Genomic DNA, 121,896 nt, shown 5'->3' with positions numbered 1-121,896 from the left:
TTTACAAAATCGTCTTGCATTAGACGTCCTTCTAGCAAAAGAAGGAGGAGTCTGTAAACTTTTGAAGGTTCAAGAATGTTGTACTTATATACCAGATAATAGTAAGGATCTGGAGAAATATATAAGCAACATTACTGCGATTCATTATGAAATTGAGGACTTGTCTGAAGAAACTGTTTGGGAAAAGATTGGAAAGGGATTTGGAAAGATTGGTAGTTGGTTTGCCAATCTTGGGAAGGGGATTCTTGGTTACATCGTGAAACCCATAATAATAGTGGTGTGTTGTGTGATTGGATTGTGGGGCTTGATTAGAGCGTACAAGTGGTACAGGTCAAGTCGATTGGAGAGATCAATGCGAGTGCAAGAGAGATGTATGGAGAGACTGCAGGATAGTCAGTATCAAAGTTTGAAGAATATGGAAATGCTCAGGAGAGTGGAGAATGGCGACGAGCTCTGTCTAAGTCGGTTCTTCCCAAAGGATGGTGTAGAGGGTGATGACTTGGGTCATCAAAGGAGGGAACTGAGAGAGCACCTTGTTATTTTGAAATTTGTTGGGATTGCATTATAGTCCCAAGTAGTCAGCACCCGCATATTTAGAGGACCTACTAATGTAGTATAGATATGTAACATTAGGCTGAGAAACAGCATGAAATATGTGTTTATTAATCAGAGACTAATGGGCTTAATCGAGATGCAGTGTTGCCTAATGTAGAAATGTAACCGCATGAGAAATGTAGTATTGCTAATGAAATGCTTTGAAATATGTGTTTAATACTGAATGAATTAATACAGGCTTTTTAAAATGGAAGCTAGTGCTCACATTGAAAGTAAAATAAACGTGTTATAATAGTGGAATGCAATGTTGTGCTGTGTTAGGAATGCATTTAAAAGTGCAGAGGCCTGAGAAATGCTGAAGCCGTAGAGGCCTAACTATATTTTCTTTTGTTAGCCTTAGTCGAGAAGAGTTGATTTTCTCCTTGGGGAAAGCTGTCCTCAGTAAGAGAGGATATTGTAGCTTCGAATGATTGCAGAAATGTTCCCATGTATTTCAGCTTGCAGGTGCAAGGCCACAAGGCTCGTTAGGTAGAAGAGTCCATTGTTTAGGAGTTAGGATAGTAGGCGCGGATGGAGAAAAAGCTGCCAAGGAATTTGGGAATGCAACATTTAGCGAGAAGGTCCCTGAGACCCAAGGACACTCCAACGGACGCTGGATGGAAAGGCGCCATGTTGGAAAACTCAGAAGATCTTCACCTGCCAGAGGGGCATACCTCTGGGAGTGTCGACTGATTTGGGGATTTTTTATTAGGGACAGCACCCGAGGGTGGAGAGCAGATTCAGAGAGGGGGTTGACAGAGCAGGATGTAGTAAGCTGTAGAGTGAGTGTCTTGGGAACTTAGGTAGAGAGAGATGTAGAAGGAGCATCTTAGAACGAGCTCAATGGTAGATTACCTGCTTAGCCAAAAGTGACTGTACTTCTTTGGAAGTCTTCACTGCGGACACCTTACTCTTGTCTGAGGGTAATGTTATGTAGGGATGCCACTTTAGGGTAGAGTAGGGACAGACTAACCATTTCCTTTCCTTTTTGTAAATGCAGTCCCGACTTCAAGCTGGGACTGTTCTCGGTTGCTTGATGTTACTCGAGTTAACTTTGCTGTTTATCCTGAGTCGTTTAAGGATCTTGCGTAGAATTGTTTGTATTAGTGCCTGTTTATTTTCCAAACCTTTTATTGAGATGTTTGAATGTTCAACTATTTTTGGACTTGTAATAAATCTTTAACATTTTCAGTGGTAGTCAGTGGTCCTTTGAGTTCATCTGGATTTATTTGGAAGTGGTCTAACGTTATCAATGCAAGATCTTTCTTTATACTTCTAGAACAGGGAGAAAGTTCAGTCGACTGGGTATGGGATTCTAGAGATGGGTAACAAAATCTAGATTAAAATCCCAGCTTCCTCAGAGTATTCACACTTCCTTCCACAACTAAGTGGGAAAAGGTGTTCAACAGTGCTGAATGCCATTGACATATTTAAAAGACCAATGCAACAACAGAATCGGAATCAACCTCTCCTCCAAGTCATCAAATTGATGCAGGAGGACTGTTTCGGTGCTGTGTTTGGGACAAAACAACAGTCTGCTGAAGGTCATAAAGATTTGTGATCTCAAAAATGGTTGTTAAGTTGTTTAGCCATGTAGCCTGTCAGGAGTTGAGCACATGACTGTAGCAGGGAAATAGGCCAGTCATTAGACAATCAGCAAAACTGGCACTAGGCTTTTTCAGAATGAGAAGGATTTACAATTTTAAAATTAATCAGATATATACCTGAAACTAAAGAAGAAATTAGAAGCTTTTTTAAGTGACCATTGTTTACTGGTCCAAATTCTATAAGAACTGAACAGGGAAAGAGCCCGGAGTGCCAGATCTGGGAAAGGTTAGTCCTGTTTCAAATTGAGATCAGTCAAAGTGACAAAAGAAAACATGGTAACACGGTCTGGAGAAGCTACTAACAAAGGTACAGCAGATGTAGCAGCAAAATCCCTATATAACCCTAATTATATTTTGTTATTGAAGGATTTGTTCATTGAATCTCGGGATTCCTGGAAGGCAGATAACTGAGAGGTTTAGAAATGCAGTACGGTTGAGTTCAATATTCAAGTGAAAGGTAGCTTTTTACGATTTGAGAATTGAGGATATTTGTCTATGTAACTTGTTTTGCCTATTGCAATGAAGATGTAGCATATTTCTGTTATTTGTCCTAGATTCAGGATAGTAATATATGTTTAGCTTGGAAAAACAAGAAACAAAGGGCCAGATTTATCAAAGGTTTTGCTTCGCCTTTGCGCCAATCAAGGTGACGTAGGGTGATGCAAAACCTAGAATGGGACTTACCAAGCCACGGAAGACCACTTTGCATGGTCCTGCATGGCCTAGTAAATCAGGAGTAAAACAAGGCAGCGCAACTCGCTGCTGTGTGTTACTATGCCAAAGGAAGGCATTCCATGGGATCTCCCACACATCCACCCATGGATTTTGGTGCATTCTCAGATTTATCATGAGTGGGAAACCTAGTAATGCGTCAAAAAGCTATGCCTTTTCAGGGGAGGAATAACGAGGACAAATATCTTTCTCTCTCCTCATTTTTTTTCTGTTTCTAGTGGAGAACACCTCAAATGATTGTTTTTGTGCAGATCACTTTCTGCACATTAACGATCCTGTCCTGCAACGCAGGTACCCGTGCATCACGACAAAAGGGAGCCTAGCACATTTCTGCCCTTTCACGCAGTGCAGCAAGCTGTCTTGCTGAGTTGCAGTAAATGCTGATAAATCTCCCTCCAACTTTTGTTACGCAGCAGGGATCTGTTAATCCAAGGCCTTTCAGCTTGCTGGGGGGTGTAGATTTGTGTTGATGGTAGTAGTGTGCTTTGTCTGTATGTACTGCAGATTGGTTCTTAAGGTGATGTGTTCTCAGACTGATATAATCTTCAGGACAAGTATTTTAGAAATCCTTCCTCCTTTATCATTATCTTAATTTCTTTAATCAGCCCCTATACAGCTTCAAGTTTCGTGGCGGCAATCTGAAATACAGACGCTACACACTGTCCGTATGAGGAGAGACAGGAGCTATAAAGCCCTGTCATCAGGAGGAAAATCTGGCACATTTAGACCAACACAGAGGCTATTCCTAATAAAGGGTGGTTATTTTCGGGAAAACCCACTTAAATTGATATATCTGAGCCACAAAGTGTGAGGCAGACTGTCCATTGAAAGAAAAAAATCTTTTTAATTGTGTGAAACTAAGATCATAGAAGAGGTCATCTGTATATGAAGCCAGACTTTGAGTCTGAAAAAGGCTGTGTACCGAGTAGGCGGAAGGCTGGACACTGCTTGCATGAAGCTGTATAAGGGCTGATTAAAGAAATTAAGATATGATAAAGGAGGAAGGATTTCTAAAATACTTGTCCTGAAGATGGTGGAAGGAACAATATAGCTCCCCCGAAACGCGTCAACGCTAACTCTATTGTTAAATCTGGAGCAGGACAAAGAGCATAGCGACTGATTTTCTGTCCCATGTAGTGTCTTTTAGCTCTCTACAGATTAACACCACAAGGGCTAACTTCTATTGCCCTATTTAGGTCTTCCTTCTGTAGGATGCTTTCTCAACTGTTATGATATTGCTGCTATTTTATTTCCCTTGTCTTGAGGTTTATGAATTTATAACAGTTTTTATTCATTGCTTGTTGTGATGATTCTTGATGATTATTTTTAATATCAAAATGTTTGGATTTGAGATTGAAAAAATCTCTTTTTAAATTATTTGTCTTGTACTTAATACATTTTTGTAATACGAATAGCACATCGCCTTTGGAGTTGTTCCAATTGTATGAGTGGGGTATGTATGGATTAGATTGATAATTTTGTAGTCCAAAGGGTAAAATCTTTTTAACAATATTGTTACTGGTGCTCTGTCCCTTTTGGACTTCATGAGCCCCTCTCCTTGGTTTCAATGACAAAGATAATTGTCAATGTACCACAGAAAACAATTGTTTTAAAAGATATACCTCAACTTTTAAAAAAAATACGTGGGATATAGCTGCTCGTAAAGTTAATATCTGACCAGAAAGGTATCATCTAGTGCCAAGCATGCAAACTCCACCATTTAACATAGGTTTTCCCAGTAATTTAATACCTTTGATGGAGCGTGATTTTTTTAAGAATGTATTGCTCGATCAATTCCTGCTCATTGGGTGTAATACTAATACCTACCTAAGTAACATGGCTAACAGTGTGCCTCATGAAACAAGTTAAAGTTTAAAACTGCATCGTAAAACTATTGCACATTCTTAGAAAACAGTGAAAACAGAACCAAGTACGTCTGGATTCTGGGCGTTTTGGGTTAGAGAATGATCACACCATGGTTGCACCGTGGATTTTGACCAATAAAAATCATGCAAACTGCGAAAAAGTAATTTTGTGGGCAGGAACTGTGGACTTTTGGAGGTATAATTGCCCTGTGGAAAAAGGACGGACGTGCGAATTGTTTTGCAAATCCTGGGCCATACATGCTGTTGGTCTAAACTGAACTGAACTCCCCTGATTATCTCTGCGCTTTACCGGCTGGTGAAGTAGAGCAGGCCAAATCTTTCAGCTGAAGAATTAATGACTTCTTCTATTGTACGTTGTACTCTAATAGGTCCAACTTGTGTCCCGGTCCTGATAAATGTACAACCGATTCTTGGTTTCTATGATTCCAAATTGTATATTGTATTTTGCAATGTGTTTTCTCTCTTTTTTCTCCTTCCCTTCCTCACACTGGGTGTTATTTGCCGATGTAGTTGCTCTGAGCGGTGTTGTGATTTTACCTGCATACAAAAGATAACCCGTTACTAAATGATTCTAATGCCTTTTTGTGCTTTGACCATTCATCTAGAAGTTTAGATAAAGGTAATCTTGAACAACTATTCCATGTGTTTGTCCTTACTTATTGATGAATTATTGATATTGTGTGAATATTGTTATTAGCCAGGCCCTTCATGAAGGAGTAGCCTTCCGTCTCTAGTTATCTCTGTCTCTATTAGCTCCTACAAAGATCTATCTGAGGACCTTATGGTTGTGATGAATTGTAGAGTTTCTATGAGCCAAACTCAAGTTATTGTAAATTGTGTTGCTGAGGATTGAATTTACAGTGCGGTGGGTAACTCATGTCTGAGACCATACAATGTACACTGCTTCCACTGGATCACCTTCCAATTACTCTAGTTTTCCTGGGTAAATTGTATTGACTGCTTGACCTTTGCATGATAAAATTAAGTGGAAAATCATACCAATACCACATTGGGTGTCATTTATTTTATTGTATTCAGTTCAACAACAATTCACGGAGGAATGAAATGTGGTCAGATCTGAACTAAAATGCCTCTATGCCACCTGTTACAAACATTGAGTGCAACATGAATCTAATTAGGAATTACAAACAGCAAGGTGTGGATAGCATGTCCAACAAAAAGATGACAACCCATAGTAATGATAGCGAGTTAAGTCTGCTGTGTGTGGTGGGAATGAAAAAAAACTGGGCTTGTGGCTCAGGTCAGACCTGAATAGTAACTACAGTACTTGCTCTGTTGATTAATGGAGCCTGCTCTGTAAATACAGACTGGGAATAGTGCAGAAGTCACAAGCATGCTAGTTAACACAGAACATGATCACAGTGCTAAAGAATCATAAGTGCAGGGATGCAAAGTTTGTCTTAGGATCCTGCTGCTGAATACTGAGGTTGCTGAATAAATACCAAGACTTTCTAGTTTTGATTTTACCTCATTCCTTTTCCTTTCACTGCCACTGTTTTTTGTCATTCTTGCAAATTCTTTATCAGCTCAGATTTTTTCCTTGCGTCGCTTGCTTTCTATCTCTCTGTTCATCCTTGTTCCTCCATTTTGTGCCTTTCTCTCTTATGATGAAAAATGAGTCCTGGTACCCACCACCTGCACCCACCATAACAAATTAATCACTGGATAATTTTAACATAAGTTGACCCAAGAATGAGTTTAATACTTGTGGAATGTATACAAAAATATAAAACAACTAGGAGACATAACAAGGGACAGTGAGCAATAAATTCTAAAATGAATCCCTTTTTTAATAAAAGCATCATTTGTTTCTACTAGAGGCACAATAGCATTTAAACAGTGCAGTTTCCTATCCTTATAATTGCTCCCATGTGCAGTGTGGTGGTCTCCACACTACTTGGAATTAGTTTCTTGGTTGACTTCTGCCTTGACAGCATGTACAATGCTGTCTTTGTCAATGCCAAACATCTTGAGCAGCTCTGCTGGCTTCCCGCTGCGTGGCACATGGGATACTGCGAGGCGTCTTAATGTGATGCCGGGCACTCCCACAACAGCAGACGCCACTGCTTCTCCCATACCACCTAGAAACACAGAAGAAAATCTCATTCAGAAATCCAGCATGGCTAAATTGTTGCTTCACTACAAACACTTTGATTGTCGAAGTCGTGTTTTTGCATGTAGTTGGGGATACCCATCATTATACATTCAGCCTAAAAAATGTTTGTGATTCTGTGGGGAACATCTAACATTTTCATTTCTACTTGCCTGGATGGTACCTACATCTTTTTGTATACAAGTTATGGACCAGAATTGTTCGCCTCGTCAATTCTTCAAATATAGAGTTATAAACAAAACAATATATGATATAAAGTAACCCTAACATTGCTTTTCCAGGATAGTGCAAGTCCCTGAGGAGTGTACTGCCCTTATAGCAGCACAAGGCTGCAGGGCTAGTCTCTTTACAGGGTCATAGAACTCCAAGGTGACAAGCACTATCTTTGTAATGGACGGTTGGCAATGTTTTATTCTGTAAAACATACTCTTCTATATCCCACCAATTCCTTTCATAGCGATCAGTTGGCCAATAATAAAAGTGTTGAGTGGACTTTTCCCATAGGAATATTTTGCCAAAAATGCGTTCTGTAAAAATGTCTTAGGCTGGAAAACCAGGACTGGCTGAAAGTGCCACATGTGATATGGGGATGCTACAAAGTTTGCAACCCCCCCAAAAAAGTATTGTCAAAAACACAACATTGGTGCTTACAAGAAAAAGAAAACACTGAAGAAAATAAATTATTGTCTAATCTACCCCATACAATATGTCTTCTTCATCGAAGAGTTCTCCTAAATCAAAGTGTTGCCATAATGATCATCTTATTTTCCTTTTAAATTCTGCCTCTTATCAGAACAGGAGCCTGGTGTTTACTGAAACTGGATGATGATGTTTTCACTTGCTGATCAGCTGGAAAAGCTGCTACTACAGTTTTTTTCAGGCCTGGGTATGACTTTTGCACTCCAGCAGATGTCCTAGAGATTCCCTGAGAGATTGGGAGGGGGAATAATCAGTTGCGGCCGGTGCAGGTAAGCGTGGTGGGGCAATGGAGCAGGGTGGGGGAGGGGAGTCGAGAGATGACAGAATTAGTTTTATTTATTTATTTGAACATATTCTGTCTATCGACGTCCCCCTCCACACCCCACTCCGCCACTCACCTGCACCGGCCGCAGCTGAGGATGATAGCAGACACCTGACAGACCTTTTTTAGACGAGCACAGTGGTGGAGAGCCGCGCATTCTCTCAGTTTCTGAGGTAATGTGGTTGCCCCATCACGGATTGATGAAGGATGAGAGCATTGAGACTTCACAACCCGCGTATGATAAACATGCAAGTAGTGATATTTCTATTTTATTAAAGGCAGATTCTGACATCAAAACACCTTGAGTAAGATAATAAAATACAGGAATTTATAATGCACTTCCATATATTATCGCCTACTGCTGAGAGCTACAAGGGTTGGTAAATGCCCTTTTCCTGAGTTATAGGCCTGAGCCGAGGCGAGGGCCTGTAACGAGGGAGGAGGCCTTTAACAACCATTACAAACCAATGCAGAAGGTCTATAAAGGTATCTGAACATTCCAACCACTGAATGTGAAATGCTTTAAAATAAACAGGTAGAAACAGACAAGCATTGGAATGTCGGTGCATAACGTCTTTGCAGTCATTATTGGCACTGGGTCACTTCAATATCTTCAGTGGAGCTCTCAATATTCCAATGTTTTAATCTATTGATAATGACTTCCTAGTGGAGCAAAGTCAGGACTGATTTGCACATGGCTGGTTCCAAACAGGTTTTATGGTGTGCAAAACAGCAATGGGCTGTGATGCGTCCTGAATAACTATCAATGCTTGAGATTAATTCAAGCATTCCATCCATCATTTTTTTGTATACTTCAGTGCAACACCCTAGATGGGACAGTTATACCCTGACACTGGTCCCATGCACACTACTGTTCCACTACAACCATGCTATACCCAACTGATGTGCCCTAATAAGGGTGAAACTGGTCTTGGGTTGCTTGTGTTCCCATACAGGGAGGATCTGGCATGGCAGTTTGGGTGAGACTGTTCCTATTGGAGTAGGGTCGAGAATGATTTGCATATTGCTGGTCTCAAACTGAGGTGGCACAGCGTTCAAAATAATGATGGACTGGGATGCAGCCCAGAGCGATTACCAGTGGGTGAAATTAATTCAAGCGTTCCATCCATTATTTTTTTGTATACTTCTTTTTACTAAAGGTTAGCACCAAAATATTGCTTTGTCTAAGTTCTGTAAACAAAATGTGGTAAAAATACATAATTTAATGATATTCGATGTATCAGTCTCAGAAGGATTAATTGGCCATGCCTGATTCAAGGCAGTAACCTGCTTGTCACACAGAGATTACATCAACGAGCACGTAAATCAATGTGCTAACTTGCCTACATCGTGTACTCTCTGTTCACAGAACAACACTCATGGTTTCTGAGAAAAAGGATCCAGAATTGAGATGCTAGAAACAAAGGAATATAATGCTACATCTCACACTTTGGACATAAAAAGTGACACAAACATGAGATGCTGCACTGCCTTTCCTGTTATGATGTACCATACCTTCATAGTAATGGTCTTCCACAGTGATGATGCGGCCTCCGGTAGCTTTTGCATTTTCAATAATAGTTTTGCAGTCCAGTGGTTTGATCGTGAATGGATCAATCACCCTGACATAGATTCGTTCTGCAAAAGGAAAGAGAACAGTGCTGTGTGTTACTTCATAAATAACAAAAACAAAAGGATGGCATTTGATTGATGTTACGTAAAACAAAATTACTTTAGCTAGCTTTTATATCTTTATCGAATGTGATTTTTTTAAAATTACATGTCGAAAACCATGGAGTAAGCGAGGTGTACGGGGAGCATCTCAATCCTCAATTCATAACGAAAAATGTCTTCAGTGATGAACTTTTTACCTAAAAAAATATTTTTTTCAGGGTTTACTCTAATCAGTTCAACGGGAGCAAAGCAAGACTACAACACCCAGAATGCATTTGGTCATCACAGAAAAGTCCAGGACTGGAAACTGTCTGTAATGACAGGGAAGATGGTGGTTATCCACGTTTGGTGACGATTATGTGCTAAGTAATGGAGACAGACATTTCTGCATAGTAATGATAAGGAAGTTTGACAAACACTACTGAGGCATTTGAGCAGGTGACTAACTTTTATCGTGCACAGGCATCAAGTCATTACTTATCCCTGTTGAGGTGCCGTAAATATAAATAATTTCAGAAAGGTGTCAATAAAAAAGGAACATTATCGGAAACTAAAACAATTCTAAGGGGCACATGCATCATTGTAAATACCGGTTGCAAAGGGGCAGTTTGCGACCAGTATTTTTGCATTTGGGTGCATCAACCCAAATGCAATCTCGCAATTTAGGTAATCTCAAATTTTGCGATTACCTAAATTGCGAATGCATTTAGGGAATCACAAATTGCCATTAATTTTAAGTTGATGGTAATTTGCGAAACTTTGAAAAATGCACAAAAGTGCATATTTCAAAGTGCCATGTTGCACACACACATGCGCTTGGGGTCAATTTCTCACAAGCCCTCCCAACATCCCACCTTGCAGACACATCTTCAGCAGAGACCATCTTCACCTGCTCTAGGAAAAGCTCCAAGTGCTGCTCCAGAAAGGAGCAAAAGAGAGAGCGTCTAAACATCAGAAAGATAAGAGAGTCTACTCTCTGTTCTTTGTCACCCCCAAAAATGACACCTTCTGCAGACCTATCTTGGACTGTAGGCTTCTCCACAATGCAACCTGTCAAAGCTTTTCCATATGACTCCCCTACACGGCATCATCCCTCTGCTTCAATAAGGCAATTCAAGTGCTCGATCTCAAGGATGCCTTTAACATACCCATCCACCCTGCCCATCTCTGGTACACGTGTTTTTTGGTAAGTGGATATCACTACCAATTCAAAGTATTACCTTTCCGGGTCACTAAGAATCCAAGGATGTTCACAAAGTGCCTAGCAGTGGTGGCTGCCCACCGATGAAGGAGGTCGAGGGGGGGCACTCATGTCTTCCCTACCTCGATAACTGACTGATCAAGAGCAGGGTCTGAAGGACATCTCCAGGAGCATGGAATATGAGAGTTGCCTGGACCAGATTAGAGCCAGCAGGATGAGTATTTGAGTTGATTGTCTTGTCTTCCGCACAAGGTATGAGAGGAGTGGGAGTGGGAGAAACTGTAGGAAATGTTCCTTGACAATATTTATTCATAGTGCATTGCAAACTTAGGAAAAATGCTTGATTTACAAATGGTTTGTATTAGTTTGAGGCAGCCTTGAGACAGCCTTAAGACTAGTGGGCCAAATTTAAAAAAGGTTTTAAGTGGCCATAGGATCTTCGATCTTCTCAAAATGGGTACAGAGACTGTTCTTATTGTGGCTGCGGACAGCATCCATGGCCAGGTCAATCAGGGTGGGCGGCTATCTTGGTAAAGCTTGGCCCTTCTGCAGCATTCATTAATGTCTTGCTTGCATGGATGGTTCAGCGTCTACAGCAAGCTGGGGTTAGTGAGACCTCCCTGCAGCTTTTCCACTTTTTTCTGTCTAACAGGGTGCAAATTGTAATCTACAGCGGTTTCAAGGCAAAGGCTTTCAGCCTCCCCTGTGGGGTGACTCAGGGCTCATCCTTGAGCCCAACTCTTTTTAACCTATATGTGGCGCCTTTGGCTGATCTGGTGCATTCATTTGGGTTTCAAGTGCTATCATATGCAGATGATACTCAAATTATTGTATCCATCTCCAAAGACATGTCTTTTGTGGCAGGGAGGTTCAACCAGTGTATGTCTAGCATTATCTGTTGGATGAAAGACAATTCTCTGAAGATTAATGGCTCTCAAAACTCCATCTGGATGAACATTTGGTGGCCGGAAGCCTGTGGACATCTCCCCACTTCTGTCAAGTCAGCTAAAAACCTTGGGGTCATCTTTGACAACACTCTGAGTTTCGATGCACATGTCAGTCGAATTACTAGCACCTGTTTTTACATCATTAGTGCCCTAAAAAGATTTGTCCTTATATTCCACTAGAACTGCACCAGACTGTCACTATCGCCTTTGTCACCTCACGGCTGGACTACTGTAATGCACTTTACCTTAATATTAACAGCTCCTCCCATAACAAACTTCATGTTGTACAGAATGCAGCAAACCGCATTATTCTGAACATTCCCAAATGGCACTTGGTTAGAGATGGGATTAGGTCCCTTCATTGGCTTCCAGTCAGGAGGCAAATTTCCTTCAAGCCCTTGTGCTTATTTTTTGAGGCTATTCACCAGAGGGGCCCCAGCCAAATAAATTATCTTTTTCATTGGTACACTCCTGGCAGACTACTTTGATCTTCAAGTTGTAAAAAACATAAGATCGCCAGATTTTGATAGACAAGTTGGGGTGGGTGTTCTTTTTCGGTTGCTGCCTATGGAACACTCTGCCTACCTATATCTCTGAAACAGATTATTTAATGTCCTACAAAAAACATTTGAAAACCTGGCTTTTTTCATCTCAGAATCCGTGATCCGTGGCTGCTCTGCTCTTGTTGCTCTATCTGTCCTGTTATAGCACTTTGGCACCTGTGGGTTTTAGAGCGCTCTATACATTTTTTCCTACCCTATCCTAAGTGAAGTACAATACATTTAAGACTTTCTTTCGAGAGTTAAGAGAGTCCTAACATTTTCTTAATGCAGGGCAAAATCTTCCATAGATCTGATCCAACCTGAAATAATATGTAAATGTAAATGTAAATGTACAGGAATTTATATAGCGCAAATCACCGAGCGGTTTCTAAGCGCTTGCTTAGGGAACCCGTCCTGGTATTCCCCTGTGAGATAACCCCGGCAGGGTATCCACAAGGTGAAAGCCAGGCATCCCACCGCGAGGGGCCGTTGTGGAGATTAAGCAAGCTATTGCCCAGAGTCGCAGAGTGTGAACCCGTGAATCGAGTAGGCACCGGAGCGAGAATTGTCAAGTCCATGGACATTTTAGGACTCAAGACCCCGCGAGCCGGGAATTGAACCCTGGTCCCGGGCTGACCTCTGCTTCCAGGTCTGCCTCCTCTAACCAGTGAGCCACACTTCTCCATATATGGTCCAGAGATTACTTCTGCAAAACGTCTACATATTATTTTGGAAGGGTGATACCACACTTTAATACATGACTTCAGAAAGGATTTGGAATAACGTCCACTTCTCGGTACTACAGACAATTCTGGGACAAGTGGCTGTCATTTACGAACTTCACACTCCTTTTGTTGCTGTGGCAAAAGGCAATCCTGGAGCTTTGTGGAGGATTTCATTCTAAATTAAACTACTCATTGTGATCTCCACATCTCTATGAAAAGTACATCTGAAATTGAATCGCACTCCACTATATACCATAATTATGTTTTACATCAGTCTGGTTTCTCAGGTGACATTTAGCCAAAGTTAGCATGCAAGGAAGACTACTAAAAGTCTTGTGGTTAGTAATCTGTTTACCTTTCTTTAGCTGCTCTGCAGCAGCCAGGGCTTCGTGCAGTGTTACACCTGCTCCAATGACCGTCACCTGGTCATCTTTATTGTGATGCACCACCTGACAGGAAAAAAAAGGACACATAGGGTCAACTTAAAGTTTATTTAATCACAAATACAGAAACATTTCACAGAACAAGGCACATTGGGCCAGATTTAGATCTTGGCCGACGGGTTACTCTGTTACAACAGTAACGGATATCCCGTCCGCTGCAATATAAATCCTTTAGGATATAATGGGATTTATATCCATCACCGTTGTGACAAAGCAACCCATCTAAATCAGGCCCTCCTTCTCTTGTGTTTATTCATATAGCAATATGATCCTAATGGCATCAAATTTACAAAGCTGGTAGGAGCGGTCATTCAAGGGGGGGAATACCCAAGGAATTTTGTAAGAGTATGCATCTGTGGGTATTCACAAACATTTTCACGACCCATTCCCGCTCTACGCACTGTCAGGACTTTATTCCTGTCAAGCTTAAGAGGGAATCTATATTCAAGGAAACAATGGGAACCGATTCCGAAAAATTGATCTGGCGGTCAGTGAGAAGTAGGGGAGGGTGACAGTCCTCTGCAGGGAAAAAATATTTTACCCCATTGAAAAAATATTTAGCAAGTGCAATTTGTCGGAATGAGTGCAACAGAAAATATACACATTTGTTTTTTCATCCAGCAATAATAGAATTCCCTAAAGCATTCCCCGCATACTCTTGGTAAAACAGCAACAGCTAATGCTTCACATAAACACTTATTTTGTGAATGCTGATAAAGTGGGAATTTTACCCCAGTCATAGATGTAATCCTACAGGTGTATATTTCTTACTGAATTTTGTAATCGGGCCATTTGCATCTACACTCTAACTCATTTGAAAGAGCTTTGACAAAGAACAATATGTACCTTGCTCTTCTTGATCCAAACCAGTTCACAGTGTCAAGTTTAATACGGTGGGTGATTTTTTTTTTTTTTTTTAAAACAAGGGCTATTTTATTTTAGAACTTTGTAAACACCCTACCGAAAATCTCCATCTTTCGGTGCATGACCACCCTGTCCATTTTTTTGTAAGACCCAGCATGATGGCTACAAACATGGACGTGATGTGTGTGCCTTCAACAGAAATATTCATCACGCAGAAACAACAAATAATGTAAAATTATGCACACCCGACGGGAAACCCTTTTTGGGATTTACAAACCAACGCTAATTTATGTTAGTGTGGGTTTGTATGTAAACATAATGCAAACCCACACAAAATGCTGCTTTCCATTACTTTGCGTCAAGCGTGTGTTATATGGGTGGTAAATGGGCGATCCCATGCAACCAACCATGCTTTTTGAAGCTAACCTCTATTCTGTAACATTGGTAGAAAGGGATTACCACCAATATTAACACCGCTGAAAAGCAGGCTTTAAATGCAGCCATGTTTTCCCTATGGCGCAGATTCTGAAATGTGTCAGACAACGCAGCTCAGCACCCAAAGAGGCTGCGCTGCATTGCGTGACAGAGAGAGAGCAGAACACCATATTCACAGAGATATGGCACTTCTCCTCTCTCCCTAGAGCCGGCGCCGATTTCAGCTGCCATATGCCAGGCACACACCTTAGTGCCATAATGCTAGGGTGTGCGCCTTCCTGTACAAAATACTATGCCTAGACAATTTTAAAAGCTGTTCCTACTTTGTGTGTGTGCTGTATAGTGCAGCAGGCATGCAAAATCGGAAAGCACAGAGAAATTAAAACATTTTAACATTTAATGACTGCATTTCAGCTGCATGAATTTTTGGTGCTAAACCCTTTCTACCAATATTAGTGAATAGGGTTTAGTGTCTAAAAGCATGGGTCGTTGTATGTGAACACCCATGTAACACCCGCTTGATGCAACGTAATGCAAAGCAGTGTTTTGCTCTTCTTTGCTTTACTTTCATATAAAAAACAATGCGAATACCAATTAGCATTGGTTTGTGAATCCCAAAACAGGTTTAGCGCCGGGTTTGTGTTGAAAAAGTAATGGGCTTATATATGGCGTTTATTCTATGCCTTCTGGGGGTTGCACCATTGTCCCTTCTAACACGATGGCACCATTAATCAGCCCAATTAGTCATTAATGCACTGAAATTCCAACACATTATATGCATATTTTGTAACATGCATGAATTTCCACATAACCTTTGAATACAATTCAAGCTGTGCTTCCTAGCGATATGAGGTTTGTCCTGCATTAACTAGCTTGTTGTTGGTGATGGTTGTGGTTTCTTTTGAGGTCAAAATCATGTCTATCTTGAGGTCATTTAATTCTGCAGTGCTAAATATTCACAGTAGGTGCACAATTACAATAACATGTTTCAGATTGTGCTAATGTTTCTTCTTGCATAGAATCTTGATGAGTCCTGGCTGATGTGTCTTGCACACCCTCTTACCTTACATAATGAGGATGCAAGCATGAATCCTCAGCCTATAGTTACAAGGAACAGGACGGTTCAGCAACAACAAATGCCTACTGCAGATAGCTGTAAAATCCTTATATAGAACTACTATTAGAACATTGGAATGTTGGGAGCTCCATTGAAGACAATGGAGAGCTCTTTGCTTCTACAGGTCGGTAAAGGCCAGCAGAGCAACATTCCAATGTTTTACAAAGGTCTCTCAGAGCTCGAGGGGATTTAAATCCCCTTGTGCTTCGAGAAGTCTTTGTTTTATTTGTTAGAACATTCTGCCCTCTAGTGGCAGAATGTTCTAATAGCCTTGTAGCCCTTTGTAGCAGGGCTATACCGGCTATTAAAGTTCCTCACCCTTGTTAAAGTCCTTCGCCTTCAGCTCAGGCCTTTAACGCAAGAGCAGGCCTTTAATAGCCGGTATAGCCTGCTACGGCGGGCTATAAGGCTATAGTGTACTGGAAGAACCCTTTGTCTAATTGTGTAGATACACAGAGCAATCCCTGCTTCAGCATAAATCATGGAAAAACCTGCAAATATCACCATAGAGAAATAGGGTGCAATGACCGCGGTTGCTAACTTCATTCAGCCCCTCATCACCATCTCCTGTGAGTATCGCTTTATTGTGCTGCTGCCCTCCGGTGGATAATTTTGATAAGAGTCATTTTTGAAGCAGAACATTTTCATCAGTCTCACTGGCTACTAAATAAATGGTTATGGTATTTTGGCCCCCAAAAAGATTCTTGTTTTATATTTTGGATTTTTTTTACATTTCACCCATTATATCTAAACAGGTTAAGGGCTAATTTTCTCCAAGTTCTGATTTCCTATATTTTTGTTAAATTTAGTATATGTGTATTCTTTAGAAAAAAATTACTTAATTGACGTGGTAAACACCATACATCAATTTTCCTTCTTTTTAGATTTGTCTTGAAAAAATATATTTGAGTGTCCATTTCAACAAAACGAGAAATCTAAAATGCTAATTATTATCAGTTTATCAAGGAAAGTTACCTTGGCTTGTCCCACTTGGAAGTTCTCAGAGCTGCTATAGATGACAGCATTTTCAGGCCGACTGGTCCGAATGAAACATATACCCTAATTATGAAGAGATAACATGAAAAACACAATTTACAACTACTAATGATACAACTTCACGATTCACAATTTTTATCACTTATGCCAAACATTTATCGAATATGAAAAAGAAGATTTAGATAGCATTTTGTGACGAAGTAGGTCAATGACGTAAAATGGCTATTATCCACTTTTAATCCCTGAATAGCTTCTGAGCTGGGCTGTAGGTCCCCAGGCAACTGATACGCTTTTTGCACACCTGCCTGTGACATTCACTGGCTGAGGCTTCTGCCTGCGAGAGCTCCATCCAGGTATGTCTGTACTCGCTATTTTTAGCAGTATCTTTTGCTTGACTGTTGCCTCCCCTCCTGTGAAGTGGAAGATACATCTCTTTACCTTGCAGAGTGCCAATATGATTGTGCTACTTAAATAATGAGGAGTGTCCACAGTTTATGGCTGGTGGGGGTCAAAAGCAGACGTTGGACAAAAAGACCAAGAGAGATTTGCTGAAGGACTATAATTATTTAGTCTAATATGTAGTGGGTTGAAGATGTACCTAATTCCGATCATGGCTGGAAAAACAATAAGGCCCTATCCTCATCACACCGTGTTCCTGAAATGCGTGTGTGCCAAGGCATGTGAATGTACTTAATTTGTATTAGAAAAAGCACCTCCAAAACCAAGGGCATCATTACGATGTCCGCCCGCCACCGCAATGGCAAAATGGCAAAAGGGACAGCCCACCATAGGTGCGGCAGTCCCCCCATGGCGGTTGCATACCGTATTTTTCACATTGCGGCGGGAGGTGCTGTAAGCAGCACCCGCCACAATGTAAAAAATAGGCACCGCGCGGTGCCTGCCACCTTGTACATGCAAATGTAGGGGGGTACCATGGTTACCCCCAAGTGCATCAAACACCCCTGGGGCCGACAACAGGCCCCCAATACAAAAGACTGCATGCCTTTCCATGGCGGCATCGCCACCATAGAAAGGCCCTCCCCGCCAGGCATCCTGATATGGATGGCGGTAACTTTCAGACACCGCCACCATATTAAGCCTGAGATCTGCACGGCAGGCAATCAGAGGGATTGCCTGCCGGCAGAGATGCGGCAGACGGTATTTCCGTCCGCCGCTACGACCCCCGCCATTGTAATGTAATTGGAGGGCGTGCGGGGATAGATGTCGGGCAGATCGCCACCGCGATCCACCCAACATCATAATGGACCCCTAAGTCCTTCAGTCTCTCTGGAAATTTAAAAGTAAGATACGTCAGGTTTCAGCCTACTGAAAATATGAGTTTATAGAAGGATCAAATGCAATGTGGTTATTTATTAACTTGGGCAGTGCCTCAAGATTGTTCAGTCTGCTATTAAAGGACTATTAATTATAGTAGGTTGTTGTGAAGAAAATAAGCAACAACTTTGTTCATGTTTTAGAAAGGTACATTAAAGGGTCTGGATAAAATGTATTACAGCTAAGCTTTTTCCTGCAGAACAACCAATTTCCAAGGTGTGAGATGTGAGACGGCACTGATGGTCAGACAGACATACTGGCCAAGGACTTATTTCTGAATTATGTCCTTCAAACAGACGGTTCAAACGATTTGATGCCCTTGAACTACTCTCAGGTTTATCAAATCAAACACATTTATGACTGATCATCATTGTAGGTTTTAGAAAGATGAAAAAGAAATGGCAACTGGTAGAATTCAATTTGACACCTCTAGCATTTCAAGGCCCACTATTCTCTCTCAAGAGATTTTCGATATCGTTCATACATTTACCAATCCTAAGTGTGCACTGAAAGTCATCATGCATTCTTTAGAGATGTTCAAGACCCTCTATGTGTTTTTAATACAATTCTGCCCATTTCTGACTGTTTAATTAATTCTGCAGTTGACGTGACACCCTTTTCAAAGTTTCCTTTGAAGGCATTTACATCATTTTGACCATTCCCAGTGATTTACTTAATCAAGTCAGTCCTGATCCCTGCCAGACCTTTTCATCCGTTTCCCCCCCCCCCCCCGGTCCCCTTAGGTCCAAGAGTTGGCAAATTCAACTTTTTCTGCTGCTTTAGTGCCTAGGGAGTGGAAAAGATCCCTCTGTTAAAAAAGCCACCTTTGGATGCAGAACAATTATCATCCCATTTCACTTCTTTCATGTATTACCAAGATATCATAGGAGGGAGGAGGAACACGCTCAGCTCTCTAGGTTTATCGCTTCAAATTCTCTTCTAGAAATAACATAGGCAGGGTTTCATCCTACTCAGAGTAGAGATGCATTGCACTGCAAAATGAGCTAAACATGACCCTAGATCAGGGTTGTGTAGCTGCCCTCCTCTTACTTGATTTGTCCACCGCATTTGATATGGTATCTTATAAGATAGTGATTTCCAGGCTTCATGTGATGGGCATTAGAGGTCATGCTTTGGAATGTTTTTCTTCCTTTCTCTCTGATCGGTGTCAGGACGTTCTCCTACATCACTGTTGCTTGTCATCAGTGCACCTGTCCTGTGGAGTACATCAGGGATGGTCCCTTAGCTTTTAAATATGTAAGTTACCCTTCGGGGAAAAAGTGATTTTCCCTTTTGGACCATCCTACTTGTGTTACACAGACGATACCGAGCAGATTCTCAAATTCGGTTTCAACTCGGAGGTTCCTCATTTCAATTTTTGTTCCTTGCTTACTAAAGTGGTGAGGTGGGCAAATAACAACTGTCTAAAGCGCAATGTCCATAGTATTTGGGACGCAGTCCCATACTTTTCATATCTGCAAAAAATAATGGGGCTTACTTTGATTATAAATTTTCTTTCATACACTAGGTTTCTAAGGTAAGGTGCCATCTAAATGCTTCTCCCTTCTGATAAGAGAAAAGGCTGTAAGCTGAAGGACAAAGATATCTATCTAAAAGCACTAAATAATTATCGCAAACAGATTAAAAAAAGATGTACTAAATTCTATACACTCAAAATTGAAGCTTCGAAATGGTCATTCAGAGATTGGTAAAAACCTCTCCTTTCTTGAACGAGTCACTGCCTCCATTCCGTCCTCTACAGACAGATGCAATTTAGTGGCCCGCTATTTTTCTAGAAAGATTGATACAATCTATGCCTCCTTTCCTGAAATGAGTAGGAACTTTAAGTTTAGACCCCCAGAGAATACACTTCCACCTGAAAAATCTGTTTAGTCTTAAAAAGCCAACTCTGTTGGAGACTCTTGAGTCTTCTTTATGCTGAGAAATCTGGCTCCCTCTCTGACCCTATGCTCCAAAATATGTTGTCACGCGAAGGAAAGGTTATAACCTGTGCTGTTTGCAATCTTTTAGATCTGTCATTCACCACAGGTATAGTCCCACAGAACTGGAAGTACGCTATGGTGATCCCTCTACTTAAGAAACCATCACTGGATCCCACCAACACAGAAAATCCCAGACCTGTCTCCCTAGTCCCTCTCTTCGCTTAAATGGCAGATACATTTCCTAATCTTCAGTTAACAGAGTACCTTGAAGAAAATAATCTGCTACATGAAACTCAGTCTGGATTGAGTTCCATGTACAGTACCGAATCGGTTCTACTTTTAGCGTCCGAATCTCTGAGAATGACTGCAGATGAGGGCAAGACAGCGGCCTTGATTCTGTTGGATTTATGTGCTGCATTTGATACACTTGCCCACGGACTTCTTTTGGAATGCCTATGGGAACTTGGAGAGAGGGGAGCTGCTTTTGACTGGATTACACATTTTTACAAGATCCATCCTTCCAGGTCATCCAGCAGTCTTACAAATCTGATATTCAACCCTTGCGGCAAGAAGTGCCCCAGGGGTCGGCTCTGATCCATGCTCTGTTTAATGTGTATATGCGCCCACTGGCGGATATTGTGGAGCATCACAGGGTATAGATGGTGTCATACGCGGATGACACTCAGCTAATCATCAGTCTGAGCCAGGACGAATCTGAGGCAGCCCCTAAATTTAGAGCATGCCTAGTGGACCTTGCAAAATGGATGGCATCCAGCTGTTTGCAACTAAAAATGGAAAAAATGGATATTCCTGTGGTTGGGAAACAACCGTCCATTTGGCCCTCGGTGTATTGGCCCCTGGAACGACAAGTTCCTGTCCCCAAACCTAAAATCAAAAATCTAGGGTTTTGGTTTGACACTGCTCTGACCTTTGACCACCAGATTTCTATGCTGACTGGAACTTGCTTAGGCATCCTGAGGATGCTTTGCAAGATCCTAGAATTGCTGCCAGTCAGCCAGAAAAACAGTTATCCAAGTGCTGATAGTGTCTCACATGGATTACTGCAATTATTTGTATATTGGGGTTTCCAAGGGCAGGTTAAGAATGTTGCAGAGGCTGCAGAATACTGCCTCCAGTACGCTGCTGAAAATTCTGAGGCGTTCATCTTTGGGCTCTGCCCTAGTAAAGCTACACTGGCTCCCCATACAGGACAGAGAAGATTAGGATGCACCCGCCAAAGTAGTGGGCGCATACCGCATTTTTTTACATTGCAGCGGACGGTGCTTTCAGCAGCACCCAAAGCAATGGAAAAAGGCATGTTGTACATTTGCATGCACAAATTGGCAGGCATTGCACGGTGCCTGCCACATTGTGCATGCAAATGCAGGTGGGTCCCATAGGTACGCCCCATGTGCACTCCCCCCCCCAACACCCTGGGGGCCCGCAACGGGCCCCCACATGCAGCCACAGCATGCCTTTCCATGGGGCATCACCGCCTGCATCTTAATATCACCACCTGCATCACCATATCAAGCCCCTTTTCCACCCGGTCGACTTGTCGATGGTCGGAAAACCTGCGGGCGGTCTTTCCGTCCACCGGGGTTCCCCCTGCCATCATAATAAGGTGGGGAGAAATGGGATGTAGGCTGTGGAAAATGGCGGGCGGATCGCCACCGCCATGCAGGCGGTGGCGATCCGCCCGACATACTAATAGACCCCTCTATGTTCAAGAATCTTGGTTTATGTATTAAATCACTGGATCCATAGTCAGTAGTGCAATGGTTCCAGTGTAAAAATGTGTACATGCGTTTGCAAAGTTTAACAATATGAGGCTACATACAATGCTCCTAGAATGCTCCCTAATTAGATGCAAATCTCTGCATAAGCTTGAAAGCAAGATTGATGTTCCGTTGCTTTCAAAATAAAATGTTTACAAACCAAATGCATCTAGGAAAAAAAATGTTTTGATAAACTACTGTGAAATTGTAGTTAACATTTCATTGAAACATCATTTAGTAAAATGTGTTGATGCATGCTACTATTGCCAAACAAAATCAGAATGAAAAATCAATGCAACCAGTTTCAACAAGATAATGGGAAACATTAAAATAACCAAGGATTGGCAAAGCCAATAGTTCTGATATTGGTGGTTAAACTTTTGGTTTTTCAAATGCGTGCCTTGTTTTGATATGGTTTTTTAAAACTTTATGGGAGCTGCCAATCCCTCACCATTATAACAAACATTGGCAAAAAGTAATAATATTTTTGGGTCTCAAAAAGCACACATTGCCACAGTAGTTCCTGGCACTCAACAAAACTACTTTGCGTGCTGATATGTTCCTTATGGAATAGCAGAAGCCAGTCGATGGATAGAGAGATAGAATTTTAATGAAAATAAAAGGTCTTGGTTAAGTCCAGACCTAATTAGGGGTCCAATTTTTAAAGAAAATCAAATAGCTGTACCCATGGTATATGTCCTTGCATTAGTGAAGATTTATGGCTTTCATGAATTCACAAGCATTTACAGACGTAGGCCAGAAAACGTAGTTCTAGAAAATATTTGTGAACTGCTTTTTAGCATGGACAAATATACAGGTGTAGATTTACTTATGTCAAAATCTGTTCAGTGTTTACAAGTTTACTTTCCCAATAACCACTTTTTCCCCAACTCTGAAAGAAGTTTTACTTCTGCCATTGTCAGTAGTAAATTTCCAACCTTTCTCAGTATGGGAAAAGATTAGAGAAGAGATGGCAAAAAACCCTAAAACATGACATTTTGTAGGTTTGCACAGACTCAAAAGTGTATTCTAACCCTGGAACTACTTTAATGCTACCTCTTGCCACAGTATGTAGATCTGCGGAAAGGTGACAAATTAAGGAGATTGGTAGAATTCGAACTTTACTATAGTATGAGCCCTGGCACAATCAGAAAGGCTAATATCAGAGTTTTTTTATAATGAGATTGCTGCCATAATTTGTCGTTGCACTACGTGGCACCAAAGAGACAAGGAAAGATTTTTTTTTTTTGCAGTTAAAGGACAAGTAGATTTATGAAGCAACCTGTCCCATGGACATGTAGATATTTTATTAAATTCCAGCCAACATGCAAAGGACTAATCTTTCTGTTAGACCCGTGAATTGATTGTACTTTGATGGGTATGCATAATGCACAGGATATGGAGAGGTACCTTGGTGTTTGCAGCTAACTCCACAGCCTTCTCAGTTGAAACTGCATCACTTGGGTAAAAGACAGTAGCAGTAGGAACTGTCCTGAACATTGCCAGATCTTCCAAGCCCATCTGAGAAGGTCCATCCTCACCTAAACAAATGCAGAAAAAATAAATAAATATTTTGAGATTTCTGACGAGTGAATGCTGCCACTGTTATGATTAACAGGTTGGTGTATTATGCATAACTAAAGCAACAACCGAGACTATTTTACGGAAGAAAAAAGATGGAAGACTAAATGTTAATAAAGTAAACGATATTCAATGAAACATGACATTGTGTAAGCAAGCATTCATTTTGATGGTGGCATAAATATTATTCCACATAGGAAGGCCACAACAACATCCTTCCAGTCCCCCAGGGTGTTCCAAAAGCTGTGGGTAAATATATCAGGCTATGGGAAAACTATTCAGTATAGAGCTTGGCTGAACTCCTACACTGCCCATCAGGAGATTTCTCACATGCAAAATCTTTTTCGGTCCTGTGTATAAACAGAAACAAACAACCTCACCCAGAAGCAAATAACTATCTAGGCCAACACCGCATTTAAGTAGACGAGGAAATGTTATTAGAAAGATGTCACAATAAAACATAAACGGAAAAAGAAACAACCATGGGCAGACAATTTGCCTCTATTTTTGTTAGGAAAAGTGTTTGCTAATAGCTGTGCAACTTTGTGTGTGTTGTCCTCATCTATCCCAAGAAGATAATATCATTATGAAGAAATATCTTGGGCTACAACAATAAGAAAGATGTGTGCAGGTTGTTCCTTTGCTGACAGACTGCATTGGCAGAGATAATCTGCACCCTCAAGTGTTCTGAAATGGGGAAGAGTATAACGTTTGCTTTGCAAATGGTGACTTAAAAAAGGCATACACAACAAAATATTGCGTAGACAGTACCTTTGTCAAAGGGCTAGAATTTTACTTGGTTAGCCAATGTGTGGGCATGTCTTCACATTTTGACAGAAAAGCTGTTAATCCAACAACATTTTATCGTGATAGCAAGGCACAACAAATCAAAGCAAGCATGTTCATTGAAATGCACTGTGCCTTTAGATAGTCTAAGGCAACAAAATACAAGCAATTAAACAACAGCGATAAACCAGCAATTCAAATGTCTTCATGTAAACAAAGTTAATATATAGAAGAAGACAAACTGTCTGTCAAAGACAAGCTACATGTCAGGTTTCATCTGGAAATGAACAAGTTAATCAACCATCACAAATGCATCAATGCAGCCATCTTGAAAATGCCATGACCTTGATGGACAGACCATATAAGAAATGGCAAAGCCAGAAAACACAAAAAGCTGCCAACAGCTGAATAGGGTTTATCTTTTTTAAGAGTTGTCAAACATAAGGTCTACAAACATCTAAAACTGTCAGTAGTGAGAAACAAAAATGCTTCCTTAAAAGACTGCTGCATTAAAGTCTATGATAAATGTTTAATAATGTAAATGGTAGAAAGAGTTGATCAGAAGTTTGGCATCAATTACAGCTCATCAGTTAGTGCACAGCCAGGTGCAAGCTCATGGTTTGTATCAGAGAAGAATTTACTGACACACACATGAAAAATGTCTTGTTGTTGCAATTAGAAGGTAGCATCTGTTCTTTACTGTATTTATTCAACGTATGTTCTGCGAAGTATAGGTTTATATGATTTCGGCCTGAATTTCCACCCGTAAGTACTCCAGGAGTAGGAATATGCTTTTGTGTAGCCTAGTGTCGCATACTTTGGAGAAGTCGAGTCTTCAGGCCGAAAACATATACATCAAGGAACATATGTTGAATAAATATGGGGAAGAACACCCTCCTTGTTTTAAAGTGGAAGTAAAGGAATAATGAATGAATATCTTGAATATGTGTCTCTTGATATTTGGATTCAATAATTGACACTTCATGTCCCTGTGTGTTTTGACTCTCTTGTGGATATAAGGCCCTATGTAGAGGTTTCTTCCAGTCTTACACTATTATAAGAGTGCTTCTACCTCCTGTTGTGATAATTTAAACTATTGGGGCATTCTGGACCGTTGTCCTTGGGAGTGAGCACCTAACTTGCAGGAACTGTGTAGAGTGCGGTGATAACAAACCATAACCATTATGGTAGTGTTCTTATAAAGGTTCAAAATAAAGTTTGTATCCTCAGATTGATGCGTCGGAGCCGTAAAAGTGTTTCAACAGAATATGGTATGTACGATGGGTGACCGCAATTGAATTTAGAAAGCTCCAACCTTCGCAATAAAATTAAATGTATGATTATTTTTCCATGTGTTAGTGAATTAAATCAAATATTTCATCATTTATGTATCCAATTGACGAATACTTGTTTCCGTATATATGTATATTGTTTTGCGGTTCAAATGATAGAAGTTGCTTAGGGCAGGATGTCAGATTCCAGTAATGATTCTGTTGTGGTCCCAGGATTCTATTAATGATTCACTGGTAGTCCCCAGATTCCAGTAATGATGAAGGTGGGTGGTCTACATAAGTCAAAAGGTTAAGAACAACTGTTCTAGAACAATGGGCTAAAGACAAGGAGATGACATTACTAAGGAGTGAACTGAGAGTCCTGCTGATATGACTAATAATGTGGTAACTTGAGTTGAGCACATATCTGGGTGCATATTTTTAGTTGAGCTGCAGCAAGGAAGGCAGTAGTTTAATGAGTTCTGACCTGGAGATATCAATTATTGGCAGGCCAGGGGGAATGCCCAAAGAGTTTCAGTATACATTACAATACTTGCCCTACCATGTTGATGTTTGCAACCCCATCACCATTCTTCCACCATAGCCCAGTCACCCTTTTAATTGAGTGTAAATACTGACACCACTGTGGCAGGTTTAAAGTGGGATAGAGAAATACGCGAGAAATGGCAGTGCTTGAGGCACTTGTATGATGTTCTTTAGCATAGAGATTTGAGGTTAAAGTGAAGACCAATTGTAAATTTGGTTTGATACTGATTAGTCTTTATGATAACTATCTTTCAGAAAGTTAAATATTAATCCATAGCCTAAAACAAACCTAAGGAAAGAGCCAGTCCAGAGGGTAAAACCAGAGGCACTGGAATAATGTGATTATGCAGCCGTGGATATTTTAGTATAGTTGTAGATTTTCAGCATTTACCAGACAATGCATCATCTGCCACATTATCTGTAGATCTGAACGAAGAAAATTGTGTTTCTAGTACAAACAGTTCAAAAGTTATTAATAACGCAGCAACATGTGCACAGGAAAGCACAACTGTTACAAGGTACAACTAAAAATCAGACAATACTAACACGCTTAAAAATGACAAAATAATGAAGTAATACTATCACAAAACGTGCCACATAATTTGCCTTTTTTGCCACATAATTTACTCAACCCTGCTGTATAATTTGACCATTCCCTGCCGCATAATTCCAGTGGCCCTGGGTAAAAGTTATCAGACAATGGTGTTTATTCTACATGAGATTAACATGGACTTTGAGCGTAGTTCTTTGAAGCATAATCTTAACTTTCAGTCTTCAGTCATCAGTGTCCTTAACAAATACTCGGCACTGTGCACACAAACATGCTTCCGGTAAAATCATGCAGTAAGGTTATCCCTGCCATTGATGTCTCTCTCTTAAAAGAATTACAATATTAATTTCAAGATTGCCATTCTTTATGAATCAGATCAGGCACATGCAAAATAAATCCTTCTACCTGAAGTGCAAAAGAATCATCTTCGCTAAAATGTGCAATCAACTAACTGAGCTGGAAAAGAGCACAAGAGTAGCTAAAACAAAGAGGGAAAAAAGTAGAGAAAACAATGAAAAAGGAAATAAAAACAAAGATAATATGGATAAGCAAGAACAAGGAAAGAAGATTGAAAGTGAAAACAGTATACTCATGGACCTCAATCTGAAGTGAAGTTGAAATTCAATGTAAAACAAACGCAATATATTCATTATTACATCGACTGAATAATAATTTGGGTGCCATTCAATAACCAAATATCAAAGCAAAGTGAGTTATTGTGTCCTGATTTCCATTTCATACAAACAACTATTGATCTTGACTGCTCTGGGTGTACAAGGATATGTGTTCATAAGAACAACCTCTTTTGTTTGTATATTAATGCATTAAATTAATTTAAACTGTCCGGGGAATCCTAGCCCAGGCAGTTACATTCAGATGCAGAGAAAGTCTGGAGATGGACAAGTGTCATTAATGTCACCGTAAATTGATTGGTTTGTGGATAGGGCCTGTACCAGGTGAGGAATTTATTTCCAATTGGATATTTCACTCAGTGCTAAATGTGTAAAAAAAGAAGTGCAGGTGATGAAAATGTTGCCAAGGAGGCCACCGCTCAAGTCTTCCTCCGGTGAGCCCCACTTTCAACACTCTCACTGCCTCAGTCTCTATCTTCTAACCTTGATGTGTTGTCTGTCCCCCAAGTCTTTGCTCTATGCTCTTTGCTCTCACCTCTCTAATTGTTTTTTATCACCTTTGTCACACCGTGTATTTCTGATTTGCCCTTTATTCATTTTAGCCCTGCCCTTTTTTCACTTTTATCCATGCTCTGCTCTCTCTCCCCTCGATCTTGGCTCTTTACTATCACTCTCTAGCAATGATTAGCTGTGTCTCCATTTTATCATTTGTCTGCTTTTTTTCCTCTGTCCTGTCCTCCACATTCTTTCATTCTATCTTCTCTCTTCTTAATGCTCTCTTCTTCACACCATGGTTGCTTTCTCTTTGTATCTGATTTGCTCTCCTCCTTTTTTTCTACTTTGCTCCGTATTATCTCTCTCCTCTATTGAGGTTTCCTCTCCTCTTTACTCTTGCTGGCTCTCATCTCTAACACTGCTGCTGCCTGTGACCCCTATCGCCAGCCTGTACATGTCCCTGCTATTTTGAACTCTGCGTTTTCCTGTTGTCATCCTAAAGAAGCAGAAGATGACGTGTTTTACGTTCTTATCTACACCATATGCAAAAACAAAATGTACACCAAATGAAAATGCTTTTTTGCATATATTAATCAGTGTGGTATGACTGCACTCTTGATGACCTGATGCTGGTCCATTAAGCATTGTAGTGGGTAGAAGTAATTTTGGCTGCCTAGACCAAACTCTACTGATGAACAAATATGATGGAAAGAAGGTTAGGGCAGAGATAAGATAACATTCTAATGTATTTCTTTTCAGTATGTGTTCTTTGTGGGAAAATATTTGGGAGTTCATATGTAGAATGTTGTTGCCGTAGACCCCAATTTTCTAGAAAACTAGTTTTAAAACGTGGTTTTCTTTGTCAAAACATGTTGCATGCTCTCATATATTGGAGCTGGAGCTGATATATTTCCTAAGAATATTAACGGAACTTTCCCTGGTGCTATTTCAGAATGATGTTTACACTGCTTGGTAAGTACAAAACTGGCATTCGTCCAATTCTATGCAATTTATATAGTCAGGAAAAGCATGTGCAAAATTACACTGGCACCGGTGCACTGTATGCAATCTGTTAGTCAGTTAGCAATCGGATTATTATATTCATTTAGGTGTCCACAAATCTACTTTCAAAATTAGCTAAATTTCAATGTTTGCTACTGCGTGAAAAAATATTATAGTAGTGCATTTCTAAGCATTCCACTGTTTGCCTTTAGCAAACTGGGATGCACAGAAAAAATACATGAACTAGCAAAGCCAATAGGTCTGGCTTTAATGTATTAACACATTCAAACACTGGGAAGCACTTTGCATCTAGAACTGCTGACTTTACAAATGCTAGTTTAACAGGAGTTGTCTGTTCATAATAATTAAGTGTATAAAGGAAGCCAGGGTTTTAATATTCTCCAGAACTATTGGTGGTTGTCGTTTGAGTTCCATATTTTGGATGACTAGGGTGAGAAGGAGCTTCCATCTGAGAAGGTTTTTTGAACGAAAAAAATGGTCAGGAGAAGAGCCAACCTAGGGTGAAGTGATCTAGATTGGCCGTAGGTAAAAAGGATGTTGGGAAGGTACATGTTTACAATGCCATCAATGGCTGGATATGTTAGGATTTTTTTTTATGTCACGGTGTCTTGCTACAGGCATCCAAAGGAAAGATTGAATGACTGGTGAAATTTGGGTCCATTATCAGGAATTAGGATTTGTCTAGTGAAAGTCCTCTACAGTCTCTGTAGTTTGGAGAGGGCCTCCAAGATATGCAGGCAAGTTATGTTATCTTATAAGGAAAGGAAAGGTTCCAATCTCTAAATCATGTTTCAGATAATATGTGTGAACCATCAATGCACAGCTTCTTAAAAACCCACTGGACTCCTTCGAGCATCGGTGCTGGAAGGAGTCCCATGGGTTTTGACAGTTGACAATCGTGACTATTATATTGCGATCCTCATTCCCCCGCCTTATAGGGCCTTGTGTGTTTTTTAAGAAGCTATGCATTGATGGTTCACACGTATTATCTGAAACATGATTTAGAGATTGGAACCTTTCCTTATGCAGCATTTGGATGTATTCGCGCCCTGATTTCCCTTTTTTTGAAGGTTGAGTGTAATTCCCTCCGTGACTACTTTGTGACTCCATTCTAGAGAGCACTCTAATCATCGCTGACATATCGGGATGGATGATTCCACCTCCTTCTGTGCTGCGCACTTGTTATAGCCTCCGTTATTCATGGAGATATACTGATTTTTCTATATTTCACCCTGAAGAAGTCCCACACTGGGACGAAACGCGTCGGCTGTACTGTTCTCCCTAATACGTTATGGAATAAAGAGTACAAACTGAGGAAGCTTCCTTTTGTTATTTTTTGGATTTGGACTTATAATCGCTCCATTTGAATTGTGTACTGTGGTGTGGGGCACCCGTGCTGTTGTGTTTGAATTGCCAGAATAAATATACACACAACAGGTACATTTACCTTCTGCAAGGCAAATCGAAGCCCTTACAAAGGGTTTACTGTTGCTCCCATTCCATATCAGCCTCCTATCAGTGTTTATGTTGAAGGAACGTTAAATACAAATCACAGCTACACAAACACACTGAAGAGAGGATAAAGGGAAAAGATGTACTCTTTATTTGCGGACAAGGCACTGTGTCCTAAATTGAACTTGTACTTTACCGCTCTGGATGGAAACAACTTCGGGCAACAACAACGCCCCACTAGTCTGATGCCAGCCCTGCCAAGTGCCATGCATCTCGCGCTAGAATAACGCATTTGCTGTAATTTTTCTGCATTACTGCAATCCCTGAGATTGTCACGGAAAAGAAAGGTGACCTGAAGTGCGATAAAACTAAGTATTTCTAGTTTCTTACTTTTGCTGGGACAGATGCATTAAAGCTGAACTTGTTTTTCAAAGGCTACAAGATGGCACTTGTGTACAACGGGAGTAATAGAAATCTCAATATATCACAGAAACTCATAGGCAAGCCAAACAAACTTCAGAGGTTTGAAGACCGAAACACAAAACCACACACCTGCCTAATGTAAAAAAGCACCCCCTGCTCAAATGATAGAATCAAACAGCCACAAAGCGAAACTTCTAAATACATGCCAAAGACTGGGTAAGTCTAAACTGCAGTAAAAGAGGGTCCTAATTGGAGAACTGTTTGGGGAGAAGATCCTGCATGGGGCTTCTCTCACATCCTGTAGTCGGCCTCAGGTCCCACATGCCAGAGAGTCTGGAAAGACTTTGTCAATTGATCATGATCTGATTACGTCATTAATTTGATTGGTTGCCCGCCAGGGTGGCACAGGATTGGCTAAGGCAGGGAATCTTTGTTAAATGTATTGCTTCTCTGCCGCCCCGCCCGGCAACAAGTGTCAAAACTAGGCTGTGGGCTGTGCTATGCTACTACCAAGCGTGGGTGACAGGACACTGTTAGCGAGAAAGTGTCACTCATAGTCGTTGAATGTCACTCATAATTACACTGAAATTAAAAAAATGTCACACATATGCAATCTGAAACCTTGGCAGCTAAGTGATGCATCCAATATAACAGGTGTTAATTCAGAATGCGGCACATACCGTTGAGGGTTTTGCCAATCCAAAGCACTACCACAACAATACCATATTAAATATCATATTTTCTTACCTTTTAATTTAAATGAGAAATGCAAGCATCACTTTACTTTGTTTACGTTCAGTCAAACTTGCAAAGCAAAATTATTTCACTGAGAGTTTCTGCATGCGTCGAGTTTGCATTACAATAGTAACGCAAACCCACCGCAAAGTGTTAGTAAACCTGAGTCTTAATGTCTTCTCCACAGATGCAATTTCTGCACCAACTTACTTTCCTGGAAAGTTAAATATATCGAATGAAACCAACTATACAGAACAATTTTAGGGACACAGAACACACACTGTAGCACTGAAAGGTGGTGTTGCAGTGCACCAAATTCAAATATCAGCAAAGATAGGGTCCATAAAAGTCAACAAATCTGAGGTGACTTTCACAAAAAGGCACATTTACTAAACAAATCTTTCCTAGCTGACAGGGAGGGGGCACTATTAAAACCCTTAATATACTCCCCTGCGTACATGACAGAAGAGTGGCAATACATTTACTCTGCAATGGTGCTGGTGAGTTCCATGGCCTTCTGAACCTATTGACAACTCTTTCAGAAAAAGTGAATTTCCTATAAAATGGATCTGCGATTGGTCTTATAATCAGGACTTTGTAAGTCATAGACTGAATCGGTGACTTTTTAAAGGTACTCCACAAGCAGCCTCACCATGATCACATAATTCCAGAGTGTGCAGCAATATCTTATTCATTTATGCTAGTGTTATATTATACATTACTAATAAGAGTACAGCCACAATATCCTTAAAATATCGGATTTACGTGGAGGCAACAAAAATACAAATGAGATTGCTTAACAAATCACAAAATTCAAATAAATTACACAAAACTGCCCATCATAAATAAGGTTCTCAGTTTTTTGTTTTGACTAATTTTTACATATAAATACAAAGGGAAATACCTATGTATTTATCTTTATATAAGTACAAAAGCAGCAAAAATATATCTTTGGAGGAATTCTGAAATTCTTTCCTCAAGAATGCCAGGCTGTGCAGATTGAAATCTAGGGAAGTTAAAAAAGGATGAAGGTTCCTAAAGAATCTTGCACATAATTGAACAGCGAAAAGCACTAATACCCATCAGGTACCCAATTGAGAGTGTACATTTTTTCTTTAAATAAATGTAGAAATATTCTAGGGTCTTGCTACTTACCAATTGAAACACCGCAATGTGAGCCACATAGATTGATGTTGCTCTCTGAAATAGCGGCCATGCGAATTTGATCAAAAGCTCTGGTAAAAAAGGTTGCAAAAGCACTGGCAAAAGCAACAGTTCGGTCACGAGTGGTAGCACCAACAGCGACACTGACCTAAAAGAAAAGAAAATCATTGTCATACGGACTGCTCCAAGGTATTAGCCAATGTTTTCTCTTGCAACATCAAAATATCAGTACACACAGCTGTATGGTTGTATATTAACAACTAGATAATACCTTCCTTCACCACAAACTATGCCTCAGTACTCATGTAATGCCCTGTTCATAGACATACTGTACTCAGTGAACGGGATCACTATAACAGCGCCAGGTTCTGCAAAATGCCCCCTGAGAAACCGAAGTGAAGTAGTGGTGCTGGGCAAAATGGGCAGCCATATTGAAAAGCTACTGTACATTATACATTATTATATTATAGTACTCTCCACTGGACTTTCAAACATTCTGCTCTATTGACTTCAGATTATTTGAATCTAAATAAATTCACCACAATCTTGTTGCCAAGCATGCATTTCACTCTTTTCCCATCCAAGACTTGTTTATTTTTTATATGGCTTATGGAACCTTGACATGTCTTCCGCCCTTGCACTACAATACTACAACTTCAAAATCACACCTTATGCCCTGCCTGGTAGCCCCAAGCTTTCACCTTGTTTCCACAAATGGGAGATGCTTGACCATCCAATCTGGAAAACTTGGAATGCTGTCCCTTTGGACCTATGCTAGGGTCTCCTTACCCTATATAGAAATTAATAGCATAGTATAAGGGCATCTCCTCATTTAGGCCTTCCTTTGTCCGTCCATACGAATCACCTGGGGCCACATTATACAAGTGTCCCGGGGGACTTTAGTATTACCTAAGAGGCTGCAGATGCTTGTGCGGCCCTTTGTGTAATACTGATAGCGGTATCTTCAGAGGGCATTCCCTCATTTGCATGGGGGCGTGGCACCATGCAAATTTTGGAATCCCTTTGCCTCTGTGCCTGCGCCGTATTACAGACGTGTGCTGCTGCAACAAATGATGGACGGAATGCTGATTGATTCAAACATTCACCCCAGTCAAGAGATCAGGGTCAAATCCATCATTCTTTTGCTCACTATGCCACCCTAGTTTGGATGCAGCCATATTCATATCAGTCTTAACCCTGTTCCTCATGGGAACAGTCCAGCCCGAACTGCCAAGGCGGGTTCTCCCTGGACCGGAAACAAGCATCCTGGGACTGGTTTCGGGGTAACACCCTCATCAGCCAGGCTAGCTTGAATCCAGTGGCAAAGTGAGCAAGGGTCCCACGTCTGGGAGTACCCATTTCACTAAGGGCAAAAAGTGTTGCAGCAACAAATGATGGACGGGATGCTGTTGATCTTTTGCTCACATGGCCACCCCAGTTTGAACCAAGCCGTATGGAAATCAGTCTTGACCCTGTTCTTCATGGGAACAGTCCAGCCCGACCTGCCAAGCCGGGACCTCCCTGGGCTGGAAACAATCATCCTGGGACCTGTTTCGGAGTAACACCCCTCAATAGCCAGGCTAGCTTGCATCCAGTGGCAAAGTGAGCAAGGGACCCATGTCTGGGCATACCCATCCCTCTTAGGGCGTATTACAGACGCGGGTGCAGAAGCTCTCAAAGGCACACTGACAATGTGCCCCTAAAAGGTGGGCCCCCTGATGGCAGCCCTCAGGAGAGGGAAAAGGGAGTCTTATGGACCCTCCAGACATCCCCTTGCAAACAGGTACAGTCACGCACTGAACCCACCAACAATGGGATCTCTATTCCCCCTTCATAGTGCAGGTGGGTTGCCTCCTGAACTGTGAAAACACAGAGGGGCTTCAAAGCAGTGTTTCACATGAATGCGCTGCCCCCAAGGTAGCACGAGATTGCGGCTGTCCTGGGTGCAGCGCCTTCACCATAATGTGGCACATTTTCATTGTTTGCGCTGGCGCACCATTTGAAAGGTGCACCCGGCGCAATCAATGAAAATGCGCAATTTGCATAATTTGGGCCCAGAGTATTAAGTCATCCAAGAAATGTAGCATCACACAAATATATTATGAGGCATTTTTATGTTGGTGAATAACAAAATCATACTTCCAGTACACAACTGTACATTTTGCAAGCCAAGATTAAATAGTTAATAATAGCTACTTTTTTGTGTTACAGAATTTTATATAGCACAAACTTGACCCGAATCAGGTATCAGAGAGCTTTACGTAGCACCAGTTGCATTACATGAGGACACAGTCATTTTTGTTAGGCACAGGGAGATTAAGTGATTTGCCCAGAATCACAGGATGTTCACACTCGAACGCAGTTCCCCAGATTCGAGGTCGACCACCCTAACCGTTAGGCCAACTCCTATCCCCAATAGTTAATAGTTTTGTAGACTACAAAAGATTCCTAACAATTGCATAATTAGTTACATAATAGCTACTCAATAGTTTTGTAGACTAGAAAAAGATCCCCAACAATTGCATGATGAAAAAATGCATAGTATTGAGAAATGCTTATTTAGCTGATGATCTTGTAAGAAGGATCAGATGACCAGAGTTTCCTTTTAAATTCATGAATTCATGAATCAAGTCTTCTAATGAAGAAAACATTAATCCCTGGTGTTTCATGGCGATGTACACGTTTAAATTACTTGCAAGGTTCAGTATTTTTAGTCTTTGTAACTAAATGTATTCCATACTGAATCGGTCTCTGTACATACGGTCTGCATATGATCATGTTGTTCTGTGCACCATTTCTCCCCGAAAAGTTATGCTGCTAAGAATGAATGAACGAATGAATAAGCAAATAAATCCATACGTAAATAAATACGGTCAGTATCTGGACTTAGAAAAAATGAAAAGTACCATGTTTTGCTCGGCAATATAGCACTCAATGAAACGGCTCGGATGCTCCTTTTTGAACATGTCTGAAAATGTGGAATTCTTTGTGTCTCCATCCAATGCAATTACTCGATCACTAGCATGGCCCAACTTTGCCAGGGCTATTCCATAAGCTTTGCGGGTGGCTACCTGGAAAACAGATTAAACAGAAACATGATATTGACGCCCAGTTGCATTATAAATGTTGGAAAGGAAATGATTTTTTAAAAATGCAATAATGGCTATGTTATTAATTATCACCTTAGCAATTATCAGTGACTCGGAACCAATGGCATGCCTCCAAGACTTTTTCTTACTGACCCACGAGAGAGTGGAATATCCCAAAATAAACAAGCATTGGCAAACCCAATAGCTCTTGCCTTGGCTTTGCAAATGTGTTTTAGCCATGTTGTACACCAGCATAGCTGCTGTTCAGCATCGATAAATGTTAGTGATGTAGAAGAGAGTGGCGTGGCGTGGAGTGGAGGGGAGTAAAGTGGAGTATTGTAGCGTGGAGCAGAGTATCATATAGCTGAGTGTCATAGAGTGTCGTGGAGTGGCGTATAGTGGAGTGGAGAGGTGTGGAGTGGCATAAAGTGAAGAGGAATGTCGTGGAGTGACCTTGAGTGGAGTGTCGTAGACTGAAATGTTGTGGAGTAGAGTGGAGTGGAGGGATGTGGAGTCGAGTGGAGTGTCTTGGAGTAGAGCGTTGTGGAGTGTTAAGGAGTAGAGTGGAGTGTCATCAAATGAAGTGGTGTAGAGTGGAGTGGGGGAAACTGGAGTGGAGCAGAGTGGAGTGGTGTAAAGTGAAATGGTGTAGAGTGGAATAGAGTGGAGGACATTGAGTGGAAAAGAGTGATGTAGACAAGAGTGTCAGAGTGGAGGGGTGTGGAGTGTCAGAGTGGCATGGAGTGGTGTCGAGTGTTGTAGAGCTGAGGGTCGTAGAGCAGAGGGTCGTAGAGCAGATAGGCATACAGTTGAGTGTCAGAGTGGAGTAGCGTAAAGTAGAGTAAAATGTGGTAGAGTGGAATGGAGTGGTGTAGATTGGAAAAAAGTGGCGTAGAGTTGAAAGGCATAGAGTGGCATAGAGTGAAGCATCATAGAGGGGAGTGTCAGAGTGGAGTAGATGAAGTGGAAAAGAGTTGCAGAGTAAACTGGTGTAGAGTGGAGCACAGTGGTTGAAAATAAAGTGTTGTAGAGTGTTGTAGAGTTGAGTGGCATTGAGAGGAGTATAGTGCTGTAGTTTGGCATAGCATAGAGTGGAGTAAAGTTTCATAGAGTGGAGTGGCATAGAGTTGGGTGTCGAAAAGTAGCATAATGTGTCAGAGTGGAGTGTCATAGAGTAGATTAGAGTTGTGAGACGGAGTAGAGTCAGAGTGGAGAGGCATATAGTAGTATAAAGTGTCAGAGTGGAGTGGCGTAGCTTGGAATGGAATAGCAGGGAGTAAAGTTGAGCAGAGTGGTTTAGAGTGTTTTAGAGTGGAGTGCTGTAGAGTGGCGTAGAGTGGAGTGGCACAGAGGGTCATAGAGTGGAGTATTGTATAGTGGAGTGTTATAAGTGGAGTGTTGTAGAGTGGAGTAAAATAATACAAAGTATATTCTAGTGGACTGGCATAGAATGGCATACAGTGTCATAGAGTGGAGTGGAGGAGAGTGGAGTACCATACAGTGTCATAGAGTCATAGAGTGGAGTGGTGTAGAGTGGACTGGTGTACGGTGTTGTGTCCTAAAGTGGAATGGCATAGAGTTTAGTGGTGTAGAGAGGAGTAGGGTGGCCTAGAGTGAAGCGGCATAGAGTGGCGTAGAGTGGAGTGGCGAGTTGTTGAGTGCATGAAATGTTTTAGAGTGGAGGGGTATAGTGTGTACTGGAGTGTCATAGAGTAGCGTAGAGTGTCATAGATTGGCATAGACTGGAGGGGCGCAGAGATGAGGAGCTTAGAGTTGAGTAAAGTAGCATAGAGTGGAGTTGTGTAGCACAGAGTGGAGTAAACAATCATAGAGTGGAGTACAGTGGTGTAGGGTGGAGTGGCATAGAGTGCTGTAGAGTGGAGTGGCGTAGAGTGGAGTACAATGACCTATGGTTGAGTGTAGTAGAGTTGAGTGGTACAGTGTGGAGTGAAGTGTCACAGTGTGGTGTAGAGTGGAGTAACGTTATGTAGACTGGAGTGGCATAGAGTGGCATAAAGTGGAGTGTTGTAGAGTGGAGTGGAGTAGAGTCGTAGAGTAAAGTCATAGAGTGGAGTGGCATAGAGTTGACTAGAGTGGCCTTTAGTTAAGCAGCATAGACCGGTGTACAGCATCATACAGTGTAGTGGCATACAGTGGAATAGGATGTCATAGAGTGAAGTGACACAGAGGAGTTGTATAGTGGAGTAAAGTTCATAGAGTGGAGTGGTGTAAAGTAAAGGGCCATGTAGAGGTGATGTGTAGAGTGGAGTAAAGTGTTGTGGAGTGGCACTGAGTAGAGAAAGGTGGTGTGGAGTGTAGTGGAGTGGAGTGGAATAGTGTCGTAGAGCGACATAAAGTGGAGTGGAGTAGAACGCCATAGAGTGAAGTGTTGTAGAGTGGTATAGAGTGTTGCAGAGTGGAGTAAAGTAGCATTGAGTTTAGTAGAGTGGGATGGAGTAGAGTAGGGTGTTGTAGAGTGGCGTGGTGTAGAGGAGAGTGGCATAGAGTTGAGCGGCATTGAATGGAGTCGCATAGAGTGGAGTCCCATAGACTGGAGGGAAGTAGTGTGGTGTAGCATGTCGTAAAGTGGAGTGGCATAGAGTGTTGTGGAGTACAGTGGCGTACAGTGGAGTATGCATGATGTGATAGCGCACTGTACTTACAGACAATACAATGGCAATTGAAAGGATCTTTACATTAGCATAGGCAAATTTTACTGATAAAACTATACAGCGCACAAACCATAATGTGTGGAAATGGCACCACCATATTTGTTTCCAGCACACATCAGAATTACAAAAAATTGCTTTATTTGAGCCTCCTTTCTGATTCTGGTATATTCTAAAATATTTGCAGAGTTCATTTACAGACATTTAAATTGTGTTGTGTGCTAGGAAAAAAAGCTTTTATTTCACATCCCCAGATTGTCAGATAAATCCTCTCAATTTAAAGTCAGAAAAATGAAAGTAAACAAGCTTCCTCGGAATACAGAGCCTGACATTTGACCTCTGCCTTTGGATGTACTGCAAATGTGAGTAGAAAAGAACACTATTTAAAGGCCTGTTTACAGGAAGCAAGCACTTGTGGAAAAAAACAGTAAACAGGCTGTGATTCTTAGGTCAGCTTTCAGAATGTCCTCAAGACATTTTTAGCAAACCAGACAGAAGCGCTGTCTTGTAGGCCTCAAACTAAAAAGAATCTGCAAAGCTAGTATGTCTTACCTAAGACACCTATTGACGATACAAATGCTTTTACCCCTAGATGGCAGTGTGTCTGCCCATGCATATGCAGCGGCCATCTTGGAATGCTTTTCCATAAAAAATATAAACAAAATTCAGATATGACTAAAATGAGTGTGCACACATACACACGTGGCCAATCTTTGACTGTACCTTTAAATTTTAATCCATTCCAAGATGGCAATGATTACCCACGTCCAACAGCAATTTTGATATGGTTTTCCTTTCATTCTAATAAAAAGCATTCCACGTTTGGCACCACATAACACTAAATCAGAGGGTAGTCATCTCTAAATAGATTTGAATCGATTCTACATTCTTGAGCAGGGATAATTTAGGAAAAGGTTTGGGGATGCTAACAGATTTTAAAAAGAGTAGAGGTTCAAAGAGGCGTGGAGGTGCAAGGAAAGACACATAGAAGGAAACTAAATAGCCCCGGTCACGTGGGTTGTATTGTTTGTACTGGTGCCTACTATATTGTGCACATACCTGTCACTTGTTTACTGCTTAAAGGCTTTAGAGGTTTATACCTGTTACTCATATTTCTACCCTTTAGTATTGCATGACAATATGTTTTATATGCAGGATAATGGTTGATAGCGTGCTTTAAACTTTAAATTCATATGCTTGTATTTTGTCGACTGCTTTAATATGAGTGTAAGGAGATTGTGGGGACTAGTCAAAAACTGCATTTTGTAGTACATCTACTAGTACTACATTAGTACTACAACATGCTGTGTACTACTCTACTATTAGAGGTCTCTGTCTCTCCCATCTATTTTGTGCAGAGATCTCCACCCCACTGCGAAGATCTGCGCACACGTATTTCTACATTTGAAGGGCAAATGTGGCGTAGATCTCTGCTTAAGTATCAGAGGTTACTAGTAGTAACTTTACTCTCATAAATTAGACTCCACACCATGAATTCAGGCACTCGAGACATGCATGTCTGCATTTTTTAGTAACTATACTCTCAGAAATGGTGAACATTCAACAGTAGAAAAGATCAAATAAAGTGTAAGAGTAAATGTACAAATGTCGCTAAACTTTTGTAACTTTACTATTGTGACTAGGCCTCTGTATGTGAAGAATGGGGAACTAGTTCTCCGGGTTTTTTTTCTCAATTTACAGCACGAGGGATAATGATATTGTTCTTACAAACGTTTTGGAAATCAAAAAAATTGCAATGTTCTTACAGCCGGATTCATCATTCTCCCGTTTTGCGAGCCCCTAATAGCGATTCATAACGAATCGCTATTAAGGACTTGCCAAACGGGATTCATGTAGGAATTGCAATAAATATTGCGATTCCTACATGTTCCTTATTTGTGATTAGCTAATTGCTAATTGCTAATAAGGAATAACTCTCCATGCATTCCTATGGGCCTACAGGCCTATAGGAATGAATGGGGAGTTATTCCTTATTTGCGATTAGCAATTAGCTAATCTCAAATAAGGATGCGATTTCAAGGGTGCAGGGGTGTCCAAAGGACACCCTGTAGCACCCCTGAAATGTAATCTACATTGGTGTTGCGCACACACATGTTCAAAGGACATGTGTGTGTGTAACATGCAACTTAGAAAAATGCATTTAAATGCATTTTTCTAAGTTTTTGCTATTTACCGAGAGGTCTGACCTCTCGGTAAATAGCGGCCCAAAATTGCATTTTCGCAATTTTAAAATGCTTCATCAAATGCATTTAAGGAATCTCAAATAGAGATTCCTTAAATTCAATTCTTCGCAAATGTGCGAATTCTTAAATAGAGAATTTTGCATTTGGGATGATGAATCCCAAATGCAAAAATTGCACTCGCAAAAGGCAAGAGTCTGAGAATCTTGCCCTTTGCGAGTGCAATTTAGCTTGATGAATCAGGCGGTTAGTTCTTTTGAGGAAGGAGGCAAATTTAGAATCCAAGAGAACCTGTTAACTTTTTATCAAGGTTGAAATCTGAGAACATCTACGCTTCTCAGAAATATAACCTTTCCTTGCAGGCAGCTCCAAGCTGTTGCACTCAGCATACAGGTCCACCATTAATCCTGTCACTGCTCACGACAAGTCATTTAATGTAAAATGTTGTCACTGTTCATAATATATGTGTTCGGCTTATTTATGATTGATACAGATACTTTAGTATCTGTTATAACGGTTTTACTTATGACATGCATTGGATTGGCTGAAAATAAATCCGTATACAAATAATGCTTTACATTCCTTGTGTGTGAACCCACGTAAAACCCTGTTTTTCTACAGGCATTATTGTATTTTTATTACATTCCAAAAGTAAACTCTCTTTGGGCAAGTTCAGCAGTCTTGTGGGACACAACCTGTCCATTATCCCTGCTCATGCTGGTAAATTGGTATACCTGTGCTTTCCTGAGGGCCAAGGGAAATCTACTGGTGTGATCAAGAGTGACCCTGGACAAGCAACACTTTTATCACTGCAATTCAAGGTTAAGGCAACAGCAATGTAAGGATACATTGCATCCAATAAAACACAATGGGACCAAAATTCTCACTATGTGGGACAAATACAAAAACAAAAAAAAGAGTCTCAAACAAAGTCCACTTTAAGGCCCGGATTTACTGTCTTTGGTGCAAGGGTGCACTGTATTAAAAACTGCAGTGTTGCATTGCATGACGGGCTGCAAATCGTGTAGCACTAAGTGTTACCAGCTGATAATTTCTTCTGTGACACACAGCTTCACACTGTGGCACAAAGTCAACTCTGCACTGTTGAGGTTAAGCTTTGAACTTGCGATATACACTACAATGAGAAGTCCAACATGCAGTCACCAACATAGGGGTCTGACATAAAAGATATGTGTTAAAGCATACATGTTACATGAGGGTATATTTAATGATATAGGGCTTGACTCTTGATTACACCTGCTTTTCTTTGATTTTAGGATTTTGGAGCAAATTCAGATCACACAATTTTAAGAATTCTGGTTTTCATTAAAACCTTTGTTTTTTGCACTGATCAGCCCCAGACACACAGCTCTTGCATATGGTAGCAGGAGGATGGTGCAAAGGGGCAGTGCCAAGGTTAACTTTCAGTGCAAAATTGCTGTTGTCTATGAAATTTTGTTTGCAGTGTCTTGCATCGCATGAATGCCATTAGTGAATATGGGTCTAATTCTGTATTGTATACAATAGGTCTGTTTGTTAACACACAGCTAAAGCGGTCTGTATGCGAGCTCTAGAAAGACAGCACAGGCCCCATGTATTGGCATGAGAAGTGTCAAGGAAATAAATGCTTATAGATATTGGACCATTTAATAGAAAATACTATTTTGGACACCGGAGAATTAAAAAACCTATTTGAAATGAGGGAATTTTCATATACTCAATCTCAAGTACTGATTAATGAGATCGATTAGGGCCTGATAAATAGATTTTCTGACATCGCTCACACCAGTGCTTTTAAATGGGCCAGTACTCACCGGTACTGAGTACAGGCACTTCTTAAATTTACCGAGCCGAGTACCGGCACTTCTCCACTATCAAGGAGAGTCCCGGTACTCCGGGTCGGATTAATAAGGTGGGCACTGGACTGGTGCCCTAAGGCCGGCTGCATGTTGTTTATTTGGCAGCATGTTGGACGTTGCTGTATTTATTATTCGGCTGTGGCAAGCAACCCGATGGGGCCTGAATGGCCTTTTGGAGGCCTGCTGCAGGGGCAAGAGAGCCTCTGCTCCCGTCCTATCCATATGGAGACTCTCCTTGTCTTCATCACCCGGCTGCCAGGCATCGATGCTGGGTCCTTGGAGGAACGCAGGCACAAAGGGCCATTTTCACCAGCGTCGGATTGGTAACGCGGGCACTCGGGCAATGCCTGAGGGGCCAGTGTCCACGTTCCAGCTGTGGGATGCTTTTTTGAGCCGCCTGGGGGTCGATTTGGGTGGTGTCTCTGTTGTTCCAATACAGCCAGCGGCCCAGAGGGTGTCTGAGTGGCCTTTCTAGAGGCAGATGGGCGCTCATTACTTCCCGTTTAGCAACAGGCAGAGAGGTATCACTCACTTTTTCTAGCTGGCCGGCCCATTAATGTGTGCATACTGAGCGGGGCAGGGGGCCTGAGCACTTGTTTTCAGGTGTGTTTCACCAGTGAAAACTAATGCGTGCATTTTTTTTAACACATTTTGTTTGGATTAATACATTTCTCACATGTTTTGTTCTGTTGCGCAACCGGTGTAAGTGCCAGAGTCTCTCTCGTCCTAGAGCATATTGATTATTAGCCTGCAAGTGCCAAAAGTACTGCTGATGGCTTGGCTCATTCAGGGTTTTAGTTGTTAATCTGCACAATGGAAAGTTTGAGACCATTATCCAGGACATTGCAAGGTCAACATGAATACTCAATAGAAGTGTTTTTGTATCATGTCTAACTCCACCTCTAACCCCACCCACTAGCCACGCCCCTAGCTCACTTTAATGAGTACCTGCACTTATTTTTTCCCATTTAAAGCACTGGCTCACACTGCTAAATGCTTCACATTTAAGCTCTTTTAGTCTTAGACATGTAAGGGACTGATGCTCGCAGAGATAAGTAGGGTCCTATATCACATAATTTTGTCAAGTAGGGAAACTGAGGGTCAAGCACAGGTCTCCAAGTTCTGTACTTAGCGTTTACCTATTAACTTCTCATCTTGATTGCGTTTCATAATATGAGCTTAACTCTTGATTTTGAAATTACCCAATGTGATTTTTAATTTCCACACCCTAAAATAGTATTAACCTATTAAACATTGTTCCTGTAACAAGGAAATACAAGTTCTATAAAATGTTTCAAAAATATTTGACGAACTATTCACCACTTCCCTCTAATCATTTGTCCATAACGTTTTTGCACGCTTTTATGGTCTAAAGAAGTGAAATAAATATGTAAACAAACAAACACTTCCCTCTACCTACGGATAGTCAGTGCTTTATTTGTGCAGGTCCCTACAATCTATTTCGGGACCAGGACTTACTTTCATCAGCAGACTTCAACCCAGACCGAGAGTAAACAAGGCAGAAAATGGAGAAAGAATGTGGAAAGGAAAGATAGGAAAACATTGACAAAGGGAAAAAGCAGAGAGGAAATTAACTGCAAGTGTGATACCAAAAGACAGTCACTCTAGGGTGCTAGATGAGCTGGAATCAAGACTAGGCAGCCTTGGTATTCAGAAATCCCATTGCCCAGCAGGAAACCTTTAGCCTTCAGCATTTATTGTTCTGTGACTTTAGCATGTTGTGGCATTACTTATTTCAGATCGCTAGTAAAATAACACCATACACTGCCGAAAAAAATCAGAATATACTTAAGACGTTATACTTCGCCAATCACGAAATAATTCAAACGTATGCATCGTGCTACAGAGAAAGACGGATGAAATGGAGCTAGAAGCAAGCTGCAGTAGAATGGAGAAAAGTGACAAGCTGATTATGCATTTCTTGACAAACCTTGTCTCCCAGTTTGAAGTTTGGTGGTGATGGCATCTTAATGTCTTTGATATTAACGATGGGGGCGTCTTCTTTAGGAAGCACTGGAGACAGTCTTTTCTTGTTCTGTATCTTGCTCTCAAGTTCCTTGATGGTTTCTTCTGCCATCTCTTTGGGGAGGGGCTTACCATGCCAGTTCTCTTTGTCCTCCACACCTAATACAAACATAAAGAATATGTCAAAATATGAGAATGAAAGGAAAAATTAACAGAGAATAACAATTACCAGTTATGAGACTCGGGTATGCCTTCAGAGTGTATCTACCAAGGGCAAGTATTGCCACATACCTATCCCTACCATATAGTTATTAACAAGGAAGGATCGAATTAGAAGGGATCTGTATCCTGAGGAATGCCATTGACCCAGCTGGATGTTTTGTACCGGACTAAAACAAGTTGCTACATGCAGACAGGGTAATGGATGAGATGTTTCTCTAGTATACCCTATCAAAGTATTTTTTTTTATCCTGCCAAGGGGGGCCCATAATAAAGTGGGTACCCACTTAAACAATTTAATTATATTTTTTTCTGAAATAGGGATCCCTCAAGTGAATTTTTTAAAAAGAATCTCTAAAAACATGCTCCACCCTGAGCGTTGGTTTGCGCCAGTGTGTGTCAGCGGCTCTGTGATGAAGTATGCCACTATTCAGTGGGTGTCGGATATTTTAACAACCCTTTGGGTTTCCCAGTAAGGATTTTTCCCCCTTCTGCTGCCCGAGTTGTAGGGGATCTTTTTTGTCCTTCTGGTCGAGTGAGTTCAAGTGTCTTTTTTGGAGACTGACGGAAGGCTCAATCTCTAGTCCCTTCTAGCTGTGTGTAGTACAACATATTTGTATCTTTCTCATTCCTGCTGTGGTAAAAACCACGCCTGTTATGGATTTTCTGCTTTCAGAAGATTTCTATTTATTTTCCAAATCCTAAGTAAATGGCCTTCAGATCTGGGCATGTGTTTTCAGATCAGATCTCATTCATGGTTTCTGCACTACAAAATTATGGCCTCCTAATTTTTTTCTGCAACACAATAGTGCTGCACTCTAATGAGATGATACAAGTGCAAGCACTATTGCTATTAAGGATTTTGCATTTAATTTTAACCCCCGATAACTCGCTGGAACACTTACCGTTCCGATATGTTTCGTGAGACTGCCCACATATGCAGTGGGCATTACTTATGCTCATTTTCAGGGCGAATTACATACATCATCCAATATTACCTTTTATTCCTTTGCCTTTAAAAGTCTTGGCAATGATAGCAGTGGGTTGGTTTTTCGCCTGGCAGAAGGCCTTGCAAAGTTCCTCCACACTGTGTCCATCAACCACAACAGCATTCCACCTGGAAAGCAAACAAATCACACACTATTTATGCACTTTATGGGAACAGCACAGGAATTCTATATTCACATTTCCATCCAAAATTTAAACAGCTGAGGAAACAGACCGCCAACCATCAGCCCCTAAAAAAGATTAAACTGACGCTGCTCCTCCTGTCTAAATGATGATTTTACAAACAGTGTACAACAGATTAGGATCTGTGGTATGCTACAAACTAAGGATCAGCTATCCATGTTTACAACAAAGCTTTGTATTTTCCAAACCGATTCCAGTTCATATTTTCAAAAGATCACAATATGCCTACAAAAAACAAAGGTGCTGTATTATTCTTATCACATACCCAAACGCTTCACAGCGTTTCTGATAGATCTCCACTTTGTGTTGCAGTGGGGCAGGGTCGCTTTGCCCAAGGCGGTTTATGTCAAAGATGGCGACCAAATTGTCCAACTTGTAGAACCCTGCAAAGGCCATCGCCTCCCAAACGGAACCTTCTGAGGTCTCACCATCTCCCAGCAGACAGAAGACTCGATAGCTGAAGAGAAGGAAAGATTGTAGGTGAGTTATATAGTTAGCAAATTCAACAAGGGTACAAGGGTAGACCGTGCTGTGGGAATGGGGCTGTCATTTAACTGGTCAGTTTTGGTGCCTCCAAAGTGCCTGCCCAACTCTGTCACCTCATCTGTTCCTCGCTCTCAGAATTTCAACTTCTCAATTCAAAAGGAAATTATTTAAAGAGCTTCCGTTCCTTTCTTTTCAAAATATTCTAGAACTGGCATAAAAAATGATTTGCAAGAAAAATTGTATGGAAAATGCATCTTTGGAATCTGGCACTGGTGAACTACTCTGAAGGAGAGGCGTGAATTGAAAGGAAAGGATTTTTATCAGAAAATAAAAAGCGAAGAAATAGGCAAGCATCTTAATCAAATAGGAATCCTTCATTGTTTCAGTACAAAGGATCGCCATCTTTAAGCAGTACATACGGACATCTACCTGGCCTATCACTGACATGTATATGTGGCTTGATCTCAGTACGAAATGATTACCATACCTGTGTGCAAATATCATTCACTATCACTTATCTTAATGCAACCTCACAACGACATCTAATCTATACCTTTAGAGCATCCAGTCTCCTCCCTCATCAGCACATATCTTCATGTTTATCCCTCAGTCACTCATTAGCACATAACACAAATTGTGTCGATTCATAATGCACTTCCTCACTCACCCAAATGCTTCCATCACCCAGTCCATTCAGTCATTAGTGTACACCATCATGTGATCTGCTTCTGACATTGCATACTTCCATCAGCAGCTCGCTCATGCACGCTCAGCGTCACTTAGCTTATGCTCACTTATATACATTCACCATTCTTCGTCTACCTTGATTCTGAAACTACAACTACACAACTGCTTCTCTCTCATGCATCATTCAGCTCTGAATCACCCATGCCGAGTAATCAACACTTCACTCATACACTCACATCACTGACCTCTGCTTCACCATGGCACGGTGACCGTCCCTCAGCTGTGCCCCATTCCTTCTCACTCGCAATCACCATGGTGCCAAATCCTTCATGTACACCCAAGATCACCAAGTCGGCCTTCATGCATGCACACTTATCATAGTACAACTTTCATTCGGAGGTGTGCCGCGTCACTCAGCTGGAGCTCATTTCACACTCACTAGCGCTAAGCTGCTCCTCACACATGCATGCTCACTATCACTCAACTGAACCCCACACTACACACTCACCATCACTCAACTACCCTCCACACATACACTCACCATGACTCAGTATGCTCTTGCTGCAGACTCACCATCACTCTCCCTCGTTCATGCACATTCTTCACCTCTGATAATAAAGAACATCACCTATATGCACCCTCAATCATGTTAATATGATTTAACATGTACATGTACATGTGACCTTTGGCAACATCGGCTGCACTTTTACTCACGCACATTCACAATACCCCACTGTCCTTCATTCACGCTAACTTGTAAGCACTCGCTTGCCGAGACCTCATATTCAACCACATCACTCAGCTGCCTTTTCTTGAGCTATACACACCAACTCATGCACGTGGCCCACGACTCAGTAACTGACCACACTGCACACTCTGCTACCCTTTGCTTATGGACAGTTGTCATCACTCAGATGCATCTTTCATAAACTCATGTCAATGTCCAGTTCCCTCTCACACTCTCCCCATCATGCAACTACCACTAATTCTGGACAATCACTGTCACACAACTGTTTCAACCCCTTTCTCACAGGTGACCCACACTCATACACTCAAGTTCAATTACCTGCCAGGAACTTATTCACATACGTATTTATGACTCCGCTATCCCCCACATTGAACACTCATCATCACCTGACCCTCACCCATGTCCAAGAGCCATCACTCAGCGGAATCTCACTATGAAGACCGACTCCATGTCCCTTCACCATTTCTCCCCTCTCACTCGTCGCTCATATGCACTTTTAATCATGCAGCTGCACATCAAGCATATTGTTTTACCATGGGTCAGGTTCAAGCCAGTCTGTGCGCTTGCTAACCATCAGTCTACTGTCATTCACTTAGCACATGAGCCAACATTCATCATACCTTTACTCATGCACACTCACTCTCAATTACCTGCTCATCAGTCATCAAACTCAGCACAACTCAGTTCTATGCCACTTGTGTGTATGCACCGCCAGTCAACTGCCCTTGGCAGCAAACCCTCAAACTTTCTGAACATCACTCAGATCCCAATCTTTCACACAGGGCAAAAGTCAACTTGGTGCACTTTGTTACTGGAACTTCATTTTTTCACTTGATAGTACAAGATGCTAAAAAAAGATTATTAGTAAGGTTTTCAATTTTCCGTTTTTACTGATTTTTACAGGTAAATACAGACAGAACTGCATTTATTTTTAAAGCAGAAAAATACAGAAATGTGGGCGTCTTTTAAGGGGCTCTCTGTTTTGTCTTTCATGAATTCCAGGCCAACAGCTGAGCAGATAGACAGTAAGAGGAGTTAAAAAACAGAATGAAATTTCATTAAATATAACCATATGTCAATATATCAATATATAATTATAAAATAATGCTAATATTTACCTGAGGGTGTACTGTTATATTATATTTGGCTGCCTAATTTGCTATAACATGCTTCAGTGCTTGTTTACCAGTTAAATAAATGTGCAAATATATAATTTTACAACTAAATGTATTCACAAAACACAAAATAAATACAGATGAATACTGATAAGATGGCTAAAAAATAAATATAGATAAAAACAGACCGAAGTGTCAAAAAAATAAATACTATAAAACCGGGAGCCTTAATTATTAGTCGAAATTTAAAAATCGAAACTGCATTTGTAAGAAAAAAATGTGGCAAATAAAGACAGCCCCAAAATAAATCATTTCAGTCCTGACATTTTCCGCAATTTAGCACTTTCAGAGTGACATGCAAACTACTTGGCTACTTATCATGGCGACTCAGCAATTTCTTCAGAAGGGCCAGAAAGGAATTTTTACTGTGGCAGGGTCTCCCTTATTTCCACATTATGACCGAAGTCCTTTCAAGCCACTCATTCGTGATATTTGCACAGTTGTGCTCACTCACGCCTACGGTCTGCAAACGGTCGGTGGATAACATACTCAGCATGTGTACAGCGTTTCCGTCAATATAATGTCATACTAGCAAAATCCCCGTACAGTTTTATTCCACACTGCTTGGTTTTACTGACTTTGTCACGTAACAAAAAATTGATCTGATAAAAGTTAAAAAATATTGATAAAATAAAAATACATAGGAACATTACAGGTGAACCTTTAGCCCTGTATTAATCTAGAGAGGTATTATCTGCGGGTTCATCCCAGGCTGAGACAAGTTAATACGCCTGGATACCTTGACTTTGCTCCAAAATGCTAGTCTGAGCTCGACAGTTTGCTGCAGCCAGTAAAGCAAACATTAGCTAAACTCCAGAGCTGTGTGCCAGACAGCAGTGTTTGCTTTAAAAGAACAGTGGATACCTTTTACTGTACAAAAAATGCCAAGTCATTCACTCTATTCAGTGTTAGATAAGAAGAGCTTCCCCATAGGGTACACCCACACTACATCTCGTGCATTACTCTGCATCAACTACTACATCAAGCTAATCACTACATCACAAGGTAACTCAGGGAAGTAGATGTGGATTTATGAATAGTAAATATATTAACGCTCGGTTGATGTAGTGGTAGTACCTGTAGCAGATTCAAGACCTTGAGTTCAATATTATTAAGCACAATATAGCGTCATATGACCTTGCCACAGAGACACAAATCCATCATATCCCTATGTCAACAATCAAACCAAAATAGAAAACAAATTGGTAAATTAATTACAAGAAGTACTACATTGTAAAATTTAATACAGACGCAGTGGGTGCCTTTGACATATGTGCTTGATTCACTCTTGTACGTCATACGCACGTGTGTCAAAAGTGATCAGTTGCGTATCATTTTTCAAAGACTAGCATTGCCCGTTAAGAAAACGTTCATGCTAATCAGGGTCTGTGGAATGGTCGATGACGTTTCAATGCCATTAGAGATGTGGGATCATCATCGGGACTCCACGGAATACATAGCACAGAATGTACCAGCCATTGAATAAAGGCATTTGGCGAACCTACGGTTATTGTGGCGGCTGTCCTAACTGGACAACACAGCAATTGGCCATACACTCCAAGAAACGTGCGCAATTGTAGTTTAGTTTGTATGAATGTGGCACATGCCTAGTGTTTGAGGCATGGTATTGGAATTTGCTGTGGAGGTCATTCGCAATCAACCAATCCACTAAGGGAGAATGCCCGCGGTGAAATACCACCATGCATACATACTGAGGTTACAACTGCCATACACTTGCAAACACATTGGGCAGACAAAATGGCTGACCTCAGGTCGTAAGCCTAGTTTCCCAAAAGATATTACATCAAACTAAGTAGGGCCAATTTCTTTCAATGCGGCTCCTGCTGGGTGGAGTTTTCTTATGTGCAGGTCTCTTACTTAATTGGCATTCACCTGTAAACCTAACTTTACCCCCCTTTCGATTGTGAATATATATTCAACTAGTCTAGTGGTCTGTGAATTTAACTATCACAGTTTGCTGTTATTCCCGTAAAAAATTGTGTAATCACATTCAATTTAAAACATTAAATGGATTAAAAGAATGAAAGAGATTCAGAGTTCCAGTGTGAATAATTGGTTGCCACCAAAACTCACATTCTTGGGACAGATCTACTGATTTGGCTCTTAATGTTTCCCTTTATTTGATCCAGCACGTGAAACAACTGCCTCTTAATCTGAAAATGTTTCAACAGTGATTTTGGCACAAGATTCATACAGAATAGCCATGGCACTTTTGAAGCCATGTTGTTTTTACATTGGTCTAAATTACAGCAGAAAAACATGCACTTGGGAGAAGGGACTGCTCGTCCAAATGAGGTAACAAGTCAAAACAAAAGTAGCAACTACTCATTGCGGTGGCACACTGCTGATACTGGGAGAAGACTAAGCCACAGAAGACTCCCACGCACTGTGATGCAGAGCATTACATCATGTCTCTTTACTCTTGCGGTCAGTTCTATGCAAAGACTATGCTTATGAAAGTCCATGAGCTAAATGTGCACTGAGATAGAGATGAGTTAAATGGGGGACCTGGTCAACTTATGTATACAGTCCTGTAAAATGATAAAGTTATGTTGCACCACTGTAGAGAACTGCTGCTGTGCCCACATGCTCCGTTTATGCGCTGCTTATGACATGCATTTATTTCTGCTTTAAAATAAGCATTTAAATAAACGGCAATGATGCAAATATATATATGTGTGTGTGTATATATATATATATATATATATATATATATATATATATATACACATATATGTATATATATATATACACACACACACATATATATTACCAACTGGCAGTCGCCAGTAGGTAGTTATAGTTAGGATCGTTTTCTATAGGAAATCCGCAACATTCTATTGGGAATAACTTTGGCGCCGAATGAGGGATCTGCCTGTAATTTTCCTTAACTTTGCCTCACTGCGCTCCGCTCCTTCCCTGAAAGTTTCGGGGGGATCCGTCAAGCGGGGGCAGAGATAAAAGGGGGGTCCCAAAACGTGTTTTCCCCATGTTAATTTCCATAGGGCGGTTGGACTCACTTTTAGCCCGAACGGCTGAATGGATTTCCACCAAACTTGGCAAAATTGTAGGGACTGGTACCCCGATGTGCCTTTGCTATGTCTCAAGATATATGCTCCAGTGGGTTTTACGAAAATGAACTTTGAAAAAATATATTGGGCTACATTGGGCTATATATATGTTAGAGCCCAAATGTAGCCCAATGTAGCCCAATGTAGCCCAAAGATGGCCACCAGAGACAAAAAAAACCCAAATGTAGCCCAAATATCAGCCAGATGTAGCCCAACTATAGCCCAATGACAGAATGTCACAGAGTGTTCTAAAGAACAACTAGAACGCTAACAGTCTTACTTATGACAAAAGTATGGCACACCTGAAGTCATCTTGATTGGAATAAAGTGGTAACACTTAATACATTTAATTTGAAAAGGAACAAAATGAGGGGTTTCATTTTGCCATAGAATTTTTTTATATATATATATATATATATTCACTGAAAAAACCATAGGTTAGAGACCATATATAGTTAGCTGGACATTGTATTGACATAAAACCAATGAAATTCCATATATAGTTAGTTGCACTAACTATATATCGTGCACCCGCAATCCACTGCTGATGATGTCACATATTACATCATTCATGACATGGTCAGTGACATCACTGATGACATCACTGATGACATCTCAAATGACATCACTGATGACATCACTGATGACATCTCAAATGACATCACTGATGACATCATCTAGTGTCTGTGTGTTTTTGTAAAGTTTAAATATGTTTTACATATTGAAGAATGAGTGGATGTATGGAAGACTGAGTGTGTGTGTGGCTGGCTGGGAGGTGTGTGACTCTGTGCATATCAATGTGTACTTGTATCAGTGATTGTATAAGAGAGTAAGTATGTGTTAGTATATGTGTGAAAAGTATGGTGTTCTGTGTTTAACTGTATAGATGAGGAAATCGAAGTGTGATTGATTCTTCACAGGACTGACTAGGTGTATGAGTGCATATGATAGTGTTGTAATAATGAGTGACTGTATGTATGAGTGATTGTATGGGTGAATGAGTGAATGTGTGTGTAGACGTAGGAATCAGTGAGTGCGTATGTAGTAACTGGTATTGGTGTGTCATGATGTCATCAGTGATGTCATTTGAGATGTCATCAGTGATGTCATTTGAGATGTCATCAGTGATGTCATCAGTGATGTCACTGAAGTATGGTGTTCTGTGTTTAACTGTATAGATGAGGAAATGGAAGTGTGATTGATTCCTTACAGGACTGACTAGGTGTGTGAGTAACTCCATGGATGAGTGGCAGTGTGTGAGTGTCTGCATTGGTGTATGAGTGCATATGATAGTGTTGTAATAATGAGTGACTGTATGTATGAGTGATTGTATGGGTGAATGAGTGAATGTGTGTGTAGACGTAGGAATCAGTGAGTGCGTATGTAGTAACTGGTATTGGTGTGTCATGATGTCATCAGTGATGTCATTTGAGATGTCATCAGTGATGTCATCAGTGATGTCATTTGAGATGTCATCAGTGATGTCACTGACCATGTCATGAATGATGTAATATGTGACATCATCAGCAGTGGATTGCGGGTGCGCGATATATAGTTAGTGCAACTAACTATATATGGAATTTCATTGGTTTTATGTCAATAAAATGTCCAGCTAACTATATATGGTCTCTAACCTATGGTTTTTTCAGTGAATTTTCAAGGTTTTGTAAATGCAAATTCCTAACTATATATGGTCTATAACCTATGGTTTTTTCAGTGAATTTCATTGGTTTTTTAAAAGCTAATATCTATAGCTGTAAAATATATTCTTTATTACGTGACGTATCACGTAGCCACGTGAGACGCCTCATGACGCGTCGCATAACCGTGACGTATCGGCTCTGCAGCGCAAACAAAACCCGTAACGTAAGCGTGCCGGAGCACGCTTACAGATATATATATTTTTTTTAACCTTAATTAGACAAAATTCACACGTGCACATATCTTGAGGCCTTGCAAAGGCACATCAAACAAACAGTCCCTACAATTTTGCCAAGTTTGCTGGAAATCTATTCCCTTAATTTTTTTTTACTGTTTCTCTTGGTTTTCCCCTTGTTACGCTTACCGGGACGCTACCCGGTACGCGAACCGGACGCTCCAAAAACACAAGATGGCGGACTCCCGTTACGCTGCCCGGTTCGCGTACCGGGAAGCGCCTCTACCGCGAAAAATCGTGGGGGACTTTAATATCCCCCTCATCAATTCTAGGGGGTCAGGAGTGGTCTACCTTGCCCCCTTTCCTTCATTTCCCCCTTCGTTTTTCACCACATCTTGTCTCTCGATCGTACCGAGAGACAAGATGGCGGCCGCTGTTTAGAATGTTGACAGACACCGGAGAGCCAATCAGCTTCGCTTTGCGAAGTTCCGTTACGCGTCAGGTAAGCGAACCGGGGCGCTAACCGGAGCGCTGTCACAGATATATATATTTTTTAAAACGTTAATTTCTCAAAATCCACTGGAGCACATATATTGAGACATAGCAAAGGCACGTCGGGCAAACCATATCTACAATTTTGCCAAGTTTCATGTAAATCTATTCAGCCGTTCGAGCTAAAAGTGAGTCCAACCGCCCTATGGAAAAATGAATGGGAAAAACGCGTTTTGGGACCCCCCTTTTTTCTCGGCCCCCCCTTGGCGAAACCCCCCCAAATTTTCAGGGGCTGCTCAGAAACAAAATGTGCCATTTTCCTGAAAATTTCAGCCAATTCCGTCCACAAACGCCAAAGTTATTAGACATAGGATTTTTTTCTCTATGGGATTTCTGAAAATTCTAACTATATATACCCACTGGCTATCGCCAGTAGGTAATATACATATATAAACATATATAATCTGCATATCTATATAAATATAAATGCATGCATACATATACATATATGCATACATATGCATGTTATTTACATGAAAGTTTTAAAAACACTAATAAAAGCAAAGCTAAAAAGCCACCTCATTACAAACAGAATGGCTTTAACTTAAACGAGGGCGAGATCTATTGCATTTTCAATGCTTGTTTACTTTGGTTCTATCAAGAAGGCATTCAGATGTGTCACACATTTGCCATAATTTCTGAATGTTAGCACTCTAGTTGCCCATTAGATCACTGTAGTAAAGCTAGTGCTCACCAGGGAAGTCTGCTGCTAATCATGGTTTGCAGCCATTTTCCCGCATTTTTTATCCCGCAGACTTTCAGTCCGCATACCATTATCCCGCAAGGTCATTGACCTCGCATACCATTATCCCGCATTTTTTCAAAACGCATGTGCATTTATCGCGCATGCCTTTACAAAGAATTACGTTTTAAAGGCATGTATGGTAAATGCATTTGCGTTGTGAAAACCACGATGACGAGAGAGGTAAGTGGGTTTGTGTTAATTATTTCGTGGGTTAGTGATTGGGTAGTGTAGTGTAGTGTTGTGTAGTGTAGTGTTGTGTTAGTGTAGTGTAGAGTTGTGGTGGTTGTTTAGTGTAGGGTCATGCTGGGGGTAGTGTTTTAGGGTTTAGGGTTGTGTTGTAGTGTTTGCGTAGTGTAGGGTCATGCTGGGGCTAGTGTTTTAGGGTTTAGGGTAGTGTTGTAGTGTTTGCGTAGTGTAGGGTCATGCTGGGGTGTAGTGTTTTAGGGTTTTGGGTAGTGTTGTAGTGTTTGCGTAGTGTAGGGTCATGCTGGGGTGTAGTGTTTTAGGGTTTTGGGTAGTGTTGTAGTGTTTGCGTAGTGTAGGGTCATGCTGGGGGTAGTGTTTTAGGGTTTTGGGTAGTGTTGTAGTGTTTGCGTAGTGTAGGGTCATGCTGGGGGGTAGTGTTTTAGGGTTTTGGGTAGTGTTGTAGTGTTTGCGTAGTGTAGGGTCATGCTGGGGGTAGTGTTTTAGGGTTTTGGGTAGTGTTGCAGTGTTTGCGTAGTGTAGGGTCATGCTGGGGGTAGTGTTTTAGGGTTTAGGGTAGTGTTGTAGTGTTTGCGTAGTGTAGGGTCATGCTGGGGGTAGTGTTTTAGGGTTTAGGGTAGTGTTGTAGTGTTTGCGTAGTGTAGGGTCATGCTGGGGGTAGTGTTTTAGGGTTTAGGGTAGTGTTGTAGTGTTTGCGTAGTGTAGGGTCATGCTGGGGGTAGTGTTTTAGGGTTTAGGGTAGTGTTGTAGTGTTTGCGTAGTGTAGGGTCATGCTGGGGGTAGTGTTTTAGGGTTTAGGGTAGTGTTGTAGTGTTTGCGTAGTGTAGGGTCATGCTGGGGTGTAGTGTTTTAGGGTTTTGGGTAGTGTTGTAGTGTTTGCGTAGTGTAGGGTCATGCTGGGGGTAGTGTTTTAGGGTTTAGGGTAGTGTTGTAGTGTTTGCGTAGTGTAGGGTCATGCTGGGGTGTAGTGTTTTAGGGTTTTGGGTAGTGTTGTAGTGTTTGCGTAGTGTAGGGTCATGCTGGGGGTAGTGTTTTAGGGTTTAGGGTAGTGTTGTAGTGTTTGCGTAGTGTAGGGTCATGCTGGGGGTAGTGTTTTAGGGTTTAGGGTTGTGTTGTAGTGTTTGCGTAGTGTAGGGTCATGCTGGGGGTAGTGTTTTAGGGTTTAGGGTTGTGTTGTAGTGTTTGTGTAGTGTAGGGTCATGCTGGGGGTAGTGTTTTAGGGTTTAGGGTAGTGTTGTAGTGTTTGCGTAGTGTAGGGTCATGCTGGGGTGTAGTGTTTTAGGGTTTTGGGTAGTGTTGTAGTGTTTGCGTAGTGTAGGGTCATGCTGGGGGTAGTGTTTTAGGGTTTAGGGTAGTGTTGTAGTGTTTGTGTAGTGTAGGGTCATGCTGGGGGTAGTGTTTTAGGGTTTAGGGTAGTGTTGTACTGTTTGTGTAGTGTAGGGTCATGCTGGGGGTAGTGTTTTAGGGTTTAGGGTAGTTTAGTGTATGCTAAAGGCATATTCGTTCTAAAAGTTTTCGTTATTTTAATTTGCGGCCTAATAGTACATGCAGGATTTTTTTTGCGGACTGATGGTATGCGGGATTTCGTCATATATTCGCTAATCATACTTTCTATGGCAAAATTAACCCCCTCATTTTGTTCCTTTTTAAATTAAATGTTTTAAGAGTTACCACTTTATTCCAATCAAGATGGCTTCAGGTGTGCCATACCTTTGTAATAAGTAGGACTGTTAGCACTCTAGTTGTTCTTTAGAACACTCTGGGACATTCTGTCATTGGGCTATAGTTGGGCTACATCTGGCTGATATTTGGGCTACATTTGTTTTTTTTTTGTCTCTGGTGGCCATCTTTGGGCTACATTGGGCTACATTGGGCTACATTTGGGCTCCAACAGATATATAGCCCAATGTAGCCCAATATATATTTTTCAAAGTTAATTTTCGTAAAAACCACTGGAGCCTATATCTTGAGACATAGCAAAGGCACATCGGGCTACCAGTCCCTACAATTTTGCCAAGTTTGGTGTAAATCCATTCAGCCGTTCAGGCTAAAAGTGAGGCCAACCGCCCTATGGAAAATTGCATGGGAAAAACACGTTTTGGGACCCCCCTTTTTTCTCGGCCCCCCCTTGACGAAACCCCCCCAAATTTTCAGGGGCTGCTCAGAAACAAAATGTTCCATTTTCCTGAATATTTCAGCCTTTTCTGTCCTCAAACGCCAAAGTTATTCGACATAGAATTTTCAAAAATCCCATAGGAAAAGAATCCTAACTATATATACCTACTGGCTATCGCCAGTAGGTAATATATATATATATATATATATATATATATATATATATATATATTTTCAATGAAAAAAACATAGGTTTCACACCAGTTATAGTTAGGTGGAAATTTTACTCGCATAAAACCATTGAAATTCCCACGTTATAGTTAGTTGGACTCACTATAACTTGCGCGTGCAATGCACTGCTGAGGACGTCACATATTACATCACTCATGACATGGTCAGTGACATCACTCATGACATCACTGATGACATCTCAAATGACATCACTGATGACATCATCCAGTGAATGTGTATCTTTCTGAAAAATAAATATTTTTTATATATGTATATTTAAAGGTTGATGGAAGAATAAATGGGTAAATAAATGTCTAAATGGATGTTTTTTTGTGTAAAATTGATTGGTTAACTGACTTATTAAATGTATCTTAGTGAATACATATATTAGCGAGTAATGTTTAAATATTCAAATATCTGTGTCTCACTTTGTGTATAAGTGGCTGCATGGGTTGGTGAGTAGCTACATGAGTGTGTATATGGGTTATTAGTTGTTTTTTGAGTATCAGTGTCAGTGTCTGTATGGTTCGGTGGGGGATATTACTTAGAGCACAGATGCATGAATGAGTGACTCACTATTTGTATGTATTTTGAAGACAGCATGTGTGCAAGACTGTATGGGTGGATGATTGTGTGTATGGGTGGGTTAGTGAGTATGTGTTTTTATAATTGATTGTTTAAGAGAGTAAATATGTTTCAGTTTCTGTAGAAGTATGTGTAGTGGTGTGTATATAGCAGTATAATCAAGTAAATGTTTTTTGATAGTTTATTTGCATGTGAGAATTTGTGTGTGAGTAACTATATGGATGAGTATTAGTGTGTAACAGGATGTATAGGTGTATGAGTACATATGATGAGTAAGTACATGCATGAGTGACTATATAGAACTGTTGGTGAATGAGTGTATGTGTATGTAGATGTTGGAATTACCTAATAAGTTGTTGTAATAGGTATTGGTTTCTCCTTTTTTAAGAAAATGTTAGTTTCTATTTTTGAATGTGTGTGTCAAAGGTTATTTTATGCTGATAGGAGGTCTGCCAATTTGTCACAAGGATGTTGTCATCAGTGATGTCATTTGAAATGTCATCAGTGATGTCATGAGTGATGTCACTGACCATGTCATGAGTGATGTAATATGTGACGTCATCAGCAGTGCATTGCACGCGCAAGTTATAGTGAGTCCAACTAACTATAACGTGGGAATTTCAATGGTTTTATGCGAGTAAAATTTCCACCTAACTATAACTGGTGTGAAACCTATGGTTTTTCAGTGAATATATATATATATATACATATACATATATATATATATGTGTGTGTGTGTGTGTGTGTATGTATATATATACACACATATACATAATACATATACATACAAATATACACACACACACACACACTTATATATACACACACACATACAGTTCTGTAAAAATCGAGGGTGTTGCTGTGTCCCTGTATTAACGTAGAGAGTTACGGGCACATTTTTCATTTAGGAGTCCTTGAAAGTTTGTCACGGAGAAAGGATATGTTTCTTCTATGCACAGAACATCAGAAAGTGTAACTCTATGTCTGCTGCAAACCGATGAGGTGAAATACCGTAGAGCACAATATTGTGAGCTTCCTCCTGAACGTTGCCTTTGATGTTCCTCAAACTGCAATGAGTTGTGTTGTAAAACAACAGGGTATGCATGACTGAAACACTATTTGGCAACAAACCACAAAGAAGGAAATGATTAAGACACAACATACGGTCCATGAGAAGTCTGGAGCCAGAGGAAAAAGATCGCCACATGTTAAGCAAGTACTCTAGTGTGTATTTAGGTTTCACCGCATAGAGCTACAATTTGCTGGAGTTCTCTAAAATCTTCGTTGCTACACAATATTTGTGGTGCAATTTATAACTTTCTTTTGAGCATATTTCCTAGAAGGCATGGCTTCAGGTTTATGCTAGGGTTGATCAAAGTGAACAACTCAGTAGACTAATTCAACCCAAGACCCTGAATCATGAAACAAACTACAAGTACACAAAGTATTTATATAATATTAATTACCTGGCTTTGTCGAAATATTTGCCTGTGTAGGCCATCCCACAGGCAGCGCCAAGGCCTTGTCCCAGAGATCCAGTTGCCACATCAGTAAATTCTTGTCTCTAAAACAAAAATACAATTTGGTCTATTACAGATAGTGATGTGGGTTTAAATAATTTGTAACTCTTTCGGGAGAGGGTATGCCCTTTCCAGAAGGTCTTTAAAAATGAAGGAAACAATTTCCACAGCCATGTGGAAGGAAGCTTGCCCTTCGGAAGCGCTTAAAAAAAACTGTACTGCCCTCTGGGAACCTGCCCTCACCTGGAGGTTATGATAAACATTACAGTTCCAATATTTGCCTGGACACTTGCAAACTTTACAGAGGCATTGAACTGACCTGCCAACATTTCTTGACTACTTGGACCTTCCAAGAGCAGCACAGACTTCAAATGCTCACACCTCAATCTTGGAGAAAATGGTTCACTCATCCCCATGTGCAGACACTGAAGGGCAATATCTTGAATATATTGACTAAAACTCCCTTCTGACCAAGCTTGCAAGAGGCTACAAGGGAGCCTGGCAGTAGCCAAGAGACTTCAGTACAAAGTACACATATATTTGAAAAAGTTTTAAGCCTAATCTATTTGGTGTTAGCAGGTGGCACAACAGTTGTGTTGGGACGAGGAAGACAAAACAGGAGGAAGGAAGGCAGAAGATGTGCAGAACAGGCCCGCATAATGATGTAAAGAAAACATTCAAACCACTTTGAAACCACTTATCAGACTTGAGCTCCATCAATAGTAGCATTTGTTGGCGAAGAGGGAAGCAGCATTGATTTGGACGTGCTCTGTGGAATGAGGAAACCTTCCTACAATCAGTGTCTTGAAGCAGTCTTAGCCCTCGTTAGAAAACAATAACTTATGGAAGTTGAGAGATTGCTGTAGAGTACAGGCCAAAGATGGAGCCGCCCCTTTGTCATTCTCATTCACTCCTGGCTCAGGCCAGACATGATCTCCAGGTATATGCTCAGAGTGGACTGCCACTTCTGGGTGCATCAGGAGTTGTCTTGCTGCAGTCCTCTGCCCACTGAAGACAGCATGAAAGCTGTTACTTTTCACCAGCTTACACCACTCAACCCTCCACCACTTTACATACAATACTGCGGCAGTCGCCCACGGTCATTTTAAGGATCTTAGTCAATGGGATTCGTCAGCCTACATGGTGTGTTTTATTTCACAGGGGATGAGTGCCCCTTGGAGACGTTTCTTTAACTTTAAGAGCCACCTCACTGAGGGTAAGGAACTTGGACATTGCATTCGACACAGAGATCTTACTATTGCCTGAAGTCAAAGTGGTAGTTAAGGGAATCAACGTTCAGCTCTGCCAGCTCTGAAACTGCCCCGAACTGAGCAGATATAAGCCTTGGTGATAGCGAAACAGGTATACTGCAACATTGTCTGCACAAGGGCTCATGAGAAGGCTTGAGAGGCTGCGAAACTGGAATAATGCAACATCGTCTTCACTGGGCACCCAATAAGACTCAAGGACAGGCTGCAAAAGCTTCAAAATTAGACCACCAGAGAGTGGCTGAACTTAAGGAAACACAACCACATTAAGTCCAGGTGGACCTGAGGCCCAAGCTAACAGTCCTCTGCTTATTTAAGGCTTACTGTGGCTTAGGTCCAATGAACACACAAAACCTAGAACCCTATACCATGCCCAGGAAGAACTTGCATTCGTCGACACCACGCTTCATCAGCCATGGGGCTTTCAATGGGATTTAACAAGAAGGTAGCATGCTAGGAGTACTGGGTCCAAGAACATAATACGCCTTAGTGAAGAAAGCTTGTCTGGAATTGGCTCCTGAACTTTTGGTGTTGCCAATGCTTAGTTTGTTTGTGAACAGTTTTTTTAGGAAGGCACATGGGGTTTGAAAACAAACAGTGTCTAAACCGCTAAATAAATATATTATTTCAAGTAAAAGCACACATTGCACGAGTAGTCACGGGCGGCGATGGGACTACTATTGTGTAGATGTGCCTCCTGTGCAAGAGAAGAATGCCATTTCTCGCAGTCAGGTATGGATGTATGATGATACAACGCGTAGCATCTTCAATGCGGTATGTTACATCGCGGTTTTAACAACGCAAGTCATTACATCGACTTGCGCTGTAGGGCGCTGGACTCAGGAATAGTGTGAATTTCTATTCCATCTCCATTCTACGTACAGTAGGGAAGATGTTGGAATATTCCTTAGTCTAGAGCGCCCTCCAGTGCAAGTCGTGGTAACGACTTGTGTTGTTAAACCACGATGTAACCATACAGCGTTGTAATGGTTACGTGGTATAGGATGTTTCCCGTCAGGTAAGCCATTGGTTGAAGTTGGGTGACCCAATACCCCCAAGCTGTATGACTTTAGATTGTGTTAGGTGGAGGCAAAATGTGAATGACACTACAGGAGACCAATGGATGAAGAGGGCTGACTGAAATTACTTGTAAGTATGTATAGTATGTACAATTTTATTAAAAGCAAAAGGTCTTGGATAACGCCAGAAGTAAAAAACACTAACCCTAAGAACAAGCCTAAATGTGTTGGTACAGAAAGGACTAAAAACAGAACAATTCTCTTATCACGTAGAACAGACCTTTCAAGAACTGGGAGCAGCAACTGAAGAAAAAACCATACATCGCAACTTAGCGGAGAGGATTTCGTAGAGATTCATGAAAAGCTGGCAAGAAGTCTGTTGAGCTAAGCTCACATTGCTGACCTCTGCTGCAGCCTGCAGTTTTTGTGTTTGGATCCCAGCAAGGCCAATGCAGCCCTTTTGTTCTTCAAGGTTAAGAAACTGAGGGGCATATTTACAAGCCGCAATTGCCACAGGAATGTCACTTTTAACAGTGTTCCTGTGGGAATAGGTGCTTTGCCTTATTTTGCAAGGCGGCGTTAAGCCACTTAATGTGGGTTAACAGCGCCTTGAAAATCAGGTCCCCTTTCACGCTATACTTAGCCTGAAAGGGGTGGGAAAATGTTGTTGCAGTTGGCGTCCCATCCAACAGCAAAGGTTACAGCATCAACTGACACTCAGCCTCAAGCATAAACAAGCTCTTACCTAGAAACTACTATGACATGTTAACATTCTAATATGACATTGGAAGGAGGATACAAGAAAGGAAGCAATGCTAACAATGAGTTTCTACCCAGAGTAGAATATACCGGAAACACCCATTGATTTTGACGCTGCCCCCTATCTACAAGTGTAAATAGGAAGCAGCGCCAAAATAAATACCATGTAAAACCTCGTCTTAAAATGGTGAAATGAGGAGAAGTGCTTTATTTCTTCTCGTTTTTGCTGTTTCTAGTGTACTGCATTGTGCAGCACACATTGAAACAGCAAAATGCCATGAATGATTGTTTATGTGCAGGAAGGTGTGCCTTCAAATGATGATTTGCAACTTAGTTTCAAATCGCCCTTTGTGATTGTTTATGTGCAAGAAGGGACACCTTCCTGCACATAAGCAATCGTTTCCTCAACACAGGCACCCTTACCCTATTGCGCAAGGGTGCCTCCGTTGACGGTAGGCAGCTTACTTTAGTGCCAGCGCTAGCGAAAATGCAGGGGTGCACCGTATCTTTGTAAATACGGTGCATCCCTGTGTTTTCGGAATGGAGGAGAGTGGCGTTAGCATTTTGTGCTTAACGCCACGCTCCGCAATTCCATTGTATATATATGTCCCCAAGTACCATTAAACTGGTTATTACTAATACATTGCCTTTGCACTACATAACAAGCAAAGCAGTGTGGAAATGAATTTGATATTTTTAATGCAACACCTGTTTTCTATTCTTTCACACCGTGTCATCTAGAAAAACACTTTTTCATTCTATGCCACTGTTTTACAAACAGACACCCTCAGCTGGTAATCTTTCCTAAAGCTCAGGTGCAGTTTTAGAAAAAAAAAGTATATATGCGCTGATATTCATACAGCAATCACCTGGCTGCGAAGCAAAGGAAAGCCATACATCAATGAGTACAAAGGAGACAAATCTGCGCTAACAACTTCGAGAAAATACCGAAAATAAGTCCTATCGGAGTGCTGACACATTGGGATAAAGTAGGAACCTAAAAACAAATGTAAAGGGCTTTTTCATCCATCCTCTCTGCCTCAACAAGTCCGTGCACGTGAATTCAATCCTTTGAGTTGGCTGTAAATGCACTGCCACCGGCGTTCCACTTCGCGCCAAGGGCGGGGCCACTGAGGGCATGCCAGGGCGCTGCTTTAGGCACAAAGCCGTTAATCTAATATCACCACACCCTAGATTCATACAAAGCAAATATGTATTCATTGAGATATGGAGATGTTGGGGAAACCTAGCCGTTCTCTTAAACAGTGAGAACAGGTACCAGGCAATACCAGTGCTAGTGACGCAGTGGCGTAACGCAAAATGATGGGTCCCCCCCGCGGAATGTGATGAAGGGTCTACTACAGCTCAGAAACATGCTATGACTTTGGGCTGAATGGAGCCCCTTGAAGTATCTTAGACCCCCTGGAAGGTTGCCTACCCCCGCCCCATCCACCCCCATGCACCACAGTGGCCAGTGTTACGCCCCTGCTAGAGAAACTTAACCCTAAATCAGAAACGGGGGGTATGACAGTCCAGAAATGAGCTACATCTTCTCAGTGCAACCTAAACCTATAAATGTGATGGTTGGAAAACAGTGAATCAATCCAAATCACTGGCAATTACTGTGAGCACATTCAATTCCATCACATTTAGCTTGACTGTGCTATTACAGAATGGAACCAACCATATGCAAAACAACCTTGGCCACGCCCCAAGATCCCTAAGAAGATGGACAGTCCAGACAAACTGCTTCTAAGCGGACACACAAACAACCCTGGATATGTTTCAGCTTCTGACGGTACGGACAAGCTAAAATCCATGGAATGGAATGCGTCACGTCAATTGTGAATGGTTCACGTAAACGCAGGCATTTCCAGTCATCATTTTCTTGCTTACCATGTTACTGTCTAGGTCACCATAATTAAATAATGAACCAGAATGGAAATCCTATTTCAATGGGAGCTTCAAATTGAACCCTTGTAACTGACATACATGCAATGGGACGTACATGCAACGCCACTACATTCGAATGAGTCTCTAGCAGCTTCTAACACAGCATGAATGAGGTCTAGTCCCGTAAGGGTGGGAGACACAGATGCAAGCACAGACGGGCCCACAATACTCACGGGCACGGGGTGGCCTTCCAAGATGGAGTCCAGTTTCCTCAGGTTCAGCAGCTCCGCTTCTGGCAGGAACCCGGCCTCTGCCCAGGCGGCGTACAAGACGGGGGCGGCGTGACCCTGAGAAGAGAAGACACGGTGAGAAAACAACCTGCGCTCACAGAGCTGAACATCATCAAGGTTCTCACAGTCACACGGCGGGCTGCCAGCTGGTGTCTGAAGAGCAGCTGGGTGTGTTTTGTCTAACTTCAGGCAAGAAGGAAGAAAGCTGCCCTCTCTCTGAAGAGGAGGCCGAGGCTCTCACAACACAGCATTCTAGAACTAATTAAAACCCACACAGGGAATACGGCTGTGTGTCTTTTAAGTATGTATGTATGTATGTGTGTATGCAAGTGCGTGTATATAGAAATATGTGTATTTATTTATGTATGTGAGTGTGTGCATGTATGTATGTATAAGTGTATGCGTGTATGTGTATGTAAGTGGGTCTATGTAGGTGTATGCGTATCTATGTGTGTATGTGAGTCTGTGTAGGAATGTATGTGTATCTATTTGTGTATATGTTTATGGGTGTATACATTTGTGTATGTATGTGTATATGTATATGTGTGTATGTGAGTGTGTGTATGTAGGTATATGTGTATCTATGTGTGTAGGTGAGTGTGTGTATGGATGTATGAGTGTATGTGTGTATGTGTGTGGGTTTGTACGTGTGTATGTATGTGTGTCTATGTGTATCTATGTGTATATGTATGTGGGTGTATTCGATGTGTGAATGCAAGTGTGTGTATGTATGTATATGTGTATCTATGTGTGCATGCGAGTGTGTGTATGAAGGCATATGTGAATATATGTGTGTATTTGAGTGTGTGTATGGATGTGTGTATGGATGTATGTATGTGTGTATGTATGTATGTGTGTATGTATGTATGTGTGCATGCATGTGTGTCTATGTGTATCTATTTGTGTATCTATGTGTATATGTATGTGGGTGTATAGATTTGTGTATGTAAGTGTGTGTGTCTATATATGTATGTGTGTATCTATGTGTGTATTTGAGTGTGTGTATGATTGTTGAGTGTATCTATGTGTGTATGTATTTGCGTGCGTGCATGTGTGTATGTATGTGTGCATCTATGTATGCATGATTTCTATAGCACACACATATCTAGATAGCAACGGAGCCCTGTACATTACTTGTGGGAACAGTGACTGTGTCTTAAGTGGTCCTTATCAGACTGTTATTTTGAGACTGCTTTTCGCAGCTTTAAGTCAGTGCCACATGTATGAAGGGTTTCACGCAATCCCACCACAGAGAAGACACGAGGATCATTTGCCAAACCCCTTAGTGTTCAGAAAGGTAAGAGCATGCTGTGGTGTCAGTCTTGCAGGTTTTGCCCACCAAAGAGGTCCATGAAATGGTCCCTTTGAAGGTCAAGGGGTCCGTATTGTATGAACAACTTTCACACAAGGCTGTGGGTTCGAATGTGCGCCCTCCTTCAGTGTCACCGAAGTGGGGTCCCTGTAAGTGGGGACCGGCGGAACCTGAGGCTTCACAAAAAGGGACGAACTCAAACTCAGCCTACACCTGGAGATAGGTTAACCGTTCATGGTAAAATTACTCGCTCTCCCAGACTCTGCAACGCTGCCGCTGTGCATTGCACGACACTGACACTCTGCGTTGCAGGACACTGACACTCTGGGTTGCAGGACAGTGACATCCTGCGTTGCAGGACACTGACACTCTGCGTTGCAGGACACTGACACCCTGCGTTGCAGGACACTGACACCCTGCGTTGCAGGACATTGACACAGTGTGTTGCAGGACACTGACACCCTGCGTTGCAAGACACTGCCACCCTGCGTTGCAAGACACTGCCACCCTGCGTTGCAAGACACTGACACTCTGCGTTGCAAGACACTGACACTCTGCGTTGCAGGACACTGACACACTGCGTTGCAGGGCACTGCCACCCTGCATTGCAGGACACTGCCACCCTGCGTTGCAGGACATTGACACAGTGTGTTGCAGGATACTGACACACTGCGTTGCAGGGCACTGCCACCCTGCATTGCAGGACACTGCCACCCTGCGTTGCAGGACACTGCCACCCTGCGTTGCAGGACACTGCCACCCTGCGTTGCAGGACATTAACACAGTGTGTTGCAGGACTCTGACACACTGCGTTGCAGGACTCTGACACACTGCGTTGCAGGACTCCGACACTCAGCGTTGCAGCGCAGTCATGAAAAGTAAGTGTTAAGACACAGGTTTGACCGGAGGCTTGTGATCCTCCACTTTGCAGTGCTGTATCACAATTATTAAACAAACATGAACAACACACTTTTGTCAACAGTGCTTGAGCCATTCTAATAACTGTAATGCTTTTGTGTTTTTTGTTTGTTTTTAGGGTTGTTCTGGTATTTGCGATCATTCAGTGATTGTGAATAGATAATAGTGAACACAGTACAGGGTCTTATGCCAGGGGCCCTAATTCCTATCACTCTCTTGTGTACCATTACATTTTTATTGTGTATGGTGCTTTGTGTGCGTTGTAAGCGCTATAGGACTCGTATTTGTTTTTTAAACATGTTTATATTATGCGATCCTATTAAGTGTTGTGCACGCATAGCTCTAGCTTGTAATTCACATCTTTTAGCAGCAGTGATAATTGTGTTGTACTGTACCCCGACTACCTTCATTGAGCTTGGCTGTGCATGCTCCTCTGTGTCTATATGGACGGTGAAGGAGGCTTAGAAAGACAACCTTGTTTGAATATTGAGTCCTAGATTTATAAAGAGGTCATGGAACGCAGTATGGCACACAAAGTTGCTACGTTGGATTGTTATACATGGAGAGGGCAGGAACGCGCCATATCTTTATACGCACTATCATGCGGGAAACATCCTTTACGACGCAACTTTTACCACGCAGTGCCTTTACAACGCAGGTTTTTCAACGCAAGTCATTACAACAATTGCGCTGGGGGGCGCTCTAGGATTGGTAATAGTTTAATTTACTATCGAACACCTTCCCTACTATCCACGGGGACTGGAGTTGGAATAGTAAATTAAACTATTCACTATCCAGCACCCCCGTTGAAAAACCTGCGTTGTAAAGGCATGCGTAGTAAAAGCATGCGTTGTAATAACGTACATCCCTATCCTGCTCTATCCCAGACCTGGCATAGAATCGTGCTGCCGAGTGCAACGCACACACCTTTACACCATAGTGAAAGGGTGCCTGCGTGAGTCTGGCATTTTGATGTTTTTATGCAGTTCTGTCTCCTCCAGTGGCTTTCAACTCACGTTGGTATCTGCATAGGGCTCGGCGAGCTCAGATATGCAATCATGGGATAAGGTGAAGAAAGATGAAGAAGAGACAGTAGTTATCTCTCACTGGCCAGTGCAAGAGATTGTCAGATGCATTTGATTGTTTTTCTTGGTCAATTCTACATGTTTTAATTTGCTGGAGCTCCATTCCCTCAGGTTTTTAAAGAGCACAGGCTGAGGCCAAACAGAGTACACAGGCGCTGGAGATGGTGTATAGAAATTGAGTGGAAAGGGGAGGTTGCTATCGCAAAAAACTAAGGACCCCTTCTTACAAATAAGTTGACGGGGCAGGGAACAATGATTCAAAATTATATAAAGAACCTCCGTCCAATTTTACTTTATCAGTGGACAACCATCATCCATTTAACTAGATTGTGATAGAGACTCGGTGCATTTAGTTTTTACATCATCAATGTTCATTTCAACAACTGCAGTGATATATCAATGTTCACTCAAAATTTTATAATTATACAATTTTGAGTGGAAAGGGGAGGTTGCATCTTTCCTAAACTGTTGTCGCAGCTCTGTTCCAGGTGACTGATGGGGCTTCAGAACATTTTCCAAGTGCACAACCGGTAAAACTTGACAACTGGCAGTTTCAATGTGACTTCATGTTCTGTGCAGTGGAATCCTGCACTTGGTGGTTTGCTGGCTTTGGATGTTGTGAATCAGGCAACAGTCCTTCAGCTTTTTGTCAAGTTCCAGCACAACAGCTGGCCAGTATGTGCAAATTTTCTTACTCCCTCTGAAAAGGTTGACAGAGGATTTAAAGAAGGTGGGTCTTCACTACAGCCTCCGCTGTCCCTTCGTCTCATGGACCTTGCAGGCTCCAGGCACCTTGGAATTCAACCAAAAGCAGATGAGGTCCAAGAGCATACAGAAAGCCACATTAGCCCAGAAGTTTAATCAGAAATTCTTTTTTCCAGCTCTGACAGCTGTACCCAGATCAGGGAAAAAATAATCTATCACAAGCTGCTAAAATGTTTGCATAGCATGGCCTCTTCGTAAGGATAATCTTTTAAGTTCAAAAACATGTCTTTAACAAAGCTGTCCTGTGCTCCTATTCTAAAACATTTTGTATTTCAAAAAGACTCAAGAGGGTTTGATTTAAGGCACACCCCACTTACCACATTTCCAAGACGGCTAAGGAATTCACTTTATATGAAGAATCATTGCTCTCCGGCTCTGCTTCTAAAGCAACATCAATTGTTAGTCGAAGGTCGGGCTCATTTTAAGAGCTGTTTTACACAGAAGTCTGCATACTTATGAACATGGCACTCCTTCAGATGTGTGCTTTTAAATACAAATATGTCCCTTACCCATGTGCCCTTATAATTCCTTAGTTAAATTTACAGAAGGCCTGAGTCAGACCTCGCATCCTCCGTAGACTATTTCAAACACATATGCGGTCAAACTGATCTGGGAGAGTTGCATAAGGGAAAAGGATCTCTCCTAAAATTTGTTTTCTTTCCACTTTGGAGCCACTGAATGATCTTTTGGACAACATAATACAAAAATGTGTGTTTTGCATTGTCAGACTTCTGTAAAAAAGATGAAAATTATACTGGAAAGCAAAGTAGAATGAATTCTTCTAGTGACAGTGTGTCAAAAGCTTAAGTCAGCCTGTAGAAACAAGTCCAAAGCACTCCCTTCTGCATCAGACAGAATCTTACCTTGGAAATCACAAAGCGATCATTGTGGGGGTTCCGGGGATCCTGTGGCTTGTACTTCATGACGTTGAAGAAGAGGACCGACATGATCTCCGCTGCACTGCAACATGATGTTGGGTGCCTAGAGCAAACAGAAAGTACATTTATTTCATTTTATGCAGATTTTAAATAAAAGACAACTCGTCCAGCTTTGGGGATATCCCAGCCTTAGTCCTGCAATACTGCAAAATTTAGCATATTATCAGATTTTTTTGTATCCAAAATTCACCAAACAAGGATCCTTTAAAATTGGAATCCTTTACTCTAAAATGTCTCCAACCAATCGTGGAGTTCCTCAAGATTCAGCACCATACACAATCGTCTACAATTCCAACATGGCACATTATCAATATGATTGATGCTCTATATATTCGGCATCACTTATAAACATCCAATGACCACATCGTTCTCAAGCTTGAAGAGGGCTCTAGGTCCTATCATCATGTTGCAAAAAAACTGAAGTCCAGCATTGGATGGTGCAAAATTGAATCTGCTGTCTAGCATTGGATGGTGAAAAAAATCGCTTTGTTTCAAGGGGCATAACACTGATATATTACTCATTAGAATCTTCATTATTAGCGTTTACATGACCCAGACTTTGATGTTCCAATGAAATAGGCGCAGAATTTGGCAGCCACTTTGGAAACTGACCTCCCTTCACCCCCTTTCCTACAACACTGTAAAAAGTGCTTTCTTTCATCTGCACAAGTTTACAACGATGCATCTATTTTGCACCTACAAGAATTGCTTAGAAACTTGCAGTAGTGATTTCCAAAACAGATTACTAATGCTTAAGGATCTCTAAAAGAAAGGGACATCTCCAAGCTGAAAGAACTGCGACCATATCACGCGTGCTCTGTACTATCGCCACTGGCTTTTTATCAAGAAAATTATATCTGATCTTTACATAACTCATAATGTTCTCCCTGGATACACCCCTCAAGAACTTTTCAATGTCTTTCAGAACTACCATCCATTTGGAAATCTGAGATCAGCCTTCATAAATAACTTTGTCATTCAAACAACCAAACCCAAACAATTTAAAGGCAAAGCTCTCTGTGTTCGGGGCTCCTCACTTCATAACAATCTCTAAACAATGTTGGGACAAGAAGGAGACTGTATCAGGTTTTGTATGAGAATGAAAACCCATCTCCTAATACTAGAATATAATTATATGGCACCTCCAGTTCATGCCACACAGGAACTTCTTACCATGGTACATTGATGCCCAGACAGAAGATTAAGGTTGGTCAGCAACCACTGCCACTTAGCGTTCTTTTCCTGTTAAGAAACCAAGCTGTTTCTTCCACTAAGGCATTACCATCTTGCTTTCTTTTACTTGGAGATTTCAAAAGCAACTTGAACAGATTGCCATCTATTTCCACTTGATACTTCTAGCAATGGTGTTTATCTCCATACCTTATGCTTCCCCAGGTTATTCCAGCTATACAAAATCTTTATTTTATTGGTACTAACGACATTGATCAATGCATTTACATTTGCTCTTTATTTTATTATCCTATGCGGAATATGACAGGATCTAGGTACAAGGCTTAGCAAGGAAAAATAATTGATAGATCAACAGAATGATGTTCTGTGTCTGAGTGACCAAGAAATAGACCAAGGGAGAGTGATATGCATGATCGATGTTCTATACAGTAATGCACTCAATAGCATTGCATAATGAAATCTGTAAAACAGCCAGGTTGGTAAGATGGTATAGAAATTGGCCAATAAAGAGGCAGCAGGGAGTGGTGGTAAACAGAGTGCTTTACAAGGACAGAAATGGGGCAAGTAATATGCCATATAAATTTGGCCTTGAGTTTGTGTTTTGCAGTACATAAATATAAAGCTGCAAAGTATCGCTTGTTTATTAATTATAATATGGTCTATGTCACTTTGCAAGTATCAGCAACATATAGACATAGCTGTTTGTAGGGAGATCTATTGTGTTTAATGCACAATAAATACTTAGAATGGCCTTTGGGTTAACATCTTGCTCATGAATGAATTACTATTTCAGTTGTCTGCTCTTCATTTGATGGTTTTCCTCCCTGTACTTGTGTCTGTCACACTCAGCAGCATTTCAGGCTCAAAGTGTTCTGGCTGGATGAGTTGTATACTCCACTCCACACCTGAAAAACTCTTCTTTAATTTGGTTCTGGGCACTCCTCCAAAGTCTACGATTGGCAAACAGAATTAGCAAAGCCAACAGCCCAGCCATTTAGAGCTGATAACATTGCCTTTGCCAACGCTTGTAAAATATTGATCCTCTTATACCTAACTACCTTTATAAATTGTGGTTAAAATCTAATCACACCCTTTTTTTGGTGTATGACTAAACCACAGCGCAATCTTATTCAAATCTGCAAAAATTATTTTATACATAGATAGTTAAGTGGGTTGAATGTTTTAGAAGTTAACAATTCCGTTGTCTTGTAGACTAAAGTCTGGTGTTGATTCTCACATCCCAAGCCAACCTAAGTATTTAACACTCACGTGCCTCTTGGATTCTGTCCTTCCTACATATGACATATTCTCTCCTGTTGACCTGTCTATTAAACCATAATTTTCTATCAATGTAAATAAAGGATATGCAGATGAAGGTTAGTTTTTGGTGGCTCTCCATGTTACAGTGATAAGAGCAGCACTATGAGGCTTACAGATTCAGATGCATTTAGAAAATCAAACGGATGCTGCAAATTTGTATTGACTGTACCATCCTGACTCAATTCCGCTGCTATTCCTCTACCATGACAGCCTTGGTGGACACTACAGGACCCGCAGCAAATGTTTGACGTGCATCTTAGGCGGCTATAACTAAAATACAGCATGCTTTCTCTAAACAAATCTGTAATTTAATGCAGGGACATCCATTTTTAATCTCGTCGGAAGATACAATACAATAAACCTAGTTCTCATGGTGCATGCGTGTTATGACTTAAAGTAACAATTTTAGTAGGACTAAATATTTTCAAGTCTGCTTAACCCCAAGGATCCAGAGACAGCTGTATCATGCAGATACAACGAAAACTGGAATTAAAGTTAGTATTCAACCAACTACAGGTGATCACAAATTCACACAATACACGTTAACGTTCAAAGAAAGACAAACTTCATGCTCATATTAGACGTTATTGGCAGTTGTGACTTCATCAAAAACCCTGACATGCCAAAATACCTCTTTCAATTCTATACTTCACCAGGTTTCTTTACAATTGTGGTCTTGCTAATAGGTGCTAAAAACCTGAAATAGTGAACACACATACACGAAAATACAGGTGAATGTTGTGAACATTGAAAATTAAAAGGATTTTGTAACACAATACATATTTCAATCAAAATGAATTGTTTAGACAGAATACAGCATTGCATGTGCAAAGAGCAGTGTTAACTGTGTGTATATGATTAGAACTATTTTACAAATTTACAGCCACATGTGACTCGATTGCACATTATATATTGGGGTACATGTACAACAGGTTTTAGCGGTTGCTAACAACGGTACGGGTCGTTAGCTACCGCTAATGTGCCTTTTGGCATGTACTTAACTTTTTTTGCAAGTCGGTAACCAATTACCGACTCACAAAATAGGGTTTGCAAGTCTGTATTAGGAAGGGACGTGCTACGTGCGTCCCTTCCTAATAGCGAGTCACCAGGGGATAAACAATTTTTTTGCGACCAGAATGGGATTGTAAAACAATCGCTGTTTACCACCAAATTCAATTAGGAGCTAACCCACTTTGTGAGTGGTAGCAAAATTGTGTTTTCAGAGCAGACATTGGTCCAATGGACCACTGCCTGCTCTTAAAAAATGAAACACAAAAATTCTTTTCTTTTTGAAACGCATTGCATTTTCCTTTAAAAGGGATTGCATTTCCCCCCCAAAAAAGTTTCATTATTTAAAGCAAACAAAGACATGGTGGTCAGCTGTCCCCTGCAGGCCATTATCCCTGTGTTTTAGTGATGTCCAATAGGTCGCAAATTGCGACCTACCTCTTGAATTATAGTGAGGTATGTCATTTACGACCCCATTGGGAATCACTAAATTTGTCTGAGACACATTAGTACATTTCATTTTGCGAGTCTCTAATTGCGAGTTGCAAAAAATCGCAATTAGCAGCTTGCGAACTGAAAGGGTCGCACATCTGGCCCTTCGTTCCTATATGTATTCATGGTCATCAACTTTTATTCCAATGACCCCCTTTACATGTTCTTTGGAATTATGACTTTATGGATAATTTATACAAATGCACTTCTTTTACCAGTTTCCCTGGACCTGATTTTAAATACTGCAGGTGAACCTAAATTACGAACCTCTGTGCTGGAATTACCATTATTACCCCAGCTGTGCTTCCTCAGTGGCACAATTTTTAAGTATTACCTCATGGGAAGCATATGCCTCAATCTCCAGTCCCAACAGAGATAGCTGCCACTTAAAACAATAAAAATGCTATGGGTGCAGAGGGTGGTAGGTGGTCGGGGTGATCTCTGACAGATGGACCTTACAAATATAGAAAATCTGCTTTCGTAATTTGAATGGGAGGACAACCTGGGTGTTCCCAGTCGAGGTGCAGTGATTTGGGTCTTGGAGGTTTACTCACAAAGTCATAACTTTGTGAGTTTCACAAACATTCCCAGTAGCTTATGTGGGTTTTACAAACATTCTCAAAGATTTGTCACCATAGTTGAATAAATCAATATATTTCTAGAAAAGATTTAAGTAAGTGTGCAGCTGTCATGGCAATATTATTATAAAGCCCCAACATTATCTGGTAGTCAAGGCTAAGGAATTTCCCAATAAGTAAACTTACTGACAATAGACTTTTCCACAGTGCGAACTGCGTAGTTCACAGAAGTAGAAATAGTGGAGGGAAAGTATGAGCAGAATTGTACAATCAGGCATTCATCTTGGAATTTTCATGAATACCTTCAAATTGGCAACCAACAACAATAGGAGCATGACTGACCTGAGGGAGAAGGTGAAGAACACACATTCTTGTCAGCAGATAAAACTGTCTTGATAGACCAGAAGTATTGACATGATATAGACAAGAGTTGATAAGCTCAATAGGCCTGACATTTGTCAACAAAAATAGACGTTGTGGGTTGAGTATGAAAATGTCACGTGTGTGAGTATACATGTTACTCTGGCGGCGATAGCACCAGAATAGTTATAATTAGGTCAGACTTTCCATATAAAATGCACTTGTGGTGTTCTTAATAATTTTGATTCTGTTCAACAAGTCTGCACAAATCATTCAAGGAAATAGGCTTGTCCTGTTTAGCTCCTTCATGGAATGTTTCATGCTGATCCATCAAGCAAGGGCTAAGAAAATTGTAGGGTCTCCAAACATTGATTTCCCATTTTAGTTTCATAGGAAGGTTTGCTCTCATATACAGAAAAAACACAGCTGAACCAAATTGAACAAAATTTGGGAGACAGTTAGACCTTTGCTCAGAAAGCATGCTTTTCATTATTTTGTGTAAATCCAGTCAGCACCTTGAACGTTTAGCATTTAAAAAGGTGCTCGTAGGGATGAAGGGGTTACCCACTAGAAAACATTAGTGATATCTGAATTGTCAATATTCAGATATAGTCTGATTGGTCTATTAGAGGGGATTATTCAATCCTGATTGGCTGGCCATAACATGAACATTATCTTGTGGCAGCCATTACAGGACTCAGGGGCATAGTCCCTGCATCCTGAAAATGAATAAAAAAAATAGGGGGCAGGGTGAGCACACCCCAACCCTCAAGGGCATGTATTGGGTCCCAAAGCCCCCCCTCCCCCGCCCTCCCATAAATGACTGGCCAAAAAATGGACAACATGTTGTGGCAACCATTCAGGGACTCAGGGACATGTTCCCCATTGAAATGCATTGTAGTAAAATCCTGCTTTTGAGGGTCACAAAAAGGACAACATTTGAAGGGTGATAACAGATTTTAGTCACAATGTAAATCGTTTGTTGGTGGCACCATACTAATTTTAGGAATTGCGGTGAGTTCTAAGGGGGTTTTAACCTGTGAAAAATGCTGATCCTCTGCTGGGATCTGATGAACCATGGTTGCGAGAAAACAGTTCTCTCATGATTTTCTCGAAGAGGTTATGGACAGTGTTCCAGAAGCCAAACGGAGAACACTTTTTCTTTTCGTTCACACTATCTCCTTCAGCCATAAGAGAACATAGAATAATATTCTGAGTAAAACATGCACTTCCAACAGCAGAAGCAGCCTGTCAGTTGCTTCCTCTGTGTTTTATCACATTATCCCCACATTGTTCAAATTAACAACTGGACCGCTAACATCCTGTATATATGACAAACATTTAGCACACCTGAAAGCACTCCTGATGGAATCAAAACTTTAAAACGGAACACGTTTCCTGCAGAGAATATTCCCGTAGTTTAACTAAATGAGGGGTTTATTCTTGTCATAGAAATATTAGTTAGTGATCTAAAAGGTTAAAATGAGGACATTTTATAAATTCTCAAATATCTTCTTGATCACTGCCAGAAAAAAAGGCTTGTGTAGTGAGTGAAACATGTACTTCAAGCACCGGCCGCTGCCAGTTAGTTGATTTCACATTGCTGCACTGCAGTTTCACCGAAGTGTTTTAATGAAAACTAGAACACTAAAATTCTGCATTTGTGACAAAAGGGTGGCCCACTAAAACACCATCTTGAAGGAATCAAAGCTGGAAAACATCAACCATTTACTTTAGAAATGAACAAAACGTGGGGTGTAATTTTCTCACAGAAAATATGATTAGATAGCTAAAGTGAGGACATCTTTTCTATGAGTGGTCAAATATCTTACTCCACCAGGACAGTAAACTATTCTGACATTCAGAGTGAAAAGTACTTCTAACACCAGCAACAGTCTGTCAGTTAACTCGGTAATGATCAAGTGCAGATTCACTCTAAAAATCTAAGGAACAACAAGAGTGCGGACATTTTATACTCCAGAGAAAAGAGAGGGAACCAGCGGGTAAAAAATGTGAGGAGATGCATGTTTTTTTTTAGCAATTTTACGCACATTCGATTTTTAAAGGTGCTAAGAATAGTTAGAGGGAGATATCTGCATAAGTACAGCATCTTCTTTTCACATCTCTTTGCTCGCTCTACCCATCTTCTCAATCGTTTTACACCTCCCTAATTTTAAAACAGTAAAAAGGTTGTCAGACAATCTTTGTGCAAAGCGGTGGTTGGGCATCTGCAGAGAGACACCAAAGGAGGACTGAATGCAGGCCTAAAGGTCAGTCCAGTGGCCACAGGCAAATATAAATATAAATTGGGCCAGGGTGCAGACTTAGGCCATGTGCAGCGGGGGTTGGCAGCAGGTCCTGGCCTCATGGTCCGACCCTGTGAACAACGGTCTGCTGGCACCCAACCTGTGCTACCTTTGGCTACAATTGGCAATAAACCATAGTTTAAAAATTAGCTCTCCTCACAAAACCATGAAATTTCCTTTATCATGTATTACCAGATCTGGGGTTTCAAGCTATAATTAGGAATTAAACAACACAAACGCTTTGTGCAACCTTAGGAAGGCCAAAACAAACATTTTCTTTTTTGGTGGTTCAACACATTTGAACTGCAGTGAAGCACAGCCGACTTTGAAAACAAATTTACACATTGGTTCCACAAGTAACCTGTTTTGAGCAGGATGGTATCATGCAGAACCTTGTGTTGAGCATAAGAGGATACAAATACATATGTGCTTTTTGGAGTCTAGTGGGGGGCTTAAGTATTTATGTTAGTAATATATATAACAAAATGTTTTAGAAAGCAGTACCAATATTATACTTGCTGCAGGCTGCCTCCAATTAACTATTTGCACTTTCAACAATACACTTCCCAGTCCCATGGTCTTATAGACTATTTTGTGCAAATCGCATACAGCACTTTGACAACAGCCTGTCCTCGTACTGTCTGTGAATATCCACTAACTGTTCAACTTTGTGACAAAGCAGTCTTTACCCAGGTATCCCAGTTTTAGACAGCGGAACACTAAATTAGGATTTACCTAGGTGGGGCACAGGTTTTGACAGGCCCTAAAACCAGGAAGTTGACATAATGAAAAGAGCAACAGGGAAACTCAGATCTACCTGTGTTGCTACATTCAATTCCCACATTTCGTCAGAAGGTGCATCTTCTGTATTCTTATGACAGTTCCTGGAAGATGTCTCAGATTCATTCACACACCCAGTTCATAAAAAAAGAATCACAGTATTACTCCTTTAATATTGCAAGCGTAAGCACATTCAGCCCATAAAATTCACACTTTGGCTAGGATTATAAAATGATAAGCAAATGAGGGAAATCCACAGTTTACCTTCTCTTACTTAATGTATATCTGAGAGGCAGTGACTTGACTTAGTGGAATGGCAAGCTAGGAACTCAATGACAGCTAGCTGAGCTAGTACAGGGCAGTGAATCCAGCTTTTCAGATTCGAGGTGGTAGGAGAAAGGCTCGCTGAGACGGCCTATGTTCTCCTTTTGGTGGCTCTGGCTCTGTTTAAGGCATACTGACAGACCGCGAAAAATGTTACCTGACCAACTAGTTAAGTGACTTGAATAATCTACTCGACCTAACTGTAATACGCTTGACCCATAAACTCGTCTCAAATTGTGTGCTATTAGGCAAATATTTAATTTCACTGAGTCACCTTTTTCTTCATTACTACATATGGGACTACCTCTAAATTTGTGAGTTCAGCATGTGTGCTGTACACAAAACTTGTGTTTGATTTAATAGTCTGAACATCCATGTATAATAAAAATCTAGTCCACATATAAGGTAGACATGACCCCAGACTTGCCTCTTAGTTCACTAATAGAATTTCCATCAGGGCGAGAGGCAGGAATGTTTTGCAGTTCATATTTAAAAACTCTCTTTTAATAAATATGTCACTAAAGTATGATGCAGTAGCACACTGTCATTTACAGACATTTTCCAATGAAATGGCCGCAAATGTTCCCACTGCCATTCAGTTTTACTGATACAAACAATGGAAATTGGGTTTCATCAAATATATATAATTTTCACATCATATTCTGATTTGTTTTGATTATATTGAAATCTTTGTTTCCATCTCACTTTACAATTACAAATAAGTGTGTTTCTAACACCTGAAATATATTTTGAAAGATTTGTAGTGTTCTTTTACAAGCTACTTAAATAACTGAGAGATAGTTCACTTCAAATTCTCTAACTTTGTAAGTCAGAGAAATAAAAATAAACATCAATCTCCAAGAAAAAAACAAGCAGAGATTTTAAAGACCCTGCCATTTGACCTCTGTCTTTAAACACAGCAAATGTGACAAGATTCAAATGAAATTTAATGGCATCCCGATTGCTCATGTACTCTCTAATAAAATCCGAGTGAGCAAGTAGACTTCTCAGGCAGGAAATTCTTTCCCTCCCAACCCCCCATAAAAATATTTGAAATATCTGTCTTAATTTCAAGCAGTACAAATAAGATAAAAGTCACGAAAACAACAGAAAAAAATCCCAAACAACTTTAGAAAATTTGAATATCTAATGAGCAAAAATGAACAATGAAATTCGTATGAGAGAAACAGTAAATATAAATTTGTAATATTTTAAGGCCAAAGTGCAACGACAGATAAAATTCCACCATTGAGTGAGAACTTGGTTCAATTTCACCCTGACTGCAATGGAACAGATGTCAGCAAAACCAAACAATTTATTTCGGTCAAAGTTTTGACCTTCAGGACTTTTTGGTGGCCAAAGTCTTTCAGCAGGGTAAGGTCTAAGTCTGAAGCTGCAGAGGTCCCTCAAAGTCAAATATGCAGTTGTCAAGGTCCAGCTGAAGCAGTTGGTTTTGGTGCCAAAAAGCGGGGTTTCATAGCCGCAGAGGTCGCTTCGCCTCTAGGGTAAAGTTGCCACCTTGTACCAGTCCAAAGTTTTCCCTTTGAACTTAGTAACATTTTTGGTTCTCATCATCCGTCAGTGGGGCAGGGCTCCACAACACCAGATACCTTTAACATGAGGTCCAGAAGAATCAGTTTTCAGTGTAGAAGAAACGCTCTGGGCAGGATGAACATGGTTGTCTTGCTCTTGTTGGAGTGTGCCCTCTCTGGGCAACTCTCAGCACCTTGTTGGAGTCCTCTGGAGGATGATTTAGTCCCACATTTCTCCAACTGCTATGAAAGTTCTGGTCATTGCTGCTGGTCTCAGGTTCTCAATCTCCAGACCCTGGGAGAGCAATTCCAGTCCCCGTGTTCTAGCAGGTATTGGGAGGCCTTGAGATATTTTCATCCAGCAGAATCTTCTTTCTTCACATGTTCGCTTCCCAAGGCCTGGAATGCTCGGAGTGGTGGTGAGACGCCGTTCTCATCATATACACTAGCCAGGGATTGTCGAATTTCCTATACCCAATCCTGTCTACTTTCTCACCCTATACCATCCTCCCTTTGCAGCACTTCCTCTTCATTGAACTGTAAAAAATACCTGAAGTTTTATATCTAAAATGGCTAGCCCCTTATTCCATCAAAGGGGGTTCTGGCTTCCACGTAGCCTCTTCAATGTTTAGATACATTTGCCTACCCTCGGTTATGCTAAAAAACTGTCTCTCCCTTTTGTTATGGTTAGAGGCAGAAAAACCAAGAGGGCACTTGGGATGAATGAGAGCAGACTCGGCCTACTGCATCTTGCATCTCTAGTTGAAAAGAGGATGGGTGAATGCTGTTCTTTGTTCTGCCAACTGTTCCTGCCCACTCCAAGTTGATTAATCCCAGTTAGGTGAGCAGTTGTTGACAACAAGACTGCCTCCTTGAGCCCAGGGGCCAAGCCATTGTTCTCTGGGAGCAGGGTTGTAAACTCTAAGACAGGATAATGTAGAGAACCTCTGGAGTGGGGATGATTGGCAAATTGGTTCTAAACCAATTTTCTGTCAGCAGCACAAATTACACTTTAAGAAAGTTATTTTTCCACTAACCTTGTCAAAAATGCACTTTCACTATTAAATTAGGTTTTTGAAAGATAGTTGAAAACAACTTTGAATCCATTTTCTAGCATTTTTTTAATTGGAAATGAGAAATAGCTATTTTAATCACACCTATACGTGCTCATAGACAAATCAAAGTTCACCTACACAGTGAAAATAGTTTTTGGGTATATTTTATTGCCATCATTGCGAGGGCACACTATTCTCAACATGTAGCATTCATCTTTAACATATTTTACACACCCAGTCCTGTGGGCTTACAATGAATACTGGAGGGCTGACTTGCTAATATATAAAAATAGGGGTTTATACATGCTAAAGGTACTTTTCCTCTCCATGTACCACTATAGTGCTATTAGACTGCAGCTTTGCTAGAACACAGCACTGGTCATGGCAACTAGATTTTTTTTTCATATATGTGGGTGGTGTAATATACACTTTATTCCACCTATGCCATTTAACATCCATGCCACATGTGCATTTCCTGTACCATCAACCATGGAATCATTAAAAAGTTAAATAGGCCCATCCGTTAACTCCAATGCATGGTACATTTTAGGTAAACAGTTCAGGCAGTAAGCACTATTTACCATTGGCACCATACATCACAGCCCCCTACAGCCAGCAAAAGCAGACAAGAAAAAATGGGGGGTGGGGGGGGTGGGGGAGGGGATTTATGGCCAAAAATTGCCCGTACTTGCACATACCCTTGGCAGTAGTAGAATGTACAATTCATGAACCAAAATGCAATACAGTTAAGAGATTTTAGGTAGTGTGTACTATTTCTGTGGTTTGTTTCGCACCAACACATCACCATCTGACAACTTTAGATAGTTCGAAAGATCAAGAGCATAATGGTCAGACAAAGGCTGAAGTGAAAAATATTTAAAAAACATGTAGTTACTATGAACAATTAGTGGTGGTATTTTTTATTCTTATATTGTATAGGACATTTTCTGATAAGTGAATCCAGTACACCCTATGAAAGGACATAATGTTCCTTCTGAAGCTCACATTAAAAGTCCACCTGTCTTTTCGTACAGTACTACCCAGTACTTGAGGGTGCAGTATTCACTGAGTTCTGGGCCTTGGAATGGTGGAAAATCGGTAACACTGCATGGATCTAAGACTGCCCCACCCATTCCAAAATACAAAAACTCAGAATGATGCATTTTTTTCCCCACACAAGTTCTGCCAGATTTTACCTGTCAAGACCTTGTTCGATAAAAAAAAACCCTGTGTGAATTCCACAGGACTCCTATTAAACCCAAGTGTTCCTACAAGTCTTTTCGGTGGGACCAGGATCTGAGGCAAGGAGCAAACATGGATGGCTTGGCGGTCAGGGTTTGGCCCAGCGAGAAATTTTTACTTTGAACTTACAGTTTTCTTGAAGCCTAGTTGTCTGAAGTGGGAGCCGGATGCAAGCAACATCTAAAATGAGCCATACTATTCCCACCCTGGAGAAGTATTCTTAAGTTACGCTGTCTTTCATAGACTATACAGTTAGATGCAGTCACTTATATGATACACAATGCAAGTTTTTACATGTGCAGTCATGTTTCTAACATGGCAAGTAAACTTTATAGAAAGCACAAATGCACTTTGCGACACTGGAGAAACGATGCTGTATTCATTCACTATTGAAAGCTACTTTGTGGCCTGGCACTAGCAGTCAAAGATTGGGCCTCATCTTGCCACCATAAGCCGTTTTTGCATCTATCATTAAAAACAAAAGTCTGTGTCACACACAGGGCCTCACTCAAGATAGCAGCCTGGTGGCATCTGGAATTGGCCTAAAAAAAACAAAATGTTTGGGCAAAGGTACTATGGCCCCAGTAAAGGTTTAATGGGGAGGCAAACGATGCTGGTGGATCTCCGTCGATATCATTATGGAGAGCATAAAGCTGACAAGATTCGCTATTGTTAAACCATATATGAATCTATATCTGATTATTGACTTCAAACAACTCTTTGCTCTAACCGCACACGTATCGATGAACAAATGCTGAGTGCCGAAGAAGCTTTGCCCCTTGGCGATGGCATCCCTTGAGGCCAGAAAAAAAATCAGATTAAGAATTAATCTGCAACTCTGGATTCAGAGTATGTCTTTAAACGTGATTTACAATACAAGGCACAAGTCTCATTTATTTATTCACCTCTGAAGTCACAATTTAAGGTGGGGTCATAATCCCCTAATGATGTGGCTACGTCGAAGATGTAGGACATCCCTCGGATTTAGCATCCAAGCACAAAAAATAAGCTCATAATGCCCTCAAGTTTGAATCCTTTCAGCTACATTTTATTAATTTAAGACTCCCAATATTGCCTTCAGACTTTCACTCGGCAGTGCATGAAATAGCAGTTAGTGGAACGCAATATGGGGGTTTGCAAAGATCGCGTTACAATTGTAGGTACGGTGGCTGCTTTGAAGTTAGAATTAAGTTTTGGCCCAAGTACTCACACCTCCATAGAGAGATCTGTACTGGAGGTGCTGTATGGGTGGAGAATTATGACCCAGGTTCTCAGTTATCTCACGCTCAATCATGGGATATATGCTCCCCTGTGCCCTTCCCAGGTCTAACCTTTGAAAGCCATCCAGATGTGCACTCTTCTGTGCTAAACGCCTGAAAGCATCACCCTGCTTCCCGAGGCTGTATGCAACTACCAATGCAAGCGGCCATTAGATTGAAGAATTGCTGTATTACACAAAGGGGATGAAGCAAGGCCGCGCTCTCTCTTGCCATACATTAACTGGCGTTTGGTCACCCTAGCTAAATATGTGGACACTTCCTCTTAGTGGTGGAAAAGCATTCCTTTTCTCCACACACGATTAAAGATTGCACGTACCTCTGCAATGTATGTTTCTCAAGATCATTGTGCAAAGCAGGTTGCAGTTAGAACGGTTACTTACTTCCTTCTACAGAATCTGGGCAGGCTCGAGTTAGAGGAAATGGTTAAGTGTAATTGACTTGCGTCATTGGCTTTCAGAGTTCCACTCCTTGCAAAACTGAGCAAGACGCCTTGCCTTTATCAGACATTCGCTTCTCTTTACATAGCAAAATGCTTTTTGAGAAAACGAGAATTGCTAGTCCAAAACAAACAAGAGCAAACTTTTTTTTCACCCTTGAATTGTTAAATCTGTCCAGCTTGCGGGAGTCCCACAAATCCCAGAAACTTTGCCAAAAACGTCCAGGTCTCTTTGAAGCAAATATCCTCTACTCGCTGGCTGGAACTCGAACACCCGAGACTCCTCCAGAACCAAATGTGCCCAACGCGGTGTAGCCGCTGGCTTGTAGGGACCACCGTTAATGGTTATAAATTTTAATATTCACAGAATAAGACGATAATTCTAGTCAACCTGTCGCATCGCGGAAAAATGTCACTGATGGGTCCACGCTGCAACTCCATACCCTTCCAACCCATCACAATCTATAGAGTAGCGCGCTATCCATCCACAGAGTGCTTCAGCACCTCGACAGGGACATGAAATGCTACATAAATGCACTGACAAAATACAGAAGCTGAATGGCTTCCTCAGGATGGGCATGAAAGCAATGCTATGAACACTCAGCATCTCGAGGAAAGATACAATGTTTTTGTTGCTTTTGTCAAATAACACTTGTGAAGCTAGAATGTAACGATACAGAGATTTTTATTGCACTGTTTTGCCAACAGAACGGCCTCTCAGTACTTTCACCTTCGATTACTTTTATGTCATGGCATTGAGTGATCCTTCAAACACCTGAGTCTGACTCTTTTATTGGGGTCATCAAAGGTGTGGATGTGCTATATATATATATATATAGCATATATATATATACACAGACTATTGTGCTCAATTTAAATGTATTAAACCATCACTACAGTTAACAGTACGTTTTTTTTAGAATTACAGTTCCATCGTATATTATCAGCCTAACGGTACACTGAAATATGATAATGAAAAAAGAAAAAAAAAATCACAGAAATCGACCATCTGAATTGGTAGGTATTGGTTGGGCAGGGTCTATTCACAATGGCTTATGTTCTATGAGTTGATCTATGAATTGCAATTTCAGGGTAAATCCAAAAAGTTTTCGTCTCACTCTCGAAAGTGTTTTCGATGGAGAAGCACTCTTGAAATAAAACAAAATGAGCCTGACACAAAGCTGCCATTGCTGGCAATGCTGCAGTTTGCGCTCTACATATTAGTATACAGACTGTGTTCTATGCATAGAGCAACGGTACCCTATTTGAAAAGGATGAGCAGTGACCTGAGGATGGGGCTGTACACAGGAGCCTTACTGATAGTGAAAGCTGCATTTATAAGGTGGAATTTAAAACCTAGGGAGAGAAGTGTCACTGCACCTTTCCATGGTGAAGACTTGAGATGGAAAGGTGGTCTGGGTCTGTAAAGACCCCATCCGCATATTGTGAATCCTTAAAATGTTTTGCTTATAATCCATCCATCAAAAGATTGCTGACCTGTATTTTAACACCATCTTTCGAGGGCCTCAGATTAAATGGATCAACCATTCACACTAATACAAACCCCATTGTGAATATGATTGAGACCTGTCAGGATGTTTGAACTGTACCTGGGAGATACAACTGTTATTGAAAGTGCACATACAAATTCAGGGTGCATGTTGGTACGAGCCCCTGTAAGTCTGACTTGGTGTATCTCAGCACCCTTCACACTAAATTTGTGACTTTGACTGGCATTTGAGGGGAGTGTGTTATTTAACCTCTAAAAATAAATAAAATAACACTGTAAGATGTTGCTGGTGTTGGCAACTAAGTGCATCCAATTTAGAAGGCCGTTGTTTTATCTACACCTCATGTGTCTGGAATCATGGTGCTAAATTTCTTTAACAGATTATCAGTAGCGGCTCCTGGAGGGAGTGCTACTGGGCGGTGACGTGGGGCGGGGTGGTGCATGGTGGGGGGTAGTAAACACTGGAATATGGATGAATGCAGGTAAGTTGACAATTAAATCAATGAAATGAATTTCGTTGCGCGCGCTGCATGGCATTTGGCGATGCAGCGCGCGCAACGGAATTAGTTTTATTGATTTAATTGTCAACTTACCAGTGCCCCCCTGCATGCAGCACCACTCCCACAGAGGATGAGTCGGGCCCCCTGGAGTTCTCCACGGGACCCGGAACTCCCTTGGCTGCAGAGCAGCAGGTTGTGGTCTCTATGGTGTTGCTGAGGCAAGGGGTGGAGGGTCACTTCCCACGGAGCTGCACAGTGTGATCTGTGTCCGGGACGGCTGTCACCTCACGACATGCTTGCTGCTCATCCCCTGGGGCATTTCTCCATTGATCCCCTACACTATCGTCTTAGACTTTTTATTAACATTTTATTGCGGTGCTCCAGTCAATCGCCGAGTGCAGCTAAACTGCACAAGTCACATTTCAGAACGGTGGAGGGACTATGGAGGGAGCCAGTGGAGGTAGAATCTACAAACTTGAAAGAGTCACATATTGGTTACAAGAAGTAAGATGGAACGCACAGGTGGCCTATAAATTTTCCTCACCGCCAGCATTTTCATGACGTGTCCATCGCCATGAGAGCACTGCCGATGAGGGAACTCATAATATGCTTGGGGATGTCGCAGCTGCACAGCCAGAATATTGCGTCCCTCAGACAGTAGTGAACATTCATTGTAGGTAAGATCCTTCTTCTTCCTATCCCTTTGTATGGATATGTGCATTATTGTGGGAGATATTTGAATCCGCTAGTCCAGTGGTGTGCCTGGAATTTGCTCATAACCACGGCCGGATTGGGAACAGCAACCAGCCCTGTCAATGTGCTCGACCAGCCCTCAGGAGTGGGGGGGGGAGAGGGGGGTTTGTTAGTGAGAAGCATTGCTCCCGCTTTTGTTACTGGGGGCCAATATTGCAGCATTGCTGCAAAACCGGGCCCCACGGGTCAAAAACTGGCCTCTACCCTTCCGGCCCACTGCGGAAATGCCCGGTGCTCGCTACGGCTAGTCTGGCTCTGCTCATAACATGACCATCCTGAAAAGTCATGCTTGATGTGCGATAAACTACGACTGCAAAACACCACCCACAAGATTCTTGTGCCCTGTACACACACCATCTGACATCACCCGCAACACAACCTTCCCTACCGAGATTTTCAAGAGATCCGTTGAAAGAAGGGGACTTGGATGCAATAGCTGCCCAGGCCTGGTGAAGAGAATGTCCTATGATAAAACCCGAGGCAGAATGTAGCAATGCTTACTGGGCAAAATCTCAAGCTCTTCCAAACCAGACAAACACCTGAGCCAGGCTGGCCTTTGCCTCGGTCACGCTACAATGAGCCAAAGTGGCAGACAGACAGTTGTCTTACTTGTATTAAAGATCAAGCACCTGAAAATATGTTCTTCATGTGAATGTAAAGGCGATTAATCAAATTATTATAAAAAATGTCAAAGAAGTGTACATTTAACATATTATCTGCTCTACTAATAACTATTCCATTATTTTATGTCAGAACCACCATGCTAGGTTGAAAACAAGAAAGAAATCAGAGCAAGAAACGTACAATAAACCAGAAAAGCTGGGTTTTAGGATGAAGTACACCTCTACATAAAGTCGCTTTGCCATGTGTATTAATGAATGACCATCATCTCCTCGGAGTCACGAGGGTGGTTGAGTTGTTCTGACAGCAGGAATGTGTGCGGAGCCCGGAAAGAGCTGCAGCCAGAGGACATTTGGCAGAAAAGACCACACTTAAAATAACTGCATGGCTGGCCTTATTAGTTCTGACACTGCTTCACAAAATGACATTATGAGTATATGCATGCTGGAGGCTTGCATTCTTCATGTTCACAGGTTCACATCAAATTACCAACTTTACTATCTCCTGTGCATAGCAGTCACAATATAGAAAGTCTGGGAACTTTATTCAGCTGGATTACCACTCTACCCCAAATATCCTCTGTGACCTTGAAGTATGGACAGGAATATATATTTGTGAACAAAGAACTTGCAGAGCTGATGTTGCAACATCTGTTGCAACCTGGAGCCACCCACCTAGGCACACCTTAACAAGAAGGGACATCTCTTGAAATAACTCTGCCTTATTTCCTGCTCTTGTAAATCCCTGTATTAGAGACTCTGCTTTCTATCTCAGGCTACTTCGCGCTGGGAAATAACTTCTTACCTAATTCATTTAGCAGGTTCCTGCAAAACGTTGCTGTTAATGGGAAACTTGACTGGAAACTACAAAAAGGCTCATTAAGATCTTCCCTGTAAACTGAAGTGGTAAATATAGCACTGGACTTCTGCTGGCACGATATCAACTCTTTCAGTACCTTTTCTGCTGGTCAGAATGGGGAATAATGCTCTAATACTGCATGTTTTACCATTTCCAAGCTTTTAACGTAAGCACATCGTATTTGTCTCAGGCATAACGTTCCTCATGTGTCTCCTGGAGAAATGTGTGCGAGGAAAACTGGTTCTTTAGCATGTGTTGTTATCCTTTTGCCGAATCAGCTTTCCTGGCCTGATCAGGATGAAGACCAAAGCACTTGTATTCCCTTTTTTGCATTATTGAACCATCTACCTACATTAGCAGGAGTTTGCTTTAAATGTAAGCCATGCTTGACATATTCACTTTACTTCCACTGCTTCATAAGCAGCTGTGCACATTTTAATCCTGTCAAGATAAGAATATTTTAATGGTTCTGTATTTGAGACTATTCATTGGGCGTTTGTGGTGTATTTGCTCCTGCATGGATCTCTCTCAATCACCATTTGTATAAATTAAAGGAGTACATTAGAGATGTGCTTTTAAGACCATTAGACATGAAAAGGGGATTGCTAACACTTGAAGTGCCTCAATCTTTTCAGGAGTGCATTATAACTTATAAAAATAAGTGTTGATGTTTAGGTTGGACTGTACCATCAATTGCACCTGCAAACACATTGTTAGTAGTGCCATAATCACAATTATTTTAGAGATATGTTGTCTCCAACTTGTTAGGATACTGCGATTCTTAGAACTCCCTGGCCACAGAGGTAGGAGCCTGTAGGCTGAATGCTTTCAAGAGGATGTGGAACTCAGATGACTAGCATCACACACACCTCAGAATAAACCGAGGCCTAGGAAACCCTGGACCATATACTTGTCACCAACACATTATCCTGTTCTAAACAGACTGACACCACCCTGCCCTTTTGATCATGAAATTATGCACATCTTAGTTAATGACCCCTCAATGCTGCTGATTCCAGTTAACATCGCCAACTCCAGAACTTTATTCTGAATCGCTTCCCGTTGCACCAATTGCCTGCCAACTTGACATAGGACTCTTTCCGGGTTGGTTCAACACTAATGTGCTGTCTTAAGGTGGATTCACTTCCTTAACCTCATCTCAGAGATTCTACTTACCTGAGCCTTTCTGACAAGTGCAGATCTATCAGACAGCCCCCACCCAGCGAGGGACGCCAAGGGATACTTCCCACTTGTTGGGCTATCTTTTTGTCCCGATGAAGACCCGCTATGACACCTCATTAACGCATTATCAGGGTCGAAACGTCGACCATAATACATGGTTCAGTCTTAAACAAATCTCTTGGGGTATACCATTGAGCAGTCCTGCCACAACCAGAGATATTGTTTCCGTTGTTCTGGCCATTCGACAACTTGTACATACTTGTATATACCTTAACTCTTGTATATATGCACTGCAATACCAGCACTGAGCACCCACTGTCACTTAGATACACTGGTCACTGTATAAATTGCGCCTCACCTTGACAGCCCTTGAAAAATGTTTTTCTAATAATGTTTTTAAAAACTCAAAAACAACAAATAATATTTTTTTACTAGCAATTTTGAGTCTTTTACAATATTGTTGTGTTCCAATATCTGTGATGTTGCGTGCTGTGATTTATCCCATTTGTACTGTCTGGCATATTGATTATTCTTAACAAGATTGGTCTTTATTAGCATTGTAATTGCTTTCTTCCCGACAGAGCCATTGTAGCTTTACATGTAACTCTATACATCACCCAGTCCTGATCGAGTTCACTAAATATTGATTATTAATTAGTGGGTGGATGCACAAGGAAGTCTAGCAAAATCGGACTGTGCATTGAAAGCTATTCTCGGATTTCATTTTGTATTGTACCCTATATCAAATGCTGATTCGACACTTGAAAGATTTGTCAGACAGGCCTGTTCATCGCCAATGACTGTATAATATAGGTTTCTGGTCGCTACAACTATGCACTGTAAAATATGCATAAACTGGAAGGTACATTCACTTACAGAAAAAAACGGACTACTTTGTCTAAAAAGTGTGACGACAATTTAAATTACATGAGACTGTCCATTCAAAATAATGCACGCATATAGCGATGCGCTGCAAATTTTGTTACATCTTCAGGTTGTAAATCGTGTTATTGTCAAACTCGACTAGCTCTAGAATTTATAGGCAGCTCTGACATTCAAGGGTAAGCCAATGTCTGGTCAGACAGTACTTTGTATTTTATGTCTCTTGGCCGCACACCAACATTGATTACCATTTGAATGACCTGCCCCTCGAACTTTATAGGCAGTTTGGACTATGTATCATGAAAGTCAGTGTCTGATTCATCACTTTACATTTTACCTTCCGCTAAACAAAGGTCTTTAGGTATAAGTGTGCTGAAATACAACATGATACTTCCCGGAGTATGACTCTTCTTGCCCATTGGCTATACATCTGCAGGAACGCCTCGCCCAACAGCGGCAGGCTGCTGCTACATACATGCAATTTACTTTCTCAGAAGTTACACACACCCGTCTTAGAGGCTGTTACATATATTTGCATGCACAGCACGGAACGCACGTTCAGCTATATTTGCTAGGAAAGGAAGCGATTATGTAGTTCAACTCGAGCTTTGCACCGCCCCTCTTTCAGCAGCGCAGGTGGTACGGTCCACACTATTTCTCGCGCGTCCTAGGACTCTGCATCTCGCTGAATAGGGGCGTAGGGATGCGCGCGCGCTGTCGCGTGCGGGGGGCACTCACCCGGAGCCGGCTGCTGTGGTGGCTTTGATGGAGTTGATCCTCAGCCGGTTGGCCGTGTCCCTCAGGGACTGCAGGGTCTGCTGGTCTGGCTTGTGGTAATCTGCCATGGCGAATGCGGCGGTGACAGCTGCGTGTGGAGTCGGAGGGAGGGGGAGAGGGCTGCGGAGGTGCCGGCAGGGGCCTGGTGCAGCGTGCAGGTGGAGGTAGGGTAGGCAGGAGCAGGCGAGAGGCTCCCTTCAAGATGAGGAAGTGGAGTCTGAGGGAGTCAGGAAGGCACGAGCGGGGAAGAGAGGAGGAAGGACGGTTAAAGGAGAGGCCGGGGGCTGGGCTGGGCCTGGGAGGAGACAAAGGAGGAGTCATTTCAATCTGTAGCAAGAGGTGGGAGCGCCAAGGGCCACGTTAAGCCGCATGGAGCCGGGTGTGCACCCCCCCCCCCCCCCCCCCTCTCCCCCCAGTGTCCCCAGGTCAACTCGTGTGCACCCCTATCCTAAAGAGCAATACGAGAGTCTGCCAGAAGGTGCATGGCTTCCCTATGCACATGCAAGCATTTTGGTCTAAAAGCTCAGGGCCTATTGTCAAAAGGTAGCAAATTTGCTCCGTCATTGTTATTTCTACGTTTAGATGAAATGCCCGACTTTTCAAACATTCAAAGAACCCACGAGTGTTATAGGAAATCTACAAAAGAGACATCAGTTCATAACATTGACGCATGCAGATTTTTCCAAAAGCCAACCTCTCAAAGTGGTATTACCACATACATATTTGTCTTCTTCCATGTCACCATAGTTAAGTTCCTTCCCTTTCCCCCCAGTAAATGTGGCACCTTTTTTTTCCAGCACGACTCTCAAGTGCAGTTACTTCCGTCTTTAAGAGGAACCAATTTCCATGTGTTTCTGCATTGAGAATGTACCACTAACAGATAAGAGACTACCCACACAATTACACGATTGTGGTTTTCAGCTACATTTTAAGTGACGGCAAACCATAGCACTCTCATATCCACGGCTAACCCTAAACATGTAATTTCCGACATTTAGTCATAGCGCTGGAGTTCATATAGTTGATAAGCATCATTTGAAACTAATCTTGATTCTTTGAATTTGTCGTTTTGTGTTCAGACAGTTTTTTTGCTCTCCAAGGTTCAAATTACATGCTCAAAATGCTTTCTGAATCAGATCCGCAGCTACTTCTCACTGTTTTTTATGTTTGGTACCTGTAGGTCCATGCACTTGGCAAGTTCCTTGACTTAGGTGGAAAAGTAGTACTGAACCCAAGGAAGAATAAAAAGAAAGGCAGGCAAGTCAGACCCTAAAAAATACCAAAGAGAGAGTTTGAAACGAGCTTTACTATGTCAAATACATGTTGGCAAATCCAATAGTTGTGTCATTGACTGTCAGCCTTCTGACTTTGTCAGTGTTTGTTTTGTCATGGTTTTCACAAAAGATAGTTGTTCGGGAAGTTACCGGACCCTCATCAATTAAAAAAATATATTGGCAAAAAGGAAAAATATTTTTTGGTTTTAAAAAGCACACATTGTCATAGTAGTCCCTAGCACTTAAGGGAACTAGGCTGTGTGTCAATGGTTTCTTGTGAAAGAACGCCATTTAAGTTAACCAATGGCTGAAATAGCCTGACCCACTTCCCCATGGTATATGCTGTAATGGGCAGAATAAATAGAGGATCAACACAGTAACAGAGAAGTGAATGAACAAGGCTGGCTGATAGCCCCTACAAGTATACTTTACATATATTTCTAGCAAAATATAAATGTATTGGCCAATGCCAGGCCTAAAAACCAATTTAGGAAGTTAAGCTCATGAACTGAGATGTAAAGTCTCAAAGATTTTCAAAGGTGAAAATCTGATGCGGGCCATAGGACGTAGACCTGCTCAAACTATTGAGAAGAAGGATCATGCGCAATGTAAAGATATGATTCAATTCTTACACTTTTCAGTTGATATGAGAGGATCTTAAAATGAACCTTAAGGTTATGGGGAACCTGTAAAGGGCACAAATATAATTTTTATTTTCTTCCTAAATTGCTGGCCCTCCACAAAAAATGAAAGTCATTTTACAATTGAAAAAGCTCCCTTGTGCTTAATGTCTCTATTTATATTGACTGACATGGATGGACACAGATAAGTGTTGGAAAATACCATATTTTGCATGGTGTACCTCCAGATGTTGCCCTATCTCTTTTTGCAGGCTGGAGAACTCATTGCACTTTACCTATGCTAACCAGAAGAAAGATGCCTTTACCCCCTTCTATTATGGTTGAATTGACATAAACCTAATTGGAATATTTAACTCTCCAATAATTCCCGGGTAAATGGTACAAGGAGTACCAGGGCCTGTTAGTTAAACGCCACTAGTGAACCTCAGCACCTCTTGTGCCATCTACTACAGTGGCAGTACAGAGATGACTTCAGGCCTACTACTGTAGCCTGACTGAAGCAGTTTACATACTGCAATTCAACCTGTAAGAATACAAACTTTTCAAAGGTGTAATACTTGCTTTTTACTATATTATCAAGTCACCCCTCACTAGCCGTATAGTGCTATCTGTGGCCAGGAAACAGCTAATTCTTGGACTCTTTTTAATATACAATAAAAGCAAAATACAGTAGACATTTTGGATGTTTAAAATATATTATGGAAAAGGTACTTTAAGAAAGTTACCTTTTTCCTGTTTAAAGCCTCTCAAGGCTAATTTGCATTAGCCTTTAGCTGTAGCCCTCTGAGTGCTCAAGCCCTGAATGAGGTGTGAAAACTGGCGTCCCTAGAACAGAGACAAAGAGCTGGGTATAGGGTGGTATTTCTGTCTCTCTGTCAGGATGACACCCAGGGATGGGTATGGTGCAGCGGCCAGAGCGGCTGACTCCGGAGCGTGGGTATCATGGTTCCATCCCCTGCAGCTGCTCAGCTCAGCATCATGTGACTCTGGGCAATAGCTCACTTAATCTCCCCACCAGTCCCCAGAGCCTTGAAACCTTAAGGTGTGATATGTTTGCACTTTTCAAATATGGATTATTATAACTTCCTACGAAGGGGAACAACCCAGGCACATGCAGGTGTCAGATGTGACCTGGAAAGGCCCCTTCCGTTCCCCCCCACAGTCATCCACTGATTGAGCTGCCCCCAGAACTGGTTTGAAGTGACCATAGAGGAAGTGTTGCTCATTTCCCTGGCCATACCTCTGGGGTGGGCACACTGGCTCTGCACAAGGAGAGAAGGATTACACCATTGTTGATTTAGGTTGAAAAGAGCACTGTAGTATTGTTTGCAATGAGACACATGGGAAATGCTTCAAACGTGGGTAGGGTAAGCCCTGGGAACTTTACCCTATTGATTATGGAGGAACTAGGAGTCACACCAACCTACAATCTGGTGCAAAGCATCATGTGGTGTCTCCCAGTAGCCACTGGACCTAAACAGATCAAAATAGGACTGCACCTGCTGTCTGAGACCTGAGAATAGTACTGAAGGACTGGACCTGTTCTCTTTTGTACCCAAGTCAAAGAAGAGCATTCCAAGTGTCATAAGACTGACATTTTCAAGCTACAAAACACCTTTTCTGGCTGACCACTTTCAACTGGATTTGCCCTAGACCCTGCAGGTAGCCTTTGCTGGAGTGAATCATGACCCCCCAAGTGCTGTTTCTGAGGTCCTAGAACCCTTGGCTGGGTTTGAGGGGAGCTCATCTGCCACCTCTAAAAACCTGGAGGTAGGAAAAGTTTTGTTCCAAAGTCCTCTGAAGGATCAGTACAAACTTGCCAGGCTAATCAATGCATGGTGCATTGTCGCTCGGTTGAACATTTAGGTTTCCCCCGCTCTGAGGTTTTTTCCAACGTCAAATTATCATTTTCGGGGATTATGAAGATGGTACTCTGGCCTTCTGGAGCCCTCCTCAGCTACAGTCTACAGCCTTGCCCTGCTGAAGGAATCTCATCTCCAAAAAAGTGATTAAGTGCAAATGAAGAACTCTTCACCTGGCTAAAGTGCCAAATGTATTTTACTGGCAAGTGATTTTTACTGGGAGCAACATTTTAATTACTCCCACTCAAAAAAACAATGGATTCACCAGGACCTCGTCTGACAGCTGTCCTACCTCTTCGGGGCTTCTTCAGCTGTAGTCTGCTGCTTTGCCCGACTGAAGACTCTAGACTTCCCATTTTGAGACGACGTCCAAAGGTAAATCCTCTGACCAGATTGAACCTTGCCCCTCTATCCGACCTGCGGTTCATCATGGGTGGCCTCAAGTTGCACCTAGATCCGACACTACTGCGACCAGTTGACCACTGTTGGCACAAAATGCTTTTTGATGCTATTTTTTCCCTTTTTTATTTTTATTGTTTTTGGTGTTGTTTTATTTATTATTTTGCTTATTAAAATTGACTCTATTTTTCTAAATTGGCATGAACTTTTTATTATGTTTGGGTTTTGATTTTATTACTGCGTAAATACTTTACTCAATGTCTCTGAATTAAGCTTGCCTGCTCTCTGGCATAGCTACCATAAGGGTTGAGATCACGTTAATTTAGTGAATTTAGTGGTTCGCCTTGACAAGGAATGTAGTTATTGCCTGAACGGGTATCTAACAGTCCAGTTTCTAACAGTAACAGAATGAGCAAATACATTCATTGTACCTCCACCCTTGCATTGCAAACTGAAATAGGCCCACATGCCAACAGTGTTCTCTATTGAAGAGAACAACTGACCAGAATAAAGCCTAGCCAATTAACAGACTTTCCAAAAAAGGGTGATCTATTGCACTTTAAGGAGAAACATAATACATCACAAAATGTTTGTTTCCTTTTAATAAGTCAGAGTTTGCCAAGTAAAAAATAACTAAAACAAGCCTTCAGAGAGCTTAAAGTTGGAGATAAGTCCCTGGACCTTTGGCCCAGTGACTGTGCAATGTTAGAATTATTGACTGTAAATGTCATAATTTAGGGTCTTTTCTTTCTGTCTCCATTCATTATTCTGTTAGCAGTGTCTATCTTTTCAGACAGACATACTATTGTTCCATTCCTTTTTCTAAATAACCAAAAGATTGGAAACACCTCTCTCGTCTACATCGGGTGCCTCCTCTATAAACATTGTTCTGGCATCACCATGCAGAAGAATATAGTGACCTGCAATTGCTCCATTTTATACAGGAGATCTCAAATACTGAAGTGAATAGAGAAACTTGGTATGATGATATTACCACAAAAAAAGACTATACATATACCCTCTCTTCCACATCTTTGCTCCAGTTATTCCTCTGTGTTGCATACCATGAAATTCGAGTTTAAAAGATCAGACAAAGACCATTCAAGTTTTAATATGCCAACCTGTGTAATTTGTATGTAGTGTAATCCTTACTGAAATTAAGATTCAGCTACACTATAACCCACAAGGAATTCTGTTGTACTTTGCAAAATTTAAAGGTACAGCTTGTGTGCCCCACCATGCCTGGAGTCCGAACGCCCCTGTAGGGGTTCGATTTCGTTTTTAGCCCGCACAGTGCATCCTCACACGGTCGGACACTTTCCCCCGCAATTGCATAAATGTCACAAAAGTTATACCTACCAAGCTATCTTTTTAATACGTCTGGGTATCCCCTAGTTAATATTGCCGTCTGTCATGATGCATGCATTAGAAGATGTTGAAGAGGAGTCAGTCTCCTACTTTCCGATCAAGGATAAGTTCTGTGACACTAAAGATGCTTCGATCCACAAGGCAGTCTCGGAAGTGGTGGCTCCTTTGGAGCAGAAACTCCTCCAAATGGCTGAATGATGCCTTACACCTCCCACACTGGGGGAAGACCTGCCTGGGCAGTCACCCCCCATACCTCTAGGGCAGCCTAGCACAAGACCCCCTGAGAACACATGCAAATGCCCACACACCCCGGGGTTGAGTTGGATGCCTTTACTAGGTCTAAGAAGGCTTTCATGAGCCAAGCACCCCCACTGCCCCCCTCCTCCTGTACCTGGTGTATTGCTGAGACACAAGTGGTTGATTAGCCTCCCCCCCCAGCCCCTCCTCCTGAAGCAGTGGACTCACCCACTGGATTCAACAGGGAGATAGAACATGACAGGTCATGGTGACCGTCGGCACTCCTATCCACAGGGACAACCCCAGGCAATCAAGATGTCCGTGACAAGGACTCCGACATGCTGGACCCTAAGGAACTATTGCATCCTTGTTCCTCCGACTGGACCCCAGCAGAGAAAGTAGCTACATATGTGGCGGGTTGACTGTGCAAGCCCCTGGACAACGAAATATGCAACCGCCTGAGTGCCCTCATCCGTCGCTGGATGACAAGGTGGCTTTAACACCTGAGATAGACCCTAGAATGGATGTGTTTCTAGCCAAGTACTTCAGGGACCCAAAAAAAGGAATCAGCTGCTCATGGTGGTCATGTCAGGACAAGCTTCTTTAAGTCGCAGGTCCCCTGACAAAGATTCTGGACATGGCAGAGGACACCAAGGCCTCAGGTGCGGGGAACATCTTTTACAACGCAACTTTTGCAACGCACTACCATTACGACGCAACTTTTACAACGCAAGTTATTACAACGCATTGCGCTGGGGGGCACTCTAGGATAGGGAATAGTTTAATTTACTATCCAACACCTTCCCTACTATCCACGGGGACTGGAGTTGGAATAGTAAATTAAACTATTCACTATCCAGCGCCCCCCAATGCAAGTCGTTGTAACGACTTGCGTTGTAAAACCTGCGTTTTAAAGGCATGCGTGGTAAAATTATGCGTTGAAACGTCATACATCCCTCAGGTGCACTCATTTCTTCTGAGATACTGTCGGGCTGGGTCCCACACGCTATACATTTTTTGGGCAACACCAACTGCGCCTTCTTTTCTGAGAGGCAGAGGTCCCCCCTTGATCAAAACTGACCCGAAGTTAAGTGATTTGGCAACCTCTGAGGTGGGCCAAGCTATTCAGGGGCAGGCTCTTTGGGAAGCCTTTCATTAAGGGGATCAGCAAGTTCATCTCCACCTTCAACTCCCTAGACAAGCCCAAGTCCTCAATCAATTGTGTCTTTACCCCTGGGTTTTCACAGGGGCTGATCATGGCAGGGGATTTCTACCTGAGGCACAGATGCTCCAGAGGCGGTTCCAGAGAAAACAGCAATTCTGCTAATACCCATAGTGAGTGCAATTTAAATTTCTCACAAACTATTGGGTGGCGGTTACCGCATTTCATGCACAATTGGAAAGCTTTAACTTCCGACTCCTGGGTTGTGCAAACCGTTCAGAGTTTTCATATAGAGTTCTATGGTTCCCCGGCTCAGCCCTACACAACCCCTTCTCTTCTCACAGGCTGAAGCCATGCTTGTCCAATTAGAGGTTGAAGAATTCCTCTACAAAGGGGCTATTATTCCTACTACGGCCCACCCCTTGGGCTTCCTCAGGAATCTATTCATGGTAGAGAAACTGGACGGGGACCAGTGCCCGGTGATAAACCTCTGAGAATTCAATGAGTGGCTGGTCTTCAGCCGCTTCAAGATGGAGGGAATTCATATCGTGCGGGACCTCATGAGAACTGACGACTGGTTGGTACATCTGGATCTCAATGATGCTTAGCTAACAATCCCGATATATCCACCATATCATTGGTTTCTCCAGTTCCAATGACAATGTCAATTTTTCAAATTCACAGCCATCCTATTCGGCCTATCCTGTGCTCCTTGGTGCTTCACCAAGTTTCTCAAACCAGTGGTGGAGCTTCTAAGAACCGGCGGGATGCGCATGATCATGTAGCTAGACAACATTCTCCTCATGGATCAGTGCCCGAACACACTGAGGGCGCACCTACAAAGAACGGTATCTCTCCTTCAATCTCTCGGGTTTATCATTAACAGGGAAAAATGTGTTGTGTCCCCAACTCACATTCTCACATTCCTGGGCTTTGTGATAAATATGGTCAAGACTACCTTCAGCGTTCTCTCCAAGAAAACTTCCAAAATACAACACAAGATCAGCAGACCCAGTTCAAAATTGTCCTCATCTCTCAGTCAGATGGCGGGGATACTCAGCCTCCTGTGTTCCTCTATACACATCATATTTCCCAAGCCTTTTGATTATCGAGCTCTTCAAAGATTGAAGGCATCCCACCTAAGCAGTGGTCTCATGTACTCCCAATGTGTTCCTCTTTCAAAGGACGCCAAAGACGAACTTCAGTGGTGACTCATGCACATGGAAGCCTGGAAAGGGCAAGCAATTTCCAGCTCCCAACTGGATCTAGTGATAGAGGCCAATGCCATTGGCACAGGTTGGGGAGCACACGGTGGGGATCTTACCACCGTAGGCAGCAGATGGTCCATTGCAGAGCAGTCCTTGCTTATCATTTGCCTTGAGTTGATGACCGTCTCCCTCACAGTGAAATGCGGGACCAAGGACAAAGCACAGTGCTGTGTCCTATTGAAGGTGGACAACGTGGTAGCCATCAACTACATCAATCACTTGGGTGGTGCCAAATGCAGAGCCCTTTCTGACTTGGCCCGGAATTTCTGAGAATACTGCCTCGACAATCTTATCTCGGTGGTGGTGGAGCACCTTACAGGTACAGCCAACCAGGTAGTGGATTGACAGTCACGTTATCTGATGGACGCAAGTCTTTGGTAGTTACATCCAGCATTGTTTCAAGCCCTTTTGGACCGCCGGGGCCCATTCAAAGTGAACTCTTCGCATCTCAGTTGGATTATCAACTTCCCAAGTACTTCAGCTGAATACCGGATCCCAATGCTGTGGCAACTGATGCCTTTCTGAAGGAGGGGACAGTGCAGAAGGGGGGTGCCTTTCCACCCTTCACCATGATAACGAGAGTCATAGGCTGACCTACTGCTGGTGACCCTGATCTGGAGGTCTCAAGTGTGGTTTGTGATTCTGATGGAACTTTATTGGGATTCTCCAATCAGTCTACCCTGCTTTCAAATCTCCTCAAGGATCCCTCTGGGAATTCTCTGCAGTGTTTAATTTGAGCCGGTGGTTTCTGGTGCTCAGCACCGGCACTTAATTGCCAACACCGGCACTCATGAAAGTTTGCCACACAGGGCCAGACTGGGAACTGAAACCGGCCCTGGCAAATTGCTCGGCCAGCCCCCTGGTGGAGAGGCCGAGCTGTTTGAAAGGGGATGGTTTCTGCCGATTCCGGTACAGGGGGCCGATATTGCCGACCCCCGGTAACAAAAACGGCCTTTCAGAGGCCCAAAACTGGCCCCCACCCTGGCGGCCCACCGGGGAAACGCACGTACCCGCTACAGCCAGTCCAGCCTTGCTGCCACATGGTGGCGCTGTTTGTCTAAGTTAAAGATGAACTAACAATGAATGAATTAATGATTAAAGCTTATAGAGCGCTTGTTTACTCCAATGGAGTGTCCCCGCACTAAGACATCTCTGTCCTTAACAACAGAGCCCTATCCCCAAAACAAAATCCCTGATCCTAGCAAAGACGGTCTATCCTCCACAGCAGCGTTTAACACTATCCCCCAGGGGATGACTGAAAAAAACAAGTCTTAAGTTTCCTACGAAACATCGCTTCAGATCGATGCATCCTCAATTTCAAACAATAGTTGTTTAATAATTAAATAACCATTTAAAATGACGAATACCTGCTGCCCTAGCCATTCTCCTAGCATTGGGGGCCTGGAATAGTGTCTGAATTGTCACTCTTGTAGTAGTGTGATGGTTAGTAGTTGTGCTGGTACTGTCATTGGCAGGGGCATTGGATGGGACAAGCTCCAGTGGTCTGCAGAGGAGGGCCATGCACTTATTTTTTCACAAATTAAGCACTGATTCTCATCAACTGGTCATGGAAGGAGCCCTTCAACTTATGGCATGGAGGATTACAGGAATATGAGATAAGGACTAACATCAACTGCCTTTCTAAATCCGTGGTTTATGTTATTGAGTTCAAGTGCAAGAAAATATACATAGGTAGCACTATTAGAGCATTACGAGAAAGGATATGTGAACACGTGAGGGCGGTCAAACAAGGTGATATGAGGTACCCCCTAGCGGCGCATATGTCAATCTGACCATTACAAACCACAAACAGACGCTTTGAATATTATAGAATAGATCAGGTACCTAGACACTAAAGAGGGGGCAATAGGGAATTGATGTTGCGCAGGAAAGAAACATTGTGGATACTGAAAATGCCTAGCACAGAGTGTGGCCATAACATTGATCAGGAATTACATTACTTTCTGGGTGATGATAGATGACAACGATCACTTATGCTTGCGAGTATACCTGAACACTTTACCTTATGCAGTCAAGCTCTATTACATGTGAAAGGAAACGTTCCATATATCAATGTGCCCATTTTTTGACTATATAATGAACAAAATGGATGATAAGTAATTCTGCATTTTATGAAAATTCCTTTTAATCTTGGTGATACGTATCATTCATACTGACTATTTTCTGAATTTGGATATGACTCGTTGTAATACCATATTGGATACAGTAGGTGATGGAGAGTACTTGGTTATGCATATATTGTTCATATTAACTTTTCTGAATTGTTATGTATTTGTCATTCGTACTGACTATTGTCTGAATTTGGATATTGTCATTGCATTACCTGAATAGATACAGTAGGTGATGGAGAGTTCTTGGTTATGCATATTTCCTTACGTAAGTATAAAATGAGATCACATTTCACTTCACTCTTAAATGTGGTTTTTAAGAAATACGGTAGTGTTTATTTTTATAATAGAATGAATTGAGGAGATTAAGACTGTTATTTTCCTGATACTTATTAGATTCTCACGTTATGATCTATTTCCCACCAACTTCTCACTCTATTTCTTATAAATTGGGTTTCACGCCACTCTTTACTTGGCGATTCTTCAAGACACACTAGAGACTTACACTGAAATACTTACAGGTTGATATTAAGCTTTTCAATCAACTCGATGGTGACTTCCTAGATGTCTGGTTCTTCAGACAACGTTTTGACAGTTTGTAATAATGTGTGCCGCACTCGGTAATAGTTTATATTAGGAAGTACTACGTTTCAGCGATAATTTTTAATGTATGCCGCTGAATATACTAAAGAGTTGCATCACGCGCATATAGATCGATAATTTAATATTTGCAATCCTGAATGTTTACTTCCAAGATGTCTGCATCATCAGACACCTATTCGAAAGTCCGTTTTTTGTGTTTCCTGATTTGGAAGGAGCGTCCAACCTGTATGTCTCCCCAGTGGCCACCATAGTTGAAGGCTATGGAATCCAGCTAGTGTCATATGCCGATGACACACAACTGGCCATCTCACTGTCACGGGCGCCGGACGTTGCGGCGGTCAGCTTCAGTGCCTGCATGCAGGAGCTTGCATCCTGGATGTCTGACAACTGCCTGAGGCTGAATGGGTCCAAAACTGAGGTGCTCGTGGTAGGGGGTGGTCCGAGTGTGTGGTCATCGACATGGTGGCCGGCCTGCCTTGGAGCGACCCCAGTGCCTTGTCAACAGGCAAAAAATCTTGGGGTTATGTTTGACTCTGCCCTCACATTTGCTCCCCAGATAGACCGGGTAACCGGGATGTGCTTTGGTATCCTAAAGAGTATACGTAAGATCCTGGATCTACTTCCGGTCGGTGCCAGACAGACTCTTGTACACGCCTTGGTTACATCAAGATTGGATTACTCCAACCTTCTCTATCTGGGTATAACAGCTAAAAGCCTCACCCGCCTCCAGGTACTACAAAATGCCACAGCACGGCTGGTGTTGAGGCTCCCAAGAAGAACTGCTTCGAGAGCGGCTCTAAAAACCCTCCATTGGCTTCCGGTGAGGGAGAGGATAACTTTTAAAGCACTATGCGTATGCCACCGTATCATCAACGGCAAAGCACCTATCCCTCTATCTACCCTCGTCACTCCTTATAGTCCTGGACGCAGGCTTAGATCCTCTGACACCGGGCTACTCGCTGTCCCAAAAATTAAAAAAACCCGAATGGGTGGCAGATCCTTCAGGTTACTGGCGGCGAAGAGTTGGAATACGCTTCCGAGGGAGTTACGCCTCGAACCCTCCGAAGTAAAATTCCGCAGAGCGCTGAAAACATATCTCTTCCGCTCAGCTTTGGTATAGCCTCCCTGTCATGTCTTCTCACCTTCTCTCCTAGCGCGGGGACACGCCGGTGTGCGTAATGCCATGCGCTTTATAAAATTCCAAAATAATAAATAATAATGGGAGGCTTTGTCAGTAAACGAGAATTTAAATGGCGCTGAACGCCGAGATCTCGCGCACTGAACAGGGGAGAAGCAGGAAGCGGTAAGGGGAATGCAGTACTCTGCTTGGCGATATTGGTAAGAGAAAACCTAAGATTCTGTAGAAATAATACAGTTGTGAGTTTTTTTGTTGGTAGCGGGTGATTCTATATTAAGTGCCGTGTTGACTGAGTGTGGATTTAAAACTTATGGCTCCACACTATACCGATACGTATAATGCTAGCGGGGGACATTTTTAACCAGTGCGTTTTTGCTTTTTGGAGTTTTAAATGGATGGCGCCACACGATGCCGAAGCGTAAATTTCAACCGTGGATAATTATACCGTGGTTCTGGTGCTACATTTTACGGTGCCAGTAGACAGAGCCATTACATATATATACGACCAAGTAGGAGATGGACTCGATGTATGGGTGGTTGTTTAATATAACTTTGGACGAAGTAGTGTTTTACGAAAGTAGGTGATGACATGTTATTATGTGGGTCTTTAGGGGCTAATGTACCCGTACTGCTTATATATATATGTTGAGACATATACACAGTTTTTTGATAAGATTATTTGAATTCTAGAAAGAAAGGACTTAACTTAAATGGATGGATAAACTTGGACTGGATATATTAAGGATTTGCGCACATATAGCGACTTCCACGAGAAACAGAACCCCGTTGTGGGTTGGAATTATCACCACACGTACAGTAGGTTGATCTTGGTTATACTTAACTAGCAGTAAATAATGAGTTCTTTGTGTTACTTAGTGTATACTTACAGGTGCTTTCTTTCCTCAACAGAGTTTTCACATTGGATTCGATAGAATTTTTTTTTAAACTACACATACTTTAAACTAATGGCATCACATAATCGAAACTAGTGGCGTGACAAAATCAATCTTTACACTACGAACACCGCTATTTGTTTCCCCACACGGGTGAAAAATTCTTTCATTAAGGAAGCACGGTTTCCAAATTAACTTACCCCTTGGGCGATAAGGTTTGAAATATTGCGAACCATTGGCAAATTTCTATTTCCGTTCTCTCCATCGTGTACTTTATCTTGAATTCTACCCTAACCTACGATTTGGAACTGAATAATTGTTGCAACTAACAATTAGGATCACTACTGAAATATACCCTCTGTCTTTTGATTCAAAAGAGTCATAGGAAGTGTATAACTTATGTTTATGCTGAATGAGAACTGGGACGGTATGAATAAATACAACTCAATTTTGTATGTTTATTTTGTACAGCCTTGAGAAAGTCGCAGGATCCCTACCTGTTATGACGAAACGCATTGGCTGTTGTTGGCTGTTTTGGAAAAGATCAGAATAAAACAAGACAAAGAAAATTTGTGAAACAAATGTTGTGTAATTGTGTCATCATATCTCTGCATATGTTTGAAAAATAAGGGGAAACCTTGTCTAAATTGGAACGTGTGCTTAGGAGTGAAAATTGGATTACAGGAATATATGGCAAGTCCTGGGCCTTTAACAAAGTGTTGCGGAACTGCTCTCTAGAGCCTGGGCAGACAGCACAATCAAATGATACCGGTCGGCCTGGACTCGATAGCTGGGTTGACGTAAGCAGAGAAGCTTTGTTCCTGTAGGGACAGATGTTGTCCATATCATACATTTTCTGGCCTTCTCTGACTTCGTAAGGCATGACATATAGATGGATCAATACCTTTTATTCAGTGATATAATTGGGACACGTCCATATTGGTGGGCATCTGGTGGGAAAGTACCCCCTGGTTAGGAAATTACTCTGGGCATTCAGCTGTCTCTCCCCCCAAGACAGAGATATTCAATTCTCTGGGATGTTAACAAGGTGTTTAACCTTTTTCTATCCTCACCTAGTAATTGATAACTCTCCAGGAAGGAACTGTCATTGAGGCTAGCTACCTTGCTGTGTCTGGTGTCCTGCGGGAGGGTCTCTAATGTCACAGCCCTGTTCATCACGGCGAGAACCTTAACCCTTTACAGGGTCACCTTCCATGTATCTTGACATGCTAAGTGTAATTCTTGGGTTATCTCATACCCTGCCTTTGCAGATTCTCCCAAACCATGTATAGTTCACTGTATTAATGCATACAAAGCCATGACATAAGAGCTTTGACCTCCTGGAGAAAACACTATCAACAAACCATATAAGGTGGTATCTTGTCCTACAATTGCAAGGTGGTTCAGATGGGCATTGACACTAAATTGTTTGAGTCACATTCCGCCAGAAGAGCTATGGCTTCTAAAGCCTTCACCCATGGAGTGCTCCTGGAGGACATACTTAATGCCGCAGACTGGTCCTCAGACTCAACCTTCAAAGGTTCTATTTCAAACCAGTCTCCTCCATCATGGCTCTGGTGGTGGACACGCTTTAAACTATCATAATCCTCTCCTCTAGTCCTGACATAGAATTCATTTTTTTAAAAATTCTACTAAGGAGACGGAAGCATGGATTAGTCCTGCCAATGCTCGCTTACTATTTTGCTTGTGCCCTCCACAAAGTGACAGGACTTTTGGTTCGCTCCATGTAGGTAATTAAATATCCTTTTCTCCAGTAATATTTTGATATACTATACGTATGATTACACTTTGAGTTTGGTTGTGCTTAATCTTATGCTTATCAAGTGGTTATTGACGTTTTTTTTGTTTCCCCAAGTGTTCACAGTGGTAAAGGTACATTTATTATCTTGTAGGAATGGAGCCTTCCAAACATGATTAAACCATTCCAATTCTGGCTTTGGTCGCTGGCAGAAAGAGAGTCATCGAGGAATATGAAGGGAGATTCTTATAGCGGATTGGTTGGAAAATTAACCTCTTCCTTTTCCCAATGGCACATGGGAAATGAAGTCTTTGTTGTTGTTTAAGATGGCTGTTGTGAAAAATAAAGTGAAGAAAGTGTAGCATAATCTTTGCCTCGCCTTTCTGTTACGAAAGCTAGAGCATGTTTCATACTTACTTCATTTTGAATTGTTCTTTATACATAATTGACTCATTTAGCCAGGGGATGGCTTTTGAGTGTAAATTACAGACAGTAACTAGATCTCTGAGATCCCTCTTTCATTTCTCTTTCTGCAGCCGCCTTAATATTAGTTGAGACCTTAAGCAAAAAAGGGCAAGCTTACTAACATTGATGCCTAGCTACTTCATATTATGTAATGCATGAAATCAGTTTGTTCAGTGTTTTGCCTTGGCAAAAATACTATTTTCTTCATTGTATGCACCACAAGCAGATAATGGTGGAATGCATTTGTACTAATTATTGCACATGTGCAAAGTTTCTTTGGCTTGTGCCCTCTTCCTCCTTTCTCTGCAAAATAAATTACCTCTAAGTAAGATCCAAAGTGCCTTTGTGGATTTTCTAATGCCTTGTGCCCTTCAAAAAAAGATATCACAATTGAAGCCGTCCATCCCCCTCGATTATTTTTGTCATTCTTCTTTAAGGCCCAAATGCTTGAAGCGTTTTAGCATTTCTTAATGGGCCGAATCACTATTTTGGCCCGTTAAGAAATGGTAAATGGCCTTTTCAGATGTACAAAGGGCCAAAACTTGTTGCAATTCGTGATTTCTACCCAGTAAGGATTACCTATTTGCGGTTCCTAAAGCACATGTAGGTAGCATTTCCTAAATGCGTATTGGGCATTTAGGCAATGCTATTACCACCATGTGCAAAATTAGAAATTGCATTTGAAAATGCATTTTTTAATGTGACATGAAGGGCACATATGCCTCTAGGCAGGGGCGGGTGGTGACATTTGAAAGCGGTGGGGCGCAAACGAGCGAGCGCAGCGAGCGAGCCCGAACCCCATAAGGGGGGGTTTGTGGGGGATACCACCCCAAGAAAAGTTTGAAAAAAGAGAAGAAAAATCGTGCATTTTCAAGCAAATTTGAGAAAGCAGGAAGGTTAATAAAGCAATTGTGAAAGTGCAGTTATTACATTAATAGATGGCATAACATAGGTAGCTGCTTATTCAGTATAACCACAGAGCTTCATACATTCCGTCCTATTACGCTCAGGTGCTGAATTCAGACTATAAGACTTTCATGAAAATCTCAGCTGTAAGAGTAGAAGAAGTTGCATCAGGTACATGTTTTTTGCAGCAGGCACATTAACCTTCTGTGCTGCCGCCTGCTGCTATTTCACTACTGGGACCACAAACATAGGCTACCTCTGCCAGACTGCCAACGCACCTACATATATAGGCCAACAACTGATGTTTCTATTTTTTGTTTTATATAGCGAACTTGACCCGAGACATCGGGTATCAGAGCGCTTTACATGAGCACCAGTTTTGTTACATTACCATTAATGCCTAAATAAACCTTAGAATAAAGCTTAAAATCCATGCTGGGGTAATTTGCCCCAACATTGTCAGGAACGTGAAAAACACCATTTCCACAGACCGACCAGTGCAAAAACAACATTTCTGCCGGTTGGTCAATATTGATGCAAAGTCAGAACAGGAAGGTATGAAAAATGCTGGCATGCATCTTTGGACTTATAACAAAACCCCTGAACGACCTGCTTTTTCAATGTTTTCCACCTTATAAGAAACAGCTGTGGTTAAATTGTTCCACAAATTCTGCTGCATGCTGTATCCCCATTATTACCAGTTACTCATCTATAATGTTGTGTGACATATATTACAGCAGATTGCTATTGCTGACCATAGAGGTTTTTGCTGATTCACAAAGTATCACCCCTGCAATGTTACTCTTACGTTTGTGACATATTCCTGACTTTCTTGGAACTCACAAAGAATTCCAGGTGTGAGGCCCAGAAGCTGAGTACTCACATGCATAAATATTTACACATTCAGTAATATAACATGCATTTTTCTAAATGCTTACGATAAATTGCATCACTGTAATTGCTATTTTGTTTTACATCTAGCCCATATCAAAACCATTTATTAAATACCACTTCTAGCAATTTCAACATGTTCCTCCCCTTTCTCACCCAGAAAACGTTTTTACTCCAGTTTACTCCACTCCTTTACAGGAGTAAATCTGATTCTATTATCAAGGTGGGAAACTACCTGCAAATGGGTTCTGAATGGCCGCAAACTTGTGTTTAGTAATTTACCTCATTTTGCAAGGACCTCCACCCCTGTAAAACCGTTCACTACTCAACCCTGTGAAGAAATTCACTTACATTGATAACATCATACTGATATTTACTGTGCACATGTGTGAAAACATTTACCAGTGCATTCACAAATTCCCACTAGTAAAACATGTCATTTACGCACATCTGGTGTGCAAACAGCTCCGTGATCCTGGCTTCTGGACGGTAGGTAAAGAGATCCTCATGATAACGGTAATGTGCAGATAGTACATTTTGTTAACTCGGCCACCAGTTTGAAGTCAGCGGTCTATACCAAGGTTCTCCAAAGTTGGTCCTTGAGGGCTGGATCCATGCCACATTTGAAAGATAACTACATTTATCTAAATGGGGATATGCTACAAAACCTGGCATGGATCCGACCTCCCAGGACTGACTTTGGAGGATCCTGGTCTATATTACAAGCTCGGTCTTATGTCTGGCTGATGAACATAACGTTTGAAAGGGGTGAGGTTACTTCTCTGTGGTAACTATTCGCTGCTAAAATCCTCTGGGTATCCCTGCACAGTAAATAAATGTGGTGTGGTTTGAGTGTACGTTTCTTCCTGTATCTTACCCGAGTAGGTACGGGTGGGGGTGTCTCTACTATGCACCGTTTCTCACAACCATAAGAACATTTCTAGCTCCAAGTCATTCTATTCTAGCACTACATACATCCTGATTGACGAGAACTGGATAATTGCAGCCTCCCTGATGACAAAGTGCATAGAAAGTGTGGGACACCAGGACAAATCACATATCATAGAAACACACTTAGACAAATCTGACTTATATCAGGTGGTGTGACTTCCTGAGAGGCAAGAGATGCGATGAGTCTATGAGGGACAGTGTGTCCACCTTAGAATAGGTTGTCACTGGAGAATACTGAAAGCCCATCAGAGAGCAGAAGGTAGGGATACAAGTATTGACACAGTCTCAGAGAGGGGTGCTGCTACCACATTAATGTAAGACGTCACTTGCCCAAATGTCAGAGAGGGATCATAGAGAGATCTGGGCATAGAGGGACACTACTTTGGAACCACCTTCTCCGTTTATGTGGTCATTAGCACCTACTGGGGGTTATAGTACTGAGGTGGGTGTTAAATTGCTGTCGGTTTAGTGTGTGAAAATAGAATAATCATGGCATTTTGGGACACTGCACCACCTTAGGAAAAGTGGACACTGGAGTCTAGAAGCAGTAACTAATATTAACCACAGATCCAGAGTTGGTGTGTGGGGGGGGGAGGGGTAAGACGAGCAATGTCATGTGTTCATAGATTGAACTAGAGTGACTAGGACGGAGAAGTAGGCTGACCATCAAAGGAAACACTGGAAGACAACAAGACCATGGAGCCACCTTCTACTACAATGGAACCACATGAGGGTCAGGAGCCCATCAGGCGCTGCTTTGGCCATGCCAGTACAATAGGTACCATGAAAAAAAAGGGAGAGTAGCTCAGTCACAGAAAGAGTGTTTATGTGACTTGGCGAAAGTGGTAGACTAAGCCCACGCATGGTAGCCGGTGTAGGTGAAGAAAGTAAGCTAAATAAACTCACCTAATGTTCTGCTGGGGTAGCAGTATCCTCACAATTCTGGCCCTTCTACAGTACAACATATCCACAAGGGTTGTAAATTTACTTCAGCACAGGGCAGGAGTAACTTCCCTTACGGAGTGGTAAGAGAAGGGATCACCCTCAGATTCGGTGGGTGGGTTTGGGAAGACATTTCTGCACAGTTAACACTATTTCCCACACAGAGAAATGCCAGTATGTAGTTGTACAGAGAAAGTCTCTCCCCCCTCTGTGGGTCTCTCTCAGCTCTGTAGAACTCCACGCAACAGAAATAGGGTCTCGCAGGAAAAGTCCCATGACCTTCCCAGGAGTATGCCTGGGGCGGCCTTCCAAGCACATGTCTGGAAATGTACATTAAGTTGGAGGCGAAACACCCCGTCCATCATTTTAATACATTTTGTGAACTGAGCCCTCCTGGATCTATTATGGGCACCTCTGCTATAATGGAGACTATTCAAAAATACTCACTTTCTAGAGGGGTGATAAAACCTTTTTGGTTTTGAGCATGTTTTTGTTGCCCTTCACTCTTTAAATCAAGTGCAACGTGTTATAAATACGGATAGCACTTTTCGCAGTTTTTCTGCAGTGGCGGGTCAGCCTGTGCCAGACCAACTTCCAGGGTAAACAGCACTATGTGTGCGTATCTGGCACTGGTGGCATGTGTTTTCTTTTGCCAGGTCTGGTGGCTTAAATGACTAATGCGCCCACTTTAGAGGCATGTGTTAGACCTCATGGTCACTGTTTAAAATCCTGGCAGGTCCACTCATCCTTTCATCCTTCAGAGATCGATAAAACGTGTATAATTGAATTGGGTAGCTATAAACATCTGTTATCCAGCACCAAGATACCCTTGGGTAAGTGTGCGCTTTACAAATACACATGTTAAAGTAGCTATAGCATCTGAACGCGCCTCTCGTAGGCCAAAGACTCATGCCTGGCACTGGGGGGCCTGCCTGTGACAGAAGAACTGCCTCACAGCGGGTACGGCTCGCAGATTCCAGTGGTGATGCCATCAGCGGGGTGGGGGCGGGCATGTAGTCGGCAGAGCGCAGCTGGCCAGCCGGACCCGCTGGCTCTGAATGGCACATGATGGCGTCTGTGTACGGGCCCTGCTGGCGTGGGGTCTGTAGTCGGATGCTGAGCTGCCTCAGGGAAAGCCCCCGCTGTCACTCTGCACAACGGGAAGCGCAGAGCAAGGGGGTACACACTCAACACCGCACAATCAACCTACATGCTCATTACTAGCAGTTTAAACAACCTCGGCTGAGCAGGCACAGCACGCGCAGCAGACGATGGCAACCCAGATCCGCACTGAAATGAGGCCCCGACTATGAAGGAGCCATAGCGCTAAATCAATGGTACAAGGGCAGTAGTAGGCCCGGGCCGCCGCCTACTAAGACTGACGCTGAGTTTTTAAATGCACTGATCTGTGCTGTGGCCTTACCTGGTAGTGTAGTAGTAGGCGCAGTCGCAGGCAGAGCACGTGACGAGTCACGATAACAGTGACAGGCAGGCACCCACAGTCAACTCAGCACAGAAACTTTCAGAAAGTCGTGACGCCTCAGGCAGCAGGAGTCACGATCTGCGCACGAGGCGAGTCACTACAGGCTACAGAGGAGAGGAGGAGAGAGTAGCAGGGACTGACCTCACAGGCAGGCTCACAGCGCCATGGCCAATCACTGCATGGCTTCACATGAAGTCACACAGTGATTGGCCATTGCAGTGCGGCTGAGGCAGTGTGCCACACCACCCACGCGCGGCATCCAAAAATGGATTGCCTGCCCTGCTGCGCGGGTGGACCAGCCGATCCTGGTGCTGCATGCAGCGCCAGGATTGGCTAGGGGGTCACACTGACTCCTCGCCCCAGTCGCCCTTTGTAACGCCGGGCGCTGCGGCCTGGTTTAACCAGCATCCCCTGTCGCTCTCTCTAAGGGGAACCTTTATATGGGCATGCTCGGGCTAGTTTCCGCCCCCAAGCTTCACTTGCACTGTCTGCTGCTGCAGTGGACTAGTAGTGTGACGTCACTCAACCTGCGCGCAGCGCACTCGGGATAAATCGGGTGCTGCCCGGATTCCTGGTGGCGGCGTGTGCAGCGCCACTTATGAAGTCATGATGATTATTTATTGCATTCATGCAATATGTGTCCTTGCAGCCACGACGGTGGGTCCATGAGGCTAGTGGGGCTACGCCCCTACGCCATAATGGACACACCGCTACTGCCTCTAGGTCGTATATGCATGGGGAAATTCAGGGTGTCTCCAGGGGGGCCTTAAGCGCAGAGGCACCCTTGGCTTTGCATTTCTTAAACTGCGATTTCCTATTAGGAAATCACAACTTAGGAAATGCAAACCATTTCCTATTTTGCCCATAGGCGGGAATGCAATGGCATTTCCTATTTGTGATTCCCTGAAAGCAATTCCTACTTTGTAGGAATCACTGTTAGGAATTCACAAATTTACTTCTTATCGTTTTGCATTTCTTAAATAGCAATTCCTATGGAGTCACTATTTAAGAAATGCATACGGTAAGCTTTGCACATATGGGCCTAAGTCTTGCTGTAGGAGCACCACAGACAATGAAGAGACCTTACTGTCAACTGCAGAATTCTGTCCTCATCTGTATAAGTAAACAAACATCTACTGGGCAAATGCATCTTGATGTGCAGAGGCTGTTCTTTGACTGTTTTCTCTCTGCAAGTAAATTAATACTCAGGAGCTTATTCTACATTACATCTGTATCAGCCTGTTGTCTATGTAGAGCAAGTTTGGGTTTGGTCTCAAACTCGTATAGGTTTGTATCATAAATGTCCTATCACACATAAAGAAATGCCTGCAAATGATATATGCACTGACTAAAAGCTTGCAAGCAATGTCTCCCAATGAACAAAGTATCAAACCCATAGAGCAAAACAGACCGATTTCTCTAGATTTCCTGAGGGACCTTGGCTTTACTATCCTCGTATCGTTCCATAATATTATTCCATAATAACATACAATCATAGCTGGTGATGTCTATGACAGAATATACAGATGTGATCATTCGTAAATAAAATTTTCTAGAAATAATATTATGAAATTAAATATTAAATGGGGTAAATGTTTTTGCCCCCGGTGTGCTTGAGCATCTGCTGAAAGATCCTTCAGATGAACCATCCCTGGCGGGGGAGCGTATTCCCACCCTTCTCTTTGCCGACGATACGCTCTTGCTATCTAAATCCCCAATGGGTCTCCAAAAACACTTTAACAACTTCCAGACCTTTTGTACAGAACGGGCCTGGTAATCAATACCGACAAAACGAAATATCTTGTGATGAATCCCCCTAAAAAACCTGTACGTCCCCCAAAGCTGAACGCTGTACCTTTGGGGAGGGTAGATGTATTTGATTACCTAGGCATCCGTTTGTCGCATAATATGCAGTGGGCTCCTCACTTAGACAAAATGCTGCTAGCCCATAAGAGGGTAACAGGGGCCCTCCTGAAGGAGCAGCGCTCTTGTGCTATTAGACCTATAGCCCCTGTTATTGAAATCTACACAGCAAGGGGAGTTAGCTCTGCTCTCTACGGGGCAGAACTATGGGGCTCATGTAATACCAATGAATTGTTAAGATCTGAGAGGAAGTTTTGCAGGGCCATCATGTCACTTCCCCAAGGTACTCCCATGGCCCCAATAATGCTTGACTTAGGTTGTCGATCTATTGGAGATCTAGCAAAGTTCCGGCCCTTACTTTTATGGGCCCGGCTGTGGCGAGTTCCGGAGCTTGCCAAATATGCGAAAGGGCTCTCTGAAATTATGTCACTACCAGGGTGGCACAGAATTAAATGGCTAAGAGACATGAGATCCCTCTTATGCAACTTGGGCCTAAGTGAAGCCTGGGCAAATAGGACTTCTCCACCAAAGGCAACACTCAAGAGTCTGTACTGGAATTGGATTCTGACTCAACGGAGTACTAACCGTACATTGGGTAGACTCACGGAGGATTTTTTGAAATTCAAGGACTTACCAATTCGGGAACTCTATTTAGACATCATTGAGAAACCATTTGATAGGACCCTTTACTTCAAATTCAGAACTGGAACTCTTCCCCTCCATGCCTTTACATCTCGGTGGAAACCGCCAGCACAGACCACAGAGTTTTGCCCCACGTGTACATTTAGACAAGAGTCAGTGGCACATTTTATGTTTGAGTGCCAGGAGTATGCCCGACCAAGAAGAAAATGGCTTAAGCAACTGTGCTGCTTGTTGGGGACCAGGCACCACGCTGAGGCACTACGTATTTTAATGTCAGACTCTCGCCCACTGTATGTTTGTACCCTCTCTAAATTTTTATCATGGGCTTGGTGCATTAGAAGTAAAAGGCTTAAAGAAAATGTTTAATTCTTTTTTAATCAATCACTTATGACATGCTTCTTTTATCTGAAAATTAAGATTTTTAAAGTTGAATGTAATTAAATTGTTGTATCTTCCCTTCCCTCTTTTAAATCAAATGAACTTGTGTATTTTTATTGTGAAGCTTTTATGATAATTTTTATCGAAATAAAGCCTTTTTGACTTGACTTGATATATGCACTGACTAAAAGCTTGCAAGCAATGTCTCCCAATGAACAACGTATCAAACCCACAGAGCAAAACAGACCGATTTCTCTAGATTTCCTGAGGGACCTTGGCTTTACTATCCTCGTATCGTTCCATAATATTATTCCATAATAACATACAATCATAGCTGGTGATGTCTATGACAGAATATACAGATGTGATCATTCGTAAATAATATGTTCTAGAAATAATATTATGAAATTAAATATTAAATGGGGTAAATGTTTTTGCCCCCGGTGTGCTTGACAGTATTCTGTTGCGGACTAAGTAGGAGGCATAAATACAGCTCGAAGCATGTTTGAAAGTGAGTTGTCGCATACATTTCTTAGTTTGCCTTTCGTAGTTGTACAGTTAACTAAGATAACATTGCATTGTGTGAAAGAGAAGGGACAGAACGGGGCACTGGCGAGACAGCATTCCATCATGTCTTAGCATAATGGCATTTCTTTGAACCTAACGCAACTAATCACACAATATGTACAGTGTTTAGTACTTGACTGTGGGCGTTCATGAGTCACTGCAGCTATCAGATTTACACCGGTACTCACCATGATGCTGCATTTTATCGCAGGCCACAGACAGGCTAAATGTGTCTACACATCACAGCTTGCTTTTTACGCATGAGATGGATACAGCAGCCTGCACTGTAACACCAGCCTGTGATGGAATTGATGCAATATTTGTAATATGTAATTGAAAACGCTTCGACACGTGGGACCTGACTATATCACACAGTTGAAAGGGGATTTTGGAAATAAAGGCCAGGCTAAAGATCTGAAGAGCGCACTAAACTTGCGGCCGGTGGCTGGCCGCGGTGCAGAACAGTGGGGATCATATTAAGAGGCCATCAATCACATATGATGATATTGCTGAATTAATCGTTCCGGTTTTCTTCTGCCATATTTTATACCTATAAATGTAAAGAGGTGAGCGTTGTCTAACTGATTCACATTCAATCCGACCTTAGGGCCCGATGTAAGTAATTGTGAAATACCGATTTCTTAATACCAAATTTTACAGATTCGGTATTAAGAAATCGGTATTTCCTATGTAGCTAAAGATTCGGTAAAAAATACAGAATCCTTAATATTCCTTATTACCGAATCGGTTATTGAGATTCGGTAATAAGGAATTCCTACCCATTTATTCCTATGGGCTTGGAGGCCCATATGAATGAATGTGAAGACAATCAGTATTACCGATTCGGTATTACAGAATCGGTAATACTGGGAGGTATTTCAAGGGTGTGCATGTGTGTACATGTGGCACACATCCATGCCCTAAGGGCATGGATGTGTGCCACATGGCACTTCTAAAAAAGCAAGAACGTGCTTTTTCAAAGGAATTCGGTAATTACCACCAACTTGAAGTTGGTGGTAATTACAGATTTCTTATGGCCCAAAAGCACTCTTTTATGTGCTTCCTACATTGCATTTAAGGAATCGGTATTACCGATTCCTTAAATGCAAGGGCAATAAGGATTCGGTATTAAGGAATCGGTATTTACTGATTCCTTATTTACCGATTCCTTACCTACATTGAGAATGGCTAAATACCGGTCGGTAACGGTGAAATTTACAGAATTCCACCGTTACCGACCGGTATTTAGCCACCTACATCGGCCCTTAGTTAAGAAGCAGCTTAAAACAATTATTTGGCCATGTGATGAATAACAAAGGATTGATCTATTAATGGACTGGTCCGCATTTTAAAGGGTCTCCTCGTAAGTATGCTCCTAAGGTCGCAGGTCCCGATTTAAGATGTGGACAGCAGGTAGGGAGAGGGTAGAGCAGTGACGACAGATACTGTACTCCTGAGCTCACTGCTCTCTTATGCTTCGGCCCCCATGGACTACAGGGGACTATGGCTGAAGTCTGTTGATGCACACAGCCTCCCATCTCTGCAGGCAAATCACGTATGGGCGCAAATTGGCAAGAACTAAGTTTAAAAGGCAATACATGTATTACTTTCAAATGATTTCAAGCGAGTCAGAGTGAATACATCGAAGACATCTTTCCCTCGTATGTAGTGTATAACAGGAAAAATGATGTTACCTCAAACACAGATTTTTCTCCTGTTAGACCTGGCATCCTTGGCATGGTTTCCCCAGTCTTTTTGCTTCTGCCTCCTGTATATGTTGACTGGATGCTGGACTTAGTTTTTTCTGTTTTTTGGACACGGGGACTTTACCACTGCTGATCAATGCTAAAGTGCATGTGCTTTTGTGTAAATTGTGATTATGATTGGTTATCCATGATTGGCATATTTGATTTCATTGGTAAGTCACTTCAGAGCCTTCATACTGGGTCTGGCTCATGATGTGCCTTTGGCAGGACATTCAGGGCAGGATAAGACCTTTGAAAGGCTTGTCTTTTGGCCCCAAATGCGAAGACCCTCTGATGCATATTGCAGGTCTTGCCAAACTTGCCAGGCAAGTGGCAAGAATGGAGGGAGATGTAAGGCTCCACTCCAACATTACCTTGTCCTCATTCAGACGGGTGGGCATCAACATTGTGGGGCCTCTGGACCCCAAGACAGCCCTTGGCAACAGTTACATCCTGGTCTTTGTGGACCATGCCACCCGGTACCCGGAGGCTATCCCTCTCTGCGGACAGTGACGGTGCCCATGGTGGGCCAAGCACTGATGGTTATTTTTACCCACATGGATTTCCCCAAGGAGGTGGTATCTGACCAGGGCACAAACTTCATGTCCAGATACATGAAGGCCATTTTGGAGAAGTGTTGGGTGAACTAAAAGTTCACCACTCCTTACCACCCCCAAGGTAATGTGTTGGTTGAAAGGTTCAACCGTACCCTGGAGAGTATGTTTGGGGGTCTGTCAGACTCCAAGAGGCATAAGTGGGACATCCTTTTACCATGCCTTCTCTTTGCCTCCAGGGAAGTACTGATGGAGGGGGATAGCTTTAGCCCTTTTGAGCTGCTGTACGGGCCCCATGTGAGGGGACCTCTTAGTCAGGTGAAGGAAGGCTGGGAGAAAGTTCCCATAAAGCCCCAAGGATGTATTTAGATATGTGTCGGCCTTCAGAAACCAGACTGCACACTTTAAGAAAGTCTCGCAGGCGAACCTAGCCAGGAGGACATGAAATGCTGGTATGACTAGAATACCACTCTCGTTGAGTTTCAGTCTGTCCAGAAAGTGTGAATCATGGCCCCAGTGGAGCCCTGAACTCTACAGGGCAAATGGTCCAAGCCTTTTGAGGTAAAGGAGTGCAACAGTGATGCCACCTACCTGGTGCATTTACAGACCCCAAGGAACCCTTTAAGGGTCCCACATGTAAACCGCCTCAAACCACACTTAGAGAAGTCTGAATTGACAATGTGATTGGCTACAGATGATGGGATGGAAGAAGAGGGTGAACCTCTTCCTGATCTCCTGTTTGTCACGGAGCAGGATGGATCTGTGCAAGGTTTGAACTTCTCCCCTACCCTACACTGACCCTGGAACAGCACAATGTGATGTTCTGTAATTCTCGAGTCTGACTCTATTTTGTTCTGTGCCACCATTTTGTGTTGCCCTCACGTAGGCCTGTAAAGGTAGCCTGGTGAACAAAGTGGCCTGGCTTTCTTAGTTCATGTATACATTAACTAGGTTTCTTTTTGACTCTGAAATTAACTGTAAGAAACTGACCTCTTCACCTGAAACTGACCTCGCAAAGCCAATTTCCCTGATCGATCTTTGTCTGAGATTGCCAATTAATGTTCAGGACATTGTTAACTTTTTAGTTTCCTTTCACATGCTTTATCTTGTTCAGCATCTGTTACTGTTTCTTTTTTATGTTTCTTCATTACATGGGTTATGCTTTCAATTATAGGCGTGACCTACATGGATGGCTTCAGTGTAGTCTTTGCTTTACCATCTTGCACACATTGCTTTGCCTCCATGTTATAACCCTAGCTCTAGCGGCTATTAGATATTTTTTTCTGCAGGCTGCCATGTACCTTTATAACTTTTTATGTATGAGTGTATAATTATTGCAGTGACTGAGGTTGTGAGTAAGAGTATTTTTAGTGGATGACTGCGGGAGTGTGTGGGACCTGGACTTATGTTTGTTACTCAATGCTAATCATGACATGTAACATATTAGACTTAAAATCACTTGTTTATTTATATGTGTTTCTAAGCACCTATATGGATTCATCTATATAAACTCTAGCCTAACAAATGACGAATAAACCATATATTTCTCCATAAAAAAGGTGTACGGACTCTGTATGATTAAGTGTCAGCTCTGATATATAACCTTTGTCACCTCTTGCTTGAATGTAAGGATCCCCTTGAGGGACCTTGAAATCAATCCTGGCGGGGTTTTTCCTTTTTCTATTTAGCAGCCCTTCAATTATAGGTTTGTCCGGCCTGTGGAGATTGAATTTGGGACATTCCTAATAATAAACTTTTGGGTTGGGATACTGTAAATTGAGTTTTTGCTATGTGATACTTTGTTTGAAAATGTATCTTATTGGCTAGAATTTTGTGCAGTGGGTGTACATTTATAATGTGAATATTGGGTATAAAAGGAGACGTCTCGCCTTAGTAAAATGAGCAGTCTCCTGAGAATTTACACCGTGATGTATTTCTAGGATCACTGTTACTAGCTGCAGCTAATAAACTTGGTCTCTGACGCCATCCAGAAGTATTCCGTGCCTTTGAATACCAAAACAGGTGAACTCGAAGATCTTAGGCGTGCCCCTGACGCCGCTGGGTTAAACCCCGGTTCTTCAACTGGCGCCCAACGTGGGGCAACTTCAGCGGTACTGGTCCAAGCCCGAAGATTGTGAGGAGCCCCGTGAGGAAATTCTGGAGGATGGCCGCCACTTCATTGACCCCTGCATGTCGACGTGGACCGAAGGTTTTTTCTGCGAGGATTCCCCTTTCCGACGGCTGAGAAGGACTGCTGCCCTGACTGTCGCCCTGTCTTGGACCCTCTTGTGATGATTTGTAAGGCGAGACGTTAGACGGTCTTCGGGTGGCGTGACAGACATTTTGGTTAAGTATAAGTGTGTCGCTCCCACGATTTTGTCTTGTTTCTTGGTTTTGATTCCGCCATTGCAATAGTCGAAGCCGAGGGGTTCGTATATTTACAAGTGTATCATTTTTGATAACCCCTTGAAGTTTGAAGCAAGACTAGTGAGCTAAAGATGTCTGGTTTTGGCAAAATTAGGAAATGGTTTTGTTGTAGTTGTAATAAGGATTCCCGATTTGAGGACTCATGTCCGATACCTCCGGTTGGAACTCCAACTTATGAGCTCTATTCAAAGCATGATGTGGGTCCCATTACCTTTAATGAAGTATGGGTCCGTTATACAAGGAAAGATGGTGTTTTACGATGGCCCCAACATGGTAGTTTTGAATCAGATGTTTTAGATAACCTAGAAGTTGCGCTATTTAAGAAGAAAGCCCAGCCGGCGATGTTTGACTCTTTCCGCATTTGGCGTAAGGAAGCCAAACAGCGAGAAATTAAGCAAGCTAAGAGAGATAGGAAGGAAATGAATATGTCGGTAATACAAGCTGCTAGGCAGTTTAAGGAAGATGAAGAAGATCGTGCGATTGAAGTGCCAGATAGACAACATTGCATGGCCATTGACAAATGTTACCCGGCTTTGCCACCTCCCCTTTCAATTGTGACTGGAGACCCTGAAAAGGATCCTTTGATGTCACATTTACTGAGATTACCACCCCTTATGTGCAGGGTGCTACTGCACATCCGTTACCTCCAGTTGTTGCACCCCTTGTTTCCAGGGCCGCCAGCTTTGTCACCAGCCTTGCCTCAAACTCTTTTGCCTTACACTCCTTTATCTTCGACTTCTCTTATTTCTGTCCCTATGTCTCTCTTGCATCAAAACACTTTGTCTCCTGTCCTCATGTCAACTTCGTCTCCTTCTGCTCGGCAACTAATGACTGAGACTGTCACTAGTCTTTTGTTTCCTTTCTTTGGGTCACTGAATATGACCCCTGTTTCCGAACGTAAGCAGAGACGTAGTCAGCTTCCTGGTCCCGAAGAGTGGGCAGTGTTAGATCTCCTTGCTCCTAGATGGGTTTCGAATGCCTCCAAGTACGGTCCACAAGTGGTTATGGATATCTTCCTACAGTGGGAGGCACCAAAACAAAGGTATGTTTTTGATGTCATGTGTACCTTCCTTCGTCAGGAGTGGGAAGATAATGAGTTGTGTTCAATTCCACTGGAAATGATTAATGTTCAGTCTGAATTTGCTAAAGGAACGATAGTGGGTTCCGATGTTGAGGAAGCGGTAGAGACACTACTCACTTTTAGGTCTAGACTTCCACCTCAGTTATTGTTTGAACCTGACCCTTCTGTTAGGAGAAAAGTGAAGCAGTATCCTATGAGAGAGGTTCCCCCTGTATGGAGAAAGGCTGTTGTGGCTGATGCCGCTCATGGTATTGCAGCTGCACCGGCTCATTTTCAGCGAGTGTGGGTGCATGTCCCTTGGAAGAGAGCTGAGGTCCTGGCTCTTAAGCAGACCTTGCCTGACCCCCGTAAAAATCCTGCTGGTTATTACAAGGAGTTGTCTCAGACAGTTGATGCGTGTGTTATGAATTTAGCTGACATAGATATGTTGATGGGTAATGTAGTTCCTCAACCCTTGTGGGCGAAGATCCGTCACGAGGATCACGTGCCAGAGTTAGGAGATACGTGGGTTACTATTACTGCTGCAGTTGGTCGGCAGGTAGGAGGTGCCAAACCTGAACCCTTAGTTGCAGAACTTCCTGGTAGGATTATTAATTTAATGAAAACTATGATGCCTCCTTTGAGGGTGAATTGGGACAAGTTAGCAGCATGCAAACAAAAGAAAGATGAGAGTGTGTCTGATTTCTTCACTAGGTTTGAGGAAACATTCATTGATCATAGTGGTCAGGACATGAGTACAGAAGGTGGTCAGAGGTTGTTTGTAGATAAGTTTGTTTTTAATTTACTTCCTGAACTTTTTAATAAGTTAAAGGACTCTGAGAGTTCATGGGCTGTTTCTTCTTCGGCCCAGATATTGGCTACTGCACAATACTATGAGAATAGAGATAAAGATGAGAAGGATAATGTAGAGAAGAAGATTAGAGAATTAAAAACGAAAGTTCTTCTGCAGCAGGCTTATCCGCCTCGCCCTAATCAGCGTCAGTTTCAGCAACCCTCACAGTTTCAGAAACTGTTGCAGAAGCCTGAGTCTTTTGCTTCGCGACTCCCGCTAGGCCCTAATCAGTGTGCTTATTTTAAAGAGGAAGGTCACTTCAAGAATAGTTGCCCGATCTTGCTACAGCGTGGGAATGGTATGTCTGGTCTGAGAGGTCGTGGTGGTTACCAACAAGTAC

At 42.0% G+C, this 121,896-nt stretch overlaps 1 protein-coding gene across 1 annotated transcript; it reads right to left on the bottom strand.

The window, feature by feature from the left end:
• Positions 1-5,828: 5,828 nt before the first annotated feature.
• TKT (transketolase) lies at positions 5,829-91,387 on the bottom strand. The gene is made up of 14 exons (XM_078661597.1): positions 91,058-91,387; positions 70,035-70,152; positions 65,035-65,148; positions 59,809-59,906; positions 46,112-46,303; positions 45,654-45,772; positions 44,402-44,595; positions 35,539-35,703; positions 32,624-32,780; positions 23,385-23,515; positions 16,898-16,981; positions 13,419-13,512; positions 9,490-9,612; positions 5,829-6,921 (listed from the first exon to the last, which is right to left on the bottom strand). The coding sequence occupies exons 1-14, from the start codon at positions 91,162-91,164 to the stop codon at positions 6,734-6,736; spliced, it is 1,884 nt and encodes a 627-aa protein (XP_078517723.1). The 5' UTR covers positions 91,165-91,387; the 3' UTR covers positions 5,829-6,733.
• Positions 91,388-121,896: the final 30,509 nt, after the last annotated feature.

This window comes from Lissotriton helveticus, chromosome 9, assembly GCF_964261635.1.
Source record: "Lissotriton helveticus chromosome 9, aLisHel1.1, whole genome shotgun sequence".
Taxonomy (NCBI): Eukaryota; Metazoa; Chordata; class Amphibia; order Caudata; family Salamandridae; genus Lissotriton; species Lissotriton helveticus.
Note: the sequence above shows the minus strand (reverse complement) of the source record. Positions and strands in the feature narration are given on the sequence as shown.

Excerpts from the sequence above, each read along its gene's own strand:
- TKT (XM_078661597.1), bottom strand. The coding sequence starts at position 91,164 with ATGGCAGATTACCACAAGCCAGACCAGCAGACCCTGCAGTCCCTGAGG. Across the intron at positions 65,149-70,034 it reads ATCGCTTTGTGATTTCCAAG|GGTCACGCCGCCCCCGTCTT; the intron begins GTAAGATTCTGT and ends TTCTCTTCTCAG. Across the intron at positions 59,907-65,034 it reads TGGAAGGCCACCCCGTGCCC|AGACAAGAATTTACTGATGT; the intron begins GTGAGTATTGTG and ends TTTTTGTTTTAG.